Below are 141,891 nucleotides of genomic sequence, written 5' to 3'. Positions count from 1 at the left end.
TGACCAATAAAAATATCCTGCAGGAGGTGGGAGGAAGGTCTGGGAAGGTGATGGACAGTGGGATCCACTAATCTCTCTTGTTTTGGGAGTTAATGGAGGGTCTTCTCCACCTTGTTATTGCAGAGGGATGGCAGATCCCACTCCCCTCCCCTGGTGCTTCCCTGGATCTCCCTGTCCAGAGGGGAGCAGGAGCTCATTCCTGGGTTATGGAGAGTGCAGGGCTTGGGATGAAAACACTCCCAGAACATTCCCAGCCTCCAGGGCCACCTCCATCCATCACCCTGCATCCAGCCCCAAACATCTGTCACCCCCAGGAGTCCTCTCTGCATCCCTGTGATGCCTTGCAGACCCACAGCAAATCCCCTTCCTCCCCTGCAATCCCTCAGCCAGCCCTGCTCTCCCTCAGACCCAACAGAAATCCCATTTTCCATGTAAAAAAATCCCTTTCCTTACAAACTTTCCCCCCTCCCAGCTCTGTGCTCACCAGGGAATTTTGAGTGCTACAGAGCTGCTGCTTCCACTGGGCATCAGAGGGTCCATGTCTGTAGGATGTGCCAGGACATGGAAAGGCATCCCTAGATATATTTGGGGACAAATGGAAGTCCTTTCCTAGGATTTATAGGAAACAGAGACATGGGGGAGTCCAAAGCCCTGGAAATAAAAATTTTCCAGCAGTTTTCTCCTTTCACAGTTGCCCTTTCTGACCTGGATGAATTACGTTCCTTCATTTGGAATGTCCTGAGAGGAGCACAGAAATCCATCACCAGTATCTGAAAAGTCAGCAGTGGTCTCTTCAGTTGTGAATTTTTAGGGGAAACTGGGGTTTTTCTGAAAGATTTTAAAGGTTTCATTAAAAAAAAGAAATGCAAAAAGCATCTTTTTTATTTGCCCTCTTCTAAGAGCTGCAGCCTTGCTTCTTATTCCTGGGGCTCCTAAATCAGGATCATTGGCAAACTCTGGCTCTAAGGGATCCATCTTCCCAGGAAAGTGGTTGGGTTACTTAAATTTAATAGAAAACAATCCTAGAAGATAAAAAAAAAAGAAAAAAAAGAAAAAAAACCAGCACAAAATGGTGGAAATGGCCCATTTTTTGCTCTTTAAAATGGCCCAAAAGCAGCAAGAGCTGGGCTGTGCAGGTGTTTAAGAGGGAATGCTCTGATCAGGACATAAAATTGCAGGGAAAACTCAGCCAGGCCACAGTTTTAAGGACTTACCCAAGTGGGGATTTAATTTCTTACAGAATTTGTCTACAGGTTGGTGGAGGTGGACAAGAACAAAAGAGGTGCTTCCCAAAAATCAGTGTTCCACACCAGATTCCAGGTGCACCAGGATTTAACTTAGTGGGTCAGCTGGAAACATCTTCCCAGCATCCTGTGAGCCAGGAGAGCCAGAGTTTCCCTCTCCCTAAGGCTCTTTTGGGGTTTGGGTTTCCCACTTTCAGCATCCCAAAACTTCTCAAAGGAGGGAAGCCAGGCTGGAGGAACAGGAGGAGGGGCCCTGACCCCAATCCCAAAGGAAGAAGCAACTCTGTCCCTATTGCCACGGGTGTCAGGAGTGGGAGTGTGGGAGGAACAGGGTGGGAATCTGGGGGTATCCAGATGACCCCAAACCCCTGGGGATGGGGATGTGGGGCATCACTGCAGGTATTTCACTCCCTCCTGCAAATTTGGGGTGTGGAAGGGCTGGATTTGGAAAGCACCTCTTAGTTGGGATTCAAATCTAAGCAAATCCCCTCTGGCTTCATTCCAGTGAATTCTAGAAGTTGGGATGAGCTATAAAAGCTGAATTTTGGAATTTTCCCCTTATCTGTCACCCTGCTGGATGTTCCCAACCATGGCAGGTCTCCTGAGCTGTTCCTGTGTCTCCCACTCCTCACATTTCTCCCAAAAGCCCCAAATCCCCTTATTGAAGGTGAACATCAGCTTCTTTTCCTTTTAATTGAGGAGCTTTCCAGACCTCCTTCCATCCCAAAAACCTCACCTTGGGCACCTCAGGGGCTCAGAAAATCCCTGCCCGTCCCCAGAGGATGCATAAAGAGAGTCAGGAACTTTGAGATCCTCTCCAAACCGGAGCAGGGAAAAGCAGGGTGGGATGAGCTGTGCACATGGAAAGGCTTCGGTTTTAAACTGAAGCAGGAAAAGTGCAGAAAAAACATCTAGGGCATTGTGCTTTCCATGGTTCAGCACCTCCTGTGAAAGATTTAAGATGAGGGAATTATGTCAGGGAGATGATGGGATCCACACACGGGACTTTCCTGAGAAAACTGAGGCCTGGCAGGGTTTGGCTGGACTGGGAATCTGCAATGGGTGTAAATGGGATGAGAACCTTGGAGCCAGGTTTCCATCCTGACAGGTAAGGAAATACTGCCTGAGCTATCGGATGTCCCAGGACTTGCTGCAGTCATAAACAGCTGCATCTGTGGCATGGGGACGTGTTCCAGCCTTTTCCATCCCTCTCCTTTCCCTCTGGCATGCCCAGGATTTGTTTGTTCCACCTGGAGTCCTCAGGCCTGGAGCAGGGATGCAAACCCAGCAATGAGCTGGATTCTCCACGTGCAGCATTCCCACGGTTTGGTCATTTCTTCTCATTTTATCCTTCCTTTATCCCACAATCCATAGGGAGGGAAGAGCGACGTGTTTGGAGATTAAAACCCACCCAAACTCTGCCACCAAGCCAAGGGAAACCCTCTGGGAAGCTCCTTTCTGTCACAGATTGTTTGATGTGGCTCAGCACGGAGCAGTCTCCCCCTCCATGACCCTCCCATCCCTGGTGCCCAGGAGCTTCCTCTCTTTTAAAATCCAATAAAAAAGGAGCTTGGAAGGAAAAGTGTGGAAGAATCCCCCTCTTTTCCTGCTCAGGGCATCTCCCGTGGCCATCCCGGGAAGCAGCTGTGCCGTGTGGGAGCCCTGTCCTGTCTGTCCGGCTGTGTTATTGTGAGTGTCACGTTACAAATCCCCTTTCCATGCCCAGATCCCGGCGGGAAAATAAACGGGGCAAGGTCAGGACCCTGCCAATAAACAGGAGCCCAGCCCTGGTGAGGCCTCCAGCAGTGGCTGCTGTGGGGCTGGGGGGATTTGCTGGGCTGGTCCTGCAGACCCTGGCTCTGAGGTGGTCATTGTCCATCCCTATCCTGCCAGAACACTCAAATCCCTTGAAAAAGCAGTGCTGGGGGGGGGGGCTGAGGGGGGGATGGTGTCCCTCACAACCCTCTGCAGGTCGATCTATCATTACAGAGACAAAGGGGAATTGCTGGATTTCCCCCAGAAATAATAGTTTTGGATAACATCCTTCATTTTCCAGGGAATATTCCTTGGTGAATATTTGTAGGTACAGGCCACACTCAGGGGGTGAAAATTCCTTCAATCAGAATAAAGCATGGAAGGAAACTCAAGGCTGGAGCTGTAGATCCATTCCTGGCAACGTGGGTTTGAAAAGGGTTTTTGGCATCTGATGAAGCAAAGGGAATTTTGGGAGCACCCCAGTGGGAGCCAGGGATCTTGAGCAGTAGCAGGGAAAGGGTTAACATGGATATCCCCACGGGAGAAGATCCCATCCCATCCCATCCCATCCCATCCCATCCCATCCCATCCCATCCCATCCCATCCCATCCCATCCCATCCCATCCCATCCCATCGGAGTCATTGGAGGGAATTATCAGGAGCAGTGTTGCCTTCAAGCTCCTCTTCTGCCCACCTTCCCCTGGGTGCCCCTCCCGAGGGTTTTTCTACCTAATTAAGGATGTTCCCTATGAATTTCTAGGTTTGTTTTGCTGTGCAGGGTGGGAAGAGGCCAGAGAAGCAAAAATCCCCCCAGAAGACACCAAAACCCAAGCCCTCCTGTTTCCATGTCCCTTTCCCACAGTTCCCTCCAGCACCTTCTGCCCTTCCATGGTTTGGAATGAGAGCCCTGGGTAAATATTTGCAGAATAGGGGAGAATAAACAAAAAGGAATTTGTTCACCGTAAGGACAGAAATAAAATAACAAAACACAGATATTAGAAAGACAATATGGTTCAAAGCATTGGGGTTTCCATGGGATGAGGGGGGTGAGGCCCTGGAACAGGCTGGATGAATCCCTGGAAGTGTCCCAGGCCAGGCTGGGTGGGGCTTAGAGCAACCTGGGATTTTGGAATTTTGGAGGACATCCAAATTTTGGATGGATATTTGGTAGGATTTTGCCCTGCCATTAGCAGAGGTGGAACAGGGTAGGCTTTGAGGTCCCTTTTCAGCCCTAAGCACTCTGGCATGCCATAATTCCATGATTCCAGGTGATTTCAGAGCTTCACCCTCACTCAGGTGCAGCTCCCATCACAGATCCCACCACGGGAGAGGGGCAGGGACAGAGGGGAGGGTGCAGTGCCCAGGTCCAGGAGATTTTGGGTGGTGCCCCTGAAACCCCCACACACAAAGAACCACTGGGACTGAAATAAGGACCTGCCACACCTGGGCCCTGCCACCCCAAAAGCACAAGGAGGGAGTTGGTAACAGGGAAAAATGAGAGAAAGAGAGAAAAAGAGGGAAAAGAGGGAAAGGAAAGGCTCAGCAGCATGAAGCTGCACAGGTCAAGGAGCATCTGGAGCTGGTTTTAGGTGCAGATTGGAGCAAACTTCTAACAGACAAAATCTGCCTAAACCCAGACCTGCATCTCTGCAAACTGAAACTTTGCTGCATCTTCAGGAGTCAATAAAGGACCCACATTTCATGTTATATTCATATCATATTTCATATCTCCAGGAGCCAATAAAGGACACAAGTTTCAAATCATATTTATATCATATTTTGCATCTTCAGGAGTCAATAATGGACCCACATTTTATATCATATTTTATATCTTCAAGAGTCAATAAAGGACCCATACATTTATATTGTATTAATATCAGATTTTGTGTCTTCAAGAGCCAATGAAGGCCACACATTTCATATAATATTTGTATCATATTTTGAATCTTCAGGGGTTAGTAAGGCTCCCCATTTTGAATCATATTTCCTATCTTCAGGAGCCAATAAAAGACCAACATTTAGTGTCATATTTGTATCATATTTCACATCTTCAGGAGCCAACAAAGGCCCCATATTTTGAGCCATATTTGGCTTCATTTTCAGAGAAGGGAGATTTTGGGTGACACGTGAGCAGTTCCAAAGCTGTCTCTCTGTTGCACCTCTCCAAAGCAAACGCTGCAGATGCAGAGGAGAGATTTCTGTGGGTCGTGAGCTGAGCTCTGAGTGTTGCCAGGGGCACCCAAACCCCCAAGCAAACAGCCCAATTTGGGGTGGGTGTGACAAGAAATCCCCTCTCACCTCTGCCTCTGGGTCAGCTCGGTAACAGTTCCTGCTTTAAAAGGCAAAAAGGTGGGTTTTTTTTGAATTTTTTGGGGGTTTGGTTTGCAGCTGCTTTGCCCAGGAGCTGAGTGAAACTCTTGAGATCAAGATAAAGGTTGCGTGGCAACCGAGCAGCCCATGATAGGTGAAGTGTGACACAAATACCATCTGAAATGTGGGGCCTTCATTGGCTCCTGAAGGTACGAAATATGATCTGAAACATGGGTCATTATTGACTCCTGAAGGTACAAAATTGATATGATATGATATGATATATGATATATCATATATGACATGAATATAAAATGTGGGTCCATTATTGACTCCTGAAGATGCAAAATATGATAAAAATATGATTTGAAATGTGTGTCCTTCATTGGCTCCTGGAGATATGAAATATGATATGAATATAACATGAAATGTGGGTCCTTTATTGACTCCTGAAGATGCAGCCAAGTTTCAGTTTGCAGAGATGCAGGTCTGGGTTTAGGCAGATTTTGTCTGTTAGAAGTTTGCTCCAATCTGCACCTAAAACCAGCTCCAGATGCTCCTTGACCTGTGCAGCTTCATGCTGCTGAGCCTTTCCTTTCCCTCCTCTCTCTTTTTCTCTCATTCCAGGAGCTGGGACACAGGAGTTGGAACCACAGGAGTCAGGACAGGGGGAAGGGTTGGACTGGGGCTCCTGCTCCTGTTGAAAGTGGAGAAACCTGGGTAGGTGCTCCTGCTCCAGCTCCTGAGGGTGGAGAAACATCTGGGATGATGCAGCTCATTTATGATTTATTTAAAGTGATTTATGAGCTCCAAGTCCTTCCTCCAGATATGCTCTTTGATGAATCCTACTGCTTGGGCTTGAAGGTCTTCGAGGCCTTTTCCATCCTAAAGGATTCTGTGATTCCATGATCTTCCCATAAAAACTCTTGGATTGCTGCAAATCCACTGGAAGGGGCTGATGTTGGAGATGAAAACTCCAAAACTCCTGGCCCAGAGGCTCAAATAAACTTTATTTTATTTTTATTTATTTATTTTATTTATCTCTTTGTGGATCAAAGTCTTAATTGCATCATTTCTTCAGAGGAGGGTGGCAAAGAAAAACCCTGTTTGGAAAAATAAGGAAACTGTGGCTCAGCACAGGACTTGAAAAATCCTGGGCAGCTGAAATATTCCACGTTTATTGAAGGATTTTTGGAGCACATTTCTTGGTGGAATAAACCAGAGTCTGGTGATAAAGCAGTAAGAAAATAATCCTGTGTCCAGGAAAACTTGGACTGCTGGAGCAAGGGGAGAGAATTGTGCTGGAAAGGACAAGTTCAGCTCCAGAAATCAAGCCCTTGTTTGGACAGATTCCCCCTTTTTGGAGGCAAAGGAGATTTTCCCATGGAAAGCTCTGTTTTGCTCATTAAGAGGAGAAGCTGCTCTGCCTGTTCAAATATCCTGATAAATGCTGGATAAATAAATCCTAAAGGATCCGTTTAATAAATGATATTTTTAGGCATCCTCAGCAAATCCCTTCGGTCTCTCAGTGAAATTCAGAGGATGCCTGGGAGCAGCAGGGATTTCAGAGGAAAACACATTCTCCCCTTCCTCACCAATCACTTTCCCTCCCAATCCAGGTGCTTCTTTAGGAACATCCAGGATCAGAAATACTGAAATTTTCAAGCTTTCTTTTTATGGGAAAACTGGGAAGGAACATCCACCCCCAGTGACAATTTGAATTTTGTAGAATCCTGATTTTCCATGGATCCGTTCATTTTTATAGTGAACAGCCACAAGTCCTTTCCCTGCATGAGAAAGTGTTTTAATGGTCTGGGAAGGAGATTTTTGGGCCCAATTCCACTCAAATACCAACAAAAAGCAAAGAGCTCCCACCTTTCTCTCCTGTTTTCCAAGCAGGGAAGGGCTGGAGCATCCCTGGCCCGAGGGCTTTACCCGGATTCCCTCTTTGCCCATTTCCAAATGGAAAAGTGGTTTATTAATGAAGACTGGTGGAATTAAATCCCCTCCTCACACTCCCATAAAATCCTACGGGCTCCAAATGAATGGAGTTGCTGTGTTTGATCCCCATTTTCCCTCTCACTCCATCCCCCTGCTCCAAATTTCCTCCTCCCCACCTCATAAAAGGATTTTCTCCCCAAGAAATGCTGTTCCTGCTTAGTTGATGGGGTCAGGACCTTTCTTTTTTCGTTTTTTCCCCCGTTTTTAATCCATTTTATTGCCCCCGCGGAGGGAGGTTTTCCATCTGGGAGCTGTGTAATGCAATCCAAAAATAACAGCACAGCTGCTCCCTCCCTGTGCCCCCAGAGCCCTGGGAAGGGACCACCATCATCCCTCTGGAATGGTGGAGAGATGGGAAAACCCTGCTTAAATCCTAATTTATATAAATATATTCTGCATATTATGTATAATATTCATTATATGTATTGTATATATTAAATACTTGGAAATATTTAATGTATTTTATATGATTGATATTAGATTAATATAATATATTATTAATATATCTAATGGATACAATACATACCCATTATATATAGTATATATTAAATACTTGTAAATAATATATAATTCATAAATATTATAAAATTATCAAATAATTGTCAATTTTCTTTAATGGGGAGATCTTTAGATATGTAAATATCTACTGAATAAATATATATTTTAAAGAAATAACAGCAAATAAACAATAAATAATAAGTAATCTTATCTATAGAAATATTTATCCCAAGGACCCCATTCCTGAGGGTCACCTCCTTAAAGAAACTCTTGGATAATTTAAAAAATGAAGCAGGTGAGACTGGGACCATCTTTGCCTGCACAGAGATCCTGGCAACCTCTGGATTTGGGCTCTTTTCCCAAAAAAATCTGCTCCAGTGGAGATGCTGGGCCAGAGGCACAGCTGAGCTGGGCAGCATTTCCTTGGAAAAATGGGGGGGAAAAAAGAAAAAAATTCTTTATTTTCATGTCAGCCTCTGCCCCACTGCCCAGCTGTGTCCAGGTGTCTGGGCAGATGGGGAGAGTTCACCTGAAAATGGAAAAATCCATAATTTTTTTCAATTTTTACCAAACTTCTGAGTTTCTTGCTGTACCTCCTATCCCAGAAGGAATCCCAGGCTCCCTGCAGGCATTAGATCCCACCTGGGACCCTCTCAAATTCCCAGATTGGGGGAGGAGGTCCAGGACAGCAGCTCCACCCTCACACCCAGCCCTGGAATTCTGACTCAGCCCCTAGTTGCAGCCAGCAGGAAGCAGGAATGCTTTATCCCAAAAAGTGGGGGTCTTGGCAATCCCTGGTCCAGCTCCTGCTTCCCAAGATCCACCTTCCCCACCTTCTCCTCCAGAAAAGGGAAAAGCCAGAAAAGTCTGGATGCCCTGTGCTGCACCCCCAGCTCCTGCCATCCTGGGAATTGCCCTGGAAATGGAGAACTGTCACCCACCTGCCTGCACGGCCACAGAATCCTGGGAAAACAGGATTCCATGGACTGGGAGCAAACATGAAATCTGTAATGGTGACATCTGCACCACTTCATTAGTGGCTTGTCTTCATTTTCTTCTGCCTTTACTCAGAGTCAGGATTAAAACACAAAGGAGATGAATTTTCTCATGTTCTGGCTTAGTTGTTTATTAAATCTTACTTAAAAGTACAGAGAGTTCTGCAACACTTCTAGCCACCAGCTAAAAGTGAGCAAAATGGAGGTGAATTTAGCTAGTTACAAGGTCTTTTAAAGCTGAACAGTCCAATAGGGAATTAACACCTATATTATTTATACTTTTAACCCAATAACCAAACTCCTGTGGCCCCCAGTGCAGCACTGTCTAACCAGAAACTACTACCTGAAATCATGAAGAGGAAGGAAGAAGACAGAAAGGAGACAACACCCAAAATCCTCCATCTTGTCCCATACCTATTACTGTATTCTAAAACCTTCAAATTCCCAACCCTTCACCATGTGAAATCACACACTCCTATTTTAACTACACACCTGTGACTCTAACTCCATCACTCAAACCTTCTCCACGGCCTCAGGTCAAAAGCAGCATTCTCCAGGGGGTCAGTGCCAGAAAGCAAAGGAAGTTCAAAAATCCCAGATTTCTGGGATCCAACAGAAATCATGAGCTGGGACATCTTCAACTGCATCAGGTTGTTCAGAAACTGCTCCTGGATGATTCCAGAGAGTGATGCTCAGCACAGCCCAGGATATTCCAAAGGGCAGGCTGGGACTCAGCAGGGGGATGCTGAACTGAGGATTCCCTGTGCAGAGACCTTTGGATTACAGCACTGGTATTCACCCCTTGGAAAAATACATTTTGAACCCAAACCTTCCCAAATCCCTTAACTCTGTGGCTCAAATACCCCCCAGAAAAACCCAAGGACAGCTTTGGCTTCGGAAAACTGCTCCAGCCTGGGATCTCAACCCCACAGCCCTGTCCCAGGATTAGAGGATGCCTTGAGTCCTTCCCAATGCACACAGAGGGGAAACAGGGAAACTTGGAATCAAGAAAACAGAATCACAGAAATCCAGGATGGTTTGGGTTGGAAGGGACCTCAAAGCTCATCTCATCCCACCCCTGCCATGAGCAGGGACACCTTCCACTGTCCCGGGCTGCTCCCAGCCCCAGTGTCCAACCTGGCCTTGGGCACTGCCAGGGATCCAGGGGCAGCCACAGCTGCTCTGGGCACCCTGTGCCAGGGCCTGCCCACCCTCCCAGGGAACAATTCCTTCCCAATATCCCATCCAGCCCTGCCCTCTGGCAGTGGGAGACATCCCCTGTGTCCTGTCCCTCCAGACCCAGGGAAGCTGCTGAGGACTGACCCAGCTCATGCCATGTGCTCATCCCCAGTGCCTCCACACCACAGAGGGTGGGAAAAGGATGGGACAGGGGTTTGGGGCTGGTAATTCAGTACTGTTGGATCCCAGAAATCTGGGAGTTTTGAGCTTTCTGTGTATTCTGGCACTGACCCCCTGGAGAATGCTGCTTTTGACCTGAGGCCGTGGAGAAGGTTTGAGTGATGGAGTTAGAGTCACAGGTGTGTAGTTAAAATAGGAGTGTGTGATTTCACATGGTGAAGGGTTTGGAATTTGAGGTTTTTATAATGTAGCAATAGGTAAGTGACAAGATGGAAAATTTTGGGTAGTGTCTCTTTTTGGTGATCTTCTTCCTTCTTCTTCATGATTTCAGGTAGTAGTTTCTGGTTAGACAGTGCTGCACTGGGGGCCACAGGAGTTTGATTATTGGGTCAAAAGTATAAATAATATAGGTGTTAATTCTCTCTTGGACTGTTCAGCTTTAAAAGACCTCGTAACTAGCTAAATTCACCTCCATTTTACTCACTTTTAGCTGGTGGCTAGAAGTGTTTCTGAATTCCCTATACTTTAAGTAAGATTTAATCGACAACTAAGCCAGAACATGAGAAAATTTGTCTCCTTTGTGTTTTAATCCTGACTCTAAGTGAAGACAGAAGAAACTTTAACAAACCACTAATTAAGTGGTGCAAAACAGCACTCCCTTACAGCGTGTGGCACAAAGGACTTTTTGAGAAGCCTTTCTGAGGATGGACTGTAGATCTCCATGGGAGTTATTTCCTTGTACATCCAACAAAATGTCCCCGCCCAAGGCTGTGGAGATGCCAGAAGGGAACAGGCACAAAAGCCACCCTAAATCCTTACCCAGCCCACACTGAAAATGCTGCCTCTGCTCTGCAACCCCTAGAAACTGCTACTTTGGGGTGGGAAATGCCATCCTTCACAAAACTGGGTGTTTCCCATGAAAAACGGGGATAGACTATGATGGCCAGAGTGGCAGAGGGGGAATAATTTGTCATCTGTTTATATCTCAGTTTTACATAGATATTTAATCCCTATCATATATTATATATCTTATATTTTATCTCTATCATATATTAAACTCCCAAATCCCCAAGGAAGGTGGTTTCCAAGTCACCTTTCCCCCTTCTCCCCTTTCTTAAACCAGTTGCAACTTCCAGGCAGGAAATAACACTCAAATATTTTGCCCCTTGCAGCCAAATTCAGCTTTTATTTGTTTTAGAAACATGGCTTGGAAGGAAACTCATAAATCCCTCATCCCTCTGAGCTTCCAAAGCTCCTGAGAACATAATTTTCCTTTGAAGTGAGAAAAATAAAGGTTGGGAGAAGACTCTGGTCCTGCATAGTCCAGTTTCCCCTCCTGCTTCACCTCTGTCCCTTCTGAGTTTCCCAAGGGTTTCTTTTCAGTTTTAAAATTAATTTCACACTCTGGTTTTGGTTCAAAAAGTGCAGGAGAAAGATCCCAACCCCTCGGATTCACAGCTCCTCCCATAGATGTGCTTTAAGAAAAGAAGGGGAAAATACACATTTGGGCCTTTTCTCCTTATCTGAAGGAAGATAGCAGGCAAAGTGTTAAAACTGGGATTTTTGGTGTCATTTTAGCAAGCAGAACTGACCCTCATCACCGCTAGAGGGCCCAGGAAGTAATTTAATGGTGCTGGGGTTTTCCTTGTGCTCATCACAATATCCAGTGCTCTAAAATTTACTTGTGTATCACTCGACCCCTTCCAAAAAATTAAAATTAAAAAAAAAAAAAATACAGTCCCTGCATTATTTTGGAGATTTTTATATAGAGGCTCCTCCAAGGCTCCTGCAACAGCAAATCTCACACACTCCAGCCCCCGTTTCCAGCTGCCAATATCATTCTTTTATTTACAATCCATATTTTGGGCACATTTGTACCGATTTAAAGTTATTTGGGATCCAAACAACTTGCATGGAGGTCATTCCCCTTCCCAGGCTGGAATTCAGCTCACAGTGACCCTCCTGTCATGGATAATTCCTGGGGGCTGCAGGACCCCCCTGGCAGCTAGGGCTGAGCAGTGATAATCAGCTCTCCTGGGATTTTTGGAACTCTTTTTCCCTGAAATGAGGAAGGGAACAGCTTTTCCTGCCATTCTTCTCTTGGATATTTGGGTTTCAACTTAGCAGACAGGGAGAGGAAGGCCCCCCAGGAGCGGTCTGGGGGTGTTCCAGGCCCTGGGAACAGAGATATTTCCGAGCAGGGATGTCGGGAGATGTTATCCCAGCCATTCCCTGCCATTCCCGATTGATAGCTGTGCCTCCGGCAGCCTCTGGCCTCCCTGAGTCATCCCTGGGCATTCCCAGGGGACAGCACTGAGAACTCAGGCGGCTCCTCGGGGACACCATTAAGAATTCGAGATTGGAAATGGGATATTTATGGGAGCAGCGATGGGGGAGGGCAAATCCAGAGAGCAGAGGAACTCCCAACCCTGCTTCTGACCTAAATTTGGGGACTCTCAGGGCCAAATTCATGGAGATCTCGATGATGCTGCCAGCAATTCTCCCACCACTTCACAGCCAGAGGTTAAAGACCCCCCCCCCAGCAGCGAGTCCCAGGGGACGCAGGAATTCCCAGAGTGCCTCTCTGGAGTGGGAAATCCACGCACATGTAGGAATTCCCATTCCCAGAGTGCCTCTCTGGAGTGGGAAGTCCACGCACATGTAGGAATTCCCATTCCCAGAGTGCCTCTCCGGAGTGGGAAATCCACGCACATGTAGGAATTCCCATTCCCAGAGTGCCTCTCTGGAGTGGGAAATCCACGCACATGTAAGAATTCCCATTCCCAGAGTGCCTCTTTGGGATGGGAAATCCACGCACATGTAAGAATTCCCATTCCCAGAGTGCCTCTCTGGAGTGGGAAATCCACGCACATGTAGGAATTCCCATTCCCAGAGTGCCTCTCCGGAGTGGGAAATCCACGCACATGTAGGAATTCCCATTCCCAGAGTGCCTCTTTGGGATGGGAAATCCGTGCACCCTCAGAAATTCCCAGAGTGCCTCTCCAGAGTAGGAATTCCACACACTCACAGGAATTCCAGCCACGGGCGCTGTCTGGAGGCAGCTCCCAGCGGAGCAGCTTCCCGAGCATCCCCGTGCTCCGGGGCCGGGGCACAGGAAGGGACCGGGCTCCCCTCCAGAGCCATCCCGGGGCTCTCGCCGGGGCTCCTGAACAGCCAAGGTGTTTCCTGGAATTCTTGTTGGCCCTGACCCGCCTTTGGTTATCGAGGTGCTGCTTCTGGGCTATTGCTGGCCTTCCCCCCGAGCCCGGGCTGCAGCATCCCCCGCTCTGGGGTTTATCTCTCCGTGGATTTCGCTTCCTTTGACGTCTTTGGATGAGCACGGAGCAGAGGTGACTCAGTGAGCTGGAGGAGGCAGCAGGGGAGCATCGCAGCCTCCCGTGCCATCGGGAAGCATGGGCACAGATAATCCCATGGGATGCTGGCGCAGGGTGGGAATCCTGCTTCCACTCAGTTTGGGAAGAGCAAATTTCATTGTCCACATCGTCCATGAGCAGCCCCCAAACCCCTCTATCTAAGACTGCACTGATGTAAGGTCCTAGAGAATCCTGCGATGGTTTGGGCTGGAAGGGACCTCAAAGCTCATCCTGCTCCTACCCCTGCCATGGGCAGGGACACCTTCCCATCTCCTAGGTTGCTCCAAGCCTCCCCTGGCCTTGGGGATCCTGGATAAATTTTGGGTGTCCTTGTGATGTGCTGAGAGGCTCAGGATGGAGCAGAGGGGTGACCCTTCCTCCCCAGCCTGTCAGGATGTTCAGAGTTAAACCTTGCTGGGAATTTAAACCCAGCCAGGCACTGGGTCCCCTGAGCCCCTTCCATATCAAAACAGCATCCATGGATGGATTCACCCCTTCTGGGGAAGTGGGAACCCCAAATCTGGCAATGGGGAGCTGCAATTGCCAAACCCAAACCACAAACCCCTGCTCCCACTGAATTACCAACCCCTGCAGAAAACCCAGCCTGTAAAGTTCCCTTCCAACCCAAACTGTTGCAGGATTCCATGGCTTTCTGGGGCTTCACCATGTGGTTTGGGAACACCGTCACCCCACAAGCCCCATTCCCCTGCAGGGACCCAAACCCCAGAGCCAAGCTGTGTCACCACCCGTCAGGGTGGCCTTGGCCTTGCGCTCGTCCTCTCCAACCTTTTCCATCCTCCCGCTGCCTATTGTTCCCGCAGCCTGGCCCTGACCCCGGGTATTTATGGTATTTATAATCCCCCTTTCCGGGCAGGCATTGTGTGCCGAGCCCTGGATGAGCCGGGCTCCGCTCCCCGCTTCCGCGCTTTCCTGTTTACAGCGCTCGGGCGGAGCCAGGCACGGCCCCTCCTCGAGACCTCCACACAATTCTGTTTCTCCTTCCAGACAGTGCCTTGGGATGGATCCAGCAAAGCCATAAAGTTTGGGAATAGTTGGGTTAACCCAGGATGAGCTCTATGACACCCTACTGCTATTGCCACTGAGTCAGGCACTGCACCAGCTTCAAGCCGGGGACAGTTTGTCCTGGGACTGCTCAGGCAATAAAATCTGGGCTATCTCAAGTTCTTCTACCTCCCTGGAACACTTTGTGACCCAAAACCAATATCCAGGCTCAGATTTGGGCGCCAAATTGATGTTTTTTGACTCCTAGAACAGGCAGTGTTGTAGATCAGCAGGCCATGGCCATGCCTTGACGCAGGTGAGTCCTGGATGCGTTTTATATTTGGAAAAGTGGAAAAAACCTCCATTCTGTGCTGATCCCCTGTTCATTCCAGCAGCAGAGACCTTTTTCCCAGATAGTTTTTATTGTTGGGGGAGGTAGATCAGCGCTGGCAAGGGGCAGAGCTGGGGCTGCCAAGAGCTCGTGGTGACCTCTGTGACAGAGCTGGGCCACAGCAGGATGGGCTCTGGGCTCCTCTCTGCTGCAGGGCTTCATTTCAAGCTGACAAAAAAGAACTTGGTGTTTAATGGAAAAAGGTGTGACAAGAAAATCTGACCTGATCCCAGTTCCAGTTGCTCTTGTTCAGATGGGTGGATGAGTGTGAGGGATCCCCAGTCCTTGTTGTGGTGCTGTCCCAGCAGAGGGAGAGCCAAGGCAGAGGGGAAAGGTGTTTTTCTTGTGCCAGAAAAATTGCAAAAAAGAGGCAAACCAATGCCTGGGTTTGCTCTGAACAGGGTGTGACCAGCAGGGTGGGCAGAAGGGTGGCCACCTGCACTGGTCCACTCTGAACTGCACAGCAGATGATTTATCCAAATTTTCCCACTTTTTTGCTGACCAGAGCCATCATTAACCCCACAGTTTGCAGAGGTTACCCCAGGGCCAAACCCCAGCCCGTAGCTCCACCCTGGGCAGCCCCTGGAGCCCGGATGGTCCCTGCCCTGGGAATGGAACAAAGGCAAACACGAGCCCTGCCAGCGTTAATCTTCCCTCACAGGGGCCGGGTGGGACCAGTGCTGCAGGAAACCCCCACTCCAGGCCATTCATTAATCCAAACTGCAGAAATCATTATCTCTGTGCCTGTCCCCAGCCCTCAGCCCCGCTCCAGGTGGGGACGTCACTCGCAGCCTCAGTCCATCCCTGGAGGAACTCGAGGCGTGTTTTCCCCTCAGACCAAACAATGGCCCTGACTCACAGAGCTGCAAGGTTTGTGTGGGTTTTTCCTGGTTCCAGCCCATCCAGGGAGAATTCCCCCTAAAATCCCACCTGCAGGCCCTGCAGATGTGCAGAGCCCACGGCTGTCACTCCACATTTATCCTTTATCTGCCCCTGACAGGCCAGGCAAACAGAATTCCAGATGTTTCCTACCCCGGAGCCCAGCCCAAGGTTTTGGGGTTTTTCAGTGTTGTTTTGGGTTGTTCAGTGTTTGCTTGGCTCGCCTGGCACTGGGACATCTGGAGAGAGCAGCTGCCTGCAAACATTGATTTTTTTCCCCAAAAATAGGAAAAAAAAATAAATTTCCATGCAGCTCCTGTTAGCTGATATTTAAAACAAAAATAAAATCCCATATGCTGTCTAATTTGTTAGGTCATTGATAACATTATTTATGGGGAGAGGGATGGATAACAGGAATAATCCCACATACAGGAGGCAGTGGGATCACACCAGCCTTCATGGAAGGAACTGAATTCCCTTTGTTGGGAATGGCACCAGGATGGAAACCCAGCTGAAGGCTGGTGCATGCACTCCACAGGTTTCCCTGATCCCTGGGAGGGATGAGATCAAACAGCTCCTGGAATGGTTTTGGATGTGCTGGTTTTGGCAGAATGAGAACTCCTAAGAAAAACAAATATTAAAAAAATAGATTTTAGTTTTCACTTTTTAATTTTATTTTACCTCTGAAGCAAAATATTTTCCATGGAAAGCCCCTGTCTGGCTGTCCCTGTCTGTGAAATGGAGCTCATTAACCCGATCCAAACATCCCACCCACCGCCTGTGCCAGTGTGGGCTGGAGCTCCTCCGGGCTGGAATTCTTCCCTCCTCTGCCAGACCTGCTCCAGGCAACGCAAACTGAGCTTTGCCAGCACAAATCCCACCCTGTATCAGGTCCAGGTCCCTGAACACTTCTGCAAAGCAGCAGCTGAGGAAGGTACTCCTTGGAAGTGCTTTTGGGGGAACTGGTGCATCGAAGAATGTGGGATGGTGGGATGGGGGAGTTTCCAGCAGAAAAAAGTGGATTTTCTCAGGGCAAAAAGCAGGATGGTGTTGGCACCTGCTCCAGATGAGCTGGGAAATCAGTGGAGGTGAAGCTAGAGATCCACATCCCTTCCAGATGGCAGGCAGTGCTGGAAGTGCTGAGATTCCACCATGGGGTTATCCCAAGTACTTTTTCTGCATTAATTCACACTTTCGACTTCCCTGGGTGAGCCCCTGCAAAAGTCCCCAGCATTGCTGATGCCCCTGGTGCTACGGATGAGCTCTCTGGAGACAGAGATTCCTTCCCTCATTTGGAGAAAAACAAAATTTCTACCTTGACCTGAAGTCTGCTGTCATGAATCCATGGAATCGTGGCTGGTTTGGGTTGGAAGGGATCTCAAAAACCACTCATTTGCACCCCCTGCAGTAAGCAGGGACACCTTCCACTATTCCAGGCAGCTCCAAGCCCTGTCCCCAACCTTGGACACTTGCAGGGATGGGGCCTGACTCCATCCCTAATTAATATGAAGGGAAGCAGAGGCAAAACTGAGTCACACATTGATGGTGTAATTTAAGCACCCCACAGTTCCACCATGTCCAGAGGAAACTTCCCAAGGTATCCCTGCTCCATGGCCATCAAGCCCTGCTGAGTCCATATGGAACATCTGAGGAAACAAGAATTGAAGAGATTAGAAAGGGAAAGCTCTTTATTTCACTGCCTGGTCAGGGGCAGCTACAGGCAGTGGAATTTCCCTTTCATTATATACACATCCTTGGAAAGGAACATAGGAGCTGAGGGTTCCTTTCCCTCGTGGCCATCAAGATAAGGCCTGGACAGCTGTCAGTTTCTTTATCTTGTGGCCATCACTGAGAGTGGGATTGGGATCCACCTTACTTGGTGCAGATCACTGTGGTTCCATTGAGGTGACACAGGGACAGGGCTCCAAGATCCATGGAATTGCTGGAGGAGTTCCAAAGTGCTCTGCAACTTCTGTTGGATTGTTGGGAGGAGCTGGTCCCATGTCCACATCCTCCCCACACTGAGCAGACAGGGGCTGGGCTGCCTGGGGAGCAAACTGGGGGACACAGGTTCCCTTTTCCTGTGAGGGAGAAGGAATCCATCTCAGATCTTGACCATAGCACCCCTGGGATCACCCAAAACCTTGGAGCTGCTATGTCCCAGGTCCATCCCTGCTGCATCCCAGGTCCATCCCTGCTGTGTCCCAGGTCATTGCTGTGTCCCAGGTCATTGCTGTGTCCCAGGTCTGTGCTGTGTCCCAGGTCTGTGCTGTGTCCCAGGTCCACCCCTGCAGTGTCCCAGGTCTGTGCTGTGTCCCAGGTCTGTGCTGTGTCCCAGGTCCACCCCTGCAGTGTCCCAGGTCTGTGCTGTGTCCCAGGTCTGTGCTGTGTCCCAGGTCCATCCCTGCTGTGTCCCAGGTCCATCCCTGCTGTGTCCCAGGTCATTGCTGTGTCCCAGGTCATGGCTGTGTCCCAGGTCTGTGCTGTGTCCCAGGTCCATCCCTGCAGTGTCCCAGGTCTGTGCTGTGTCCCAGGTCTGTGCTGTGTCCCAGGTCCATCCCTGCTGTGTCCCAGGTCATTGCTGTGTCCCAGGTCATGGCTGTGTCCCAGGTCTGTGCTGTGTCCCAGGTCCATCCCTGCAGTGTCCCAGGTCTGTGCTGTGTCCCAGGTCTGTGCTGTGTCCCAGGTCCATCCCTGCTGTGTCCCAGGTCATTGCTGTGTCCCAGGTCATTGCTGTGTCCCAGGTCATTGCTGTGTCCCAGGTCATGGCTGTGTCCCAGGTCTGTGCTGTGTCCCAGGTCCACCCCTGCAGTGTCCCAGGTCTGTGCTGTGTCCCAGGTCTGTGCTGTGTCCCAGGTCCATCCCTGCTGTGTCCCAGGTCATGGCTGTGTCCCAGGTCATGGCTGTGTCCCAGGTCCATCCCTGCTGTGTCCCAGGTCTGTGCTGTGTCCCAGGTCATTGTTGTGTCACAGGTCCATCCCTGCAGAGCCCCTACGATACAGGGACTCCCTTGCATTGGCCTGGCCCTTCTAGGAGCCAGGAAACCTGAGCTGCCTTTGGAACATCAGTAGCTTCTCCCAGCCCTTGTTGGACAGGACATGGAGACAGGACAGACCTGAGCCCCAAATCATCCCCAAAGGCAGGTTGGGTTCACAGAGCCCACGCAAAGTCACCCATGCAGCACATGGGGACACCGAGCCTGAGGTCGCAGAGGGCACTGGCCTGATACCCTGAATCTCTTTTAGATCAACACATTTGTTGTGTGGGGAGCCCAGACTGGTGGGTGTCAGTGAACATAGGCTGGTTGGGGTATTTCTGGAATATCAGTAAGTTTTCCAAGAATTTTGGCTCCTTGGTGACACTACTGGCTCTGTGACCTTCTCCTGGGTGCAGCAGAGAGCCAAGGCTTTGTGAGGAACACCTGCCCAGCTCCAGCCTCTCCACATTTGGCCCTGCAATTCATGCCAGATGTTTCCAGATGGCTTCACGGAATGTTTCCAGGATCAGTGAATTCTTTTGAATTCTTCCCCCATGGTGGGGGAAGAGGTATCATCCATGGGACAATTTTCCTTCCTATAAAGAGATCCTGAACACAGCTCTGGTGCCCTCCAAGCCAGGATGAAACTCCAGGATAAACAGGATCACTGCAGGGATTTGATGGGAAAAGGGATTTAGAGGAGATTAGCTTCTCCAGGGGAATCCAGAGTTTTCTGAGGGAGGAGTTTTACCCTTGATAGGGAAAGGCATATCATTTACAGGATGGGCTTTCCTTCTTGAAAAGGGATTGAAAGGAGCAGGAGAGCTCTGAGGACATGGGATGAGGCCAAACAGGAGATCTGAACAGCAAAGATTGGAAGAAGGCAAGAACATGGATTTGTGGACATTTCAAAGCTGGGAAATTGGTGGATAAATCTCACAAGTAACCATCCATTTTTTCCCCTATGAGATCCTTTCTTCCCTTCTTCAGCTGGAAGCAGCTCTGGACCAAAGGCTGCTCAGCATTCCAGGATTCCCATAAAATATCCTTCATTCCACTCCAAAGGAGAGGTGATGATGGCTCCCTGTGCCTGGGCTGGGGGAAGGAAGAACAAGAAAGGTCAGAAGAAGGAAAGTAGTGCATGATATTGGCTGGAATGGGATGGGGAGGATTGCAGAACTTCAAAGATGATAAACAGGGCTGAAAAGACTGGGCACTCAGGAACTCCCTGCAACAGGGAAAGTTTGAAGTTTGGGCAGAAATTTACATTTAGGAGCTAAAACCCAAAAAAATTTCCTTTTTATTTTTCTTTGTCCTTATTAGACATTCATCTCTCCCCACACCAGGAAAATCCAAGCCCTTTCCTCACCAGCCATCTCAGAAAGTTCCCCAAGCCCTGAGCCTTTCCCCTTTTATTCTCTGTGGGATCATCCTAGCTGTGAGGAACCAGGACAAGCAGAATATTGTTGAGATGGAAGAATAAACATGGCTGTGAGGAGGGGATGTGCACAGGGGACTGGGGTCTCCCCATTATCCACATCCAAAGGGAACAGGGACATCAACAAGAACCATTGGTAGCTCTGGGCAGGTTGGAAAAAGTCCCGCTTGACACTGTGGAATTCCAATTGCTCCTGCAAAACCTGGCTCTGGAGATATTACTCTTAAATCCAGTATTCCTGGGAACTGTCTTGGTTTGAAAGACAGGTGTCTGCTAAGAAAGACAGGAGTCTCTCATGAAGTGGACAATGTAAACCCCCTCCCTCCAAATTATAATTTTGAAATTAAGGGGCTCTCAGGCAACAATGTGGGAATAGGAATAACAGTTCTTCACTAGAAAAAAAAATAAAATAGAAATATAGTATTACAAAAAACCCCAAACCCAGAACACTGACAAAGTCAGAATCCAAGCTGACACCCTGTCAGTCAGTCCGGGTGTTGGCAGCAGTCCCATTACATGGTGGCTGCAGTCCTCCTGCAGTGACAGATGTGGTTCTGTTGGAGCAGTGCTCCTGTAGAAGGTGCAGCTTTCCTCTGAAGGTCCAGTGATGATGTGGAAAGGTCTGGTTTTCCTCTGGAATCCAGTGGAAAAAGGCTGCTCTGATGTTCCAAATCTCAGATTTTATCTAGGTAGGGAATGCTTGGCTCCTCCCCCTGGGTGGAGCATCTCCCAATGGGATGATGGAATTTTATCAGTCCTGCAGTGGGACTCAATGGGCCATTAACAGGAGATATCTCCTAGAGGAAGGATGGGTTGTGGAAAAGATAAAGATCACTGCCCCAGCTGGTTTTTAACAGAGGGCCCATTAACAGTAGATATCCCCCTCCAGAGGTAAAGAACACTCCCCCACCTGGTTTTAATAGATGGTGATACAATAGACTTCTGGTTCCATACTGAGTGGCAACCAAAGACAGGAACACATCCATCATATCCAGCAATGTCTCAGTGCCACCAGGCATGAGGAGCATCCACAGAGAGCTTGTCCCATTCCTGCCTCCATCTCCCCGACAATTCCATCAGGATTAAGGATCTTTTCCACCCTGGAAAAGTGAACACCTGTGTGGCAAAAAGGATACATTTCATTAATACAATTCTTAATGGAATTCCAGCTTTTTAGAGCTTAATTCTCATAAGAAGGGGCCAGCAAAGGGTTTCTGCACTGGGGGCCATCAGAAATCCAGCACAAAGCTCCTTTTAGGGAACAGGCATGGTAACAAGGGAGTCTTGGGCTATTTTCCAGTATTTCCTTATGTTTTCCAGCTTTAGTGGTTATAAAGATCCCCAGGATTTTTCCCTGGTGTTGTTAATCCCTTTCCATCCATGCACTGAACAGAAAAGGGTGGAGAAGGACCAAAATCAAACTGGAGCCATTGGCAGGGAGGGGACGGGAGGTGCCAGTATTGATACACCATAAATAATAACCAGAGGGGCTTTGGAAAAGGAAAAAAATTCCAGAGAAATTCCAGTAGTTTAGCAGGAGAGAGCTGGGACACAGCCTGGTGGGTTCCCCATCCTCTGCAGTCCTTGGGGCAGGACCAGGAGCTCTCTGTGCTCAGCCCAGACATAAAGAACAGGATAATTTGGGAAGTGCAGGATAAATTTCCTCCCCAGGACCCTTTGGATTGTCTCACCAGTGCATTACATCCTCTAAAGCTTCTAATTCAATTAACTCAGGCCTGCTCAGCTAATTAGAGCTGCTTACACTTCCAACTAATAAAATACTTGTAATTTTTAAGGCACGTGGGAGTTTTTCTTCATCTTAACCCAATCACCCTGACAATTCCTGCAACTGAAGACATTCCCAGAAGCATTTTTTGTCAAAGGTAGGAAAAATCTGATTAGGTAAAATGACACAAACTTGCATTCCTGTAGTTTTCCCTGCTGGAGTGTGGATGGATGGAAATGATGATCCAGCATTACTCCCATTGGTAATCCAGCAGAGGGAATGGAATTTGGAGGAAATTTTGGGATTAAGGATGCAGAGATCTGTTGCACACTTGGGTTCAGTGGATTTCATAATTTTTACTTCATCCTGAAGCCAAGTCTTGCTGATCTTGGGAGGATTCAAGCTCACCTGGCTGGTTTTTGGTGTTTATTCATCTCCACATGTTTAATTGAACAAAGGAAAAAGAAACTCTTTGAATGTGCTGCTGCATCCAAATGCTTTGCCCCCCTTCTATCTTCCCTTATTTTTTAATGGACTTAATAAAGAAGGAAATGTATCAGCCAAGTCCAGCCCATGTGGCTTTAATAAGTCAATTTAATTAACATCTCCCAAACTGTCTTATTAAAACTAAATTAAATCCTGATTTGAGAGGTTTAATAGATCACCCAGACCTTGTGTGGAGACAACTGCAGCTGTGGGAGTGCCAGCAAAAGGAGCTGAGCTTTTCCCTGCTCACCTTTGTGGGGCCAGAGCCACTCCATCCCCCATTCCCAGGCTGCAATCCAGGTCTCCTGCCGGGATAAATCAGTGTTCATTCACTGGGGCTGGAGACAGCCAGGGGGTGAAAACAGGCAGGAGCTCCCTGAGTCCTGAGTTTATCCTGGAAGACTGAAAATATTGCCAACACAGAAAATTTTTGTAAGATTATTTTTTGACTTATTGAAAAAAATGCTCAGGTTAAATAAGAATTATCCTAAAAATGGCCCTATGTGCCATATGTGCTTTGTGGGGAAGGAGTTTGGCATTTGGGTTAGGTGGGAACTCATCATTTTTGGAAGGGAAATAGGGAAGAGCAAGAAAACACCAATTATGGAAATTTTGGCTCCCTTCAAGGAAAGTGCTGCTCCATTGGCCTCTTTTGTGCCTCTTTTGTGCCTCTTTTGTGGAGGAGCTGGTGCCTTGTCCTAGTGCCTCACCCTCATCCTTCTGTGCCCTTTTCTCTCTGTTTGCTTCTCCCCCTTTTCTTCCTTCCTGCTTCCCCCTCTCCTCCCCAGCTTCCATGGATGCTGTCCCACCAGAAAACCTCCATGAGCTGCTTCTGATCCTGCTTTTCCCAGCAGGTCTTCAGAACCAGAGAGCTGATGAGGGCAGCATCTGCTTTCCATCACCCCTGCCAGGCCAGGCTTAGTTGTGCTGCAGTCTCATCTCTGCTGGGGCACTAAACACATGCCCCAGGTTAAACCCTTACTCCCACATCTCCAGAGGGTTGGAGTTCAGGGGAGACCCTCCTGGTGAGGTTGAGCAGCCCAAAGCTGCTCCTGGGGACACCTGGGAGCTCCTGGCAGGGCTGGCAGGGCTGGAGCTGCTCCCTGGGGTCATCCCAAGGTGGAGTTGGACACACAGATGGGCTCTGGGGAGGGGGGTTTGGTGGGCAGGGTTCACCTGCTGCTTTCAGGGAATGTGCCCGTTACTGGGGCACCTGGAATGGTGGGAATGGCCATCCCCTGGGATAATGTCAGCCTGGAAAGGCTCTGCCAAACCCAGGAGACATGGTCCCACAGAGCACAGGCAGAGAGTCGTGCAAGGGCTTAAATCCCTTAAATCCAGCTGGCCACGGGGTCAGCACTCCAAGGAGTGGGAAGCCCATTTTGTGTAGGAACCTGTTTTCCCTGGAAAATCTGGGATTCCTTCACCTGTGAGCCCAAAAGGTGCCCGTGCCCATCCGAACCTGTTCTGTGTGCCAGCAGCAGGGAGAAGGCTGCCAGAATAGCTCAGATTCCGGGGTTCAGGCCAAAAAAAAAAGGATTTAAACCCGGATTTAAACCACACTAATTAGTTAAAAAGTCATTGTTTCATCATTCGGTAGTAAAACAGCGGCTTTAATCCAGCAGCTGCTCATTTTGCAATTCTATTGACAAGGATTTTCCATCCTCATGTCCATCCCTGCTGACGTTGGTGGAGTTATATCACCTGGAAATCTTCTCGCAGCCTGTGTAGAGCCGCGTTGTTTACCAAGAGTTTTAATCCTTCATTTACAGCCCCTCTGCTGCGAATCTGCGCTGAAATCAGGAAAGGCATCTGCAAAAAACCAAAACAAAACCAAAAAATCCCCCCAAAAAACAAAACAAAAAAAATCCCTTTGCTAGTGGGAGGGAAGGAGATTTGAATCATCGGGCGCTGGACAACTTCACTCATCTATTTATTCCTGGCCCTGACATCTCCGAGAAAAAAAATACCCAACCACTTTCCAAACTGCAAGAGGGGTCTGGAAAGGTTAATCCTGGCACAGTTTTGCCATCAGCCGTCCTGGAAGCTGTTTCTCCGTGGAAAATGTTATCTTGGGTTGTGCTAGGGTGTCCCTGGGTGCTGCAGGGCAGGAGGAGGATTACCCCGAGCTGTGTTTGCTCCTAACTCCCGTTAATGGTGGGAGATAAGGATCGTGTGATAATTGCTGGCAGCAGGGAAATAGAAATATTCCCGGTTACAGCTCCAGCCTTGGGGACAGCTCCCTTTGCCCTAAAAAACACTGGGGGAAAATTCCCCTTTCCCTAAAAGGCATTGGGGAAAATTCCCCTTTCCCTAAAAAGCACTGGGGGAAAACTCGCCCTAAAAAGCAGTGAGGAGAAATCCCCTTTTCCTAAAAAGCACTAGGGGGAAACGCCCCTTTCCCTAAAAAAGTACTGGGGAGAAATTCCCCTTTTCCTAGAAAGCATTAAAAAGTTGTCAGAAAACCACCAGTGATTTTTTTTTTTTCTGGCATGACACCTTTCAGAGGCTGCTGGGATGTTTCCCACAGAGGATTTTTGGGAATTTTGTCCCCCCCCGCAGGTTGTGGTTTGCGTGGTGGTGGCTTCACCCAAAGGTGGCATCTCAGCTGTGTTTGTCCTGGGCAGAATCAGGTGGTGTTTCAAACCCAAAGCTCGAGTTAGAAATGTCACTGAAAACCTGAGCTCTGTGTGATTTAAAGTAGTTTTTTTCTTTTTATAAAGGGTCCTTAGAGGCTTTTACTTCTTTTATGAATAATCTGCTTTTCCTTTTCCTGGGAATTCACATAAACAGCTCCTTGGAAAAGGCAAGTGTTGCCTTCCAGACTCCCAAGGAATCTGGATGCTGTAATTAAGGACACAGAAATTCAGGTAAAAGAGGAATGAACAAAAATATAGAAATTATTTCCCTCAGTTTTTCGAAACACTTTCCCCCTCTCTGCCATCTCTGCTTTCTCCACCTCTTCTCTTTCCTCTCCTGGAGCAGTTGATTCTGAGTGGGGTTCAACTTTCCATTGTCAAATTAAACTTTTTTTTAGAATGATAAAACTTTCAGTTTAAAAAATTACTGGGAAAACGTCTCAGTAAAAATTATACATTTAGTTTCAAGTGAAAATTAATGCTAAAACCCAAGGTAATGGACAGAGTTTTGACCCACTTCTGTGCAAGGATGATGTGGAATCAGCTACCTCTGTTTTTTTTTTTTTTTTTAATGTATTTTGCTTCATTTTTAATTCCCAGAGATGCTTTCCTTCAACCCAGAGACCCTTTTAGTAGTGTGAGCACCACGGGGGTGGTGGGCTTCCCTCCTGAGGGCTCCTGGAGCTTTTCCCTCTCCTTTGCAGCAGTTGAGATAACCTGAATTTCACAGGGCAAACATCAAATCCGGGGCACTCCTGGTGCTCCAAAGGGGCTCATTTTGGGATTTCGGGATTTCAGGCAGCGAAATCATCCCATTGAATCTCCAGTCTGAAGCAGAGAGGTTTCTGTGGCTCTTTGGAGACGGGAGCAGGGATCAGACACGTGGAGAGGGGAGAGGAGGAGGGACCCAATGCCGCTTTTGATCCCTCTCGGCATTCCCCCAAGACCCCCATGTGCCCAGCACCTGAGAAAGGCTATTTATAAACCTGCAGGAAGAACAGGGAGCTCATAAATCTTCTGGGCTTCCTTTTCTCTCCAAAGCAGGAGGAAAATTAAAAGCATGTGCTGGATTTCCCAGGGATGCTCCATCCTCCTGCCCAAGCCTGGAGGTGCCCGCAGGGACCTGTTTGTCCTGACCTGGGGATACTCAATAAGGCAGGAGGTGAAGTCCACACCACACTGGACAAGAGGAAAGAAATTTTCCTGACATTTTGGGGCAGTTTCATGTACAAACCCCAAAATTCCCAGGCCCCGAACTTTGTTGCTGCTGAATCTCCATCCCTGTGGCTGCTCTGACGACCAGATCCCCTCATTTCTCTTGTCAAAACCATTTTATTGGGAAGAGGAAAGCTGATCACTTTTAATAGGAAGTCAAATCCTCAATTTTACCAGAGAAGAGACACAGAGTTCCCTACAGGCTCCTGGAAGCTGCAATGGAGATTCTCTGTTGGCTTATAAGGGGCTGAGCTCGTGCTGCAGCCCAGCATCTCCACACTCAACAGAGATTTGGCTGCTGGACCCCAAATTCCTGGAGGAAAGGTGGATGCCATCAGGCTCAGCCAGGCACTGAAGTGATGATGCCTCAGTGAGGTGCAAAGCCACTGTTTTTGGGATCAATGGGTCACAGGTCACCAAATGTGCCTCTATGGGTGACCTCCCTTGGGGGCCAGGAGCTCATCCCGACACTAAAACTCTAAAACTCCTCATGGGGGCTTTGGGGCAGCAAGGGGGGAATGGGAGGGGAGGCTGCTCCCTGTCGCTGTCCCCGGGGTGAAAGGGGAGCAGTGTGCTGACCCAAAAGGCCACGGGAGGAGCAGGACAGATGGGAAACAGCAGCTCCCAGTGTGGCTGCGGCCGCAGGAAATGACCCCGGGCACGATGCATTGTCACGAGAGTGACTTCGGAGAGCTGCCCAGGGACAGCCGCTGCTAAAAATACCGGGAGGGACAAAAACTGGCTCCTCCTGGCCCTGCAAAAGTTGTGAATTTGCTGCGCTGTTTGCATGGCCATGAAAAAAACTGTCCCAAATTTTGCTGATATTTTTTCCTGTCCTTCTGTCCTTTCCACTGGTGCTGTTCAGCTCTGAGCCCTGGACTTAAAATGAAGAACATGGGGATCCCTTCTGCCAAAGGAAAAAATAAAGCAAAACAACAAAATAAAACAAAACAAAACAAAAAGAAAGAAACAAACACTGAGAAGTTATTCTTGATATAATTTTTAAGGTGAGGAAACTGAGGCACAGAGCATGGGTGGGTTTTGCCTTCCCCTTCATATCCTGGGAATGAGACAGGGAATTTCATGCAAGTTTTCACATGACTCTGACCAAAATCAAAGCTGCTGCCCATGGACATGTGGGATACTCTCAACACGGAGCAAAGCTGCCCCACTCACTTTGCATCCACTGAAGGAAAAAAAAATCAAACAAACCAAGTCAAAAACTCCTTCCTAAAACCCCCATTTCTCACAGCAGGCAGTGACCAGAGCATCCCTGTGGTGTCTTCCTTGGTCAAACCTGGGATTTTTTTTATCCATGTAGGATAATCAGGGCAAAAAAAGGGCTTACTTCAAAGCTGCAAGGAGAGACAGGTGCCAGAGAAAGGAATTCAAGGTAGTGGGAGGGAGGTGCTTGGCTGTATATCTGGGATCAAACCTGTGAAAATCAGGGAGAATCCAAGAAAACCATATTTTTGGGATGAAGCTGGGCATAAATTGGGAAAAGCAGCAGAAAATACAAAGGAAAAAACGATAAAATCTCCTCCGGCACCAGCCAAGTGTTTCCGAAACCCCTGGGCCAGGTAGACATGCAGGATAACAGCCATAATTCAGGACATTGGGATTGGAAGCGTTGGGAAAAGCGGCAGCTAAAGTTTCCCCAAAGGTGCCACAGCACCTGTGGAATATTTTCTCTGCTGCCTGTCCCTAATTGCATCCATCTGGGATGGAGGATCTCTTTCAAAGCCACCATGAGTGGGCAGAAACTGTTGGGTTTTGCCCCATTTTTCCTCTCAGGTTGCAGATAAAAGCGGCCCCATCCCTGGAGAAGCTCTGGGATGCTTCAATAAGGCAAACACACAAGGTTGTGCTTTCAGAGCAGCATCAGGAATGAAGCTCTGATTAAACAGATGATTTTCAACCTCTTTTTTGTCATATTCTTGGGAAAGAGGGGGTGATGACAAAAGTAGAAAGGAGGGGCAATCCCCCTTGCCTTTTTCCCCAGGAGCATCACTGGAATACAGGCACTGTGTGCCTCAGTTTCCCTGTTTATCTTTGGCACATGCTAAAACTTGCTGCCCAGATGAGCTTAACAAAATTTCCAGTGTTTAAAGTGACATTTCCATGTGCCACTCCCACGTGTGATGTCCCAGCAGCAGGAATGTAAGGAAAAGGGGAAATTCCCCCACTCCTCATGGAAAATTCTACTGGAAGGAAACTCCTCCAGGAGGAGGGACCAGGGCGTTTGGAGCTGGTTGGAGTTCAGCATCCCCTGGGGATCAGCCTGAGGCTGCAGCAGGGGCTGGGATTGTCATCACATTATTAAAGTGTTCTATAAAACATCCAAGTTTTCTGGTGGGAAAAGGCTGCAGGAGGGAGGATGGGAGAGCTGGGGTGGATTTTTTTTTTCTCTGATTGCAATTTTCTTTGTCTGGATATCAAGCCCTGATGCTCCAAAACATCCCAGTGACTCCAAATGATTCTGGACACTGATTTGAAAAAATTCCTTTCACGCTTTGGCATCATCCAATAAAATTCTGGAGAGGTTTCTCTCCCCATCATCTTCCGACCAATTCCTAGAGAGTGGGGAGAGGAGATAATTAAGTTAATTCTCATTAAGTGTTTAGAGAATCCTCTCCCAAGTTTCCCTGTGATCCCTGCACTTGCAGCAATTTTTACCTGTGCTCATCCCACCTGGCACAGCTGGAGAAATGGGAAAAATCCAAATGTGAAGTACCTAGGGATGAAGAAGGGTCAGAAGCAAGGATTTAGACCCAATCCTGTTTAGACCCCCTGTCCTGGGGGACATCTCTGCTTCTCCTGACCAAAGGGTTGGGATGAGATGTTTATTGTCAAGCAGCAGCACCTGAAATCACAGAATCATGGAATTACTTTGGTTGGAAAAGACATCTAAGGTCATCAAGTCCAACCATAAATCCCAGTGGGACTCACTGAGGCCTTGTAGGATGGTGTGGCTCTGACACCACCCCCCCTCCTTTGGTCCGCAGGCCATGAAATCCCTCCTCAGCTGGATCAGAAGAGGCATTTCATGGAACCATGGAATTCCAGAATGGTTTGGGTTAGAAGGGACCTTAAAGCTTTTCCAGTCTCACTCCCTGCCATGGGCAGGGACACCTTCCCCTATCCCAGGTTGCTCCAACCCCTATCCCACCTGTCTTTTTCTCTTCCCTATGGTCCTTCCTCCCTGCTCCCACCTTCCCAGCTGAACTTTGTGGAGGGAGTGGGAAGCAGAATCCAGGGATGTGGAAAAGGTGGAGAAGAGAGAGGAGGAAGAGGAGAGAATTTCAGGGCCAGCAGCTCTGTTGCTGTTTTTATTTTTACTCCCTTTTTATTTATCCAATTTTGAAATTCCACTTAATTAAAAAAAAAAAAAAAAAAAAAAAAAGAAGTCAGAGTCCTGCCAGGAATTTCTTTTGCTGCCCATTATCAGCCTGTGAATTTCCCAATGCCTCGGCAGGGGCTGTGTGGACTCAGCGGGCCCAGAGCCAGCTCTGATTTCTATTACAGTGATTAATGCCAGGGACCACGCTCAGATCCCAGGCTTCCACACTGCTCAGGGATTTGGGGAATTTCGGTACCAGCTCTGGTGAACCTGTTCATTCCTGCGGGGCAGCCAGGGTCACATTTCCAGGAGTTTGGAAATCGCTCTCCAGGAGGATAGGAGCAGGGCAGGGCAAGGCACCCCCAGAGCTGCTGGGGTCCCCCTGCTTTCCGTTCCTTCTGCTGAAGATTTCTCCATGCTTAGATCCTAGGATCGTCTGCTGGGATATGGGGAGGGCTGAGGGTGAGAGGTTTGTGATGGCAGAGGCAAAGCAAAGCAGATCAGAGCTTTTCCCTCCTTCCCCTGTGTGCCTGTAAATTCCTGGAAACATCCAGGAAGCCTTCACCAGGAGCAGCCTCTTCCTCACCACCAGCGATTCCCAGCTAACTTCAATCCCTTCCTGGGAAAAGCACCACTAAATACAACTTCACTTTATTCCTTGTACTTTTATTTGCTTTCCTTCATTACCAAAGGCCACAGCTGGCTGCTCCCAAATCCTGGGTGATAGAGGATTTCTGGAGGAATCAGGAAAGCTGGGATGAAAGCAGTGCCAAATCTCCCCTGGGAAGGCTAAACTCTCCATCACCCTTGCTAAAGGCACCTTAGAGCCACCCCTACAGTTGTCCTGCTTGTGTTCAGTTTTCCCAGTGCTGGATTCATTGGATCAGCCCCAGATGGAAATGCCCAGCTCCCCAGACTCCTTCTTCCACAGATGTTCCAATAACAACACATTAAAAGGAAGTTTCCTCTTCCAGGTAGCTCCAGCTGTCAGCAATACAGAGATGAATTTTATCCTTTGCTCTTGTCCCTGTAAATCCTTTCCCAGGCTCCAGACCAAGGCAGCTGCTGCTGAGGGGTCAAGGGATGCTCAGGGATTTCATTCCTGCTGCCCTCACCCCAGCCAGCTTGGACATGTAGGGAAAACCCACAAATGCCTTAAAATCCCATGGGACTGCCCTGAATGCAGCTCCTGGAAACAGGATGTCTCCTTTTGGAGAAGTGAGGTGGCCATGGAAATGAACGGATTATTTGGGATGTGTTGATGGCTATGCCCTGCTCCAGCAAGACCCAGTCAGGTTTCTTGGATCTCCTCTCTCTGTGACGACAGATGGATCCATGCATCTCATCTCTCTCAAGTGTCTCCAAAGCCTTGGATGGACACCACATTATTTGGAATATATCAGTGGCAATGCCATGCACCTCAAAACCTTCTCATGTTGGCTGGGTCACCTCTCTCTTCCCAAGGAGATCCATCCATCCATCTATCCATCTATCCATCTATCCATCCATCTATCCATCTATCCATCCATCCATCCATCCATCTATCCATCCATCCCTTCCTCGTTCCCTGCCTCTCTCCCTCTCTATCACCCTTTGGTTGTCTCCATACCACGCTGCTAAATTTCCTTGGATTAGAGACTCCAGCACCAGGAGCCCTTGGGAGAAAAAGATCCTGGAATTTTTTGGAGAGCTGATCAAAACGTGTATTGATTTCATTTGATTCCTCTCCACCCCCGGAAAATTGATTTTTTCAGCTCAAAGCCAAATTCTTCTCCTTTACTCACACAATTTTTATTTCTGTGTTGATTCCTTCCTCTCTTTTGTAATGTCAATCCTAGAATTTCTATGGAAAACTGATATCTTTGACAAACAGCTTATCAGGAATCCCTTTCTTCACCTGGAAAATTGTCTTGAGAGATTATTACGTTTTCCAGGAAGAATTTTTTCAGGCTTTCCTTTTGTGTGACAGCTCAATTCTCCAAGAAGCTGCCAGAGCCGTGGCACTCCAGGGCACACATTCCACAGCTCCCAGTACCTGGCTGGGAAGAGGAGAGCAATCTGAGGCTGCCTTGGCTTGTTCAGCCCTTCTGGAGGCCACAGTCACTCACGTTCTTCCTCATTCTTGGAAAGTGCATGGATATTGTCCTCCCTATCCTGGCTCCCAAGCCAGGCTTTGGCTTCCCAGCCCAGCCCACGCTTCTGTGTGTGGAGCCTGAGCAACCAACTGGATCCCAGTTTTGTCCCTCTGCTGATGGGGATGAAGAGCTGGCATTCCCTCCTTAGAACCACATTCCTGAATAACTCCACACCCCCCCATGTGCTTCCCACTGGCTCTGGCAAGACCTCTTGTCTGCTTCCCACCGTGTCCTTCCCAGGGACAGGGAAAGTGCTGGGAAAGTTCTTTCCCAGGGCACCCAGCTGGCTGCCTCGGCCTTGGAACAATGCTTGGAAGGGAGGGTGGGGAAAAAATAGCCAGGGATGATGGTGTACAGACTCATCCAAGCAGCAGCAGTGCATAGTTTGTGGTGGATGTGCCCTGGAGTTATTTTCTATGGAAATCTGGATGGGGTTAGGCAGCCCTGTCCACAGGCTGGGATCTTCCCAGCTCAGAGTCCCTGTGATGGATTCCCATTCATTGGTCACCAACTTTCCTACTCCAGGCTTTGCTTTTCCCAAGCAGATTTCTTGGTCTCCTCCCTGGCTGTTTTTCCGAGGGATGTTCCCCAAAAAGCATCAGCTGGAGCCTGAGATTCCATCCCCAGGAAGACACCAAGAGCTCTTCATCTGGAGTCCCCCAAGATCCATCCCATCCCATCCCATCCCATCCCATCCCATCCCATCCCATCCCATCCCATCCCATCCCATCCCATCCCATCCCATCCCATCCCATCCCATCCCATCCCATCCCATCCCATCCCAGTGCTGGGGCTTCAAGATCGAGTCAGAGACCATGTCAGTGGTTTTGGTGGCTACACATGGGTGAGGTGGAGCTCCTGGACAGGGTTTGTCCAGCAAGAATCAGGACTTGCCTGGGTTGGACCTGTCCGTGTCACCAGAGCATGACAAGCAAAGCAAACAGGAACTGAGTTGTCTCCAACAACTACCGGTGTTTTGTGAGGAAAACAGGGAAGACAAAACTGAGTGTTTGTCAGCACTTCTCATCTCTCAGGATGTGACTTATCCTGGTTTGGTGCTTTTAGAACAAATCCACATTTGCAGAAAAAACCATCATCCACAGGGAAAGCACATGGAATACCAGAATTCCTTCCCATTGCACCTTCACATTGCCAAGCCCACTCCCCTTCTCCAAAGCTCCATCAGCTCCTGCTCCTAACATCAGGCTTGGAATTTTGGGACCCCACTTGCTGAAAAGCCCTGCTTTTCCCAGGCCACATCACCACTGCTCTCCCAAAGCTGAACCTTCCAGAGCATCTGGAAGCTGAGTGCACAGAAATTGGGCAGGGAAAACCACATGGCATTTTTATCCCCCAGCAGAACCTCCTGTGTTTATTTCTGGAGTCACAGCAACCCCAAACGAGGAGCACTAGAGCTGAGAAGGAATGTCTGAGAAAATTTTCAGCGGGGCTGGGAGGCTGGATGGGATGTGGTCTCCGGAGGGAGGGATGTGTTCTCTGGAGGGAGGGAGGGAGGGAGGGAAAGAGGGAAAGAGGGAAAGAGGGAAAGAGGGAAAGAGGGAAAGAGGGAAAGAGGGAGGGATGTGGGTCCTACAAACATGCAGCTCTGTGCTGCTGTCCCTCCTGTGCCACCTCATTTTGGTCATGGACAAGGCAAGATTTGGGGTAAAATCCTTCAGATTCTTCTTGTACCCAGATCCCTGACCTAATCCAGCCTTTATCTCCGAGGGATCATCTCCACACAGGGGAGGGATGCCCCATGGATCTTCGATCCATGCAAACCCCAAGGGAGCACAAACCAGCCCCCAAGTGATTCCTCTCAGCTTTTCTTGTGTGTTTAAACAAGTGTGAATCACAACCCAAATTGTTTATTAAAGAAATTTCACTAAAATGTGCCCCTCCTGGAAGCAGCCTGTGCTCCAGTTTCCTTCTCTCCCACAGTCCCAAAGCTCACAGAGGGGGAATTCAGCACTGCAGCTGCTGAGATGTCTAAATCCTCACACCAAACCTGGATTTGTTCTGTTTCTGTTTATCATTTCCATAAGCCATCCCTGTAGGAATTGCACATTCCTTGTTGCTAATTTTATCGGAGAAGGATTGCACAGATCCCTGGGCTGATATCAGGAATGCTCCTATGGAAAGGAAACTCCTATCATGTTTTCCTGCCAGCGTAGTGCGTACACAGAGTGGCTCTTCCTGAGAGGAACTGCAAACGGATTTTTGTTGATTTGTTGGGTTTGTTTGGAGTTTTTCCCTCCTTGCTGGTGGCTGAGCAAGCAGCTGGCACAGCCCCATGGCCGATGATTCACCGTGACCAGGCAAAGGCGGATCCAGCTCTTCCTGGCCTGTCTGGTTGTGACGTGAATTTTGGGTTCAGGCTGGGAGGTTCTGGGGATGGGCATCAGCTTTGGGTTGGGTTGGTGCAGCACAAGGTGGTTGGTAAGGGGAAGATGCAACATCCCATTTTGTTACTGCTACTATGTGGTAATCCTGGGTTTAGGGAGGGATCATGGAATCAGAATGGTTTGGGTTGGAAGGGATCTTAAAGCTCAGCTCATTCCACTGGGGCACCTTCCACTGTCCCAGGCTGCTCCAAGCCCCATCCAACCTGGCCTTGGCCATTTTCAGGGATCCAGAGGCAGCCACAGCTGTGCCAGGGCCTGTCCACCCTCACAGGGAACAATTCCTTCCCAATATCCCATCCAGCCCTGCCCTCTGGCAGTGGGAACCATCCCCTGTGTCCTGTCCCTCCATCCCTTGTCCCCAGTCCCTCTCCAGCTCTCCTGGAGCCCCTTTAGGCTCTGGCAGGAGCTCTGAGCTCTCCCTGGAGCCTTCTCCTCTCCAGGTGAGCACCCCCAGCTCTCCCAGCCTGGCATCAGAGCAGAGGGGTTCCAGCTCTTGGGACAGCTCCATGGCCTCCTCAGGACTGACTCCAGCAGCTCCACTTCTGATGTTGGATTTCTGAGCTGGACACAGCACTCAGGATGGATTTGCCATTGGCACTGAGGTACATATCCAGCTCAAAATAAGGTTCAGTTTTGCAGAAACTCTCCCAAAACTTGTGTGAAAAATCCCAGGTTTGTTGTCAGCACCTCAGCCTTGGCATCCAGACTGGATCCCTACAAGGAGCTGCTGTGTCCTGCTGCAAGGAACGATTTCTTAGAGCTACAAAACACATTTGGGGGGTGAGGAGCAAAAATGAGCCCCAGGCTCCATATAAGCCACAGCATTCCTGAGCTTAACAAACCTCACCAATTAACACCTTCCTCATTGCCACTCTCTATTTGTTCAGTGATCAGTTCTTGCCTCACAACTCTTCATGGCCAAATTTCCCTTCTCCGTGGAGGAAGGGATCCTGTGAGTTGGAGAAATCCTTTCCGACACACAGGGATAGAAATGGAGCTCCCAGAGCCTCATTCCAATAATTTTTCTCACTCTCTCCTGAACTGCTGCCAGTTTTGCAGCTCCTCCACTTGGGCTGTAAATATTGGTGCTGTTGGAGCCCAAAAGTTGTCACAGCTCTGGGACGCTCCTGCTGCTCCTAGTTCACATTCCCTGCTTTTTCACCCCTGAATCAGACTTATATTGGCAGAGCCATGAAACCAGGCACCCTTTTTAGGTTATTATCCATTTAACTGATGAGATAAGGATGCATAGACATTAAACTCCTTGAAGTGTCCAAGGCCAGGCTGGAGGGGATTGGAACGACCTTGGGATAGTGGAAGGTATCCCTGCCCATAACACGGGGTGGAAAGGGATGAGCTTTAAGGTCCCTTCCAACCCAAACTCTCAAGGATTCCATGACAGATCTTCCCATAACCTGGCAAATCCCAGGGCAGCACCGAACAGAACCTCACATATCTCATCTTACCTTTTGGAAAGGCACCCATGGGTGCTGGGGGTCCCAGGGGGCCTCAGGAAGCTCCTGGCATCCCAGAGAAACCACATCAGACTGGAAACTGTGGCATCCAGACCCTTTAGTACATCCCAGACCAAAGTTTAGCATGGCCTTTAAATAGGTCAGCACAGCCAGAGATGTCCAAATCCAGCTAGGAAGGGGCTGGAGGGTTTGGATTCGCACTGAAAGGCATAAATTCATTGCTTCACACCAGCAAAGGGGTTTTCTCCTGTGTCACCCAAGGATGGTGACAAAATCACTCTATTTGATCCCTTTTCCTGTGTTGATCTCACCCAGCCAGAAGTTCCTTGGATCCTCAAATCCTCCTGCAGCTCCGTGAGTGCCACTCACTCAATTTTATTCATTTATCTGGCATTTCATTCCCCTTTCTCCTCTTTCTGTTGCTGGCAGGAAGCCCCTGCCTTCTATTTTTATCATCAGGAATTGGCTCTGCCATGAAAGTGGGACCTCACAGGAGCAACCCCAGGATCCCAAAAAGGGGAGAGGGAAAAATAAACATCCATCTCACCCTATGGCAGCAGCTGAGCTGGGGCTGGATTTCATGGAGGAGGGAAAAATCAAGCCAGGGCGGTGCCAGCTTTGTGCTGAGAGTAAGATTTCCCCCACTTGCTATTTTCTGGGGGGATTTCGTGATGAAAACCCAGCATGGTGATGCAGATCCCAGTGATTTATGGGGAGCTCTCCAACAAGGACTTTCCACTTGGCCAGACTGGGTGATGCTGAGAAGGTTTTGGAGGGGTGTGGGAAGAAGAGCTGGTAGGGAATTGGGAACAGATTCTGCAAAATACCTTCAGTCCAGGCCCAAAGGGTCACCTTATCCCAGGGTTTGGGGAACAGGATGAGAACACGATGCCTCCAGGTGCCTTCACTGTCCCCGAAGTACAGCCACTGTCACCAAACCCATTTCCAGTGTCCCTGAGCCCCAACCCTAAAAGAGCAGGGCAAACCCAGCTGGATGAGGCTCTCGGAGTTTTGCACATCATTAAGGTCCAAAATTATCCAGGTAAACTTTTAATCTTCATCAACACCCTGTTGATGTTCCCCATGTTCCTAGGAAAGCATTCAGGATGTGTTTGGAACGCAGAACTGCTTGCAAGGGCTGCTCACAGGAAGCAAATGCCCTGAGCTGTTTGAGCAGGGCACCCCACCAGGCTTCCCACAGGATCCTGATCCCCACAGGGATCGTCCAGTTCTCAGGTTTTGGGAGTGATGTCACCAGGGAAACCCCAAATAACATCCCCCAGTGTCCCACATCCCAGTTTTCTAGTAAATATCTGGGATAGAGGTGGGGAAAGGTGACAGCAATGTGGGAATGGGTTTATTCTGCCATGTTGGGTTGATCCTGGCTGAAGATTCAGGGGATTGGAAAAATGAAATAATCACAGTGGTAGGGGGGCTGGAAGGAGCAGCCATCCCATCCCATCCCATCCCATCCCATCCCATCCCATCCCATCCCATCCCATCCCATCCCATCCCATCCCAGTACCAGACAGGATGTCTGTGTGTTTAAGGAAGCAGGAAATGTTTGGGATCTGAGATTACACTTGGGGAAACTGAGGCAAAGATGGTGAAAGAGGCCAGACTTCCCAAGAGCTCCCCAAGTCACAGATCCCAAACCTCCACTGAGGGATCATTGCTAGCCCCCTCCTGCCCTTCAGATGGGAAGCAAAGCCTTTTCCTGCTACCAGATCCCCCTGCTTGGCTTTCTGGGTTCATTCAGCAAAAGATTCTCCCCCTGGAGCAGAGCCCCCAGCACAAAGACAGAAATGCCAGCACCAGCTGGGAATTTTGCAGGAGCAACTGGGACAGGGAAGAAATATAAAAACCCCAAAGGAAAAACCTCAATGTGGGGAATTTTAGTTTTATTTTTTCTTGGAGAGGATGATTCCCTGCTCCAAAAGAAACCCCTTGTCAGACAGGGTTGGAGCTCAGCAGACTTTGCTCTCCCCTCCAGCCTTCCCAGCCTGCTCCTGGCTCCCTCCAGACCCCAGGTTTGGGCTCGGAGCCGCAGGCTCGCCGGAGGTCTGTGCTGGGCACGTTGGTGGTCTGCCCTGAGCCAAGGCCTTGCGTGGCTCTGGCTTCACCTTGTGCTTTCCAGATGGGAAATGTCATTAATGGGAGCTGAAAATCCATGGCACCATTCCTGCCATGCCCTTTCCACTGTGATGGAGCTAGAGCAGGAGGATGTGGGGTGGAAGATGCCAAGGATGAGACCAGGAGGACAGTGGAGAGTTTGGGATGGTGGGAGGGGTGGAGAAGAAGGGGAATGTGGGAAGGCATTAAGGAATGAGCATGAAGGAGGAGGGAGAGGCTCTCCTGGCTCCATGAAGGGCAAACCAAGCTCAGGGACTGGGGAATTAGGAAATTTACCCCATGGAAAGACAGCCTTGTCTTAAGGAAAAGATAAGCTCAGTTCAGCATGGATTCACTCAAGCTGGGAATGTCCTCTTCCCTTCCCAAAATGATGCTGAAGGCAGGAGGGGGATGCATCATCTGAGGAGCATCCCCACCTCAGGGATGCAGAATTTTGTGGAGCATCCTCACACAGGTATGCAGCATCTCAGGAAGCAACCTTACCCCAGGGATACAGAATTTTGGGGAGCATGATCACACAGGGATGGGGAACATCCTTCTTTGATGGATGCAGAATTTTGGGGAGTATCCTGACGCCAGGGATGAAGACCTTTGGGATGTAGAATTTTAAGAAGCATCCTTCTTTGATGGATGAGGAATTCTGGGGAATATCCCTCTGCCAGGGATTCTTGGTGAGCATCCTCTTGCAAGGGATGCTGCACTTTGGGCACCATCCTTACTGCAGGGGTGCAACATTTCGGGAAGCATCCCTGCCCAGGGGTGAAGAATTTTGGGGAGCATCCCAGGGACTCTGGGGAACAATCCTCTTGCCAGGGATGCCACATTTTGGGGAGCATCCCTACCTAGAAATGCAGAATTTGGGGCAGCACCTCAAATTCTCACTCCCCACGAGGCCCTCAGCCCCTGCCACAGGCGGTTTGGCCCCGATTCCCGACAATCCCGAATTCCTGCCCTCCGGAGCAGCCTGGCACAAAGGCTCATTGTGGGAGCGCCTTTCAAGCGAGGCCAGGGAACGGCCGCACTCCCGGGAGCGGGGAAAGGCCGCTGGAAGAGATGGAAAGTTGCTGTTGGATGAGGTTCAGAGGCCGGGGCTCGGCAGGAGGGAACCGGGGGAGGAAAGCAAACAGCGGAAAGTGCTGACTCCGAAAGGCAACCCCGGCATCCCACGGCAGCACCTCTGGCGCGGCCAGCCCAGGAGGAGGAATGGGCACCAAAAGTGTCCCCGTGCCTGCCAGCAGCCCTAAATCTCCGTTTGCTTAGTCTAATGTGCTTGCTGTGCCCGGGAACCATCAGTGGGATGCGTGGAAGGGTGTGCACATCCCGCATGGAATCACAGAATGGTTTGGCTTGGAAGGGGTCTTCAAGATCATCCAGAAACATCACCCAGGAAGGAGCCAAGCTGTTCCCCTGCTGCTCAGTGCCCCATCCTCCTCCTTCCACATCTCCCTCTGCATCCCTCTACTGCCACCCCTTAAATTCATCCTTCTTTTTCACCGCCTCCCTCCACCTCCCTGGGATCTCAGGGATTTCCAGAGAGCCTTTCCCTCACTTCAGCCTTCAGTAATTCCTGTTCCTGTTTCAACCTCGATGTCCCCAAACACCAGTTTCAATGTTTCATTTCAAAGCACCGACCTCAAATATCCCTTTTCTCACTGGTCTCTACTTGGAGCAGGAGCTCATGGAGTTTCCAGCTGTTCTTGAGCTCAGAAACCCCCTTCAGGATCCTCCTGTTCTGCTGTGCTGTGCTGGATAATCACAAGCTGGAGTCTGGGAAAACCTTTCTGCCTGTTCTGGCTCTGTTGAATCCCACACCTGAGGAGCCACACAGCAGCACCCGGGGCCGACACACCGGGAAAATCCTCCTCCAGGTGCCACTCCACACACAGGCAGGATTTTCTTGCTGGGGAGGACATCACTCCCAGCAAACCCCTTTCTCTCAGCCCAATTCTATCATAAAGCTCATTTATTCCATGATTTTACAAAATGGTTTGACTTAATGGTCTTGCAGCAACCTGAATTCCAACCTGAGTAATTCTATTATTCCAAATTCCCATGTTTTGATTTTATTAACAGCTTGGTTGCAGGATGTTGCAAAGGGGATGGATTTTGGGATAGCAGAGCTGTGGCTATGATGGTTTTTTCCGTGGGAAAAGGTCTGGCTCCCTCCCCAAATTCCACTTCCCCATCCCAAGTCCGTGGCACGGAGACCGTCGGGAAAAGGAGGTGTGGGGACAGGGCAGGGACATCAAGGGGACATTTGCTCCGTGTGCCTCCCTCCCCCCCGTGCTTCCTCTGGGAGGGCAGGGCGGTTAATGGGGTTAGTAATTAACTCGGGGCCGTTAATGGGCATCACTTCCCGCGGAGCTCCATGTGCTCCGGGGACTGCCCCGGCCCGTGGGTGTTTTTAGTGGTGAGCGGCTGCAATCCCTGGGGAATGCGGGGTTCTGCAAGGAGCGAAAATCCCCGAGAGCTGGGGCACCTTCACCCCTTTGGGGTTCGGCTGCTCCCTCAGCCAGAGCCTCGGCAGCGGCTGCCTTTGGAAGCGGCGCTGGGAAAGGAGCAGAAAGGAGCCGCTGGATGTTTATTTTCCCGGGACAGCCGAGCACGAGCCCCGGCGGCTCCCGCTGGGATGAAAAAGCCGCGTCAGGATCAAGGGGAAAGGCGAGCCCGGCTCCCGCCCGGAGCTCTGCGGCCCCAGGGAAGGACGGAGCGGGCTGGGCGCCGTCCCAGGGCTCTCCCCTCCGAAGGCAGGGATGGCCTGAGCCTCGGGAATGCAGCGATGAGCCGGGACCACGCCCCGGCTGCCGTGAGGACCACCAGGATTCTCCACCCTCATCCTTCGGTGTCCCGGGATGTCGTTCCCCGCATGGCTACAAGTTGTTGTAAATGGAGAGAATTCCTTATCCTGGATCCGCCCGTTGCATCCCCCCGTGACTTGTCCACTCTTCCTGGTATCCAACAAACCCGAGCGTCACATTCCTGAGCAATGGGTCTGATCCATTGTTTCGTGCTGACTCAGTCAATCCAGCGTCACTGGTGTCCCTTGGGAACTTCCCATCACGCAGATTCTTATGGATAAGCATCAGCTCGTGGTCCATGAACGTCCCCCAGATGCTGGATTCATTAATCACCACTTCCAGAGGCTCAGGCTCCAATCGAGCCCCTTGCAATTGGGGACAGTGCAGTTTTCCTCCTTAGCTTGATGAGGACAAGGAAACACCAGAGCCAGTATAAAATTCCCTGGAAAAAAAGCATCCCAACTCCTGTGCAGGTTTGGGAGTTGGAATCATTGTGAGTCCTTCCAACCCAGGATATTCCATAATGGATTCAAAACGTGTTCGTTTTCCAGGATCTGAAGCAAAATGGTGAAGGATTTGGAGAGTGCCGAGGTGGATTTCTCCTCCCCATGGGCACAGCCCGAGGTCTCCAGGAGGAAAGGGAATTCCCAGCACATCTTCCCGCTGGTGGCACTGAATCTGGAGACTTTGCCACACCCATTCCCTGAGATACTGCTGAGGAAAAGGCCGCTCTCAAAGCTCATTTGGGCTGGTGAACCACACATATCCCACATTCCCAGTGAGGACTTGGGATGAAAGAGGGTTTGGAAAGCCTGGAATGTGGATCCATGATCCCGAAGTAAGAGGGAGCTGGGGTAGCATCACCCCACCGTGAGCTGCAATGTCAGCCAGGCCCTCCTTTCCCATATAACCCCAGTTCCAACAACGGGGAAAATGGAGACATTGCTGGGATTTCTATGGGTTTGCATTGTTTTCCCACTTTCTGTCCCAAATCTAAAAAGGAAAGGCAAGGAATAATCACACAGACACCAGGGCGTAGGAATTATTATTCTTTTAATTTCACATGGTTTAAAATACGATATGAAATAAGGCTACAGTATATAAAAAACTCTCCAGCAAAATGATGTGCCAGCATCAGCAATTAAAACAAAACCAATCCCCTCCTTGTCTAGGAATTCAGTGGAGGAGGGATTTCATTTTTTTTTTGAATCCTTTTAAAAAAAACCAAACGGAATCAGACACAACACACGGACACACACACACATCGCTACATCTCTAAGCTACCTCAGCTCAGTTTTTTTTTTTTTTAAAAAAAGCACCTGCTTTTTTCCTTGTTGTTTTTTTTTTTTTTTAATCTCACTTTTAAACTTTTTTCCCACTTTTAAAAAATATAAATTATATGAAAATACACGTTGGAAAATAGTCGAACAGCACAATATAACAATCTCTTTTTTTTACTTCTTCTAAGTTTGTCAGCTTAAAAAAATGTGTAAAACCAAAATAAAACAAAAAATACTTCCTTTTTTATTTTGTTTTGTTTTGGTTTGGGTTTTTGTTTTGTTTTGGTTTTTTTGTGTTTTTTTTTTTTTTTTTTACTGAGGCAGTTAATTCCTGGAGATATTCCATTATAACATATATGTATACATAGATTTATCCTTTCTTTAAACCTCTTTGGAATGTAGACAACAGCTCCTGGGTGTTGCATAGACCCTACCAGGGAGCAGAACAGGCATCCCAGTTTTCCAATGTTCACAAGGAACCACCAATTGAATCTTAAAACCTCAGAGAAAACCCCTCCAAAAACTCAAAACTCAGAAGGTGGAGACGTTTTCTGCAGAATCTGGATTTACTGGTGTTTTCTGGGACTGTTTTTTGGAGGTGGTGTTGGTTTGGGAAGACAGGAAACAGTGAAATTTTACATTATTCTGTAATTTTTCCCTGTTTGGTTATTTCTCCCCCTGTATGATCATAACTGGATTGGGATGGTGGGAGTGTGGGAATAACATGGATCTCCACTTGGACACATCCCAGTGTCCAAGGATTATGGTGATCCCATAATCCCCCACATGGAGATGGAGAGGGACCATCAGCAGGAAAGTGCTTGTGGTTTTTGTCATCATTGGTGTGGGCTTTATCATTATTGGGGTGGCTTTTTATCATTATTGTTTTTTTCCCTTTGAGTTCCCAAATATCAACTGTCAAGGCCCCCAAAGCTGTTTGCCTGCAGGGCTCAGGCTCTGCCAGAGAGGCCAAGGGCACACCAACCCACATGGAAACAGCAGAAAATGAGCAGGGCACAGAAAATATCCCAAAAACTCACCCAAAACACCTGAGACATTCCAAACCAAGACAAAATGGCCCCATTTCCAACAGGATCTGTGAGGGGAAATTTGCCCCTGTGTGGAGGAAGCAGCACAGGAGCGAGTCCCAGCCCTGGCAGATCTCCATTGTCCCTTTCAAATCCATCCTTCTGGGCCAGCAGGTGGGTATTAAACAAATTTTTGTGGACTTGAAGGAGCTCAGAGGGTTCGGGTTGAGCTCATCTGGCTCAGCACAGTCCTCACCAAAGGCCAGCAATGAAAAGCAGAAGGAAAAAAGGAACCAAAGCAAAAGAAACAAAGAGAAATCTGCACACTTCCAGTGTATAAAGAGCACCCACCTCTGGGATGGCCTCTAGAATGGGAATAAAAGCAAAGGAAAATAGGAAATGATGGAGCTGACGTGTCTATGACTGTTCACAGCCTGTGAGCTGGAAGGGCAAAGGGCTGGGAGAAATTATGGAGAAACTCCAGCCAGGGACTTCTTCCAAAAGTCCAGAGCTGCTTCCCACAGCTCACCTTTCCTAACCTTTAACCATCTCCCCAAAATCACTGGGAACACACAGGCTGGGCTGGGAAACCTGGAATAAGTACAGTGGATGAGGGATGTAGGCTGGCAGGGAGATGGGGTTGCAGCCAAACCTGCAATTCCTCCTATTGTAAGGAAATTTTATCCCATTCTTTTTCAGCTGGAGCATCCAAGCAAAGCGGGGGGGGGGGAATGTCCTGGGACACGGCCCATTGCCAGGGATGTCTGGGAGTCCCTTTCTAAGGGTGGAAGGGGGATTTAAGGGACCCATGATGGGCAAGCTCAAGGCACTTTGCAGCAACCCTGAACATCCAAAAATAAAAAGCCCCTCTGCTGGGAATCCACCCCTTCCTGTTGGGATGCTCTTTAGCAGCTCCTCCCTGTGCACTCAGTGCCCTCACACTGCTCCTGGCTCCCTGTCCAGCTGCTCAGCCTTGGCTCAGGCTGGATCTGCCCCAGAGCCTCACCTGTCGAGGTCTCATCCATGATATCCCAATTTTCCTTTCCTCCCTCCAGCTTGGCCAGGCTTCCTCCATCCTCCTGCTCCCTACCTGCACGAGGAGATGAGCCCAAGTTCCACTCCTCAGTGGGCAGCGTCCCTTTCCTCCTTTGGGGTTCCCTTCACCTTCCTTCCATGCCCTTCTCTCTCTTTTCCATCCATCCCATCCTTTCCTTCGGACAACCCACAGCACCTGAGTGTAACAACCTCCATTCCTGGACTCCCCTCTGCTTCCACCCCCTTGACAGGAGCTCCCTCCTGGCCTTCCCATTTCCCCTTCAGCACCACGTCTTATAAGGACGTAGCAATTCTAGAGTTGGCTTTCCCTAAAATGACCAGTTTTAGGATACAGAGGTGCTGGGTCCCCCCAGCTCCACGGGGAAGGAGGAGAGCCCAGCACCTCTGGGCATCACCTTGGGATTGGGCTCCTCTCCAGCTCTGCCCCTGTGGGGGTTTTGTGTCTGAATATTCTGGCTATTTGACATAGATTCCTGTACTGACACCTGATCCATTGGGATCAGCAGGAATCACTCCACAGCACCTCTGGAAAGGCTCTGACCCCCTGACTCCCAGAGCTTTCCCGTAGTGCCTCTGGAATGAACTCTGTGCCCCAAAGACACACAGACACAGCTCACACAGAGGAGGGATTTTGGTAAAGTACAAAATGCTGCCTTTAAATGCAAACACCCAGGGGGGTGAAAGATTCCCTTGGGTGGCTGAATCTGCAGGGATCTGGCTTTGGGATTGCATTGGGATCTGGGAACAACCTCAGACCCTCCAGCTCCCACCAAGTGCACCCAAGGGTGGTGGGATCTTGTCTGAGCCTGCCCAGAGCACCCTGGGGAGCAGCAGGAGTGACCCCTCCAGAAAAAAAAAAACAGCTGCACGAAGGGTTTGGAGGCCAGAGGGAGCAGCTCCCCTGGGACTGATCCCACAGCCACCCCTGGTGACACCGGAATGCCACTCACAACCTGACAGGATTGGTGGGAGCAGCAGCCCAAGAGCCATAATGAGCCCATTTGCAGGGATAATTTCCTTTCTGCTGTGCCCACACATGGCAGAGCTGCTTGAAACAGGAAGGAAAAAACATTTCCCTTTGGGTTTTGAACTTTTTTCTGATTTTTCCCCTCAATTAACTTGCATATTTTCCATTTACCATATTGAAAACATGTAAATTTCTCTCTTCTCCCCTTCCCAATATTTTTTTTCTGTAAGCACCAAAGTGTTCCTTGAGCAAAAGAAGTGATTTAGGAAATGCAAAAAGTCATTTTCCATGGAAGTTTTGAGAGGATTTGTGCAGCCAGACTTAAAAAAAAAAAAAAAAAGAAGAAGGGATTTCAACCAGCATTATCAGCATAGTGTGTGGGGCTGGAAACATGAGTGGCACCCCCAGCCAGCATCAACAGGAGCCATTTTGGGGTTCATTTTCCTTCCCAACCCAGTCCCAGCATTCCAAGTCTCCAGTGGGGTCTACATAAACTAATTCCTCTTTTTTCTCTTTTTCCTCCCTGGGATAAAAGTCTCTGCTGGCAGAACAGAAACATACACACAACAATATTGCAATACTGAGACCATCTTAGAGCTTAAGACTATTTAGAAAAAAAAAACAAAACACAAATACTGGCACAAAATTTCATAAAATAAAACTTAAAAAAAATGTCTTGATCCCTCCTAGGAAAAATTCTATCTCTTGTAAAAAAGAAGACAATGGACAGAAAGGTGATGGAATAAGAACAACAGTTCTTGATTTTTTTTTCCTATATTTCCCCTCCCCAAAGCAAGAATATTCAGCCATTTTGGTTTTCCAAAAAAAGAAAGTTTAAATTCCTCAAATCCTCTAGAATATTGTCATTCCTGATCTGTCAGTTTGTGTGTGAGCAACCAAAGGGATCCATTCAACCGCATCTTTTCCTAAACAGCCAAGCATGGGGAGGGGGTTGTTGGTTTTTTTAAGTGAGCTACATTTTTCTGCCTTTATTAAAACTCAGAATTTTCCCTCAGAAAAGCCTGTCTTGGAGCTTTCAGGAAATCAACAATAAGCCCATCCATCCCAAAAGCTTTCCTCCTCTCCCCTCTCCCCTGACATCCTCAAAGCCTCAAATCTGAGTGGCCCTTGAAAAAAAAAAAAAAACGAGCAGAAGAACAGCGAAAATCGATAAAAAAAGAAACCACCAAACAAGTCCATGGGCTCTCGGCGAGGACAGCAGCATCCCCGTGTCCCTGTCACTCGTCGGCGTCGGGTTTGACGTCGAGCATGGCGTGCAGCTCCTCGGGGGTGTAGCCCAGCAGGCTCTGCAGGTCGCACACGAAGCGGTACACGTAGCGCTTCCCGGCCGTCTTGTGGATGATGTTCTTGTCATAGTAATAGCGCAGCCCACGGCTCAGCTTCTCGTAGTTCATCTTGGGCTTGTTTTTCCTCTTGCCCCATCGCCGGGCCACCTGCAGGGAGCGGGGACAGGGAGGAAAAGTCAGCCCGGCTCGGCTGGGACAACCGTGTCGATGAGGATTTTCCTCGCTGTTAAGAATAGATGCTTGGGAAAACCTCTGTGCAATGGCAGAACACGGCAGAGCATTCCATGAGGATTTATCTGGATAATTTGGTGTGCTACCTCAGATACGTCCTCACATCCCAAGGTTTCTCCTCCACCTTCTTCCAGCTCTAAACCAGATGACACCAACATGCAATGGCTCAGTGCCAGTCACTTTTGCACTTTGAGAGGCTCCAGCCACTCATGGAATTATTTGGGTTGGAAAAGCCCTCTAAGATCATGGAGTCCAACTGCTCCCCAGCACTGATCCATATCCTCAAGTGCCACACCCACACAGCTTTTAAATCCCTCCAGGGTGGGGACTCCATGGGCAGCTGTGCCAGGGCAGGACAGCTCTTTCCATGAAGAAAGGTCCTTAATATCCAACCTAAACCTCCCCTAGTGCAACTTGAGGCCACTTCCTCCTGTTCTGTAACTGGTCCTTGGTAGAAGAGACCAACTGGAAGGGGACAAAGATCCAATTTGTTCCCCAAGGCAGTTGACAGATGCCCCTCACATGTACCCAGCCTATCTGAAGATCTTTGCCTCTGCTCCTCTCCCTAAGGTGTTCCAGCTAATTCCCACCAACTTTGGGCACAAACCCCTGCTTCCAAACTGTGACTGCATCCCAATTTTCAACACACTTTCTGTTGGACTATGATTCCTTGGCTCCCCACAACATATCTAAGACCAGAAAAAAAAGGGGCTGCCCAAAGGGAGGAGGAGAGGCTTATCCACACCAGTATTTCTGAGGAATTTGGTTGTGCATTTAACTGCAGGGCACTTTACCTCATCTGGGTCTGAAAGTTTGAATTCCCAGCCATCACCCGTCCAGCTGATGAAGGATTGACAGGACTTGTCAGTGAGCAGTTCCAGCAGGAATTGCCATAGTTGGATGGGTCCACTGCCTAGGAAAACAAAGGATACACAGGATATTAATGCCAGGAAAAGCACAGCTCATTCTATCACAGAGGGGGGAGAATTCCCATCCAAAGAGTGCTCACTGAATAAAATAGAGCCTTCTCCTGTCAAAAAGAGCCACCAGCAGCCACAGGGCAGGAGCTGAGCTGGGAGTTAAACCCTACAGGTAACAGAGCTTCCTATTTGCAGGAAGAGTTGAATATTCATGTCCTGGAATGCTTCACATGGAGTTACATAAATAGGATTATTTTTCTGGCACACAAACAGGAGGAGTCACTGCCTTGGCACCGGAGCAGCACCAATCCCTCTGTGCCAAAGAGCCGCTGGCCACGGCTGAACTCCGGCAGACTCTGCTTCCCGACCTTGACTCTTTGCTCTGTGCTGCTGATCGAGATAAGGGGGACCCAAGTACGAGAATTCCTTGGCCTCCTTCCAGGGCGTGTTGCTGCAGGAATGGGCTCCGCCAGCTTGTGGGGAGGGTGGGGGCACACAGAGCTCCCCTGCCCAGGATCTCCTCATTGCCACCTTGGCACAGCCTCAGCAAATCCATAAGGAACCTCCCTGTGGTTGCTGCTCCCCTGACCCAGCTGGAGAGGCACGAGGTGATGTGGAGCATCCCACGCCATGGGCATTCCACCTCTCCTTCCATACCTGGTCTCCATCTCCCTCCCATCGCTCATTTTGGCCATCACAAATTTGTCCCAGTGCACCGAGTGAGAGCCTGAGGCTGGGTTTGGCTGGAGTCATGGAGAAGTTTTGAAATACTCTCTTCCTTGGGCTTGTGTCTAAATCCAAGGTAGAGGAGAAGCCCTGGAGCTAAAATCTCTTTGATGAACAAATTCCAAGTACTGCACTTAGCTGTGGGCAAGGTGTTTTGGGAGAGACCCTGCCACGGTTTAAACCCAGCTTGAAATAGATCATCAATAATGACAATAATTATAACGAGACAGCCAGAAGAGAGAGGAAATGACATCCCACAGGGAATTGCACAGAATGGATTAGCTGGGGTAATCCCAGTGCTGACAGCACTGAGCAAAGCTTCAAGCAGGGAAAAAAATGAGTTATGGGCTCAGAAAAAGGGATGGAGCCCAGCCTGTTTCCAGGAATGACAATGGATGCTGTCCGAGCTGTGGCTGTGGAATAATCCATGGAGGGAAGGGAGGGCTGCTCTCCTTCTCCACAAAGTTTAAAATTACTCAAAAGCTGCTGGGGAGGAGGAAATGAGAGAGCTGGCTCCAGAAATCACCGTGTCCCATCCAGCCCTTCCCAAATTGTTTCCCTCCTGTTATCCCTGTGGAAGTTCTCCAGGGTTTTGTCGGCGCCAAGCTTGGGGGTTATCACAGCCACAGGCAGGGCAAGGCAGGGAGCTCCCGGCTCGTTCTGCTGGAAATGGGAAAGGACTCGGCGGGGAAAGGCTCCAGCCCGTCGCTCCTCTGGAGCTTGCCAAGATATTGACTCCACAACTGCGCTCTCCAGTAGGGATGGAGCTGGGTTATCCACGCCAAACTGAGGGAGGAAATTTAGATGACACCTCCTCTTGTTGAAAAGGAAGAGTGAAAAGCCTGGCCTGAAGTGCCTCCACATCTCCAGGCTCAGGCCCATTTATGGCAATGAGCTCTAAATGCAGAGAGAACACTGGGGAAAAGGTTTAGTGGCTGCCTGAGGTCTTCCACAGGTGAATTCCCAAGGGGATGCATTCTCTTGAACCATCTGACCTTACACCAACTCCCCACCCACAGCCAGGGACCATCCAACACCCAAACCAAGTCAACAGAGACACAGCCCAAGGAGTCCAAAGCCAGGTCCATCCCCTCCCATTGACTTCTCTCCTGCCCAGCTGAAGAATAAGGATTTTTAGTTGATTCCTTCCCCAAAATAAGAGGGATGGAAATTCATCACCTGGGTGGAATTCCATCACCTGGGTGCTGGGTTCTTGAGTGAGGAACCCTCAAAATGCTCCTGGGCCATCCTGGCTCTGCAGGATTTTTGGAGGTTCCAGCCTCACTAACCCTGAGCCAATGGCTAGTGCCATTCCTGTTTGGTTGCCAGCTGGCAGGGAGAGGTGTTGGGAAACCCAGGAATTCTTGTCCTCTCTCCAGCAAGCAAGGTAGGGCTCCTGCCAGTGCCCCCAGTGCTGCTCTGCTGGGTATTTCGGGATTTCCAAGGAACTGGTGTCATCCTTGGAACAGGGATTCCCAAGGTCTATTCCGAGCTGCCTGCCCGAATTCCTCTCCATGGACAGGCAATTATGTGAGGAATGTGTTTGTGCAGGGCTCCAGGCATGTCCCAGCTCCTGTAAACACCCCCTCCCTGCCCTAGGGGAAGGCAGCCAAGCCTGGCAGATGTGGCACCACTCTGAGATGGCAGCAAGGTGGCAGGAGCCAAACCTCAGCACATGCCCAGGCCTGTGCCCCAAATCAGCGCTGGCAGGGAGGAGAACACAGCAGGGACCAGTGCTGGAGGCCAGGGCATCTGCATCATCTGCTGCAGCTGGAATTAGTGCTGGGAGGGGGATCTTCACAAAGGAGCCACTCTGCAGTCAGCAAAGAGCAGGGAGTACCTTCCCATGGGATTTCAAGGTGGTTCATGCAGTAATGCCACTCCCCTCGATGTCACAGAGCAAGCAGGAAGCTCCCAGACTTTTCCCTGCACCCCAAACCTCATCCACAGGAGCTGGGACCAGTGCCCATTTTCCATCCCTTCTGCTCCAACCCTTTCCCTCATCCCAGCCAGGGCTGGAAATCCCCATCAGGATGCCAGGTTGGGATCACTCCATGGTACAAGCACACACAGCCAGGCTGTCCCAAGGCCAGTGGGTACATCCCACTACAGGATCTGCTGCCTTGGTTATCCCAAAACAACCACCTGTTCCCACAGCCTGGTTTGGGATGCAGCTCCAAGCGTGAGATAGAGGGGCACAAGGCAGCTTTTATGGCATTGCTCCCTCCACACACATCCAGGGGCTTCCCAGAGCAGACCCAGGCCTGGCTGGGGAATGGGGGCAGCCCCTGCTCCACAAAAGACAAGGGGAGAACTCAGAGGGGTGGGGGTGTCCTCCCACCCTGCCGTGACCTCCTGCACCCATGGAGCTGCTAAAAATAGTGCCCACAATAGGGGCCCTGTCTGGCCTTGGTGGCACTGAACAGGGTCCTTCAGCAGGGACTGTCACACCACAGGAATGCTGCAGCGTCAGGAGGAAAATATTCCTCTTGAGCTGGAATTGTGGGAACTGGGAACTGCTGCCCAAGCAGGGCTTCCTCAGCACCAAGCCCTCATGGTGTCCCCAGAGCAAAGGATTTGGTGCCATGCCATCCCTGTGCCATCCTTCCTTGGTCAGCACAGGTTCCCCACCTCCTTCCCAACCACTGGGACATCAAACCCTTCTGGATGGGGCTGTTCCAGTGGCACGGTGATGGTGGCACCATCCAGGGAGGGTACAACCGCAGCCCCGTCATCTCTCTTGGGATGGTTTTACACACCTGCCCCTCCCAACGGACTCTGTTTTGTTTCCCTTGGTTCAAACAAGACGAGAAGACAAAAAACCCCACCTGCCAACCCCCCAGTGGGGCACCTTTGCCTGGCACTCTGCAGTTTGTGGTTCCAACCCCACAGGACAATCAGCCCTGGCAACGTCTCCAAAACAGCCCCTGCCTCACTCACCTGCCCACCCTGCCCACCTTGTTTGATGGCTCCACGGTCCCCAGATCCCCCAAAGAGTTGGGAGTGCTGGTCCCCATCACTCCCTTGTCAGACCAGCTCCTGCCCAGGGTGGTGCAGGCATCAGACACTGCAAAGTGGTAGAGCTTGGATGGAGGCATCTCCAAAGAACAGGCGTGAAAAATCAGGAAAGGAGCCAGGAAGCCCCTTCCTTAGTAAGCAACATGGCCATGATTACAGAGAGCAGCCAGGGGCCACTCCAGGCCAGAGCTGCTTCTGTGCTGCAACTCCTCTGCTCTCAGGAAGGTGGTGTTGGGAGGATTGATAGAACCAGTTGCACAGAATCTCATGAGTGGGAAGAGATCCACACAGATCATTGACTCCAACTCCTGGCCCTGCACAGGATAACCCCAAGAACTCACCCTGTATCTGAGCTCAGGGGCTGACTCCAAAGGCTCTTGGCAAAGCTCCAGGGCTTTTGTGAGCTGCACATCCCCCCAGAGGTGGTTCTGCAGGCCACAAGCTGCTGAGAACACAGGCAGAGACAGGTGTCGCTGGAAGAGACATAGGCAGAGCTGCTGCCCCCCCACCACCTGCCCTGGGCTGGAGGAGCCCTGGGGAGAGCTGAGTTCTGCCACGGTTGGGCAGTGACACGTGAGACTGGGTTTGCTCTCGTTTGCACGTCTGGCAGGTGGGGCAGGAGCCACTGAACCAACCTCGATCCCACCCTGGGGAGACCAGAAGGGCACTGAGCCCTTTGGTCCCTGACTGAGGCAAAAGTGGGCAGGAGCTGCTGGGGCATCACCCTGAAGCCACCTGCAAGGGCAGGTGAAGGGCATGAGGCAGGAGGATCAGGACACCAGCATCCCCTGCATCCCAGCAGGGCCAGAGAAGCTGCTGTGCTGCTGTGCACAGAAGGGGGTGCCTGCAGTCCCAGACTCCTGTGCCCCAGCTGCAGATGCCCACAGGGATGCTCTGCTCCAGCAGTGCAGGGGGGATGTTGCTGCTTCAAGGGATGCTGCTGCACAAGCTGGGGAAAGCAAGCACAGCCAGACCACTGGAGTGCAGCAGAAAAGGGGACAGGAAGGCAGCTGCTGGCAGATTTTTGGATGCTGATGACCACAGCACAGGGGGTTTTCACCTATGGAGGCTTCAGAGCAGCAGCACGGCACCAGGGGGAGGGGCAGCAGCACCTGAGCTGTCCTGAAAGAGACCCACTTTCCTTGGCACCGCCTTGACTTCCTTGCAAAACAGCAGCTGTGCTTTCACTGCTGGGTCACAGATAAGCATCGCTCACAAACAGAGGCTGGGGAGGCTTCAGGCTCTGCAGCACAGCCAGCTGACACACTGCACGGGGGCTGACAGGCACATCTGGGCCCCATGGCACAGTCCTGTGGGTTCTGATAGCAAGGTCTGGCCTGGGCAGGTCCAGCTTGGTGGAGAGAGTGCTCTGGGTGGGATAACATCTGTGAAGGAGGCTGTTCCTGCACTGCCTCCCGAATTCTTCATGCCCAGCAGGATAAAGAGGATTCCATGCTCTGAGAGGGACACTCAGGTCATGGGTGACATCAGCTGGAAGGGATATTAACTCTTTAACTGCTGGCACTAGCTTTAAAGGGTTCAGTAGCACCCATACAAACCCAGCCTTGCATCTGTGGGATCAGGACTTGGTGTGCACTCACCTCAGCTCACCTCTCCCATCCTTCTTTCCTTCCCTCCCCTCTGGAACACGAAGGGATGGCCCTGCTGCATGCTCAGTGATGTGGAGCAGTAGCTCTGGGCCACGGCAACACTGACACCATGGATGGAAAGTCCCAGGGTGTCAGTCCTGCCCACCACAGAGCAAACAAACCCCAGAACTTGGCTGCCAAACCACACTGCTGCTCAAGGGAACCCAAAACCAGCTCACTGCTGAACGGCCATGGCGAGCCAGCAAGGCCTGAGCCTCCTGTGCACAGGCTGCAAACACCAACACAGGGCACAGAGATCCAGCTGCGTTTATCCACGTGGTGCCAGGGCTCCTGCAGGAGCCGGCCTGGGAATCATCAGAGGCTGCAGGATCCAGCTACGGCACAGCCCCAGGGGATGTGAAGGCAGAGCTGAGCTCAGGCATTGGAGGGATCTCTGCCCACTCACACCAAACACGGCTCTGCTGCTGAACCAGGGAGCTTAGACTGAGCTCAGTTGAGCCAGCATGAGGTTTAGCAGTGAACACACATCCTGAGCCATCCCTTGTCTGGATTTCATGGATGGCCTCTATGTCACCGCAAAGAAAACAAAATCTGGCTTAATGTGGAATCAGAGAATCTCCTGAGCTGGAGATCCACCAGGATCATCCGGTCCAGCCCCTGTCCCTGCACAGACACCCCAACAATCCCCCCCTGTCCATCCCTGGCAGTGCTGTCCAAAGGCTCCTGCAGCTCTGGCAGCCTCAGGGCCGGGACCATTCCCTGGGGAGCCTGGGCAGTGCCAGCACCCTCTGGGGGAAGAACCTTTGCATGATGTCTAACTTAAACCTCCCCTGACACAGCTCCAGCTGTTCCATCAGACCAAATTCAAGCTGGGCAAGCTTTGAGTGAGCTCCAAACCCAGGGGTCTAGGGCTGGCCCTCCCTGCAGCAATGGAAACTGAAGTTCACCAACTCCTGAGCAATTACATTTCTCCTTAAAAAAAAAAAAAAAAAAAGAAAAAAAAAGATAAGAAAATTGCATCAACCTCTCTGTGAGCAACCATGGTAACTTGTTAAAATAGGTCAAGATGTGGGGGCAGATAAGGCAGCTCTGAGAGGCTGCTCAGAGCTGGGTGAAGAACACATCAAACGCAAATGGAGCTTCCGTCAAAATGCACCTTCTCACCCCAAAACAGGCCTCTGGGGCAGATACCATCAGAGATGTGCTGGGGCCGCCTCCCTGGGCACCACAGAAACAGGGCCTGCTAACAGAACCTGAACAAGATTGTCAGGTTTTTAAAGTCAGCACAGAAAGCTCTGGGGATGAGGGATGCCATGTCCCTCTTCACGCTGCCAGGTCCAGCTGGGTGCTGGGTGCCAGGCGTGTCCTTGAGTGGGAAATCGAACCCCAGGCTCTTGGCGTTCTGGGCTCCTGGGCCGGCAGAGTCCTGCTCTGCTCCTTGGGAGGCTCCACCTCCACAGCACAGCCACAAGCAGGGCCCAGGCTCTGAGTTCTCCGCTCTGGCTGCCAGACAGCACTTCCTCCTCTGAGTAAAGTAAGAGTAAAACACAAAAAAGGCCTGAGCTCTGCCTGAGTCCCCACTCTGAGCTCAGCTGGCCCGGGCCAGACCTCCAGCACTTCTCAGTGGGCAGCCTGATTGGGTTTTTTTGCACTGACACAAGCCCAGAGAGTGGAGAATGCCCAGTTCTCCTCCAGTTTGAAACCCAACACATTCTACTCACTCTGCCCAGGACCTGCTCTCACAGCAACCCAGCTCCGGCCCCCTTTGCTTGGAAAACCCAGTGCTGAAGGTCCAGGGGCTTTCAAAGGGCTCAGAGGACATCTCTGGAGTCACTACCTGCCAGGATCACCTGTCCAGGGACCTTTCCCAATGGCAAAAGCTGGCTCTGCTGCCTTGAGCACTGCATATTGCTCAAGCAGCCTATGGAACAGTCAAACAGAGCTCCAGCTCGAACATTGCCTAGTGATTCCAGATTTTCCTCTCCACATTTAAAGCTTCTCAAGTGAAGCAATGAAAAAATAAATAAAAAGTCAGGCATTCCCACTTATTGATCCCACCAAAGTGCCTGGGCCAAGGGATTCTCTTCCCAGCTCCAAGAGGGGTTGGAAATGAGGTGAGGGAAAATGTTGCACAGAGCAAAGCAATTGGAATTGTGCTCTGGCATTGCATGAACCCAAGACTCCCCTTCCCAAAGGCACTGCTCCAAGGACAGCCTTTGGGGTGCTAATATTCCTTGGAAAAACAGGAATATTAAATATAAAAACAGGGGCCAGCTGCTGACTTCAGCTCCTTGCCTCTCTCCAGGGGTGGTTCTTTTGCACTCTTCCCTGAGCTACAGCAACATGGAGAGAAATATCCATCTTGGAAAAGAAGGTTCCTGATTTTGCCAGCACCTCAGTGCCTCAGTTTCCCCAGCTGTTCAAATACATCTCAGGCTCCTGCACACCCAAAGCACTTCCAGGTGCTGTAGGGAAAGGCATTGTCAGGAGAAAATAGGAATAAAAATAGGAATAAAAACAGCAACTTGTGCTCAGCGCTCTCTTTTCTCAGGAACATCGACTTGCATGGCACAGCAGAGAATGAGCCCTAGAATTCCTCCTCTCCCTCCCCACCACACCCCCAAGTCCCAGTCCACTCAGGAATGCAGAGCACACTCATATTTTGTATGAACTTGGTACAGTCTCAGCAGGCAGGGCTGAGTTCTCTTTCTAACTAAAGCTGTAGCAACAAGCCACTTCCTTTTTTACACTCCTAAAATTATCTCCCCACCTCTCCTCCCTGCTGCACCTCTCCCCACCCTCACAAGGGCTCCATGTCAACCCCGAGATGAGCTGTGTGTGGGAGGACACTCAGGGACAGTCGCACCTCAGGATCTGCTCTGAACCTGGTGATGATCTTTATCAGCACAAACTCTTTCCACCAGCTACTCCCAGCTGGGGCAGCACAGATCTGATTGTGCAGAGCCAGGGGAGCTGGCAGGAAGCTGCCCCAGAGTTTTCCTCAGAGCACAGGGAAAAGCCATGGCACAGAAGGGCTGGAAAGGATTAGCTCAGCTTTAGCTGGAAGTCCCATCCCACCAAGTTTCTCTCCTTGGAGATGCCAGATTGCTGAAGGGCTGTCATAAAGAGCCAGACTTTCTGTGGGCTATCACCTTCTCATCTCTCCCAGCACAGGGAATGGAAAATGTTTGGGATGGCTCTGGCAGCACTACATCCCTGCCTCACACCGAGGTGTGGAGCACAGTGGGGCTTCCTCTGTGCCAGAGGGAAGAGGATCTGTCCCCACCACACACAGCAATGCTGGAGATGAGGCTGCTCCTGCCCCGGGGGAAAACCACAACCAAGAAGCCACCAGTCACCAACACAGGGGGCTTGGGGCTCTGCAGCACCTGGAACAAAACCAGACCCAGCTCCTGCCATAGCCAGCCAGGGGCAAATGGAGAACAAGGCACTGGGTGCCCTGTGCTCAGCCAGGTGCCACATCCCCCATGAGGTGTGGCATGTGTGGGATGCCCATGCTCAAAGGAGATGCAGCCCTGGGCTGACCCCAGAGACACCCCAAACCCCTCCCTCATACCCCTGCACCAGCCACACCCAGCTGGGGCAGCCCAGAGTGCCCCGAGACTCTGCCCTGCGGATGGCAGCGAGTGCTCCCCGAGGTGCTGGGGGGCACAGAGGGGTTTCCCAGGATCATGCCCTACCTGTGTAGCCAGCCAGGGCAGCAGCAGGAATGACAGGCTTGTCCTTGTTCATGTCAGCCCGGTCCCGCACATAGTCCTTGAAGGTGCCCTTGGGCTTGTGGCTGGGCAGGCTGGCAGGGTAGTCCTCAGAGTCGAAGCTGTCGTAGGAGGGGACGCGCTGCAGGCTCTGGAAGGAGGACTGGCTGCTCCAGGACTGTGTCAGGCGGTCACAGCTGTCATAGCTCTCTATGCTCTCAAAGGAGTCCTGGCCTCCCAGCTTACCTGGGGGAGGCACAGCAGGTGAGACGGGCCTGGCCAAAACAGGATGTTTCACCTGGCCAGCACAGGGTGTTTCACCTGGCCAACTCAGGGTGTTTCACCTGTTCGCTGTGCATTCATAAGGCAACTGATGCTGTTCCTTTATGTCCCAGCTCCAAAGTAAGCACAGCCCAGATCTCCAATACTTTTACCTTTGCCATTCAGAGCAGGGCTGAGCCCTGGAAAACTTCAGGCAGAAGAGCAAGGCAGAGAGAGACAGAGCAAAAACCCAATATGGCCTCTCTACATAAGACTGGTGCCTGGAAATGGTTCCTTATTTCCTAAAGACAATGTCAGAGACATAACTCACTTTAGATACTCAAGGCTGACCTCAGGAGCCTAAACATGGGCACCCCAGGACTCTTTATTCAGAGGATGGTGAGGCCCTGAGAGTGTCCAAGGGAAGGCTGGATGGGTCTTTGAGCAACCTGGGACAGTGGGAGGTGTCCATGCCCATGGCAGGGGGTGGAACCAACATTAAGGTCCCTCCTAAGTCAAACCTTTCTATGATTCTTTGATTTCTGTGATTCTCTTGCTGCTGAAGGATATTGGAGGTCTCCAATACATCTCCCATTACATCTGCCAGCCCTATTCAAACACTGCTCAGGCACACCCAGCTTCTTTAATTTTGATATTTCTTCCTAAAATACACAGCAGCCTTTTGCTGCCATCTGTTCCAGCCAGCCCCAAATCCCTAAGCAGCAGCAGGTTTGCTGGAGGGGCAGAGCCAATAGCTGAGAGCTCCAACAGCTTTTTCCAGCTCCGGTAAGGTGAGCACAGCTGGTTTGTGTCAAAGTCACTCTCTGGAGTATTTTTAGTCAAAGCCAGAACATGAGAGGCCAGATCCTCAGCAGTGCTGATTTACACCCCCTAGAGCCAGCCCGTGCAGCATCTGTACTGAAACAGAGCTAAAAAAGGACCCAAAGAACAAACTGAAATTGCTGCCTCTGATCTCCCTACTTTGCCGATTGCTCAACATCTTTCCTTACAATCTACGAGGGTAACAGGATCATTCAAGTTCACTAATTTCCCAAACCCAGCTAAAAACAGCTGCTGGGATTGTGCAAGAGCTCCTGGAGAAATTTCCATTGGCAGAGCTACCCACAGCCTGGGCCCAGAGAGCAAATCCCAGGGGACGGGGAACGTGGAAGGGTGCTGGCACACGTCTCCAAATATTTGTTGTGTTGTAGTTTGAAAAGCACTTGCTGTGGAAAGGCTCAACTACTGCAGGCCCTGCCCTGACTGCTGGCCTGGAATCGTTGGGAGCTGGGATCCATTGGCTTCATTCCGCTGGGACAGCCCTGTTTCAAACTCTTTTCTATTTTCTTTAAGCTTTTTGAGGATTTCACACTCCAGTCCTTCCCTGAATCCTGCTAAGGGGAGCACAACACTGCTCTGTGTGCGTACATTAATTGGCATAGCCAATTCCCTGAGCAGTCCTGCAGCACAGGCTCATTTAGAAAAGGAATTAAAATCTGACAGAGATGTGATTTGTGTCAATCCATTGAAAATTCACCTAAATTCCACCTAGCTGGAACAATCATGCCCTTACTCAGGAGAAGCTTAAATGAGTTTGGCAGCTCCACTTCTCAACCGGACACCCTCGCTGACAGGGCAGAGAGAAACAACTCCTGTGGGATCCCAAAATTTCCTCCTAAAGGCCCCACATAAGGTGACTGTCTGGAAAACCTTCACCCTGAGGCGGTGCTGATGAGCTTGACTTTCTGTCAGACTAACCTTGTAAGACAGTGCAAGGTAAAGAGGGACATAAATATAAATTAACTGGGCTCTGCTTTATATTAAGGCTTTCGCCCACCCCTGGGAGGATTTGTGTCCCCCAGAGGCCCTTCCATGGCTGAAATGCAGCACTGGTGTGAGCACAGCCTCTTGCAATCAGTGTTCAAGTCTTTGCTGACAGCAGCATTCAAGGCTCTCTCTTCCCTCCCCTGAAAGCATTTTTAGGTTTGCCACTGAGAACAGTCTTGAGGTACAGTTGCAAAAGCCTTCCTGAACCATTGCACTGTGAGAATGATGAAATCACCTGTGTTAAAGAAAAGGTCAAGAAAAGGGAAAGGCACTGCTGAAATTTAGGCAGAAAAACAACCCCAAAAAGAGAAGTTTACCCAAAATTAAAACCCTGCTGGCTCACGTCACCTCTCTCAGAAAGAGAGGCAATAACATGAATAACAACTTTGTTGTAATTAGCTCTCCCAGCTTGGGAAAAGAACGAGAAAGTTCAAATGAGCTGCACGTACAGTGCAGCCCTGGAAAGCAGCTTTGGCTCTCCTGGGAAGGAGCTCATCTTCAGCTCTCTGGATGAAAGGGTATAACACACAAACATCAAACCTAGCTCACAGCAACATGTCACTGTAATGAGTTCTGGCCTGGGGACACCTGGATTCCATTCAGGCAGATGGAAGGCAGGTCAATCTCTTCCCTGTGCCTCAGGTTCCCTACCTGGAATCCAGAGATAATGATCCCACTTGTGAGGGACTTTGAGCTCTGTGGATTAAACTTTTTGCTTTGAATGGAGACAGAGCCACATCACCAGCCTGGCATCACTGATGTGATCACAAAGCAATCAGACACGTGGGCCCCACGTGTTGCCAATCTCATAACATTAATTGGGAAGGTATTTGAGCTCAGATCCTCCAGAGTGTTCAGGTGTTTAAATCCCACCATCTCAAATGGGAATAATGTACCTATACCTCTTTGGAGAGGAGCATTCAGGGGTCCTTAACTCTGCTGCTGCCTCAGCCCCTGACATCTGTACCTAGTAACAAAGCTCAGGAATTGGCTACAGCAGAATATTTCAAACAAGCAGCCATCAAATCCCTGGATATAATGGATAAATATTTTGGCTCACAGACTGCAAAACTTCAGAGCCAGCTCCTGATGAGAACTTATGAAGAATTTGTGGGGCTTTGCCTGGGCTCCTACAAAATGGGATTTCTACAAGCATCCAGCAGTTTGTCCTCCCTGATCAGTTCAATGTCTCTCAGGTTTGACATGAAAGCACAGCACCAGAAACCTGCCATTTCTGCAGGTGATGTACAAACAGGCAGCAGAGAAGAGGAAAGAAAGACCTGCCTCGAGTTTTCTCTGGAGAGAAGGGCAGGGAGGGCTGAAAAGCCACCAGGAAATCCAATATGTGTTGGGAGAGGGGTGTGTTAGATTTGTCCTAGGTTACAATGTTAAGATGTGCCCAAATGTATTCTATCACCAGCTGTTAAAACCAGGTGAGGCAGTGTTCTTTACCTTTCCCACAACCCATCCTTCCTCCAGGAGGTATCTCCTGTTAATGGGGCATTGAGTCCCACTGCAGGACTGATAAAATTCCATCATCCCATTGGGAGATGCTCCACCCAGGGGGAGGAGCCAAACATTTCCTACCTAGATAAAAACTGAGATTTGGAACACCAAGGCAGCCCTCAGCCACTGGTTTCCAGAGGACAAGCACTACCAGACCTTTTTACAGGATCACTACTTCAACAAGACCACTATATCTGGACTGCTATTGCCACCCTAACTAGCACAGTGCCAGGTTGTATTCTGACTCTGTCAGTGATTTTCTTTTGTACTATTGCATGTGTTCTATTTCTCCCCCCTATTAAATTGTATTTCTGACTTGGAGTCTCTTACTGGTTTTGTTTTCAAACCAGTACAAGTTCAGCACTGCACAGCTCCCTGGTGGCCTCACTGTCCCCAGAGTCACTCCCATGGGAGGGAAGGTGAGAACAGCAGGAATCCAAGCCAGGCCCAGCTTTAAGCCCAGCTTTACCTCGGCTGGCACGGCCCATGCACATGTTGTCCGGCGTCACCACCTCCTGCTTGATGGAGAAGTAGTCTGTCTGCAGCGAGTCCTGCGGCGGCTCCCGCAGCAGCACCGAGGGATAATCGCTCTCATACTTGAGGGACAGCAGCTCCTCTGAGCTGATGGGGTGCAGGGTCTGGTAGGACTCAGTGATGAAGCTGGGCTCAGAGAACTCGGAGGGGGGCACGCACTGGGCGTGCTCGATGCCATAACCTGGGGGCACAACACAAGTCAAACCCTGTCCAAAACCAGCCCCAGGGAACCAAAGCATTCCCCACCCCCACCCTTGGACACTGCTTTGGGTATGGGTTACAGAAGCTGCAGTGATGGAGGTCTAAAAAATGCAGCAATTTAGCAAAATAAGACACCCCCCAATCATCCTCAGTGTGCATTGCACCAAACTCCTCCCAGGGGAGCTGCCAGAGGGAAAAAGCTGGAAAATCCTGGGGAGTGGAATCTCAGCAAAGGAGCAACAGGGCAAAAATGTTTCCCTGGTGATTGGGAAAGGTGAGTCCCTTCCACAACCACCTCTCCCCAGTGCCAGAGCCTGGAATCACAATCCACAGAACCATGGAATCCCAGAAGGTTTTGGATTTGAAGGGAACTTAAAGCTCATCCAACCCCACCCCTGCCATGGGCAGGGACACCTTACACTATCCCAGGTTGCTCCAAGCCCTCTCCAACCCAGCCTGGGACAATTCCAGGGATGGAGAGTACACAACCTCTCTGGGCACCCTGTTCAAGGTCTCCACCCTGTGCAGGTGGAGACTCGTCCCTTTCCTAGCCGATACTCCAGAATTAAGCCGTCTCTCCCCATTCCCTCCCTTTTTTATCAGTTTTTTTTTTTACAATTCCTAATACTCAGGTGTGCTGAGGCTGCTTCCAAAGTCTGAGCTACAGCTTCAAACAACAAGTGCTTGAAAAAATCAGCCACCAAAAAGTACATAAGGCTTCCAAATCAACCCTAAACCCTTGGAAAAACAGCATCACCCTTTGCATGGTGCAGTGCTGTTGAGGTGTGGACAAATCTCTGTTCAAAGGTTCTTCCAGGCATGATAATGGTGATAATTGACACTGCTAATTGAGACTTACTAATGAAGTAGTCTGAGGTGTAGCGGGACTCGGGGTATGTGGTGTTCACTCCATTTGCTGGGTATGGTTTCACCTCTTCTGCAAAGAGCAAAGGAAGGAAATGTCACCAGTCTGAAGGCACACAGAGCTGTGCAAGACTTGCTGTGACACAATGGAGAGCCCTGAACTTCCCAAAATCTCCTCCCTGGGTTAAACTGGAACATTCTGAGCAACAGAAATTAATTCGGAGCTGAAATCCCAAAGAAACCTGTGGCACCTTGAGCACATGAGTTCCTTGGGAAATTCCTGCTGCAGGTATGGCCAAACTGAAAACCAACCCAACCCAAACAGCAACAACTTTCTCAGTCAGGGCTCCTGAAGGCTCTGAGCTCCCAGCTGCATTGTTTCCTTGCTTGCCTTGGCCTTTGTCACCTCTTGTTCTCCTGGGGGTTGCTGAGCACACTTCCCTGTGTGAGGTCCTGGAAAAGCTCCCCACACAAGGACAGTTGTTTCTCTGGAAAAGCCCTATTTTCAGACCAGCAGTAAGTGTGTACAAGGTAGCGAGTAACCCCTCCCAAACCCAGCTCCTCTAACCCCAAATAGGTGTGAATTCCCAGCCTGTGCAGCACCTGATGCAGGCAGAACATTCCATGTTCAAAACCCACTTTTTTTGTCCCACTGTCCCTGACCCCACTTCTGACACAGACTCCTCCACGTATATATGGTCAAAATGCCAAATTTCAGCTCTCCATAGGCATAGCTCACTGGGAAAAAGCATGGAGCACATCAAAGCATGGATTCCCTGCTTCCCATGGCTTTTTCCAAGCACTTTTCTCCTCCTGGGCTGCACTGAATTAGCTTTCCCAAGTAAAAGCCACCCTGCCCCTACCCTCAGCAGTTTTTCCATGAACACCTGACTCATTCCAGCATGGCATTCTGGGCAAGGATAATGGGATGGGAGATTTTTTTCTTTAACCACAGCAACACCTCCGGACAGCTCTGGGCTGGGTTTGTTTCTGTAAGGCCCTGGAGAAGCTGAGCACAGATAACACACATTCGCCTGTGAGGAACCTAAATTTGGCCCTCTCCCCTGGGGATTGCAGGCTGGAAAATAATCCCTAACAAAACGATGGGTTGTGCAAACACAGAGGACTAATGAGAAATGCTCTGTTCCTCTCTCCACAGTGTCTGCCAAGGGGCAGGGAGTGACCACAGAGCAGTGGAGAACCTTTGGCTGTGCTCAGAGTCAAGTGCAGGGCACTGCTGACTGCTGGTAACTGAGGAGGTTATTTTAGAAAGAATTATGGAAAAAAAAGCCTGAAAATACCCAAATCCATGCAGGGAAAAGGTGCCCATAAGCTGTTTTTAAACCCTGAGCAGCCTGTGGTACATGAGTCATGCAGTGCTCACAGGGGACAGTGTCAGCTCAGGGGGCAGCGGGGTCACAGCCTGGCCCAGCATGACCCTGGGCCAGCAGAACAGGTAAAGCCAGGTGTGCTGGGGTTCAGAACCACTCCCAGCACCAGCACTCCCAGCACCAGCACCCCCAGGGATGCTGGTGGGGATATGGAGAGATAAGTCAGAGCCCTGGCTGCGCCTGGAGACACCTGGCTCTCTTCCCACGTCACATCCAGGTGCACAGGGAAACCCCCAGCTCCTCCTGTGAGGGCAGGGATGTGTCAGGGACAGCTCTGTTCTGTCTGCACAACACCAGCACAGCCCAGCTCTGGTCAGGGTTGGAGATGAGCCCCAGAATTTACAGGGAACATAAAGCACTCCTGGGGTAGAGGCTGGTTATTTCTTGGAAGTTTTTTGTTACTCACCAAACACCTCACTGGAACTGTGTTCAGAGCCCAAAGAAGAGCAAGGACCCTGCCTGTGCAAGAGTGACAAAGTCACCAGTGGAACCAAACAGGGAATGGAGATTTCTTGGCTCCCAGGGCAACAACAACAGTGCGAAGACACAGAAATTCAGCTTTATTCATTTTCAGCCTTTCAGAAGAAGAGTTGCAGCAGGCACAAAGATTTTCAGCTTCCTTCTAAAACTCCTCCCAGGCCTTTGTATCATCAATACTGCAGTGTCCAAATGTGTCAGTGCTGCCTGAAATTATTATTATTATTATGATTCCCACTGTGCCATAAATTTACAGCAACTCCATCTCCATGTATGAGAATCTGCAGGAAGGAGGTGCAAACCCAGCCCTGGTGCCTCAGGCAGTACCTGCAGCACATCCCACTCTCTCCAGTGGGCACAGCCCAAAAAAATTACAGAATTACAGAATCCTAGGATGGGTTGGGTTGGAAAAGACCTTGAAGACCACTTATTCCCAACCTTGGGTAGGGACAGCAAGGAAGAAGGGCTGTCGAAAGGTGCAAGCAATGGCCCATTGCAAGGAGAAATTGGGCTGACCACAAGATTTGACTTTGTTTGGTTAAACTGCTCAGTGTTGATCCAAGCAATCCTTGAAAAATATGCAAAACAAAAGGGACAGACCAGATTTAGAGCAGGAAAACAGCCTGGCCTGTCCAGAGCCCGGGAAGGGCCGTGTTTACCTTCTGCAAACCACAGGTAGCAGTAAAATTAGTAATGGGCAATTAACATCCATTTGTCAATGGTTTCCTGGAAGGAATAATTGGGCTCCCCCTCCCCTTCCTGCCACCAGGGTCAGTAGGACAGCACAGGGGACATTCCAGGAAAGCAAATAGTTCTGCAGAGAAAGGAGCTGGGAAAAGAGTCCAGGTGTGCTGCAGCTCCTGCTTGTGGATCACGTAGAGGTGCTCAGCTCCTCACCTGCTTCTTAAAAACCATCCCAGTGCTCTTGTGCATCCAGACACAGAAAGTCAACACCCTAAATCAAAGTGTGTGTCCCCGGCCACTGAAAATTAAAGCCCTTGGATGTTGTCATGGAGGGAATGGCACGGATGGCTTCTCCTCCCAGAAATGCTGGTTTTGGGGACATGAAACACCCTTTTTTGGGACACAGAACAAAGCAAAGCAGCTTCCAATCACCACTGGGAAATTTGGGTAGGATTTTTGGCTGTGTTCCTGTACCCAGTTCCAATGGAGGAAATAGTAAAATTCACAACAGGAGCTGAATAGGCTGAAGAAAAATGCTTTGGAAAATCCCACCATGGATTCCAGGCAGGCAGAGCGTCCCTGCCCACTGGGGATCCCTGCCAAGCAGCTGGCACGAACACTCTGTCTCTTTGAGGCACTGCCAGGATTTGCCTTCCCGCTGCCATTGGGATGCCCATTTGGAATCCTGCTGAAAAGCTGGGCTTTGGAAGATGTTTTTCCTGGGATTAAAGCTCAAGATGAACACCTCCTGGTCAATGGAAAGCCTCAAAACCAGGCTGGCCAGGATATGAATTGTTCACCCAGGAGACTCCAGGACTCACCTTTCTGCAGGATCTCCAGATGTTCCCAAAGGATATCTCCCACAAAGTCAGGTGCCAGCTCCAGGAAGCACTCCTTGCCCAGGGCACAGAGGGCAGCTCCGTTCATGCAGAATTTCTGGAAATCCACTTCCTTCAGGCTGAACTCATTCACTGCCCACATCACCCAGTCCCGCACGTGCGTCTCCGTCCACTGCTGGGGGTCTGAGAGGGATCCATCAGTGAGCATCCACAGGCAGTTTCCCCAGGAAAACAGCACACAGATCATGTTCCAGCTACCCTGCACTTGCACAGCCTCATCTGTGGAGATTGGCAGCCCACTGGCATCAGGGCATGAGGAACACCATGCCCAGTCCGTGTCAGCCTTAATGCAGGCACATTTCAGCCAAGGAACAAGCTTTGGATCTGTTTGTGGTTTCTAAAAATCCCTTCACTTCTCTGACCCCCATTCTCCCACCCATGTCTCCAATTTTCTTGGTTTCTCCTTGTCACCAGTCTCTAATAAAAGATCCCTGCTCTTTTTCTGTTTAGTGGAATGACTTGTCCATGTTTTTCCAGCTGAAGCACCCAAGAAGCTTTGGGTGGTATTCAAAAGGCAAAGCCACCTGAGGAGAACCAGCAGGGGAGAGTGCAGCCAGGGAGAATTCTGGGCAGCCTGGAAGGAGGACAAACCCCTGTGGGTACTGTGGTTGTTCACAGGAAGCCGTGTCTTACCTTTGGGAATTCCCAGCCGCTGTTGCTCCTTGGCAAAGCCGCTGAACGTGGCTTTCAGTGCCTGGGACATCATTTCTTTGCTGCTGGGCGTTAATAAAGGCACATCTGCACATTCCATGTCTGAAAGAAGCATGGAGAAACATGGCCATGAGGGACTGGGGAAAATGTCAGGGAATGCTAGCCAGGTGCACATGGTGTCCCTGTGCTTCTGGAATGTGCTGCTGGATGATGATATCAGGACCTTTCCAGACATCAGCCTGCTGGGCTTCAGCACTCCAGGTGTGTGGAAATGGCTCAGCAGATCCAGGCACCGAAAAACACAAGGAGTCCCACACCAGGGTGAGCAAGAAGGAGGGAGAAAAGCATCCCTGAATTACCACTCTGTCATCCCAGTCCAAAGAAAAGCAAGGAGAAAATTAAAGAATCCTAGAAAATTCTTTATCCTAGGAAATTCTTCCCTATGGAGGTAGGGAGGCCCTGGCACAAATTGCCCAGAGAAGCTGTGGCTGCCCCTTCCCTGGAAGGGTCCAAAGCCAGGCTGGAACAGCCTGGGACAGTGGAAGGTGTCTCTGCCCAAGGCAGGAGGTGGAATGGGATGCGCTTTATGGTCCCTTCCATCCCAAACCATTCCATGATTCTATGACTCCATAAAAAAGTGAGCTGACAGCAGGCTGATGAGACAGGATGGAGAAGCAGCAGAATCCCCACTTGAGGGGGGAAGGGAAACAAAGAGCTGGAAAATCCCACATTAGCCCGGAGTTATGTCATGCACATCCACAGCACGCACGGAGCGCCGGGTGAGTCATGGACAACGCCAACCATCCCATGGGACAGCAGGGCCAAGCCAAGAGCCAGGCCTGGAGTAAGGCCTGACAAGCACCAAACCTCTTCCTTTCCTTTTTTTAAATCCTTTTTCTTCTAATTTGTTTAGAAGGAGATGAATCTTTGTAGCCAAAGAGTCTCACAAATAACAGCAACCATTTGAGGTGAAATATCTGAATAGGGGTTTGGTGGCTCTTTTCCCTGTACTTCCAGTATTCCTGAAAAACATCTTTGATGGAGAAGGAAAGTCTTGACCAACCACCATCCCAAAAACTGCACTTGGTCAGAAGAGATGGAAATCTTCCACCTGAGGTTGGTTTAGCTCTGCAGCCTAGTGGAAATTTTCCATGAAAACTCAGTGGAAAAATGACACCATGGGCAAAGACACTGGTGTTCTCATGAATATCTGGACACAGACATTGAAAATCAAAGAATTCTGTGTCTTGTGGAAACAGCCACCGCAATTTTCCATTGCTCCAAATTTGTTAAGCTCCTGATTTAATAAACTTTTACACCTGCAAAATGCTGCTGAGGGCTTGTTCCAGGCAGTGTTGGTGTATTCCTGATAAAACACAGAGTCAGAAATGGAAGCAGCACTGCAGCCACCGGGAACAACCAGCACAGCTGCTTCCCAGTCTGCCCCAGTCTGGAATTCCTGCTCCACTCAACTCCTCCCCAGCTAGCTCATGGGCATCATTTAAAAGCCAAACAACCCTATGCTGGGTTTTTTCCCAAGTGGGAATCTGGGAGTTGGGACAACACAATTCCAGGGCTGTGGCAGAGTGTCTATCACCCCTGGACATGTTAAAAAAATGTGTGGATGTGACTTTTGGGGACATGGGGTGGTGGTGGCCTGGCAGTGCTAGGGAATGGTTGGACCCCATGATCTTGGAAGGTTTTCCCAACCTAAACAATCCTGTGATTCCATGGATAAACCTCCACATGTAGCTCTGTAGCACAGAGTGAGGGTGGCAATGCTGCAAAGCATCCCCAAATCATCCTGTGGATGCTGCCAATGCAATCCTACTGCCAAGCCAATTCAAAAATTCTCCCTTGCCTTTGCAAGTCCTCCAGCCAAGTCCCCAATGCTCTCAAGAAATGATTTGCAGACTCTTGGCTCAGGTAGGAAGAGTGGAATTCCCGACACGGAGTCTCTCAGGACACAACTGCTGCCCTCAGCCTGCCACACAAATCCAGGATTGCCTCCACAGTGGCAGGATCGGGACCTTAGAAAGCAAATCCCACATCCAAAGGCCATTTGGCAAATTACACTTCATTATTTACTGGATTTGGCTGGAGAGGACACAGAAAATGAGCAGCCACCATCGCTATCTCTGTTCCCCATCTGCTGCTTGAGATAACACTGGGAGAGAAAGTGGCTCAGTGCCCCTTTCCCTTCATCCTCAAGTTACATTTGAATGCTCTGCTCTCCCTGCTCTGTGGTCACAGGGACCACCCAGGAATCTGCTCCCTCCCCTGCCTCAGCAGCAGCTCCTGCCTTGCTGGGGAGATGAGTCAGAGTGAGACTGAGAAAACGGCTCTAACCCCAATTTTAACACTGAATCACTCATGCAAACCTGTGTGGAGGTGAGCTCCTCAGGCCAGACACCAAGAGCAGGGTGTAAAATGGTATTTTCATCTCTGCAAGAGCAAGGACCCATCCCTGATCCCACTGTTTGGTCATGCAGGATCCTTGGGGTTGGCTTTGCACAAACCCAGCCAATCAATTTTTCAGTAGCGGGAGGATAAGATTTTGGTTTAGGAAGGTGAATGCTGAGCTCTGCACAAACAACCTGTCAAAACAGGGGAGACTTAAAAGTGATTCCCAGAGAGAGGTCACAAGGAAGAAAACAGTGTGTTCCCAAATAATAAAAAAAAAACCAAAATAAAAAAATTTTTAAAATAATAAAAAAATTTTAAAAAGCCAGAGGATGGTTTCTATTTAAACACCCAAATCAACCCAAATGTGCATTTCAAGGCTTCTGCAAAATATGTTGTGCTCGGCAGATAGGACTGAAACATCATCTGTTTTTTTTCCTGCGAGGTCGCAGCCACTTGTTCAAATTTCTGCTGACGACAAAGCAGTCCCAGTGCCCTGAGCACACAGAAGCCTTGGCTGGGTCAGAGTTGTCCCAGAGCTGGGGAAAACTCACCTGGGGAAAACTGATGCAGGGAAAACCAAATGTGTGTGTGAAGCTCTGCAGATGCATTTGGGGACAAGGCTTGGCTGGTGGCTTGAGAAAGACAGGGTGGAGGGACAGTTTTTACCCTAAATTCTACTTCTACTGATTTGGAGGTACTGAATTTATTTAAATAATTCAATATTTATTTAAAAACTGAGTGGTTTATGTGCAGGGAGTATAATGGGCTTCACCCAGCTCTGTGCAGGGCTAGGAGTTGGACTTAGCGGTCCCTGTGAATCCCTTCCAACCTGGAATATCCTATAGCTCTATGAACTTTGCTGGTTGCAGGGAAATTCCTTCCCATGGAGGCAAACCCAGCCTTGGCAATGTCCTCCAGCCCTTTGCCTCCAGTCTGGGATGCCTAAAGGTCAGAGTTGAGCAGAATTTCAGGAATAAAAGCAACAAGCCCAGCTTAGCTGCCCCAGTATCAGCTTTCAGTGCCATCTGAAACCTGTTTGCAAGATTTTAATCAAACCTTGCACCAATAAAACCTCTCCTTTAGTGCTGCTCACAGAGCACAGGGCTGCATGCAGGGGCTGGGGCAGGAGCCAGCACCAGGCCCAGCTGTTCCACCTAAGCCCATTTTAGGAATGCCAGGGCTTTAATCCCAAAAGCAAGCTCAGCAGCAGCAGCCAAACTGGGATTTCTGGCTGGTTTTACGAGCCCATCAAAGCCCCCTGACACAGCTGCCACGTGCACTGGGCTGCACGGATGCCATGTCCTTGTCCTGCGCCGACAGAGACGCCTTTGATTTCCCTCCTGGGAGAGCAGGCAGGGAGTTATGGTTTGATTTTTAAACACTGCCAGGAGTTGCAGTCGCCCTGGAGAATTATGTCAGCAACATCTGCAGCATCTGTAGAGCAGAGATGCAGAATTTGCGTCGCATGGGGACAGCTTTTATCTGGCTGCAGCTTTCCTAAGCAAAGAGGGACCTGGAGGCTCCATGGCTTCTCTAAACCAGGCCCTTTCAGCTCCCTGGCACCCCTGGGGATGGGACTTCAGAGAGACAAGAGGATAAAACACCTTGACATTGCCCTGGGTGGGTTCTGTGCTAAGAACGACCTGTCCAGACCCCAGACGCCCCAGCCAGGGGCACATGGGGCCTGAGAGAAAACCAGGAGCAAAGAGGACAAGATCACCAAGTTCATCTCCCAGCTGAATTCCCACTCTGCTCCCACCAGGCCGTGCATGTGTAAACTATTTCCACACATCTGATCTTTTTAAAGGACTCAGATTTACAAACTTTAGGGATTTTGACCTTCAAATGCACAGAACTCCTCTGCATGCCAAAGCCATTTGCAGCTGATTGCAGAAGAAAACATAAATGGCAGACAGGGAAAAAGAAGGATGCTCCAAATAGAAGGATGGGAGCAAAGTAATTTTTCAGCTGAGTTTCCACTCGGGGTCAGTGACTCCTCCAAGCTCCCCTCGGCCACTCACTTTTTTTTTCCATCAGAATCCTAGTGTGTCCCTGTGTGGGGTTTCACCCAGTAGCTGCTGGAAATGGATGTGGACAGGGTCAGAGCGGAGCCACCTGACCCCACAGCACCTCCTGTCCCTGCCCTGATGGATGGATGGACACCAAGGGCAGGAAGCCGAGGTCTCCTCAGCCCCCTCTTCCCAGGCCTGGAGCACACAGATGTCGTGGAGATTCCAGGCCTTGGCGTGGCTTGGCAGAGGCACGGGGAAAGAGGGAAAGGCTTTAAAATGAAACAGAGTAGATTTAGATTTTGATTAGATTTTAGGAGGAAATTGTTCCCTGTGAGGGTGGGCTGGCACTAGCACAGGGTGCCCAGAGCAGCTGTGGCTGCCCCATCCCTGGCAGTGTCCAAGGCCAGGTTGGATGTGGCTTGAAGCAGCCTGGGACAGTGGAAGGGGTCCCTGCCCGTGGCAGGGGGTGGGACTGCATGAGTTTTAAAGTCTCTTCCAACCCAAACTATTCCAGAATTCCATGATTCAATTAGGGGGAAAGATACATGTTGGTTTCAAACAAGAACATTTGCAGGGACTGTGCATCCAAGGGCTCCATGAATTTGCACCTGTGTCCCTCAGAAACCTCAATCCTTGAGCCCTGAGGTAGATGAGATCCCCCTGGAGCCTCCATCCCATCCTTCTGGAGCCGCCCACACTCCAGGATGTTCCCCCACTGCTGGATGACAATGGGGATGGAGCAGGAGTTTCCCAGAGGGTCTGCATGGGGTGACAGTGGTTCACTCTCACACCCTCTCCCCATGTGCCCACAGTGAGTCCGTGGTCCCCAAGCCCACCCTGAGCTCATCTCCCTGAGCCCCCTCTGTCACAGCTTTCCCCAGGACCCAAAACAGGGCAGAGCTGGAGCTGGGGGAAACTGGAGCACACATTTCCCAACGTCCCCCAGCTGGGAAGGTTCAGCAGCTGAGAACCTTTCTCAGGATCAGAGGAGGCTGAGGAGAGGGGGGCCAGGAGCTGAGACCCTTCCCACGCTCCTGGGCACTGCAGAGACCCCAGGTCCCCGTGTCCCCAGCTTGGGTTTCCAGCACCCCCAGGTACCTCCAGACCCTCAGGCAGCTCTGCCTTTCCCAGGTGCCCCCTGCCCTGGACCAGGGACACCCGGGCAAACAACCCTGGCTGAGCCCCCTGTTATTTAGGTGGGATTAGGCAAAAATTTGTGTGCACTTTTGAACTGTTTTCACAAGCGTTGCCTCTCACTCCCACGCAGGAAGCAGGAGAGGAGCCGGCCTGTTCCAATTAGGGCTCATCAGACCCAAAGGGCAGCGAGATTTGAGGGGGGGAAAGGGAAAGTGGGACAGAAAGTGGGAAACAAGGGATCAGAAGGAAATCTGGATGGGGAGCAGGGATAAGCACAGCAAGAGGTATTTGGGGATGGGAGCAGATAGGGGGAGATTTGGATCCCCTTCTTGCAGCAACTTGCCAGAGACCGGCTCTGCTTCCCTCTTGCAAGGATGGCATAAAAGGTGCAGACATTTGCTATTTTAATTTAAAATAAATATATTTCTTAAAAAAAGAATAAAAGAAAGAAAGAAAGAAAAAAAGATAAGAAAAATAAGTCTCTTTTTTTCTTCCTTCAAGCAGTGAAAAATAAATACTGTGAGATGAAAGCGAGGCTTCAAGAGAAAAACAAGAGAGGAAACCGAAAGCCCGCAGTGCTTAGCGCTGCAGAAAGCCCAACAAAGCCGGCTTTTTTCCGGCCCTCAGCAGTTTTCTTAGGGAGATGTGGTGTGCCATGGGGGCCAGCTCTTCCCCCAAAAAACAGGCCTGAGCACTGTCCTCCCTAAAGGCAGATAAAAACATTTGTCCCTGTTTGGGCTCTCAGCACTTGGAACACCAGAGGGGAAGATTCAGATGTGGGTGAGGTGTTGGGATGCTCTGCTCAGCCTCAGGTTTTGGGGTTCAGCCCTGCGTCCCATGGACACCCTCTCTTGGTGGGTGCCTGGGAGAGAAGTGTCCATGAGGAAAACTGAGCACAGAGCAGTCCCCAGGTGAGGGAGGGCTGGGTTTGGCTCTGGGAATCTGGCAGCTGTGAGGAACCAGGTCCAGGGAAAAGATTCTGCAGCCACCATCACAGCCTGCCCTGCTCAGGCTCCAGCGCCTTCTCCTCCCTTCCTCCCTCCCTCTCCCTGCTCTGTAATGTGGGTGTTGGGTGGCAATCCTGGGAAAGCAGCATCCTTGAGAGTCCCAGGAGTTTGCAGGGGAGCAGCCTGGTGGGCAGTTCACTCTGTCCTTGGCTTTTGTGGGAGGGAAGAGGGAATGAAGTGTTAGAGAAAGGCCAGGGCTGAAGCTGAGCTAAACCACAGCCCCTGAGTCAACGCTCGCTGCAATTATGGGAAAGCTCCCCCAGCTCAGCAGGGCCAGGGCCCATGGCTCCTCTTCCTTCAGCAGCTCAGGAGCTTCCATTGGCTGGGGATTCACCTCATCCTGCCCATTTCAGCTGCTGGGAACACAGATGGATAAAGCAATCCCTGGGGAGATGCAGCCACCCCTGAGGTTGGGGAATGTGGCCATGGTTTAACAGCATTCATTGGAACCACCAAAGAAGTCAGAAACAAAACCAGTCATCAATAAAATTCCATCACTGCTGTCCAGAGAAGCTGTGGCTGCCTCTGCCCTGGAAGTGTCCAGGGCCAGGTTGGACAATGCTTGGAGCACCCTGGGATAGGGAAGGTGCTTGTGGAATGAGATGAGCTTTAAGGTTTTTCCCAGCCCAATCCATCCCAGGGTTCTAGGATGAGATACTACAAGGCTGGAGTGGCTCAGCTCCAGCAGCAGCAGCTCAGCACGAGACCCTCCCACTCTTGAATCAGCTCTAAATGGCCTCTGCAGTCCCTTTAATTTTAACAGCATCACAACCTAAAATTTCTACCAGCCTTTTCCAATGGCCTGAGGGCAGAGTCCAGAGTTCCCCTGTGGAAACTCCAGGCTGGAGACAGCCAAGCCAGGAGGCTCTAGCCAGCGAGGAGCAACCTCCCCCTGCCCAAATCTCTCCTGCTCAGGAGGCAAAGCTTCTTCTCGCAATCATCGGGCCCTTAGAGCCCTTCCCTCCTCTCTCCCAATGGAACATCGCAGGAGCGGCGTCCCCTCTGGAGTCAGGATTAGCACCTCACTTCCAGGCTGGGATCGTTCCTCGGCAGAGCTGGGAGGACCCTCCCCGGCTGGCGCAGCCCTGTGAGCCGCACGGGATAATCGCCCTAATCCCCGCTAACCGCGCCGCTAAAGAGCTCTAATCCCCGGGCACGGGCACACACTCCGGCACTCCCGGGGCCTGGAAAAGCCTGTCGTGGACACCCAGCCCGGCTGGAGGCAGGTCAGCTCTAACCAGCCAGCCCAGGTCATCCCGCGGCACTGCCCCACCTCCGGGAGATGCTCCTTTCAACTAAACCCCGCAGAGCTCGGATGGCTCAACTGCAATGGGGAAAGAAGGGAAAAACCCCTGCCAAGCCCCAGCACCGAGCAAACACGCGCAGATATTCCCATGCTGCTGGCACAGAGCCCGCGGTGCTCACGGGGCTCACCCTGCCACCAGAAGCCGCCTGGAATTCCTCACTCTGCCCGGCCTGGGCCGGCAGCCCTCAAGCCCCAGCCGTGCCCCCGGAGGCTTCCTGGGCTGCAGGAGTCCGGCCCGAGCCCTTCCAGAGCAATCCCACGCTGGGCTCCGGCACCCAGGGAGGACATGGTGCTCTGGGTCATCCACACCCAGCGTCCCTGAGAGCGCACATTCCCTTCCAGGCAGGTTAAATGCAGGAATTCTGCTGGTCCCTGGCTGATGTTGCCATTTCTAGCATCTTTGATGAAGAAAGGACGGGACTGGAGGATTTGATAAGGATGAACCCATGCCAGAACCCTGACATGGAGTTTTCCTGGATTGCAGAAGCCCCTATGGGATGCTCCCAAGGCACTCCCTGGGCAGTTCAGATGGAACATTTCTCCATCCATCCAAACAAACCCTCAGACTCTTCTGCAGAGATTCATCTCCCTCTCCTTCATTAGCATCCAGGAATAGGGACAGACATAAAGGGGATTCAGCTCCAATACCTCCAGCTGCTGCTGCAGGCTGGGGCTGCCAAACCACACACCAGAGTCTTCCAGCAAGGGAGACCAGGGATGTAGCACGGCCAGGTTGAGGATAATTGGCAGAACATTGTGGTGGGGAAGGTGCTGTCAGGATGGGAAGTGTGAAAAGGGAAGGCTGAGATCTCTTGGCAGGGCTGTCCTGTCGCAGCAGGAGAAGGGCCAAAGAACCTTCACTCAAGCTGAGCTCTTTCATCACTCACAAAGGATCCCAACCCTCCCAGCCGGCTCAAACACACCTGAAGAACAAACTGTGCCAGCACACTTTGTGAGCAGCCACACATGACCTCACAGCTTGGGATGTTTTCATGCCACAATCCTGACGATCCATGTGCAATGACTCTATGCCCTGGATAAAACCCCATCATTTGTGCTGCCCATCACCGGGACACGAGCCATTTCTGGGGCAGAGGGACTCCAGAGCTGTCCCTACTGTTAGGAAATCACTGGTCCCAACAGGTGCCTCAGTTATCCTTGCCTTGGGATTAGGCACGGAGATGCTCAGCCAGACACCTCCAATCTGTCTGCCCCGAGGAATTCTCCAACCTTCTCTTGATTTCCCTGCACAGACTGATCCCTCTGTGTCCTGGCCCCAGCCCCCACCCCCAGGCCGAGCCAAGGCCGAGTCACGCCAGACACGAGGGCAGCACATGGCAGGACAGTGGCAGCGCCCATGGGCTGGGATGATGTTCAACCCCCCAGATATGTCCGGCCACATCAAAGGCTCCGCTCAGCAGCTCCCGTTCATCCTCCAGGAACGTTTGTCAGAGCTGGACCTGCTGCGGAGGCGTGGCCGTGTGTCCACGCACTCACGAGTGGAACGTCCCCAGGGGTGTTCCTACGGCTTCCTGAAGCCCAGAACATCCCCGTGGGATGCTGCCAACACGAAGGCGGCGATGCGGAAGGATCAGAGGATGACGAGGGAGGGAGGGAGGCTTTGAAGCTCCGGGTCACCTCCGCTCGCTGCCCCCGGGCGACGGGCGCTGGGCGAGCCCTGCACCGCTCGGCAGCTGCAGATTCCTGCCTGTCCCACCCCCTCCTCCGCAGCCTTCCCTGCCACCCCTTCCCCGCAGGGCAATGCCAGCCAGACAGCGGAGATTGCTCAATGGCAGCTGCAAGTCGCGGCGCATCCACCGCGTCCCCGCGGCTGGCACAGGGGTGGATGGCGGCTGCCGTGCCCACAGCCAGCCCTCGCCCCCAGCCAGGCTTTGACAGCTGCCCTTCCTTCCACACATCTGGAGGGCTTCGGCTGTGCCCGGGAAGCGCGGGCAGCACTCCGTGCGTGTGTGTAGAGCAGGAGGAAGAGGAGCCCGAGAGCTTCTCCCTGTCCTCACCTGTGTCCCCGTGTCGCCCCTCACCCCTCTGTGCCCAGGGAGGTGTCACTGCACACGAGGACTCCAGGGCTGCCCTCCCATACCAGCCCGAGCTGTGCCGGTGCCAGTTGCAGTTTCCAAAGGCAGAAAGGGAAGATTAGAATATTTAGCTTTGAAATCAAACAAATAATTGCACAGGCTTTCTGCAAACAGATCAGGGTTGGGAGGTCAGAGAGCAGCTGGTAAATCTCAGCACTGTTTGCTCTGCCTAAATAATATTAGACTTAGGATAATCAATCATTTTACTCAACAAAATTATTTATAACTCTTTAGAGCAAACAGTCAACTCTGCTAGCAGCTGCCAAGAGATGGCAGGTAACGATCCACATGCCTCCACTTTTCCTGTGTGGTTATGGACTGACTCCTCTGTGTCCCTGGATTTACTGCCCTGAAGATTTGTCCTTGCAAGTGCCTTGACCCTCTCTGAGTGTGTTCCTGACCAGGGCTCACCAGCACACACTCAAACACACACGAATACACTCAGCAGCCCCTCTGCAGCTGAAACCCACTGCAGGGCAGCTCACAGCAGTCACTGCTCCAAGCACCTTCCCAAGCTGCATCTCCCAAGGAGGGAGGGGAGGGGGAACCAGCTGGACAGGAGAGGGAAAAGGTGCTCCTGCTCTGCCACCTGAGCCAGCCGCACCTCCTCGGCTCTCCTCTGAGAGAGGGGGCTGTGGCTCTGCTGGTGACACCGCCTGACACCTCCACAGGCACCACTCGTGTCCCACACACTGCACATCCCCCCCAGCCCAGGACAGGTTCTGCACAGCAGCAGATGATCCCAGCAGCCACAACAGGACAGGAGCCTTTTCCTGGCTGGGCTGGAGGCTGTGGAAGCCAAGGGATTGCTGAGAGGAGAATGAGGGTCAGCTTCCCATCTGGGACCAGGAGAAAACCAGGGACAATGCCATCCTTGTCCTGCCAGCCCTACACCATTTCACCTCTCTGTCCCCTGTCCAAGCTCAGCTCCCCCAGTGATGAAGGCCAGGAAGTAGCCTGGGAAAAACCTGGCAACCAAAGCTCTTCAGCCCATGCCAGCCTCAGGAACAGCAGTGCCAAAATATTTTCATTTCACAACTTCCCAGGAACAATTGTCCTGGTTTTATTAACTTTTAAGCAAGCAAGAAAACCAACAAAGAGGATTTTCCAGGAGAGCCCCAAGATTAATCCTCTCCATCCCAGGTTGAGCACAGGGCTCTTGGGTTATGCCCAGATGTTTTACACCATGCAACATCCAGGTTTCCAGTATCCTCAGGCACAGGATTGGGGGTTTCTCTGTCGACCCTAGGAAGTTCTTCTTTTCCAGTTCCTACTTCTAGGAAACTTCCCACCAGGGAAGAGACCAGTGCAGGCATTGGGCCAGACCAAGTCCTGGGAAGATGAAGGTGGGAGTGAGCTGGGGAAGGCGGCCAAAGACGATCTGGGCTGCCCCATCAGCCTCAGTCATCCCCATCCCAGAGCCAAGCGTTGTCCAGGATGGGATTATGTCACCTCCTGGCCTCAGCTGGGAAGAGCGAAGGGCAGGCAGGGATAAATCCGAGTGGCTGGAGGTGCTCAGATCTGCCCAGAGGAAGCCTGATCTTGGAAAACTCGGTGAGGGCTGGGGGAGAGAGGCTGAGACACTCCCAGACCTCGCATCCACCCCGCGAAGCATCCGGAAGCTATTAAGGAATTACAGCCTCCCTGGCCCGGAGCCCTCCCCAGCAGAAGTGCCTGGGAGCAGATGGTGAAAGGGCTGATTGAATTCGGCTGCTCACGCCAAGAGGCTCTTTAGGAGAGACTCAATGGAGGAGGGGGTGGAGGGGCAGCATTTGGGGCTCGGGAGCTGGGAGCCCTTGCCAGGAACTCCAGGAATCCTCCATCAACCCTAATGAGGCTGGAGGAGTTTTGGCAGTGACTTGGATGTGTAGTTCGAGGGGTGTGAGATTCCCTTGGGAGCTTGGCCCTGAGCTCCTGGTGCTCCAGCAGTGACTCCTCAGTGATCCAAGGCTGGTTCCTCTCCCTTCATCTCCAAGGGCACCGTGCATTGGACCAGCTCCCTTCCAGGGAAGTGGGATGGTCCCAGGAGCTGTGTGATCCCGAGCCTTGGTCCCAGCTGAGGAGGAGGGACAGGATCTGTCAGCCCAACAGCCCTGCCCACCCCCGGGGCTTTCCTCCCAGAAAAATGCAGGTTTGTAAAGATCCTTAATTGCCAACTCGGTGTAATCTCACCCCTTTCCAGAGCTCGTGGGAAGACACTGGGTATGGGACCAGACCTCACAAAGAGCCCTCAGAGAGGGAAGGAACTCCAGTTGCTCTGGATGGGAAGGAGGTGAGGAAAAAAGACCAGGATGAGAGAAATGTAGGATGAAAAAGAGCCAACAGGAGGGGGGAAAAAAACCCCGAAGGATAAATGTGCTTCGAAAGTCATCCTTGGTGCCAGCCCTCTCAGATCTGATGCCAGTGCCTGGGCCAAAACACAGATGGAGGAACCAAAATTGCCTGGGGACGAAGGAAGGGCTTAAACCCTCCCTGGAAAGTGGAGGGGAAGAAAAGGAGGAATGCCCCAAAAAACAACACAGCCCCAAGATCTGGGCGCCCTGCCCTGGCCAGCCAGCTCCAGCTCCCCATTCTCTGTGTCCCGGGGGGACATGCATCGGCTCCGAGGCCCCCATGCCTTCCCCTATCTCCGAATCCATCCCAGTTTTTCCAAGGGAGAAAGCTCCAGCGAGTCCCCCCGGGATCCTTGGCCGGCTGCCCGAGGTTGGGAAATCGGGAGCCTGGTCAGGCTTTGCCAGAGGGGCCGGCACGGAGCGCTCCGTGACCGTCAGGGGATCTTTGCGGAGCAATCTTTTCCGAGACAAGTCATGAGATTATTTCTTGCCTGGAATTTGCTCCCGCAGCTCCCATCGGGCCCGGACTGCTGAGTCAAGAGACCGCCGGGGCTGTGCCCTCCAGATGAGTAAATAAATTGCCACGGGGAGTGCGGGGGGCCGGGGGGGCCGGCGCCCGGCGGGGCGCGGGATGGGGCAGGGAGGGGACCCGATGACTCCCGAGCCTTGGGCTGGGGATGGATCCCGGCTTGGCAGCCTCGCACCGAGTTAGTCACCAGATTAGCGAGCAGTGAGTTACACACGCGGCTTAAAGGCACATCATCCTCCCCTGCCCTTCCCTCTCCTCTTTCTCCTCCGGGGTTTTATCCCCCTTTTTTTCCTTCTTATTTTTTAAATTTCTTTCAGCCGAACTTCGGCTTTCAGCTGGTGCCTGGGACAGGCTGCCAGACAGCCACGGAAGGCAGACGCCAAAGCGGAGGAGAGGGTCCAGCCCGGGGGTGCCACAGCTCGGGACAGCCCCTCTGATCCCTTCCGTCCCCATCCCTCTGTGCCGCTCCGCCGGGCACTCGGGTCACTCTATAGGATCCATATGGCCCCGGCTGCTCCGGGCTCGGCTGCTCGGAAGCAGGAATGGTGCGAGTCATCCCGCTCGAAGGCAAACAGGCGCACGGCCGGGGCCTTTCATGTTCCGCCCTTTGGAGCCAAATTTAAATCTGGAGCCGCTTAAAGGAATGGAAAGAGCCCCAGTGAGGAGCGGCCCCGCCGGGCCGCGGCTACCGGGACAGCTCCGAATCCCAAACCCCGCTGGAAAGGGAAACTTTCCCAGCCTTCCCAAAACCCGGCACAGCCTCGGACACCGAGCCCAAACTTCCTGGCAACCCTTCACAAGGATGGGGTCGGGAAATGCCACGGGCTCGGGGCACGGCGATGCCGCTCCCAACCTGCTGGGCTCCTCTGCTGCCTGGGGCTGATGCCAGGGATTGAGCAAAGGAGTTTTTCCTCATTTCCAGCTGCAGACCAGCAGGAATTGCGTTTACTGACCTCATGGAGCAGTCTGAGGGATGGAGCAGTTGGGTAACGTGCCTCGAGCACTTGAAAAGAGAAAGCTCTTGGCATTACATTTTCAAACCGCTTCTAACAATAATGGGTAAAAAAAGAAGAAAAAAAAAAAAGACCCAAATTTCACGTGTCCCACTCCATCTTTTTTTAATTTTCCAGTGGAAAAAGCCAGGACTACTCAGCTTTTGCAAGTTGTTTCTTCAGAGGGTTCAGGTTTCGATAAACAATTGCTCAAAACTGAAAGGTAAGAAAACAAAAATCCCCTTTGCTGCTTCCAGAACAGTGACCAAAATTCAGTGGCTTTGCACAAACACACTCAGGCACCTCTGAAAAAAAACTTTCATGTGGGTCAAAAAGCCACAGTTTGATTATTGTGATAAAAAGTGCTGACAAGGGGGGGAAAACAAGAGAAAACAGCCCCCAAAAGCACTGCCCCTTGTCCAGCTCCAGCTTTTGGGTTCTGCTGGTGGCAGTGGCAGCTTCCCTGAGTCAGCAGTGTTATCCTGCAAGACCATTCCCAGTGGGAATCTCAGCAAGCCCCATCCTGGTGTGCCAGACACTTTATTCCCAAGGGATGCTGAGACTGCCCCAGTCACCCAGCACCCCCAAACTGGGAATTCCAGGAGGTGGATGGCTTCAGGCCTGCCTGCTGCTGTGAGGAGCCAGGAAGGAGCTGAGCAGCGAAACACAGATGATGGAGAATGGGAACCCTGCAAGCAGAGGGAGACCTGGAGTACCCAGCGAAGGATGGTCCTACCTCCCTGAGGTGGCAGAATGGGAGCGCTGTGCCTCAGTTTCCCTAAAAACAAGGTCTGTCTCTTCAAGCCCATTCTCAACATCTTTTGGGGTCAAAGGCCCCAGAGCTTTAGAAAAAAAACTTTTTAAGAAAAGCTCAGTCCCTGGTCTGGCTTCTCCTGCGCTCCCCACCAGCCATGTGAAGAATGCCTTGGAATCACGTCAAGTATTTGAGATGAGATGGGGGGAGAGGGGGCACAGCGAGGGGAGAGGGGGAGCTTTTGACTCAGTGTCTGGCTTCTTTCATCAATCCCACATTCCTGCTCATGCCATCACCCTCCGGGAAAGTGCGACAACCTACAGAATCCATGTGGAGCCAATTTAGAATCCCCTCCGTGTAAGAAAATGCATTTTGTTCATTAACAAGCTCTGGATGCTCAGCTGGGGTGAGGAGGCAGCGTGTAGCCCCACAGCCATCCCAGAAACATGGGATTCAGTGGGAAGAGATCCTACACACAGCTACAGCCTAGAGGAGAGCAGTGCTCCCTGAGCACCCTCCCAGGACATTTGTTCCAGCCCAAATAACCTCAGGGTTCCTGCAGTGGCCACCTGAGCTGGAGGTCTCTGCCTCTTCTGGCTTTATAGGAGAAGTTTAAACATGAGGAAAAAAGCTGGAAAGCAGGGAATTGCTGGAGCAGGTATTGTTGTTGTGACTAGCAGCAAATGGGAGATGAATGAATGGGAATTACAGCCCCAGAGCCCAGTTCAGACCCAGACAGAGCCTTGGGACTTTGCCCATCCCAATCCACAACCAGGACTGTCACAATGACTCCAATCCTCATTCCCAAAGCAGAGGGAGCCACAGAAACAAGGAGATTTTCCTCTCTGGGAAAGCAAGCTGCTGTTTCTCGGTGTGTTTGTGATATTTTTCTGGCAGGTTATATTTATCCACAGGCTCCAGGAACCAGATGTGAGACTGAGGGGCTGTGCTGCACCAGCTTCCTGCTTTCCTGCAAACTCCGGGTCCACCTGCCCTGCACAGAGCTGGACACAGCCTGGAGAGCCAGGAAACTGTGCAAGGTCAGCACAGCCAGGGGAGGCAACGGGGAAAAACGTGTCACCTGCCTGCTCCTGCTCAGGGGGCATTGCTGCCATGAGTTGGTGCTGTTCACAGGACAGAAGAGCAAATCAGGTCTTGAAATTTTGGCAGTTGAGTGAAAAAACCCCAAAACCTCAACATAAACATGCAGAGTTTCAGTTCAGAAAGAGACAGTAATGAGAGAGCAGGGTTTGACCCATCCAGGAGTACTCTGAGCCAGCCACCCCTCTGGAGAAGGATGGAACACCTTGGAGCAGCTCAGAGTGCAGGGCTCAGGCTCTGCAAGGCAACATTTGCAGCCTGTGAATGGCTCCAGAGCCGGGGGTGGCTGCACTGAGACACCATGGCTGAGCCTTTGCACCAAATTACAAACTGAAACCACCCTGGCAGTGCCCAAGACCAGGCTGGATGGGGCCCTGAGCCACCCGGTCCAGTGTGAGGTGCCCCTGCTCAGGGCAGGCAGTGGAACTGGATAAGCCTTAAGGTCCCTTCCAACCCAAACCATTCTGGGATTCAAGGATTTATTTATTTTTTGCCATCTCTGCTCACTTGGCCTCCAACCCTGTGTCCATCCCTCCCCTGTTCCAGGAGATATTCAGGCACATAAATTGATTGTAGATGTCCACATTTCCACATTTTTCACATCCATGATTTTCCCATCATTGCCATGGAAGCCTGCAGGCACAAATGCCCAAACCTGGGAAAGCTGGGCTGGAGAGATGAGAGCAGCTCTGTAGGGTTGTGCAGGAGCCAGCCCAGCTTTCTAAGGGTCACCTTTGCAGGAGGAGATCAAGCACTCCAGACCTGTTATCTCCGGAGCCATCTCCCAGCTCTGCCATGGGCAGCACTCAAGTGCTTCCCCCTCAAATCCCACTGCACCTGGGAAAAATGTAGGAGCTCGTAGGAGAAAAAATAAATATTTATTGTTTAACCAGCAGTATTTTAACTGGAGATGTAAGCATGGCCCTGTGCCAGGGAAACAAGAGCCTTCTTGGCCAGCACTGCAAACAAATTTTTGTCTGTATCTCGTTGGAAGATTATAAACTACACAATGAAAGGAAAAAAAAGAAACACAGGCAGCAAGCAGCTTAGTCACGGAAGAGGAACAAAAGAGTTGAGATGGATAACTCTGGCGTGGGGTTACAAAAAAGGGGCTGCAGGCCTGGTTTTTGGCTGTGAGACAGCGGTGCGGCTCAGATCAGCTGCAGATTGTGCCACTGGCTCCTGCTGGGATGGGGCTGGGAGCTGCACCAGGAGGCACTGGAGAGGCACTGGAATCCAACAGGAACTTCCAGCCAAAAAGCAAACTGGGTTTGGCCTACAGAGGCACAGCCTTGCACCTATGGAATATCCCAATTCCCATGGGGATCCCCAGCCACAGTGGGATGGTCAGGCCCTGGCTCCAGGGGATTTTAGTGCTCAAATAAAGCAGATCATCCCCTCCTTGTGCACCCCCTCAGTGTCCTGGCACACTCCTACCCAGCACAGGGGCTCCACCAAGAAAGATTTGTCAGCCTGGAGGGTGCCAGAGCTCCATCCTTTGGATCAGGGACAGCAGTGACACTTGCTGTCCTAAATCATGTGATTTACTCACTTCGTGCCATGCAAGGACCAGCTGACAGTGCAAAAAGGAAAATACTCGCCTGCCTACCTGGGACAGATTTACTTGGATTTTTTTCCCTTCTTCCCCAAAATCCCAGTGGATCCTGGTGCCACAAGTGACAAGAGACATTAGGGTGACAGACCTGACAGTTCACATCCCTGACATATATTCAGTCTGGTCTTACTCAAACCCACCTGAGGGTTTAACTTATGGGACAACTTCTGCACCCTAAGCCTGACCCAACTGCCCCCAGCTCCTCACACAGCAGGACCCATTCCAGAGGGTGCAGCCACTGCACTTTCACAGCAGAAAATCCAGAGCTGGTTCCCAGAGCAGCTGTGGCTGCCCTGCCCCTGGACGTGTCCCAGGCCAGGTTGGATGGGGCTTGGAGCAACCTGGGCTGGTGGGAGGTCTCCCAGGTGGAATGATGAGATCTTTAAGGATTCCAACCCAAACCATTCTGGGATTCTGTGATAATCCCGTGACAAAACTAAGCGTGCCACAGTCCTGCTGGAGTCCCAGCCACTCGCTGCCTGCCTGCCAGCAATCTGCTCTGGATTTGGGGGTGCAGGTAATCTTAGGATGTCCCAGCAGCTCGCTTTGGAGAGCTGGAGTGCAGCATTCCAGCGTGAGCCTGTGTTATCCCTGCATTCTCTAAGGCCCATCAAAGCATGGCACGCTGTAATTACATGGCAAATTAGGGGCCACTTCATGTAATGACAGTGTAATTACACATTTGGTTCGTGCTTTGGGGACTTCGAGATGGAAACGTGAAAGGAACAGGGGTTTGCTCCTGTTCCCTGGAAATCTCCCTCCCTGTAGCCCGGTTAAAAACCAGGGAGGGATGCGCTGTGGTGAAAGACGGTTCCATGAACTGCCCCCTTTCCACCCCTTTCCAGAGCTTTGGTGTGAAGCTGACACGAAAAAAGCTGAAGCTGGTGGCAGCCAAGTGCAGCCAGTCCCTCCTCCTGGGAACCTCTCAATCCCGCATCCCGGCTGGATACCAGAGTAATGGGCATTTTGTCAGCGCATAAAGAGGTAATTGCTCTTCTTCAGCTGAGTTCTCACCTCCTCCGCAGGCAATCAGCACCAAAAATGCGAAAGCAGCCCCAAGCCCTCCATTTCCGAGCCTCGACCTCGCTGTTGATCATTCCAGCCCACACGGAGCATCCCCAGCCGAGCCCAGATCTCACCTTGGCTGCACTTCAGAGCCAAGCATTCCAAAAGATCCGGGTGCAATTCCCTGCATCCCTGAAAACACCAATCAGCGCTTTCCTTTCCCCAGGCTCTGGCATCCAGTGTGTCCCGGGAGGACAGGTGAGCGCTCTCCCAGCGCCACCGAGGCAGAAGGAGGGACAGCGAACATGCCAGAGCAGGGAGGGAAATGCTGGAGTTCTCTGTTGTGTTTTATCCCGCACTGAAAGAAAACGTGGCCATGCAGCAGCCAGTGCCTGCCAGCAGCAGGGAAACTGAGTCACACGGCAGCTGGCACAGCTGGAGGGCTCAGCCCTGCTAGGATAACGCAGATCATTTTGGATGAGAATAATGTCCCCCGTCCCTGAGCACTTTTACCCCGAGCAGCTCAGCATTGGTCAGGCTGATCCAGCTGTGAACCCGTTCCATGCACAGGGAGCCAGGGATAGCTGCAGACTTGTCCTCCCTAGACAAGGCAGGAGACAGAATGAAGGATCCCCTCCTAAAACCTAAAGAGGAGGGATTGTCTCTGCCACTTGCCCGAGGCAAGGCTCTGTGGAGGAGCTCTGCATTTGCCAGGCTCGCTTTAAATGCGCACTCCCTTATTTGTCTGAGCTGAAAGTGAAAGCAAAGCCTGACCTGGCTGTGGGAAGGGGAAGAAGCAGGATTCAGGCAGGTCCTACATCCAAAAGCAGCATGGAAGCTGTGTAAGAGCTTCCCTGTACCCAGCACCATCACAGCAGGAGAACCAGAATCTTACAGAGGTTTGGGTTGGAAGGGAAAATCTTGCTTCAGCCCTAACTGATATTGTCCCGGATCCTAAACAGAGGGAAAGGCTCTTGCCAGATGAAAACACACCCCTGGGATGCCACCCACACACAGGTCAATGGAAACAACGCATCCATGTCTCAGCTGCCCTCAGGGCAGGCATGGGAAAAGCCGAAAAATCCGGATTTCTGTGCTGCGTGTGCACGGAGCAAATCCTTTTTCCAGGAACAAATCCACCCCTGGTCCAGAAACACACCTCAAGGGAAAGGAGGCAAAAGGAGTGCTGGATGCAGGATGGGGAGCCTGGCATCCCTGCTCCACCAGGGATGTCCAGGAATGAAATCTGGGTTTACAGCCCTGCTCTGGTACCTGCTCAGGGGCAGCAAAACCGCAGCTTTCTTAGCAAGAAATGAGCACTTGGGAGCCCTAGCTACACCCCACAGCTGCTTCCCACTCCCAGCAAGAACTGGGGAGCTGTTTCCCACTCTACTCACAGCCAGCAAACACAGCTTGGTGGAGCTGCGGGAAACAAAGGGATTTGTGGAGGGCAGCGCTCACCAGGCCCCAGGTGAAGTTCCCCTTGGGGCTGAATTTCTCATGGTTTGGGGTTTTACTGTCTCAGGAAACATCCCACCAAGCCATTGCTGGATCAGCCGTGTATGTACAACCACAACTGGTGTTACCACCCTCTCTATAACATCCTCATAAAAGTATTCTTGCACATAGAATTGTATCTTGAAGGAGAACCCACCCCTATGGGGTTCTGGCTCTGATCTTCTCATCTTACTCACACATCCCTGCTGGTAATAGCGGGGATGGAGGAGGGGGGGATTTGGCTTCAGAAGCTTTCTACAACTCCACGTCCCTTCCAGGTTATTTTTTTAACTCCTCAGACACGCCACAAATCTCCCCGGAGTTTTGTAGGCAGAGGCGTGGGGTGGAGCAGGGTTTGGCTTGGGGGCTTAGAGGCGACAGAGGTGCAGCTCCATGGGGCATCAGGCACCTGACACCTGGAATGTCCTGCACAACTGAAATCCTCTGGCTGCAGGGACCCTCCCTGCCCAAGGTTAACCCCATGGATCACATCAGGCAGGCTGCTTTGTAAAGGGACAAGTGGCTGGAATCCTTCTCAGCCCATTTTGGAATTAAGGACGATGGGAATATTTGATGGCAGGTTCAGGGCTGAAGGAGCCATCAGGGAGCAGATGAGTCCTCCAGGAGCAGAGAGAAATGATGTTCCCTTTCCGCAGCGTGGCTAGATCCCAGGAACACAACCCAGCAGCATCCACACTCCTTCCCTCACCATCAATCCCACCAAACCAGAAAGCTGCAGCGTTCTCTCCGAGTTGGAGGGGAAATGAGGTTAAGCCAGCTAATTGACAGCACTGACCTTTGTGGCTCCCAGTGAGTGCAGCCACCAGCACAGGAGCGGCTGCAGCTGAGGCCGATGGGGGGGCAGCTCTTTTCTACCTCTTGCGTTTGTGTTTTTCAGCGTCCTTCCTGCCCAAGTTTAAACTTTGGGTCAGCTCTAAGAACTGTTTGCTGACATCAGCTGCGGAAGAGCTTTCAGGGATAGAAGAAAATGAACTTAAGGCAGGGTGAAACTCTGAGTCCTTCCTTCAGGCACCAGAGAATTCCACTGCTCCAGGGCTCAGACACCCAGAGCACAGACAGCCTCTGCAAGAGCTCTCATCCACACCAAGAGAGTGCAAATTCAAACAGATACTTTACTCTGGAGTGAAAAGCAAACCCCATCCCAGCCTGATGGCCCAGGTGTTTATTCCTATCCCATTTTCCTGCCCTCCAAGCAAACAGGCTGCCCTCAGGGGCTGAAGGGCAGCAATGAGTCTACCAAAGTTTTAGGAAATAGGCACAAACTCAGCTCCACTCCAGCCTCTCATTTCAGCTGTGTAGGTACACCCTCAGCATCCCTCGAGCATTTCGAAGCCTGGTGCTCCCCAGCCCATACCTGGGAGCCAGGCTCAGTCCTGCTGCCAAGGCAGAGAGTACTGGCACCCTCCGACCAGCACAGGGAAGGTGGGAGGAGGGATCCCAAGGGAGACACTCCTGCGCTGGACACTCCATAGCCCATGGATGGCTGATGCTCGGGCGGGTACTGCCATTGGAGCTCTCTGCAGCCCAGCTGATGCTGCACCTAAGCACCAACCCCTGCGTGGCTCCAGCATTCAGCTGTCATTTTATTTCTACATGCAGCCCCAAATCCCAATGCCTGCAGGAGCTGTGCCTCCCTTCTGCCTTTCCTAAAAACTTCCTAACCGGCAGAGAAACGTACAACTCAATCTTCAACTTGATTTTCCTCGCCACACTGGTGCTGCACAAAATCCAGCAAACTTCCAGTTTGGCGCAGTGGGAATTGCAGCAAGGAGAGATGAAGCAACAGGATTTGTTTTATGCAGATAAAAAAAGGTTAGTTTTGTTTTGTTTCTTTCCTGCGGGTCCTCCGAGCTCCATCCTCCACCTCGCCTGGGCAGGACAGAGAGGAGTTGAGCGAGCAGCCAGACGCCACCAGTGTGTGAAGAGCAGCCCTTATTCTGGTCGGGGTAAGGCTCGGAGCAGTAACCACAGCCAGCAGCAGCTGAACTCGCCGCTACATAAAAAACACAAAAAACCCTTCTCGCCTCTCTTCAGTACCGTGCTGCTCTCTGCACCCTCCCTCCAACCAGTGCTCCAGCTCCAGAAGGGCGAAAAAAAAAATCAAACCGGCGGGTTTTCCTGGATTAAACGTGTTAAATCCAGAGCAGTTACCGCTGGAGTTGTGTTTCCCAACTACCACGAGTGCTTGGACCACACAAGACATTTCCAGCGAGGGATGGGGAGAAAGCACATCCCAACTAACGATGGGAACAGGCGGAAAGTCCTGGGGAGCGCATCTCTCCTGCCTCCCCGCCGGACGGGCTTCCCTACATCCCGGCAAGGATGCCAGGAGCATGAGGGAAGGAGGCTGGAAGGGCGGCGGGATGGATTTTAAGAGAAGGAGGGGGATGGAAAGTCATAAAAGCGCTCGGAAAGTCAATTCGCCTTCGGCAGCGGGCAGAGCCCGGGCGGCGCCGCTGCGCTGCGACTTCGGGTGCGCTCCGCGCTGCCTTCCAAAAGACACCCCCAAAAACCCCACAGAGACCTCCCTGAGCCCCCCCCCTCCGCAGCGGTCAAGCCTCTCCCCCCCGGCCAAACCTCTCCCGCCGCTGACTTCGCAGGGAGAAGGGGACGGGGCTGCGCGGAGCGGGGCGCGGAGGGGACACGGCGCTCACCGGGGGACGGGAAGAGCTCGATGTCCACCTTCTCCGTCTTGATGATGGTCAGATCCACCGCCGCCTTCATGGCTGGGGCAGCGCCGCGGGGGCGTCGCGCCGGGAGCGGGGGGCGGCGGCTGAGCCCCGCCGAGCGCGGAGCGGGGCGCCCGGGGCAGCGCGGCCGGCGCTGCCTCCCTCCTCCTGCTGCTCTTCCTCCTCCTTCTCCTCCTCCTCCTCCTGCTTCTCCTCCTCCTCTTCCTTCCTTCCTTCCTTCCTTCCTTCCGCGCTCCCTCGCTCCACTCCCGGCTGCGCTGCGCTCCCCGCTCCTCTCCGCTTCGCCCGTCCCCGCCGCCGCCGCCCCGGCCGGGCTGAGCCGAGGGGAGGGCGCTGGGCCGGCCCCGAGCGGTGACAGCGGCTGGAGGGACCCGCCCCGGCCCGCCCCGGAGGCGGCTCCGGCCCCCGGCGCTGCGGGGAGCGGAGCCGGCGCTGCCGGGGGAACGGGGGTCCGGGGACGGAGTGGGGACAGCGCATCCAGGGCGCCTCCGCCCCGACCGCTGCTCGCATCCCCGTGCCCAAACACGACGGGATGAGAGTTTGAGCACGCTGGCTGGAGACAGCCCTGTCTGGAGCCACTGGTAAAATCGATGGTTCTCGAAACCAGGCCAGTTGTCTTCACCCTGCCTGTCTCAACGTGAACCCCCGCCTTTCACACTCACCCCTTCAGCTCCCATCACCTCTTCATGCTCACATCTCCTCACATTTTCATCACCCCTTCGTATCCCCATCATCGTGCCTGGAGCAGCCTGATCTTCTCCCACCCACAAGCACATCCAAACTCAGGGGCACAACCAGGGCAGAGCACGGCACGTTGTGCTGTAGGGGGTGACAGCCAGAGGTGGTTGTTCCCAGGCCTGCTTGGTAGAGGTGGGAGGCCAAGGAGAGTTGGGAACTGACTGGATAAAAAGCATCTTGAAGATGCTAGATGAGTGTCATGCCATCACAGCATGGAGTTAACAGAAGAATATCGGTTTTCACATGAAATCTGTTTGATTGTGTTTAGGTAGCACAAACTTCAGACCGCAAACGGCACAGCAGAAGGAGAGTATGACTCACAGACGTCAGCTTACCGGTAAAAAAGTCATTAGGAGCCAGCTATTGTGGTTCTGTCACTCCGAAAGTCTTTAACAGCTTCCGACTCTGGCACAGATCAGGCTGCTCTCACCAAAGATGGGCTCAAGTGAACACAGGCCCACAGGAGCAGCTGCCTGGGGCCACGGTCACTGCCCAGCCCTTAGGATGGACCAGGGTCCCACTTGCAAACACCCTTGAAACCTCCCAAGGCCCCAAAAGATGAGCTGCAGATGCAAACGCTGCAGCTCAGATTATTTCGCTTCTGCAGCGGGGCCCTTCTCAGCCACCACGGGCGTATTTATAGCAGGAGAGTTTGTGCAACTGAAAGAAGCTGCAAGGTGCCGGGGCCAGACGAGGAGAGCCAGCTCTGGCTGCATACACAGCTTAGCCAAGGCAGGCAGATCGAGCAGCAGGAGGGCTGAGAGCTGGCAAAGCCAGGCAGGGAGCTCCAGCCCAAAGTTCATCTTCCTCACCCAGTGACAACCTCTCACATTCTCAATTTTACATGCAATCTCATTTTCAATTTACTTGCAAGCTCAGTTCTGGGCAACCCATTCCAGCAGCAGTGGAGTGGGACCAGCTATTTGCTGTGATGGAAAACCTCCCTGCACTGATTCCTGAGGTCTCGGGGGAACCTGAGCCGTGCTCAGGCAGAGCACAGGGTTGGAAGCCTCGGCTGGTGGTTTGAAATCTACCACAGGAATGAACCTGGAAATCCGAAAGAGGATGGCTGCGAGGATAAAATGTGGTCCCTCCCCGGGACAGGATCATGTGCTTGCACCTGCCCTCGGTTTGGGTTTCTTTCTTCCCAGTACATCGACGATTGAAAGAAGAAAGTACAGAGAGGAGATTTAGCAGAACATTTCCAGTTGAAAATCAAAAGGGGATTCAGGAGAAACAGCTGCTTTTCTGTCTGATCTCTGATCCCTCCAGAGAAGGCTTGGGAAGAGAAACCTGATGCAGTTATCAGAGCCCCCAATCCTTCCCTTCCTGCGCTCCTGGGCTGGGATCCCGCGGCAGGGAGAGGAGGGGGCTGGCTGGGGGGCCCGGTTTGTGCAGCTGCCTGGCGGAGCCGGCAGAAAGCACCTGCGGTCCCAACCGTATGGAAATGACGAAATGACCCCCCCGCGGGGATCGCTCGCCCGCTCGGAGCGCGGCTGCAGCAAACCACAACCCCCGGACCGAAACAGAGCGGGAGGCGCGGCCAGGCCACTGAGACTCGCCCAAACACAGCCCGGGACAGGCTGCTGGTGGCACACAGCACAAGCTCTCCTGGGCTGAGGCCACAGACTGAGACGCAGCAACACAGAGGCAGAAGGTGCCCTGAGGTGTCTGTGCTTTAGCCTTGCTCCCCTAGGTCGATGCTTTTGGCTCAGCCTCCCTTGCTGTGTAACCATCTCGAGGACTGGCTGAACTCCAGGGCACCTGTACTGGAGATGCTTCTCTTCTGGACCAGGACAGAGGCTCTAATAAAGACTTTTCTCATAGTTTGTGGGGATTTTATTAGGAGAGATCCACACACTCCTGGCATCCCGGCTGAGCCCTGATCCCACAGAGTCGATGACAGTGAGCCCAGCTTGGTCCAGGATGGCTGCAGAGGAGCTCCGAGCTTTGCCTCACCACCTTGTGCCTCCCCAAACCCGTGTTCCATTTTGCTGGTGCTATGCATGGCAATACCTACATGCAGGGAAACTGGAAATGCTTCCAAAAGTAACACCAGGGCAAAAATCCCCAAAGGGGAGGAAGAGAACAGAGTGGTTGCGGACAGAGGTTTCCTCCCAGGGCAGCTGAATCTCTCCTTCGAGCTCCATCCCAGCAGCCGCCTTAATTTGTGTTCACTTCAGAGCTGCAACATGAAAGCCCTGACTCTGAGCTCCAGCTGAGCCGCTCAATGGCTCAGTGTTCCCAGAAGGCATGGAAGGAATCCATTGATTAGTTTCTTCAGCTGGGATGTGACCATTCCGAGTCCAAGACCTGCCTAACATGACTTCGCCTCAGCAACTGGTTCCTATTTGCTGTTCACAGGCTTTAGGAAAATCTTTCCTCTTCCCCATCCAAGTCTCACCCTCGTTTTCCACTGTGGGGTTACCGAACGTTAATATCCATTCAGGCTCTGTCCGGGGAGGGAGGATGAGGGGCTGGAGAACCCTGCAGCCCAGAGATGGGCGATAACCATCTGCCCTCCCTCCGCAGTGCAGCCCCACTGTTTGCAACTGTTGGGAACAAAGAAAGGATGGGGAGTAATGCCCCATTGTTCCCAGGGCGCTGACTAACCTCGGGTTAACAGAACAATAATTGCTATTCGTTTAGCACTGAGGAAAGGTGTTAGGAGAGACAGGCCTTTGTTGTGATTTCGGAACTCAAGGACGGCTCTTCCATGACCTCTTTCCTGGCTGGGATGGCTCTTTCACTTCTCCACGGCCAAATTCACTCCTGTCCCAGCCCAGGGCAGCCGCTGGCTCTCCTTCAGATGTCATGATGCTGGGCCAGTTTCTCCTTTCCCTCGCATTTCCCCATTCTCATTCCAGCAGGAATTAGGTGTAACTTCTGGTCTGGAGAGGGAGCTTTTCCGAGCACTGCTGCTACCAAAACATGGGGTGAAATACGAGGGCCACGTAATAACGTGGAGCATCCACCCAGCTGTAATGGCCAGGAAATGAAGAACACCATATCCAATTAAAACTGCAGGGGGATATTTATGGCAGAACGTAATTAGCCAAACTGGAGCCTTCCCCAAAACTGCCATGGGATTTTTAATGGCCGCGAGCGGTCAGGGATTTGGTTTGATGTTTTGTCAAGCAAACAATACCCAGAGGGCATGAGACAAAAATCAGGAGCAAAGGGGGGGGGGAAATAAAAGCTGTCCTGCGATTACAGGGAGAAACGGAGACATGAAAGGATTTATCGTAACGGGAACATTGTTGGAAGGAGCAGCAGCCACCACTCCAAGAAAGGAAAGAGCAGGGAGGTGGCCCTGGGTGTGGAGGTGGCCCTGTGCAATGAGAGGAAAGAGCAGGCAGCTGCCACGGCCGCTCCCCTGGGAGATACCTTTCCTGGAATTTAAAATGATACGAGAATTTTTTTCAAGCGCCGTAATAGCTGGGAAGTATTGGAGTATTTTGGTAAGAGGAGGCTGGATTAGCCCTGCTGATTCCAGCCTCCCGGTTTTGGCTCGGGCTTGGAAGCAGAGCTCGTTAGTGGCACGTCCTGGTGTGCCCCGGGCTGGCTGCGGGAGCCGAGCAGCTCCCAGACCCAGCGCAGGGGTCCCGGAGGTGATGACCGTGCCCAGAGCGGGCTGCTCCGTGCCCCAGCTGTGGCCCCTGAGGTGCCCTCGTTGCGGGGCTGGAGGCACGGAAAGTCGCCCAACCCGGGCGCCGGCGGCAGGAAAAGCAGAGCGGTGCTCCCGCTGGGATCTGCAGCCCCGGGCCAGTCCAGCCCCGAGCCATCGCTGCCACAATGCCCTCCTGTGAGAGTCTGTCCCGGGCTCCGAGCCTCCGCGGCTCCTGCTCTCATTAAGTCCCGGCGGGGAGGGCTCACAAAAGCCGCTTTGTGGCCAGCGGGGGTCAGGGCTCGGCACACAGAGCCCGCAGCCCCGTCACACGCCGCGGGACCCCGAGCGAGCCTGGCTGCTTGAGCATCTCCGAGCGCCTCCTGCTCCTGGCTCCCCAGAGGTGCTGATCGCACACCTGAGGAGCTGCTCTGGGCTCCGGCAACGCCACCCTGACGGGAATTCCTTTGGCAGGGGTACTGTCATTCACTCGTGTCCCTGCTGGAAGGAGTGGCTGCATGGAAAATCCTCGGAAGCTGCTCTGCAGCGCTGTTTGCTCTCAGAACATTCTCTCTCTCCCCTCAAGCCACAGCACCGAGCTCTTGGTAAACACATCCTGAAGGGTTTTGCTGTTGAACTCCCTATATTCTCAATTTCACCGAGCGCGTGCAGCCAATACCCAGCAAATGTCACCGACAAGACACCCACCTCGCCTTTGCTCAGGTCTACTGGCTCGGACCTCTCTGGCCTCAGCTCTCTCCTTCAGAGCACGAACCAGCTCGCTCAGGTTTAAGCAGCACAGCTCTGCTTGCGGCTACACTCTTGGCATTCTCCAGTCTCTCCTTACTCAGCTGATCCCTGGTAGCTCTTGCAATTCCCTTCCCTGAGATACACGGCGGTATTATGAAGGAGAGGCAAAGGAATCATTGCTCATAAATGGTCTCCTGACAGCCAGACTCTGATCACTGATGCTTATCTGCCCTTTCCATCTTTCATTTTTCCATCACCACCAAAGCATCATCCAGTGCTTGACCAAACACCGAGGGACAGGCACTTTTCACTTTATCAAGGTCCAGGAGACACGGAAGCACATCCCAAGGGAGGTCAGTCCAACTCCAAGCTCCGGTATGGAATCCACAGCCTGAGAAGTGGCAGCCACCAGGAAAATCCCATGCTCACAGCCAGTGGGAAGTGATCAGCCCAGGAAAATAAACCACAGGACTGCAGTGATCCCCAGGTTAAGGCCAGGGCCAGGACAGAGGGGTTCAAGTGATGGAAGTTTAATTCCTTGTCAATATTTCCACGATTGTGTCTCCATCCCTTTTTTTTAAAATTACACTTTCTTCTGTCCCAAGGAGCTGAAAGTTCAGCAGTCCCAAAGGAAAAGCTCAAAAGCTGGGGGCTGTGGTAAGGTCTCTCCAGAGAGAGATTTGAGGATAGAGCTCAGGAGAGAGAATTGGGATTTCCATCCCGTGTTCCACAGGACCCTGGGAGGCACAACCAACCAAGACCCAACAGCCAAAATCCTTTCACCCCAAACCACTGTCCTGCCACGGCCATGAGGTGACAGGTGCACACAGTCAGTCTGGAGAGATAATTCAGGGCTGGGCACGACTATGCCATGCACACCGTGCCCAAAGCAGGGAAACTCCAGGATGAGCCGCACAGCCCAGGATCTGCCCCCCCCCCCCCAGAGAGGCTGTGCCACCAGGGACACCCCAGCATCGCTCCTGGGATGAGGGATCCGCCTGCAAATGCGTCTCAAAGACGAAAAACCTTCGCCCAGCGCTGGAAACCTCTCCCGCAATCACCCGCGCTTGGCAACCTGGCCTGGCAGTGAATAAACACCAGGAAAATATTCCTCCCTACACGTGTTTGGGTTTTTCGGGGTGGTTTTCTTGGCCGCCGCTCCTGGCTCTGCAACAATGTCCGGCTTGTTCGGCCCCGCGCTGTAGGGCAGGCTTGAATAGATCTGTCTAAAATTATAAGCGGGCAGCCCCTGGGCTCTGCGAGATCACAGAGCCCACGCTGGGGCTGAACAAAGCCCTCGCTATTTCCCAACAATTAGCCCGGCTAAAAGGACATCTATCTCCTGCCATCAGAGCCACCACGTGCCTCCCAGCCAGCCCATTGTGCAGCTAATTAAATAACACGCCTCTCTCCCCGGGAGCGACTCCTGATTAGCTCGCCGAGGTCCTAAATCCTTGCGGGTGTGAATGGGAACAGACAGCTGCTGGGCAGGGGATTGCGGCTCCCGAGGGGACGTGGTCACCCCGGGACAGCAGCACCGGTGATTTCAGGGCTTTAAGGGGCCTTAAAGCTCATCCAGTGCCACCCCTGCCATGGGCAGGGACACCTTCCACTGTCCCAGGGGGCTTCAAGCCTCGTCCAACCTGGCCTTGGATGCTTCCAGGGATTCAGGGGTAGCCACGGCTTCTTTGGGGTGGGAAGGGATTAACTCCTTCCCAATATCCCATTAAACCCACCCTCTTCCAGTCCGAAGCCAATCCCTCATCCCATCTTCAGGGAGCTGTTGGACAGAGATCCTGGGATCCAAGAGGGTTCAGCACACTCTGCTTCCCCATCCACCTCCCAGCTGCCTGCAGCAAAAGCCGTGAAAACAGAAGATTTATTTATTATGTTCCATGCTTTGCTGGTGGCTGGAGGAAAAAATCAGATGCAAATATTTTTTCTAAATATGTTCCTGGCTGATACAGACCAATTTGTTGTAGAACTTTTTTCTCCTTTTCCCACACTCCTCATTGGGTTAAAGCAGTGGAAAGAAAATAAACAAGGAAAATGTTGTGTCATTCAGCCAGAGCTAAAACTTTCTATTTTTGCACTTTTAATATGGGAAGGAATTGCAAAATGGAAAAAAAAGAAAGCCTATTAAAAGTAATTTGTTAACAAGCTTTTTCACCCAGTTACTTCATGTCTTCGAGGAGGATTCTGTGGGAGGGGAAGGTCTTGGGTGAGGATAAGGCCAAAGGGAAGCTGGGAAGCGGATTTATGTTCTGTGAGATGAAACAAAATAAAGTCTGGGGCTTGGAGTTTCCTTCCAATCTGAAAAAGAGTTCTGTGAAGTGAAGAAAATGCCCTCAGATGATGCATCAAACACCCCAGGGCTGCCTGAAATGTCCTGGGCCACCACAACCATCCCTGGGGGGGGTGGCCATGGACCTTCTGAACATCCAACCTGCACCATGGCTCCCAAAAGCCATGGGACGATTTTCTTCCCATCCCAGTCCAGTTTCTCGGGCTGAGCTCCAGCACAACAGCCCAGAACTCCTAAATCACTCCAGATGTTCAGCACCTTTCCTCACACGCTCCCAAGACCCGGAAGAAATTCAGTTTTCCAGTTTCTGTCAAGGCCCCAGTCAGCAATAGTTGCAAATATTCTTTTTAACCCCTTTAAATAATCATTTCCCACCCCTGGCTATCTCAATCATCATTTTCACACTGAGGTAGGCTGGCTGGAGGGCTGGGAAGGTGGGGCAGCAGATTAATGAGCTGATTTCCTGTGGACCTGCAGCTCCAGGCTGGAAGCAGCTGGACCTGCTGCTGCAGACAGAGCTCCATCCACCCAAGGAAAACAGAAAATCCCCATTCCTCATCCCCTGTGGGGAGGAGGCAGCAGGAGGAAGGACACAGAGGAGGAGAAGGAGGAGGAAGAGGCAGAGCTTGGTTTCATTCCAGTGGGAACCAAAACTGGCTCCTGTTTTCCAAACCCACCCTGGGGAGCAGCTGCTGGTGGAGCTTGGGTGGAAAAAAGCTGGGAAGCTTTAGGAATGCATCAGGGAATTATTAATCAGTGTATGTGCACACCTATAGGGTTTCACTGGAAAAGCACAGGGATCAACATGATGCACGCTGATATCAAAATCGTATTTGCCCTACACTCAGGAAATGCAAAGCTTTTACACCAAATTAGCAAATTTTACAGGGATGCATCCACAGGGCCAGGAAAAGCATCGTTAGAAGATATGCCATAGCTCACATGAAGGCCCAGAAGGGGCTACACAAGAGTCCAGCCCCAAACACAGTTTAACATAAGCCAGGAGCAGCCCCCTCCAGCAGCCTTCAAACCCCACAGCCAGCTCTGAGAGCTCCATTCATCCCAAACTCCCAAATGAAGGGCAGGAGCCAAGAAAAAGCTGCCTCCCCTCACCCAGCCAGTGCCCTTGATCCCAAAGCTCTGGGAATGGCTCCACAGCCACTTGATTAATAAGGGCCCAGGGGGGAAAAACCGTTTATATAACCTCGTCTTCTCTAAACTTCCTAAGTGCTTCAGAAAGTGGCTGCCCTGGAAACCCAAACTGGAAACGAAAAATATTATCCTGCCATTTATAAACATCCCTGGTGCTAATGAAGTGAGGAGCAGCAGCGACGGCCAGCGAGGGCAAGGTGCTCTTGGCAGGCGTGGGAGAGCCCCAAAAACCCTGACTTCAGGTGGTTGTGGAGGGGAAAGTCCTCCCACCGTGATCCAGTGCCGCTGGAGCTGTGAGGCCCCGGGGCAGGGATTTGGGAAGAGGGACTTCAGGGAAGTATGGCTGTGCTAAACGCAGCGGCTGGCAGCACATGCGGAGGGAGAAAGGCAGAGTGACCACAGGTGGGTGAAACTTCTAAAGTCATCCCCTGAGCTCAGAGTGGGGCTGGGGTGAAAGAGCACCTTTCCCTCCTGGAAAGGAATTCGGTGCTTGCCGTGCTCCAGACTCTGTGGGATGAGCTGCCCAGGCCAGGCTGCTCGTGCAGGTCAGCAGAGCATGGCTGTTTACACCACTGTGCTCTGAATAAACACAGAGCAGCCCAAATTTAGCTCCTGGGTTCAACCACCCCGCGCCTCACAGGCCCTTGGCCGCAGATCCCAACCAGAGAGCCAGGACAGCAGAACACTGCAGCCCATTGCTCTATCTGCTTTCTCTGCTGGCATTTCCCACGGAGATTTGTTTTTGCATCAGCACCAGAAAACGCTGAGGTTTGGCTGGAAATATTTGGATTTGGTTTTGACAAAATATTGATGATTTCCGCCCAACAGCAATCTGTCACTTTTGGCAGCAACAAGGAGAAAAGTGGAAAAAAAGAGAGGTTTTTCCTCAAGATATGAGGACTGAGCTGACACCCAGCCTGGGAGTCAGCACAAGCGGAAGGCAAAGTAAAGCTACTGGGCTGCCTCATTATCCTGTCAGTCTGATTACTGCAGAGCAAGGAAAACTGCTCCTACTTCATGGAGTGGCTGTTTGCCTGGATGGAAACACAGCCAGAGCTGCCAGACACAGGAGGCCTCTGCTCTCCTGGGGTCAGGCAGCAGCTGGATGCAAAACAGGGGAAGAGCAGGTCTGGACACCTGTGGAGATGTCTCAGCTACCCCAAGGTTGCTTGTGGTGAGGAGCTGGTCCAGGGCAGGAGGAGATGCCAGCTTTATTTCCATCACTGCCTTCCAGAATTAGTCCTGTCTCTGGAGTCTGGAAAACTGGGTTGAAATCTCCCAAGCGCAGACTATTCTGCAAGATGCCTGGAACTGACCAAATTAGAACTTTTCCATGAACAGGCTCCCTTGGGGCATCTCTTCCTTTTTTCTTTTTCTACCTCAATGCTGACATCAGTTTGACCAAGCAAGAGCCCCCTGGCCCCACTTGAACCTCAGATGTGGAGAGTGAATCACACAGACCTCAGAGAAAGGCATTCTTGACTCTTGAAAAAGAACTGCTACTGAGTTAAGGAGAGGGAATTGGAGCTGCATCTCCTTAGAAATCAAATCTCCCCTTTGGTGGAGCAGTTTATTGTCTCCATTTTTCCTAAATACCAAACCCTGGTACAACCTGAGGTCGTTTTCCCTTGCCCAGGCCCTTGTTATCCCTGAAAAAAGTCCAACTCCCACTGGGCTCCACCCTCGTGAGGGAATTTGTGGAGATCCCGGCTTTGCATCCCAACCTGCCCTTGCAGCATCACAGGGGAAGGAAAAACATCAAAAGAGAACCCCTGTCTCCAAGAGGGGATCAGAGGTCTCCAAAGGCAGCTCCCAGAGCATGGAGAAGCTCCTTTCATGAGCCTAAAGCTGGAAATAAGTCCATGTGCAAAGTCCATCCTCCATCCCAAGCTGTTCCCGCACCTCACTGAAGCTGTTTTGGAGACAGTCAAGCAAGTGTCCCATGACTGTCCCCCAGAGAAACCATCACCCCAGCATATGTAGGACCTTGTTATCCCTGCCTGCTTCCACAGAGGCCCGTTCCTCCCCAGGACCAGCTGCAGAGAGAGGAACCACGTTCCAGCTCTCGTCAAACAGCCAACAACTGACCCAATGCAGCTTTCCCAAAGCTTATTGATCCCAAAGCCCATGGGGGAAGGTCCATCCGAAGGGCTGGGAAACTCCAGCACGTGCTGGGGACACTGCAGGCAGCTCCAGGGCCAAGGATCACTTCAGACGTCTCTTTTTTTGTGTGTAATCTGAAGCACTTGCAGAGCCCTGCTCTCCAGGGACCCTCAGCCACTCTCCTGACCTCCCTGAATTAAGTACGGCAATAAAATGTGCACTGAATTAATCATCTGCATCTCCAACGTGAGAAACTGCTGTGCAGGGGCTCACAGGAGCGGCTGCAGGGATTTAGGGATCTCACTCCAAGGGAAGGCAGTGGGGTTTAGATGCCTAAAGACTTTCTGGTGATATAGCCAAGGTTTTCTAAACCCCAGCTGTAAGACTCAGTCTGGACTGCTAGATCTTATCCCTGAGAACCCTTCTCCCATAAAAAGCCAGTCTGGACAGGACTTGGAGCAGCCTTGTCCAGTGGAAGGTGTCCCTGACCAGGGAACAAGATGAGCTTTAAGGTCCCCCAGCCCAAACCATTCTGGGATTCTCTGATTCCATGACCATGGGTGCTGGGAAGAGTCACCAGGGCTGGGAACTTGAGTGAATGAAGCTCCTACCCTCCGGGAAGAGGAGGTTGCACTGCGGGGTCCTTGCAGTCCAACAGCTGATTGCTGCACAGCTGGGATGAAGAGGGATCTGTGAGAGCAGCAAGAAATCAGGGATCCCATATTTCCCCCAGAGGCTCCAGGTAAGGTGAGAAACATCACAGGCCCAAAGCAGGCTCTGGAAAACAAGGTGCAGAGAACTCCTTTGGAAAGTTCAGCCCTGGCTCTTCTCGGAAAAGGAGGAGTCATTTCCATTCCCAATCGACAGCAGGGGCAGCTTGGGTTGATTTCTATCTTATTTTAGAAGGAGAGCAGAGAGATACAATCCCTTACAGGGCTTTCAAGGAATATCTCCCCTAATGCTGTCCTTACTTCTCCGAGCCTGGCACTTCTTCCTGCTCTTCCCCTCTCCAGCCTGGACAAGCTCCCAAAGCTGTGCTGGGGCACAGGACGGTCCCGTCCTCCTGGAAGTGTCTCTCCGCTGGAAACAACAATTAAAAGAACCGAAAGACGATCCTAATTGCCCCTCCCCCCCAAAGTCTGACAGCAGCTTCTCAGGCTGAAGTGATTGCAAATAGCTCAGATAAGGCTCAGATAAAGTATCTGTGCTCTCAAGGGCTTATCTGAGCTGAGCACCAACTCCAAAAATCCTGAAATTTGCCCCGTGGGACTGTCTCTGGAGCTTGATTTCCATCTGAAGCCCCGACCTCCAGAGGCTGCAGAAACAGCTCCTGTTCAAATGCATTCTTGAGATAGCAGGGTGGGACCCGGCAGGTCTGCAGCTCCCCTGTTGCGGCTATCTGGGATTTGCCTCCTGGTGGGAATGTTGCAAGAGCGGGGCTGATGGCTCAAGGAACCGGTGACGGCACCTTTCACCACCCCCGCTCACAGGAAAACCTTCTCTGCTCTGATGGAAAGATCACTTTCCCTTGGCTAGAGATTGCTCCGTGTTAGCTTTTGCTTTCAGGCCCTGCTCAGGGATTCCAGGCAGAGGGAAGGCTTGTGGGGCAGCTCAGAGTGCCGGGAATTCCCTCAGGGACCATGGCAGTGTGGGCATCGGGATAAGATTTGGGGTTCCTGGGGACCACAGGGGTCTGGGTGCAAAGTCTCCCCGGATTCTCTAACAATCCCGGCCTGGCAGGATGCAAAGGGAGTCATCAAACCCTGGGGCAAGGTGGGATGGAACAGACCCGGCTCCCACCAATGGCCAGTCTCTGATACTCAATTATAAACCTTCCAAAAATTTTCCAAAAACACACAGAGCTGCAGAAGGTGTGAGACCTGGGAGTGACACCCATTCCTAGTGCACAGCTCGGGATGGGAAAGGGGCTGGGAATTCCAAGGCCAGGCTCCGAGAAGGATAACTGGGATCTCTTTGTAAGCTGGTACAAAGGCCCCTGGGCTCACACCTGGGAGCACCAAGGGTCTCCCATCTCCTGGCCAGATCCCATATTCCATGTGCTCTACAGACACTGGAGTAAAAGAGAGCAGGAAAGATCTCTCCCTGGAGGGTTTGTGGCCAAAGAATCCACAATCTAATCATTTCTACACCTCACGCAAATCTGGCAAGGATGGGAAAACAGAGCTTTCTGAAAGCCTTTCAAAGCTCTGCAGAAATTGCCCAAATGCCGCTGATCCAAGCAGAGATTTCCTCTCTGCAGAGGTTTGCAGCCGGCAGGCAGAGTTCTCAGGCAAGAATAATGATGAAATTCTATAAGATGGCTCATAAACCAGAGAAAAAAATAATTTCCTACTAAAAATTCCCAATGGCTCATTCCCAAAGGGCCACAGAATTGATGCAGTGCTGGCTTTCCTCCTACCCCATGCCTCACCCTGGCCAGAAAACTGGGATTGAGGGAAAATGTGTGGGCAGGTCTGGGCTCTGCAGCGCCAGGGTGAGCCATGACGTACCAAAACCCAGGGGCTGAGGGAAAACCTGCACACAACACCCAGCTCGCAGAGCTCCGTGGCACTGACAGTCCCAGGGTTAACCATGAGCCCCAAAATCCCAGGGATTGGGGGAAAATGAGTGGGCAGAGTCCAGCTTGAACGCTGCTAGTGCCAGAGTGAACCACAAGGCACCAAATCCCAGGGATTGAGGGAAAATGCTCCATGGCACTGGTAGCCCCAGGGTTAACCATGAGGCACCAGACTGGAAAACGAGTGGGCAGAGTTGGGCTCCCGGCACTGGGAGAACCAGAGTGAACCACAAAGGCACCAAATCCCAAGGATTGAGGGAAAATGCTCCATGGCACTGGCAGCCCCAGGGTTAACCACAGCGGCGCCCTGTGAGGCAGCGATTTCTGCTTTATTTCAGCAGGGGAAGTGTGTCCCGGCCTGATTAGCCCAATGGTTTCCTCTTTTCCCATAACCTCCAGACCCCCATGGCCTAAGTGTTTACTTTCTGAAATAAAAAATCTGCCAGTGTTTTTCTTTTTGCGGGGCATGTGTATTTTGGGAGGATTCGGGGGGAGGGAAGCGGAGGGGGAGTTGAATGGGACGGGAGGCTGGCGCACACCTCCCTCCCCTCTCCCACCCCTCACCCCAGCTCCTTCCCAGCTGCAGCCTCAGAGCTGAGACTTCTGGCTTCGATGTGAGGGAGAGAGAGAGAAACACATAAATGAGAGAGCTCAGGCTCTTGCTCCAGCAGCCATAAACACAAGGAACATCTGGAGGGAGAGAGAGGTGCTCTGAGCTGCCAGGGGCTGAAAGGATCAGGCTGTTTGTAGGGTCCTGGATTCCCTGCTCCCCACAACCCCTCTGCCTGCCCTGCTCTGCTCTCCTGGCATCCCATTGTCCACCCAGGGAGAAAACACAATCAGAGAATCCTGAAGGTTGGAGAAACCCTCTAAGATCATCCAGTCCAGCCATTCCCCCAGCACCACTGGGTTCGCCACTAAACTGTGTCCCCCAGTGGCACATTTACATATTTTTGAACACTTCAAGGGACAGAGATTCCACCACTTCTCTGGGAAGTCCGTTCTAAATATCTCTCCTCACTTCTGCTGCTCTCCCTACTCCTCACCCACCCAGCAAAGCCCTCCTAAGTGCTGCTACAAGGGCTGGCCACGGGTAACCAAACCCTCTGGAGAGGGTGCTGTGCTGCCCAGCGCCCCCACAGAGCACAGTTCCAAGAAATTTTCTTGGGGAAGCTCAAACACCACTCCCCCCCCCCCCGGTTTTGCTTTGCGTGTCTGAAGTGTTTGGTGGCTCAGAATGGTTTCCTCCTCTGGAAAACCAAACAGGTACATCCCTATAGAGGGGTCAGTCCGGCTCCAAGGGCACCCCAAAATGAGACTTCTCCTGCAGGCAGCCTCAAGGCATCACGCAAGCCCTGGACAGGCAGTGGCTCGGTTCCCTTCCTCCTACATCCTGTTATCCCTTCCCCAAGGCGCACTGGAGCTCTTGGTGCTGCTGCTCATTTTTGCAGCTCCCAAACTTGAGTTTTACCTCTTGCTGATTTCCCACCCCCCTGTTATACCTGAGTACCCAAACACATCTCCAGGTTTCTCCCAAAACCCACGCACCAATAATCCAGCTTTCCCCCAACTTCATCCCTGGGACCAAAGCCCTGTTCCAAGCACAACCCCTCATCCCCTGCTGACTCCAGTCTGCAGCTCAAGTGGGAAAAGAGTTCCAAGCTCATTCTCTGCTGATGACCAAGGCACAGAGAGCTCCCTGGGGTTTTGTCTTGGAGAGGTGACACAGGGAATTTTCCAGAGTCAGACAGGAAACAAACGGAAAAGTGAAAGCCTGGATTTTTCTCATTCTATTGCCCCAATGCAAATAATCCTCTCCAAGTGCTGAGCTGCAGCAGGTCCCAGCATCACTGAGTGTCATCGGAACACTTGTGTGTGTTTTCCTCACCTGGGGAACAACGGATCCACAGGAACCAGGCACTGCAGCTCCCACTGACCTGAGAGCAAAGCAGGGACTGTTCATCCTTCCCAGCACATTCTAGCATACCACCAAGCATCCCACAACCCTGCAATTCATTCCCAAGGCATAGAGGGATCTCCTCTCTCCACCAACAGATTGGAAAGTGCCTTTAACTGAGAAAATGATGCATGTCCTTCAACAGCCCAGAGTGTCCCAGCACAGCAGCTGGGACTGGTCTTTAACTGGAGCCAATGGAATACCCAAAGATCCACAAAGGAAAAAGAAAAGAAACCCCCATTCCAGCCAGGCCCTAAACAGCTCCAGACCCAGAGAGGCTGTGTCACCTCAGTGGCCAGAGGGTGACACGAAGCCCAGAATCCTCAGTCAGCCCCTGGGCCAGGGGGAGCTGTGGATCAGGGAATGCTGCAGCAGGTTGAGAAGGGGCAGGATTTGGTGCAAGGCTTTTTCTGAGCCATTGAATGAATTCACATCCAGTGCATCCCTCCTCGTAGGGGCTCAATTTTCCCCCACCCTGCTTCCCTTCATCTTCCTGCACATCTCTTTTGCCTGTTCCTGGTTTCTTAAAGAGGGTGAGGAGAGCCTATCTGCTCCAGGGATGAGTCTGGTGGCCCAGGGATGATCATGGCTGGCCCAGAGATGATCTTGGCTGGCCCAGGTATGATCCTGGCCAGGCCAGGGAAGGCCTGACTGGTCCAGGGATGATCCTGGCTGGCCCAGGGATGGTCCTGCTGGCCCAGGGAAGGGCTGGTTGTCCTGCAGGCAGCAGCAGCAGCTGTGTGTGCCCTATGAGAAGGCGCCCATTCATCTCCGCGAGAGCGTGCGGGGGAGGCAGCACAGCACAGGGGAGGGGGAAGTGTTGGAGGAGGCTGAGAAAAGGAAGGAGGCCACAGTTAAAAATAGGATAAAAGGCCATGAAAAAAAAAAAACGGCAGATTAAAAAAAAAAAAAGCTTCACTCGGAAAATGCTCTGCAGCTGGAGAAACCATTGGGCTGAGCCTGGTCAGCTTTACCTTCCCCCTCCTCCTCCCCAAGCCCCCTTCCTCCGAGCGTGGGCCTGGAAGGAGGCCCAGAAAGCACTCACAGAACGTTTTCCTGCGGGATTCTCCACCGAGAAAAGAGCAGGCAAAGTGGGACACGTGGGGAAAAGCAGGGAGGCTTGGCCAGGGATGCAGGCAGCCCTGTGGGAGCCCAGCCTGTGGCCCAGGCTGGGCTGGGAGCTGGGCTGGAAGCAGGATCACAGGGTCACAGCGTGGGGGCACAGGGGAAGCATCCACCCCTTCTTGGTGTGGGGACAGAGCACATCAAGGTGTTTCTCCAGCTGCAAGAACTTGGCTTTTCTGGCCAAACTGGCTCAACACCAGGTCAGCCCAGGCTGCAAGGCCTTGATGCCCTTGAAGCACCAGCTCTGCTTTTTGGTCTCCAAAAATCCCTGGAATTGTTCAAGGCCAGCCTGGGCACGGCTCAAAGCAATCTGCTCTGGTCGAAGGTGTCCCTGCCGATGGCAGGGTGTTAGAATGAGATGATCTTTAAGGTTCCTTCCAACCCAAACCATTTTGGGATTCTGAGATTCATTTCCCAGTGAAGCCACGAGCACTCCCCCAAATGCTCCAGAAGTATCCAAAAGGCTGGGAATACCTTCAGTCCAAGGATGCTAATTCAGCACAACAGTTGTAGAAACTTCTTCCCCTGGAGTCGTTCCATCCCTCACTTGCCATTAACAACAGTTTTATCTCCACTATCAGTAAGGAAAACAAACCCACTCTGAGTAGAAGGGGTTGTTAAAGTGGCCTTGGCTCCTAAAGGCAGCGCAGCCAGCACTGTGTCCTTGTTGAAATTGTAATGGAATCACAGAATCCCAGAGTGGTTTGGGTGGGAAGGGACCTAAAAGATCATCTCATTCCAACCCTTGCACCATGGCCAGGATTCCACCCCTAGATCAGGTTGCTCAGAGCCTCACAATAATTTAATAATTCCACTAGCAAATCTTTTCTTCCACTCCAGTTTTACACCTCACCTTGTATAATCCAAAAAATATTCCCAGGGAGGACTATTAGGACCCTATTTCCTTATGAATTCACTGTAAGGTGCTAAGTGTGGCTTTCAGCATCCTTTCAGCAATGCTTTGGGCAGGCATGGGGCACCTGCAGTTGGGTGGCAGATGGAGCAGCCAAGGTGCCTTTACAATCCTGATGCCACCTGTGCAAGGAGCAGAGCTCCTGTCCATGAGCAGCCAGCAGCTCCCTCTGGATGGCCTTGCTCTGTCACCTCTGGGCTGGGCCTTTACCTCACTCTGGTGATTCATGGGCAGTGACATTCCCAACATGTGTACCACACATTATGGTACAAGCTGACAAATAAAACCGAATCCAGTCCATTTTCAAATGTTGGCCTTTCAAGCCAAAAAACTCTCCACCCCTTCTTGCTTTATCTATGAGCTAAATCTACATCAGGCTTTCCTTTATCCATATCACAGAATAATCTTATCAGCTTCAAGCACAGTGTAAATAAACTTGCCCAAGCTTCAAAGGCAAAGCATCTTCCCTAAACACGAGCAGCCCTCAAGATCTTAGAAATGCTGCGGGTTTCTATTGTAGGAGGATATATTCACACTTGCATTTTCCCTGTTGACTTGTTTCTTTCACCAACATCAAGACCAAGAAAACCAAAATAGCCTCTGGTGCAGCAGAAGAATAGATGACAAATGGTTTTCATGTGCAGCCGAGACACAAAGGAGAAATGAAAGGCTGTTCCTGGCCCCATATACAAATAAGAGTTTCCTCTCATTTAAAATTAGAAACTGCTCTAGACTGAAGAACCAGCAACATTAAAAAACAGATCAGAGAACAAACACCTTGCATTGCAACAGGAAGAGCTGAAAAGTAATTTTTAAGTATTGCAAGAGACCCAGGAGCCTTTCCCACTCATCCCAACTCACTAAAACTGAATCAAAACCTGTGGAAGACAGCAACAGCTTGAATTTCTTTCCCTGGCTTTACTAATATTTGAGGCAGACTCCAGCCTCTGTAGCAAGAAAGTTCACAGAGCTGTTGTGGAGTAAGGAAGATCTGGGCTGCAGATATGTTGGTCCCTGGAGAGAGCACTTTCACAGAAAATGGTAGAGGGTTGGGAAAAAAAGCCCTAAAACAACTTTCCAGGCACAGACTTGCAAAATGTTCGAGCAAATCTAATGCTGCCAGGGCAGATTTCATCAGAACAGAGCTGACATCATGCTGAGAGAGGTCACTCACAGGAGTTGAGCAAATAGCTGGGATAAGGATGCCTGGGAATAGCAGAGGGGCTTAGCTTCAGCCACAGGCACAGCTCTCTGTGTCCATCTCCTGCTCACCAAAGGAGAAAGGAAAAAAACCCAAATGCCTGAACCTTTGCCAAGGAGAGATTTCAAACTGTACACTTGACCACAGCAGTCACTGGTTCTGCAGAGGTCCTCAGCTGCAGAAAGTCTCTGAACATCAGGGCTTTCCCTCCCCAGGGGCCAATGAGCACCACTAAGGAGCAGGAACTGCTCACAGGAGAGCAGCAAATGCCACGGGAAAGCTTACTTGGGATTTAAGTGCTTCAGGACAGGCTTATGTGGGACTAAAGTGAAGCATAAACTTCATCTTGGCCCTTGGCAAAGGTCACCGTTATGCAACTTGAGCTCTTTCTCTTGGTTCTGTGGCCGGGCCATGCCAGGGGGTACCTGAGCCCTGGGCTGCTCCCTCCTCACCTGCCCCAGGCCAGAGAACATCTGCCCTGCCAGCTGCTCGTACACGACGCCTGGAACCCCAGGATGGTCTGGCTTGGATGGGACCTTAAAGCTCATCTCATTCCACCCCACCTTCAACACCACAAGAAATGGCCCAAAGTGCAAGCTCAGCATGAAAATTCATGTGTTGTGGCAAGAATCAGACATTGGTGCTTTTCTAACAACTTCCAAATTATAAAGGTGTAGGAGGAGACATTGGCTAGGCTCAGACAGGGAAGACAGACATTCCCTAGGCCCAGACGGAGAAGATATTCCCTAAGTCCAGACAGGGAGTTGCTTTAGCTAACGGTCCAGTGTGGCCTCTCCTCTCCAGCTCTGGTGACCACCAACCTTCCAAGGAATCATAAAATCTCAGAACTGGGGTGGAAGAGACCTTAAAGCCCATCCAGTACCACTCCCTGCCACAGGCAGTGACATCTTCCACTACCCCAGGTTGCTCCAAGTGTCCCAACCTTGGACACTTCCAGGGATGGGGCAGCCACAGCTGCTCTGGGCACCCTGTGCCAGTGCAAAGCATTGAGTTACATGAGACCCAAAACTGTCACCAGAGTGGAATGGAAATTTGGGAATGCCTGTTTCCTTGCAAGCCTCCATGGATGCCTCTTTCCGTGGAGCCAGGACATGAGTCCTGCAAATGCCAGGAGAAATGCAGAGGATGCAGCCAGCAGTTTGGCAGGTCCACCCTGCCCATGGGATCCTCCCACAGACCCCAGGGAGCAGCAAGCAGGGCTGCTGCCCCAACATGCAAAGGAGGCACAACACAGAATTCCAAATTCCAAAAACCAGCAAAATCTCCAGCTGAAAGGGGAGAGCTCTCCCACGCCATGGCAGGGAAGAAGAAAGCTCCCACCCTTCAACGCCACTTCAATAGGAGGACAATGGATACAAAAAGCCCCCCATGTGTAAGGTAGGCTTTTTTTTTTTTTTTTTTCTGCTTTCTGGGCCAATCTTCTCTAAGGGAGATTCCTGATACCACCAAGGCAGGTAGCAACCTGGTGATGCTGTGCCTGAGGGGGGCACTAGGGCAAAAAAACCCAATAAATTTGGAAGGCAGGACTGGGGCAGAAGGAGACCATAGGAGGTACACAGCAAACAGAGGCTGCTGTGGATTCAGGCTCGTTTTTCCAGCTGAGGCTTCCCTGAGCCCCCAGCACAGGGAAGGTGCCACCCCTGCATCCCACCCGTGCCACCCCCCGTCCCACCCGTGGCACCCCCAGGTCCTACCTGTGCCGTAGTGCTCCAGCCCGGTGGGCACCTCCTGCGTGGCAGGCTCGTCCCACAGCGGGCAGCACGGCCGGGGCTGGCAGCAGGAGGCCTGGAAGCCACAGGTCACCCAGGGGTCCTCGCAGGGAACTGGGACTCCTTGCTTCTGGAAGGAGCAGGGGGGGACTGTCAGGGGAGCGGGACCCCAAAATATGTAGGGGACAGTGGGGCTTTCCCAAGAAACAGGCAAGTCCTGATCTGGCAGATGCCAGCTCTCATGTGGCTGAGGGGTGTTGGGACAGGGCCAAAAATAGCCTTTTTTAAACCAAAATGAGGAGAAAAGTGAAGGTCACAGTGAGGCAGAGCTCGGCAGGATTTCAGCTTGAGGGGTTTCCCATGGGGACACCCTCTATGGCAGGGGTTTGTTCCACTCCCCATAACTGGAAATGTCATTTTTAGGCAGCAGAAGGCCCCAAAACCCCCAAAATGTGGGGGTTTACCAAGAGGTGCAGAACCACAGCCCTGCCCAGGCACTGTGGGGGAGCCTGGTCCCAGCTATCACATTTATGTTCCTCTTCCTATTTATAGGAATAGTACTTGTGATTATTTTCTATATATTTGGGCTATTTATATTTATATTGGTCTTACTGTTGTGTCCACAGAAACATATTTATACATGTGGTATGCATACATGGGTATATGAGTTATACACCTCATACAAAATGTACAGGTGCATATATAATTTATATAATATAATGTATTATTGCCCAAAAATTACATAATATACTGCATTATTATGTGTTAACATACATTATATATGTACTGATCAAATGTGAGATATCAGCATTTATACACCCACACCGATGTTATCCTAGCTTAACACTCAATATAAATTACACATTTATTTTTTATTGTCTATGAAGTTAAATTTATACTTTATAAAGAAAATATATTTATCAGCCATAGACAGAGAGGTATTTAGAAGCAGATTTGTTTAGACTGGGAACAAAGCTTTAATGAGTGATCCCAGGATATAATTTTGATTTTATTTTGTACACACCTATTTAATACATATATATTTATGTATATATAGTGTGTGTATATAAATGTGCACACTGTATTTATTATGTGCATCTGTGTGTGTATGTTATATTTACCACGGACACACACACACACACAAATATGCCATATAATAAATATGCTGCATTTAAGTGTTTGTCTCCCTAGAAGAGGACAATACCATGCACATACCTATAAATAAATGCAGGATGTTTGAATTTTTTATCATTGTTATCATTTCCCTGAGGGAGAATAGATTTCCTTGATGGCAAATCAATATTTAAAAACCAAATGCTTGCTCGGAACCATTTAAAGGAAAACTGTGGCGCTGCCTTGGGAATATTTCCTGGTTCAGAGTGGGCTTTTCTTCCCAATTTGGGGAAATGCTGGTTTTAGCACAAATTCTTTGCAGCCTGAGGTGTCAGTCCAGGGCTTATACGCTCAGCAGTTCTTTGGGCAAATGGTTAGAAATGTCATTTTTCTAATTAGAGGTCTGATTTCTCTGAATATAGGTCTGATTTATTTAAATAGTGATCAGATTTCCCTAAATATGGATCTGATTTTCCTAAAAAAGGCTCCTATCACTGCCCAACCTATCCCAGGATCACCCTCCAACCTTTATTATACACAACCACCCATCAGCTGCAAACAGAACGGAGCTGGCTCTGGAGAGGGAGCATCGGAGTGGTCCCCAGACTCCCGAAAACCACGGGAACCCTTCCCAAATGCTGCCCTGCTCCGTGCTGATGCCATCGATCCCAGGTGAAGGTCAGCAGGGGGAGCAGGCAGCGGACAGCGCAGAAATCCGACACAGGATCCCGTATCCAGGGGAGGTTTGCAGGCTCGAGAGGGTCAGAGAAGCTCTGGGTAATCACTTGAAATTCAGGACTGCTCTGAACTGCCTAAAACCTTGGATACTCAAGAGACAGCACAGAACTGGGTGGGGCTGGAGAAATCACAGCAACCTGAGAGAAAACTGCTGGGGTAGGAAACCCTAAATTCCCGTCTTTTACAGAGTCATGGAGGGATTTGGATTGGAAGGGTCCTTAAAGACTGTCTCACTCCAGCCCCTGCCATGGGCAGGGACACCTTCCACTATCCCAGGTGGCTCCAAGCCCCATCCAACCTGGACTTGGATGCTTCCAGGGACCCAGAGGCAGCCACAGCTTCTTTGGACCAGGGCCCCCCACCCTCACAGGGGCAAATTTCTTACTAAAATCTCATCTATGCCCACCCTCATTCAGTGCAAGGCCATTTCCCCTTGTCCTCTCCATTCCTTACCATCATTCCAGGCCGAGCCAAAGGGTAAGGAGCTGCATTGCCGATGGTTGTGTCCATATAATAACTCATCATCTTGGAGGTGCCTGCAGGAATGGAGATGGGCATTAGAGTCCATGCCATAAAAACTGTCAATGCCACCTAAATCCATGCTTTCCACAGCTGTATAAAGCTTGGAGCACACTGTCACCTTAATGAGTTTAGGCTGGAAATGTTAAGAGGAAAAATGCCTGGGTTAATAGGAAATATTGTGATTAGAGGAGTCGTATCAACAATGTAGCACCCAGACTGCCAGAGTGTAACCAGGGGAGAGCCTGACAATGGGGAATAACCACCTGCAAGCTGAGGGAAGATGAGATCATATTTCCTTTGCTGAAGAATCAGTAGGAAATTGTTGCCAATTCTTTTCTTGCGAGGAAAAAAAACAAAACAAAAAAAAAAAAAAACAAAGGCAGTTTGTTGAGATCAACACCTTTCCTGTGAAAGCTTTGTCAAGCCCCGTCTGTCTCACAAAGAACTTGGCTGTTGGCTGTTTTCAGGACACATCCTCTGGTTTTGCACATGAGCTTGGGTTTCCCTTGCTGCATCACTCCCTTACAGTCTCACACGGCATTCCTCACACGGGATTCACTCTCCTGAGCAAGTCCTCCCAGAGCTGCTCATTAGCTGGGATTTTTAATCAACAATGAGCCCACTTGTGTTATTCCCTGTCTGTTACCAGAGGCGTGGATGTTTCTCCCTCTCTCCTTGCAATGCCGATAGAAACACAGGGCCCAAGGCACTGCCTGTTTTGGGAGATGTGACTCCAAGGTGCTGGGAGGAAAGAGGGAAGGGGAACAGCTTGGGCTCAGCAGGGCTGGCGGCAGGATGGGACCTGGAGCAAAGGGGATGGCTGTTCGCAGCCTGCTGATGCAGAGGAGCTGCTTTAACCTCCCAGAGGACGCAGCTCAGGCTCCTGGGGAACACCTCTGCATTCCTGCAGAGCCGTGGGCTGTGGACACTGCAGCTGCAAGCACCTGGCTGAGTTACCTCCAACAAAATCCCAGAACCATCTGGTCCAACCCTTACTCTGGCGCTGCACTGCCAGGCCCACCGCTGTCCCAAGTGCCACTTTGCACATGTTCTGAGCACTTCCAGGGAAGGTCACTGCACCATGCCCCAGGCAACTGTGCCTATGCTTGGCAAACCTTTGAGTGAAGAAATTTTCCTGATATCCAGGAATTTTTCCTGATATCCAGGTTGCTCCCTGGGTGCAACCTGAGGCTGTTTCCTTTACTCCTATCACTTATTCCCTGGGAGAACAGACTGAGCTCCCCCTGGCTGTCCCCTCCTGTTAGGGTGTTGTGCAGAGCCAGAGGGGTCCCCCCAAGCCTCCTTTTCTCCAGGCTAAGCCCCTTTACCAGACTCACGCTCCACATGTTTTGTGCCGAGCTGTTCTCAACAGAATCAGCACAACCACATCACCTTCAGCCTCCACTTCTACATCTTGAACATCTCCTGGAGGGCCTGGGATCCTCTCCCAGCCTTCCCTCTGCTCCTTCCCCGGGGGCTTTGCTGCTGCCGGAGCTCTCTGTAGTTCTCCACCCCCGGGGAAGGGCAGAGCTGCTTTGGCTGTATCTCACTCAGCACCTCAGCAAACAGGGACCCCCAGAGCATCTCCCCCACGCCCTGTGAGTAATGGCCCAACACAGAACACCTGCATGTGCACGGTATTAAATTATCATCATCATTTCCTGCTGGTTATTACTAGCTCTGCCTCGAACATCAGCAGAATTGTTTTTTTCAAACTTCTCTTTTTTAATTCACAAGACTGAAAACTACCCCTACGTGGTGAAAGAACAACCAGCCTGTTTCTCTTTGTGCTTTACCCAAAACCACACCAAGTGCGAGTTAGAGTGGCTGAGAAGCCTTAACTAATCTCAGCATCTGTGCACGCCCTGCCAGCCCGCCCTAACGAGGCGTTAAAACGCCTTGGCTTAAATCTCCCTGCAGCTGGGGCAGCTGCAGCTGGGGGAGACAAAGATGGTGTGCAGCCCATTGCTGCAAACTGAGTGAGTACAGAACATTTGGGTTCGAAGGGACCTTAAAGCTCATCCCGTTCCATGGGCAGGGACACCTCCCACGAGATCAGGGTGCTTCAAGCCCTGTCCAGCCTGGCTTCAGACTCTTCCAAGGTGGAGCATCCCTGGCATGAAGGGCATCCCCTAACGCAGGGCAAAGTGCTCGATCCCAGCCCACCACACACCTGACCCCAACCTTCAGCACATGGAAACCATCTCAGGTGAACACGGGCTGACCTTGCCCTAAAGCAAAGGTTGATGCTGCCAAACAAAGCAAGACAGGCTGAGACAGAGCTGGAGAGAGCTGAGGGCTGTTCAGCTCCGCAGTGACACCCACGTGTCTGAGAGCGAGGGGTCACAGCCCCAAAGAGCAGCCGAAGAGCAGTCCCTGGGAGCAGCTCTGCTCTCTACCTTGCAGCTCATGCAGTGGCAGCTGGGGTTCGGTTTGGGGTTTTTTCCCCTTTGATCGAGGTACCTCGCTCGCAGCAGCTCTCGAGAGCCGCGTTCATGCCTCGCTGGGTGTCGTTTGCATCTTTCTCAGGCTGAACCTTCCAGCAAGGCACCATACGCTGATGCTCGAGGCCGCGGCTGTGCACTGACATCAGCAGCACCAAACCCGTCCTGACACCCAGGACAGGCTTCACGCAACAAGGAATAGCAATAGGATTTAACCAGAGCTGCAAAGCAGTCCCAGCAGCTCCCTCACCAGCCTGCAAGAGGTGAATTAGTATCTCTAGACAGCAGCTCCAAGACATTTAGAGCCAGTTTACTATCTGGTTTCTATTCCCCTCCAAGCTGAGCTGTTTAAAAGCAGAAGAGAGGGGCAGGAACGCAACAAAAAACTCAACGACAATTTGCATCCCCATCTCTGTGGGTTCAAGAGAAGTCCTGGTTAAACACAAATTAAACCAGTTCCCCAACTTGATGCAGGTTTTGTGGGTGACAGTGGTTAAAGGACAGAAAAACATAGGCTGGAGGCTGTAAAAAGGACCTGGAATCATGGAATCTCCAAAGGGACAATTCCATGCCACCACTACGGGCTGGGATGGCACCCAGTAGGTGACACGCCCTGCTGGAAAAGACGGGTGAGCAGATCCTGTGCATGGAATAATTGTGCTCTGGAAAAGCAAGTGTGGAAGAGGAGGCAGAGGCAGCACAAAGGCAGCTCCGCTGTGCTTTGTCCAGGCTAATTTTAACAGAACTTCCACCACTTCCCAGAGGAAACTACTTCACAGCCCAAAACGTCTCTCACTGTCAGCAAGTTTCCCTGATGGCTGAGCAATATTTTGCTTCTCTTCAGCTTCCTCTAATAAGAGCCTAAAGAGTTCCTTTCCTCTCCTGGATGCTGTCAGGGAGGTCAGCTGAGCTCCATTCCAGGCTGGAGCTCTTCGAGCAGGTAACTTGGCTGATACTGAGGAAATCACTGCAGATTTACACCAAGATAATCCACAGCCACGGCTTGCTGAGAGCTCCTAGTAAATAGAGGGGAATCAGAACCATTTGGTAAAATCCTTAATGACTTAACAGCTTGACTTCAGCCTTATTGTTTGCTCTTATTATTCCTGTCCTATTGTGAAAACATGTGTGGGAGAACCAGCATTTATTTTGGGATTTGATCAAGTACCAGCCAAAGTTATTACACTCTTGGGTCATTTCTAAACTAAATTAAAATTTTAATTTCATTTCAGCATCCATCCCTCCTCTTTTACAAGGTTGAGGTTTTTTAAATTCTAAGTCAATTACCAAGCTTGGTTTAAAAAGGGAAAAGCTGTTTGTGCTCATGATTAACACACTCACACCCCTGCATAAGTTGGGAAGGAGTTAAAAATGAATATTAGAATAAAGTGAACTTTGTCTGTTGAGTATATGAAGACACTTTACAGTATTTTCATGCAATGTTTTTGTTTTATGGTTTGTTTGGATTTTTTTGACAATAGGAAGAAGGAAGTGGAGTGATGTCAGTGCGACTTCCCAGTGGCAGAGTCAAGTCCCATCTCTGTTTCCCAGTTTAATGCTCCATCCACGGCTCTGCTGCAAAGTCCTGAGGGTCAGACTGTTCCCCAGTTTATGAGCTGCAGCACCACACTCAGCTCCACCCCACGGCCCTCAGCCCCAGCTGGCACCCAGAGAGGGGGGTCACTGCAGGGTGCTGGGACAGTCACCAAACACTACTTTCCTCCATCCCAATAAACTGGGAAAATTACTTTTCCATGGGGTCTGATGAGAAGCCAGGAGGATGGGGCAGCATCAGCAACCCCACCAAAATATTTCTGGCTTCAAGAAGCTGAATCGAGGCTTTAAAATCCTGCAGCAGCCCCTGCCATACCCCCACCCTCCCCGGGCTGCCTGGTGACCCAGAGCTGCTCAGTGATAACTGACTTCATTTTTGCATCGAGCAATAATTTATCGTCTTTGAGGGGGTGGGGCAAAGAGCCGGTGGAAATGACATCCTTCCGCCAGGCTTTAACCCTTGGGATTCGGGCACTTTCCAGCTCCGTTCCCAGGGGAAGTAGGGGTTGTTGATCTGTTGGCATCTTAGAAACCTCCTCCCATTCATCAGCTCCTGGAACCCGCCTCGGACAAAAGGAGCATCCCTAAGGCAGGAGTGGAGCAGTGGACGGGAGTGTGCTTTGCACGCTTACAGCCATGGTTTTTAACAGATTTACCACACTAAATCACGCATTTCTTATGATTTTGTAACTTTAGAGTGTTCGCACGCGGTTTCCTGCCGGGCAAGCAGGCGGGGCAGTCGCTGCTGCGGTAAACAACAGAGTAAATACAGCAGCAGCGGACCTTCTGCAGCCGCTGTCAATGCTCCGGGAGGTTAAAGGGCCGGGATAAGGTCACCCAGGGAAAGTGAGGGGGCGAGGCCGAGGATCTGAGCCCCCGAGCCGCTGTCCGGGCGCTGACTGCCGGGGGAATTAGCGCCGGTGAGGAGCTAAGGATGGGGCAGGAGCCGCCTGTCAGCGCATCCCTGGCTGCTCCAGCGCGGGGCTCTTCCCTCCCCCGGTGCTTATCAGATCTGAGGGAGGTGTGATGAGATCTCAAGAGCCTTCCCGTTTGGCTGGGACGGGTGACAGGGCCGTGGGAGAGTGCCACAGTGGTTAAAGTTGGGCCCTGTCTCACAGAGACCCCAGTCTCTGTGCTTGGAGTAAACTGCTTTTTCTCTACGTTCCTCCTACTCTCTGCTCATTCATCGATTGCTCAGCTGCTAATGAAGATAAGATAATGCCCCCATCAGCAGCACAGCGAGCTGACAGCACGGCTCAGGCAGGAGAGGCTCTAGGTGGGATGCCAGAGCTGTTGCCATTAAATCACCCTGGTCTGCCCCGGCTCACAGCAGCCACTGGCTGGGAAGGAGGATGTGAAGGGAGGGTTAATTAGGTCAGCTGTTATTTCACTCACAAATTTGCCTCCACAAAGCAGTAGACTCACAGCACGATGCCATGGGCCAGGCCCTCAGCTGGGGTAGAGCAAAAGGGGAAAGAATGGGATCTGTGTCCCAATGTTCAGAGAGGAATCTCTGCTCCAGGGCAGGACTTGACCCATCTCACAGAGCCCAGCCTCTCCCGTAGCTCAGGGGCTTGGGCAGGGCTAGACAGCCCAGCTGGGAGTGCCCTAGGATCCCTGTGGGACCTTCAACAGGACACCTGGACCAGCCTGCCCAAACCTATTCAGAAAATCCCACCAAACTCCACTCTTCCATAGGGCCCCAAATCAATTGGGAAGGTGGGGCTACCTTGTGTGTCTTTGTCCCTCAGCTTGCCAGACGGGAAAGAGTTTTGTGATCTGGAGGTCTCCCCCAAAAAAGCTCCGTGGTGAACCTGAGGTCAAGGGACCAACATATCCCAGTGCTGGGGTACAAAAAGCACCTCAAGCTTCCACACACCACCAGCCCCTGGGTAAGATGAAAATACCCCAAAAAAATCAGGCTTGCCAGAACGTTATTTACATGGCAGGCAGGGGAAAGCTGCAAACCCAGGGTGAATGGGCTGCAGCAGGAAACCGGCCCGGCCCAGCCCGCAGCCCCAAAGGTGTCAGCTGGCAGCGCAGGATGGGAAGCTGATGATGACTGTGACACAGAGTGGCCACATGCAAAGCAATGATTTACAGACCAATGGGAAGGGGGAAGGCCTTGGCTGGGCTCCTCAGGGACTCAATTCCCCCTGCCTGGGCTGGGGCAGGATTCTGCTCTTCCCAGGGAATAGCAGCGGCTCGGCAGCACATCTCTGCAGCTGTCAAACTCCAGCTTCTCCCAAGGGCAAATGCTGGCACCTGTAGCACTTTCAGCCCTTTAAGGGATGGCATCGCCATGGAAAACAACTGGAAGGGTCCCTGCAAATCCTTCCAATCATCCCTGCAAAGCAGGAATTGGCCCCGGGTCTGTCTGCCCGACCCCAGGCACTTTGGATCTCCTCTCCCTCACAGCAAAACCCAGCCAAATTACACCAAAACCAAATTACCATTCAAAAAAGCAAAGGAACTGCAAATTTAATTCTGTACTAATGCCTGTGCACAGCCTTCCACCTCTATGAGGAAAATAATAACATTCTCCTAAATCTCGGTATAAAATTTATGTACCACATATACGAATATATGTAAAGATTTTTAAAGGGAAACATCATCTGAGACATATACAGAACATTCTGCAGTAGGGATACACAAATCAGTTACTGGGTGAAACTGGAAATGGAGAGAGGAAAAGTAAATCACCACAAACCAAATCTGATGTGTCCTGAAAACGTCCACAGGTGCCTCCAAGCCCCGAAAGAATTCGAAGAGCCTCTCTCCCCACCACTTACGGCTCAGCTGAAGGACCCAGGGAAAAGCTTTATATTCTCCACGGCTTCGCACACTTGTGTCCGCTCTCCTCCCAACTACCTGGTGCTCTCCGCGCTGGAGCCGGGGAGGATGGAAATACCATAGTGTTTGAGGCAGGGCTATTCAAAGGCAGGGGGAGTGGTCAGCCCCGCGCCCAGGGCGCTGCGAACGCCGCCAGCCAGGAAAGAGCCACCTCTGGCCGATGTCACGGCGCTGGGGAAACAAAACAGCCGCTGCTTGGAGGTGGGGATGGGGTGCAGCGTGGCTGGGGTACAGCTCCGCTCTGGGGTGGCCTTTGGGACCCGTGCCCTGTAAATCCATCCGAGGCTCCAGCCTGCCTGTCAGGTGCTGCCGCAGCCCCCAAAGTCCTATGAGAGGAGTTTATTCCTGCCCGGGGGCCAAATTAAGGCTCGCAGAGCGCGGCCAGGTGAGGCTGTTCCAGCCCTGACCCCCAAATCCCAGCCCGGCTGCTATCCCTGCCCGGAGGCGCCTCACGGAAGGAATCCTTTGCTCCTAAAGGGTCCCTGGCACCGCTGCTGTCACTGGTCCCCTGCGTGTCCCAGGGCACTGCCGGCTCCAGGGCTCTCTCCTCTGCTTCCTGCCTTACCCCCAGCCTGCTGCAAATCCTGCAATCCCTTGGTAAGTACCTCTGGAACCAAAAGTGCGCCCTGGTAACCGCTGCTTGCTTTCAAAACCCTACAGGCTGAAGGAGTCCTTCCGTAAGCAGCTGGAGAAGGAATTTGCTCTGGCAGCGCTGGGAGACGCTGGATCAGCTCAGACAGGGCTGGATGGTCCCAACCTGCCAATCTCTCCAAAGCCCAGTCCCAAGGCAGGTGCTCAAAGTGTCCGGGGCCTCTCCAGACAGGAGAAGGGCAGGAGAGCACATTCCCGGCTGGCCTGGACCAGGCGGTGGGGCAGAAACTCAGCTTGCAGCGATCTCTCTCCTTGAACGCCCCTCTGAATTATCCAGAGGCTCTGGAAGAGCAGGATCTGGGGTTGCCTTTGCCGAACACCCCTGTCTTCCTCTTCACAGTTTGGGAGCTCCACACGCCAGTGGCACCCCCAAATCCTGTGTGCAGGAGGACGTGTCCATCCCTCCTCTCCCTCTCTCGCTGTCCAGGCAGCAGAGCTGCCTTTTCCTCCAGGAGAGGGCTCCAGCCTGGAAATCCTGCCCGGCTCCGGCACGGATCCCATCCCGCTGTCTCCATGAGCAGCCCTGGGCAGAGCCCAGGCACTAAGGGTTCCGTGCGTGCTGCTCCTGGACAAAATGGGAGGCCAGGAGCAGCTGCTGGGATTTTCCCTGGAGATCCTGAGAGCAAACTGTAACAGAACAGCAGCACAGAGCCCCCAGCCGTGGGGCTCAGCCCTTGCTGCTTCACTGCACTGACACCATGAAGTTCTTCTTGCAGAGTATCTGCAGCAGGGGGTGATTTAGCAACACCCTCATGAAAAAAAACAAAGCCGTCTGTACATCTGAGTGCTGTCACTGCTGAAGGATCAGTGTGGGGAGAGGAATAATTCCTGGAGACTCCTTCCCCAGCACAACCCTGGGTATTTTGTGTGCTCTCAGAGCAGTGGACATTTGCAAAGCACAAATCAAAATTGTGTTTTCTCCCACGTTGATAATTTCTGCCTGTACGGGGCTCCTGTGGCATCTCCTGCTGCCAAACGTTCCCCAGAGAAACCAGATGCGCCAAATAAGCGTTCACAGCATAAAAGTCCCTCCTGTCCCCCTCTCCCACACCAGGAGGTTGCTAAAATGCACAAAGTGACAAATAGCAAAAAAATCTCATTATTTATGCACATAAAACTATTCCTGGGTCCTTCAGGAGGTCCCAAATGATCAATGAATCTCTCCTTTAGCCCTGAATTTAGAAACACACAGCTCCAGGTGGCCCAAATCCATTACCTGCTGGACTCACCAGGCACGGCTCCCTCTTGTAGCTGTTTTAACACAGGAAATGATTTACAGGGTTCCATCTCCCCAGGAAGGTTTCCAGCCTCCTGGGCTTTGCTACAAAGGCTTTGTCACATCTGAGCTCCAAAGGAGCAGAATGTGTTCGACAATCAATTTTTGTCTGGGCAACTCTTCCTGGGATAGCCCCGCTGGCAGCTGTGAGCAAGATGTCCTTGCCTGGATGCTCTGCTCAGGAGGGTGCTGGGATGCAGCAATCCAGACATTCACAGCTCTGTGGAGTGGCTGTACAGCCAGCTAGGAGGCTGGGACACGGAATCACAGTCATGGAATGCTTTGAGTGGGAAGGGACCCTGAAGATCACATGGTTGCCTGGTTTCAGGGTCACTGCTGTCACATCAGTCACCCAAACCAGTCCCTTCAGCTCACAACAAAAAGTTGGGTTAAATTTTGGGCTGCTCACGGAATTGATCATAAAGTCGTTGCACTTTCCATGGCAGCTGCTTTGTGTTTGCTCTGTGTTCATAAAAAAATAAAGCAATCCCTTAAAGTTTCCCTGCAGAAGTTATTGATGGTTTCACCAAATTGGAGATGTCTTGGGGATGTTTCACAGGTTCTGCACTTGTAGGCTGCTTAAATCTGGGGGCACTCAAGCTCCTGTTGAAAAGTGCAGCACATCAGCATCAACAGAAACAGCCCTTTCTCCAATAACCTGAGAAATGCTCATCACCATTTGGGATGGAAGCTCAGAGCAGCATCTCTGTGAAGGTGGCTGCAACTGGAGATGGTCCCAGTTTGTCAGCTGCAGCTGGGCAGTTAACATGGATCAGCTGGGCAAAATTCAGCCCAGTCCTGAATGCCACCCATTGTCACCAACCTAAATTCCCCTCCCTTGCAGGCCCCAGCTTCCTCTCCAGGGAGAGATCCCTGTGGATCATAAATCATTAAAGGAGAGAACCTTCATGTAATGATCTTCCAGAGCCCTTCATGGATCACCATTTCCATCTTACTCTGGGAAAACAGACCAGGGACCAATAAAATGGGTCCCCTGACAACCTGAATCTCTGCTTTTGGTGTTACCTCAGGGCAAGAGAGTAGAATGGGGATTCCTGAGTTAGGGGAACCTTCCCGGTGTTTGCCCTGGGAGAAGGTGATGCAGCTGGATCAGGAGCTGCCTGGAAATCCATGGCAGGTTTGCCCAGGGAAACGTTCCCTCTGCCTCTCCTCAGAACCCAGGCATGACTCACAGCCTGTGCCCAGATGTTCAGTGGTCACAGAGCTGGGCACATCTGGGATCCAGGTGTTGAAACCCTCTGGAACTGCCAAAAAGTCAACAGGGGCAGCACCAGAGCTCATCCCTCAGCCCCGATGAATTCCCTCCTGTGTGGAGCTTAAGGATGCTGAATGTCCGAGCTAAGGGGAAATTTCTGCCCTCCAAAGCAGAAGGACCTTTTTCTACCCTTGGATCAGACAGGAGCTCAGATCTTGGATGTCCATTACCTTGGATGTGAAGGTGCAGGATTTCACTAAAACAGAAAAATTGGGGTGCACAGGAAAATCCTGAATGCTTAAACTGCCCCAAAAAGTGACTTGTATGATGATCTTTTAGGTTGGGAGCTGCTACATGTGGACTCCTACACATCAGCCAAGATAATTGTGATGAACTGGCTCATCCACGGTTTATCCCACTTTCCTAACGGAGACCAGATCCGTGTAAAAACAGGCTTTAAACATGGAACATCTGAAGGTGACAGAAGGACTGGGTGAGAAACAATGTGGGGAAAAATTCCATTTTCATCTCTATCCACATGGATAAAAATACATGGATGTGTACAGAGGTGAGAAAACCCAAAATCACACCAATAACAACACCCTTTGAGGGTGGGCAGACCCTGGCACAGGGTGCCCAGAGCAGCTGTGGCTGCCCCTGGATCCCTGGGAGTGTCCAAGGCCAGACTGGATGGGGCTTGGAGCAGCCTGGGGTAGTGGGAGGTGTCCCTGTCCGTGGCAGGAGGTGGAACTGGATGGGCCTTAAGGTCCATTCCCACCCAATCCATTCTGGCATTCTGAGATTCAGTCACATTTTCACTCTGGGAGAGGAAGTGAGAAATTTCCATTCAGCTCTGCTGTTAAGCAACATCTCTGAGGAAGTTCCAACCAGAACATCTCCAGCCTCAGCCCTTGAGATGCAAACTTGTGGATTTTGTGTAGTTGGCACAAAACCTGATCCCTTTTCTTGAGGCCAATGTGAACATTTTCATTGCAAACGCCTCTGTGCAGGTGCCTGCCCTACTCACACCATTTACAGAGTCCTGAAAGCTTCAAGGACAAGGTAAATTTATTATAATTTCTGTCAATATTAACTGAGGAATCAGTCCTTACTCACAAGTTCTCCCATTGCAGGAAGAATTTGTCCTCTTGGTTGGAAGAAGGATCTTTGATTAGTCTGATGCACTAAGACAAAAAACCAGTGAGGATTTCATTGCACACACTCTCTTCAAACTGAAAATTAAAATCCTTATCCAGAATCATTTAATCGAGGACTATAAAGCCAGATTTCAGAAGTGCTCTTTTCCCAAGCAGGCACATAAATGGAGATCAGATTTATAAAAATGCTATCAGCCAACAATTCCTGCTTGAACACATCTGGTCAGATTTCGAAACCAATTCAGCAGCCAGTTAATCACTTGCTCTTTATGACTTAATTTACTATTAGCATTGAGGGAAAAAAAAAAAGCAAGAAATATTTTTATTTTCTTTTATCTGTTAAAATATTCCCTGTATCTTGCTGGGGTGGAATTCAAAGCCTTGATAAAAATCATGGCATTTTAAAAAAATCAACTGCTTCTCAAGCCCATGCAAAAATGCAGGGGGTGAATTGAGATCAATTCACTGCTTCCCTTTGCAGCTTCTCATTCAAAAAATGAGATTAGCACTGCACTAAGAATGTCACATAAAACCCATTCAGAAAATAATCAGCAGCTTATGAGGGTTGAGCTGTGATGGGAATGAATGGGAAGCTGGAATTCTTGTTATTGCTGGTGGTTCTCTGAGGACAGCAGTGCACATCTCAAAGCCTTGTGTCCCCAGGGATGTCTGCATTGGAGGTGGCCCTCCCTGGACAGCAGAGTGTAGTGGCTTTGATGTCCTGGGTTTGGAATTCCTCCTTCCTGGCAAACAATGACTCCAAAAATATTGGGGAAGGGTTGAGTGGTGAAAAAGCTTCTAAGGATGGAGCCCCATCGCTGGAGGGACTTAACAGAGTGGATGTGGCACTCGGGAACAGTGTCAGTGGTGGATCCCTGACAGTGCTGGGGGAATGCTTGGATGGTCACAGAGAATTTTCCAACCCAAATGGTCCCGTGTTCCCTGAGCCAGGGGGTTGGAGCAGCATCTGGAGGAGGGGCTGCAAAGGCAGAGCCCAGGGTTTGCACGTGGCTCACTCAGGGTGGTCCTGGAGGCCTCGTGGGGTCTGTTCCCCCAGGACAGGGCACCATGGGAACAGCGGCCAGCACAGGTCTCAGCTGGACCTATGAACCAGCTCCTGCCCCCCAGGGGTGATCCCAGGCTCCATCTCCATTTTTCAGGACTCATGGCTCAAGCCTAGGCCATCTCAGCTCATCCTTTGAATCCCTGGGCTGTCCTTCCACGGGTCACATCTCATCAGAAATGCACTGTGTGGGGAGGAAAAGGAGAAAGGACATGGATGATGTAGGAATGAAGAAATTCCTCTGCACTGGGTTCTGTGGGGAGCTGATAAACTTGCAAAACTCTCCTTTTCCAGAGGCTTTTCCCAGTCTCAAAGTGTCCTTTGTGTTCCTGATCAGCTGACAGACACAAGGACAGCGAGGGTTCTGTAGCTGGTGGTGTGACCTCAGCAGGGCTGAGGTGGGAGCTGAGCCCTCCTGGGTCCCACCATCCACCCAGGAATTCCAGGGACACACTCAGCTAAGGGAATGTTATCCTGGTTCTCCCACAGAGCAGGGAAGGTGTGAGATGTTCCCAGTGGGACAGAAACTGGACATTTTTCAATGCTTTATTTGCATATCTAAACCAATAGAAAATGATCTGTACCTTAATAAAAACTTTTTGTTATGGGAGTGAGCAGCAGAAGGAAAAATTCCAGTAGCAGAAAAGCGAGGCTGGGTTTTGTGGAAATGAGTTATTAACATGTCCTTTACCTCTCTGTTTATTTTCCACACGGTTCCAGGTCAAGGAAAGTTTGTCTGTGACGAGGATTAGGCTTTGGGAACAGCTGTGTCTTTTCATATCTAATTCTTGACCTGCAGCGAGGGTGTTTGGACAGATTCTCCTTTGTCTCCTCTGTCGATTGTCGGGGGAGCTCAGGGAGGATGACAGGACACAGGTGACATCCCCAGGGTGTGACGTTCCCTCCATGAAGGACACCCAGAGCTCCAGAGGAAGAAAGGGGATAAATAAGGCATGTCTAGCTGAATCCATGCCATCCCTGGAGCTGCAGGGGTTATTTATGGCCGGGCTGGGAATTGCAGGGCTGGGTCCCACATGTGAAGTGAAAGTGGAAGTGTGTGGGTGGGAGGGGAAGCAGCAGCATCCCATTTATCAGCGCTCCCGAGGCCGAGCAGCTTTCCCGGATCCAGGCTGTCTCATGGAGCACTTCACATCTCCCAGGCAGCGCTGCAGAAGCCCAAAGGCATGATCCTATCCCAGGATCCGTCCTCACGGGTGGCAGGGCGGGCACACCCACCGTGGAGAGGGAAAACCCTTCCCGCTGTCTTCCAGCCTGTTCTGGGTGCTTCATTAACCTGCCCACCCACCCTCAGTGCAGCTCCCAAAAAAGCCAGCTGGGAATGCCTCAGCCTGCCTTCCCCCTTCCCAGAGCCAGCGTGGGTCCGTGGGTTTCAGCAGGGGAGGGGGATGGGGATGGGGATGGGGATGGGGATGGAGGGAGGGGTCACAGCAGGGTGAGCAGATAAACAGCAAACAATCCTAATTTATGCAAAAAGCAGTCTGGAAAAAATGACATTCCTGCTCGTCTGCATGTGTAACATACAGAGATCCCAAAGAAAGGAGCCAAAGATGTGTCCATGAATCAGAGCTTTATTCTGCCATCCCCCCAGAGCCCAGCCCATGGGTTTGGGGCAGTTCGCCTTGGGAATTGCCCGGGTCTCCAGCACAGGCTGCACCAATAGTGCCCTATTGGAATCAAACAGCTCCTTTGGACCTCGGGTTTTCTCTGGTTTTCCACCCTCTTAGACAACAAACAAGCCATTAATGTCTGGAAACACAGCCTGCACTGCCAGTGCACAGCTCAGATCCCTGCTGGGGATCCCCAGTGCCCAGTTCAATCCCGTGTCCCTCTCTGCCCACCTCCATCTCCCATGCCAGGGGAGATACTCCATGTTTACAGCTCTGGAAATAAGATCCCAGTGTGCCTTTTCCTGATGGAAAACTTCCAATAGGGAGCAAGCACAGACTTTACTTTTGACCCCTTTTGGCTCTCCACTGGGATAAGGAAGTTTTCAGAGGATCTCTGGGCTAATTCCTAGATCTGTATCTTCATTAACAGGAATCTTCTCTGCCTTGAATAACCCTTGGTTTCTTCTGCTGGTGAGTCATAGACTCATGGAATGATTTGGGATGGAAAGGACCTTAAATCCCATCCAGTGCCGCCCCCTGCCATGGGCAGGGACACCTTCCACTATCCCAGATGGCTCCAAGCCCTGTCCAACCTGACCTGGAACTCTTCCAGGGATGGAACATTCACAGAGACATTCACAGATCAGGGCAGCCTGATCCATAACTCCAAAGCTTTACCCATCTTTCCCTATCTGCAGGGTCTCTGCCCAAATCCAAACCCCTGGGCAAATATCCAGAGTGCCAGCCTGTGGAAAGCTGCAGGTTTTCTCTGGATATTCCTAGGCAGGCACAATTGGCAGCTCCAGCTGGACACCCTGCAGGAGGATATGGAAATTTAGGCTCAGGCTGAGAGTGGGCAAGAAGGGGAGCCCAGCTCACAGGAAAGGTGGTGGAAGGAACCATGGAGCAGCATCACCAGGCTGTCATTCCTGCTCCAAGGCTTCTCCCAGATGGGAACTGCCCCAGCACTAACCAGGCAGAGATAACACAGCATTCGCTTCCTCTCAGTCCCTTGGGAGAGATCCAAGTGTGATTTACCTCCCTTTTTCCACCTGGATCTGTCCTGTCAAGTGATCCTGTAAGCACTGGAGATGGTGGTGCCCATGGATGGCAGGCAGTGGATTTCCCAGGGGGAAATGCCATCCTTGGCCAGCCTTTCCCAGCCCTTCCTCTGGGTGCAGGGCCCCAGCTCTGGGTGTTGCCCCTGATGGCAGGAGGAGCACACCCCGCTGGGGACACTGTCCCTGTCCTTGCTTAGAAGAGCTTAGCTGGTACCATCCTGGGCCTTTTGAAGGCATCAGGAGCCCGGCCTGGGGAAGGTTTATGGGATGAGTTCTGGCAATGCTGATCGAAGCTGTTTCCAGAAATCAGTGAGTGCCATTTCCAGTACACCCAGGGGAGCTGGGGCTCCAGTGCTGGCTCCTTCAGTGCCTGTAAATCTGCCCCTGAGAATTCACCAACCTCAGCTGGGAGTTTTATCTCATTTGCACCCCCCCCCCCCCCCCCCCCCGGGTGCTGCCATGGGCATGGATAAACCTTGCAAATGGGATGAGGAATTATTCTGTTTCAATCCCATCCTGTGGGATGAGAAGGACCTCGCTGAGACCCAGCTCAGGCTAGATTCACCTCCTCCCTCAATGAGCTTCATTAGCTCCAGCTTTTCATGGATGCAGCTAATGAGAGAAATAAAATAAATACTACAATCAAAGTGCTCAAACCTACGCCTCGCCTATGCCAACACAAACCCCGAATGGGAGGAAGTGTTAGGCTAAATTTAGCTCCTCAAGCAAAATCCAAGAGCTTTTATTTTTTCTTTAACTTTTTTTCTCTAGGTTCATACTGTAAAACATCTGCTGAACAGTTTCCTATAACTGTTTTTGGCTTTTAAATCAAAGAAAGAAGAAACAATGTCCCATTTTTTGTAGAGAGAAAAGGAGGAGGGGAATAATAGACCTTCCTCTCAAAGGAGGATGACAATGAGGATAGAAATAGAAAGGGGGGAGCTTTGAAACATCTTGAGTCCAGACAAGGAGTGGGTGGATGTCAGGTTCAGGTATCTCTGCTTGCTTTGGCTGCTTCCCATTCCAAGAGGGAGCTGGCAGAGCTGCTGACAGCCAGAGGGAAAAGCCATGGGCAGGGCTGGGTCTGCCTGGGTGAGAAGGGGCTGGGAAGGGGGTGCAGCAGGGCTGGGGGCTGCAAGGGGAGGTCATAGAGGAGGAAAACTGAAGTTATTTAGCAGGAAAAAGAAAGAGAACTTGTGCTCAGTTGTGGTGGCATTTTCCCCAGCCCAGGAGAAAATTCCCTGCTCCTTCCAGCATCCCATGGTCCAGCTGAGCTCCTTGGGGTGTCCCACAGCTGCAGCCACCTCCACCCACCTGCAGCATCCCCGATACAAGTGTGGGTGGCCCTGAGCTGCCACATCTGCTTGGTCTCCTGCCAGACTCAGGCTATCCCCTGTCTGGAGAAACCCACTCTTCCCTGCTTTTCCCTGCTCCAACGAGACCACAGAGCCACTCCTTTATGGGGACATGCAACCCACAAAGCTGAAATGCAGCCCACGGGAGGGGACATGTAGCCTCTGGAGGGATGTGCAGCCCCTGGAGGGATGTGCAACCCCTGGAGGGATGCGCAGCTCTTGGAAGGATGTGCAGCCCCTGGAGGGATGTGCAGCTCTTGGAGGGATGTGCAGCTCTTGGAAGGATGTGCAGCTCTTGGAGGGATGTGCAGCCCCTGGAGGGATGTGCAGCTCTTGGAGGGATGTGCAGCCCCTGGAGGGATGTGCAGCCCCTGGAGGGATGTGCAGCTCTTGGAGGGATGTGCAGCCCCTGGAGGGATGTGCAGCTCTTGGAGGGATGTGCAGCCCCTGGAGGGATGTGCAGCCCCTGGAGGGATGTGCAGCCCCTGGAGGGATGTGCAGCCCATGCTGTCACACCTCGCGGGCTCCTCGGCAGCGGGGTCTGTGCTCAGAGGCCTTTCCTGCCAAGTCACAGGATGCGATGACGGCGCGGCTGGGAAAAACTTCAAACCAGCCCAAACAATCGGAGATTGTCTGCGGAGAGCGGGCTCTAAAATTGGCTCCTTGGATCAGCACCAGGCTCAACCCCGGGGCCTTTGTGAGGAGCGCCGGGCCCGGCAGCGATGACGGAGAAGGAGCTAATCTCGCTTCCCATCAGGGATCGGGCTTGGACTAACCCGGCCGTGCTTGTCCCTCCGTGACCGCGGGCATCCAGAGCCCAGGCACGGCCGGGAGCCATTGTCCGCTGGCAGGAGCCCTGCACTGCCTGGAGGAACCGCACGGCTCAGGAGCCCGCAATCCCATTTCATTTACTGCCCTAAAAAAGTTGCTTAGGAGTGTGCATCCCCATTCCTGTGAGGGATGGGGGACGGGGAGTGGGAAGAATCGTGATTTTTTAAAATGGATTTAGCACAGTTTGGGCTGGATTTGCTGCTTTTAAGTAAATCCCAATTAGGCGGTGGCAGAGCCCCCCGTGTCCCTCGGGGTCTCCCATCACATTTGTCATGAGGGGCTCTGCCACAAAGCCGCTGTGGCAGCGCCAGGGACTGGGGTCAGGATGGCAACACATTCCCTTCACCAATTCCCTTCACCAATAACCTTTTCCCCCATCTTTTAGCCTTGCCCCAGCATCCTCCTGATCCCAGCACACCTGCAGCACCTCAGAGCTGCTCCCAAGGATGTGTCCATCATGGGCAGTGTGTGTTAGATGGCTCTGGCAGAGCCCTGGGCTGCCCCGAGCTGGGCAAACTCACTGCTCCCAGCCCCATTCAGCAGCATCCCTCCAGCATCCCTCTGCCAGCCCAGCCCAGCCCAGCCCAGCCCAGCCCAGCCCAGCCCAACCCAGTCAGGGAAACCTTGGATGAAAGAAGCTCAGAACAAAATCCGGGAGGGGGGAAGTGGCAGACGAGGGCCTGTGTCAGATCAGCCAGATCCCAAGGAGGAAATAATTGGAACAAGGCTCTGACACGTGCTGGGAGATGGGATGGGATGGGATGGGATGGGATGGGATGGGATGGGATGGGATGGGATGGGATGGGATGGGATGTGCCAGGGGGTCGTTCCCTGCCAACCCTACCTGGGCACTGTCGGCAGGAGTAGCCACTCCCCTGCCCCAAGCTACGAGAGCGTGAGGGAAACACCAGAAAATGGCATTTTGGTGGAAAAGCCTCTCTGTGACTGAACTCCTCAGTCTCGATGGAAGGGGCTTTGCTTTCCCCAGGAGATTCCTCCCAATCCAACCAAAGCTGGAGAGAAAATAGCACTTCAGGCACTTGCCAAGCACCCAGAACCACTTCTTACCTTCCTGCTCTGGAATACACCTTCTCTTCCAGGCAAAGGGGGGTCTCCAAACCCTAAAGACCTATTCCAAGGCCCCTTATCAATCCTGGCTCTGCAGCAAGGGAGCTGTAGGGGATGGGGGCAAGTGCCCAGTGCCAGGGGAGGCTGTGGTGGAATCCCAACGTTGGGATAAATCTGTAAAACACATTACAGCTCCAAAGGGATGTTTGTGACATGAGAGGGCAGCAGTGGGGGGCAAAATCCTTTGTCTTTCTCCTGGAAATGAGAATTCTCATTTCCAGGAGAACGAGCTGGGGGCTGTGTGCAGGGGCTGGGGACTGCACCCGGAGCACAGGGGGAGGGCAGGGACTCACAACAATATTGGGAAAACCCCAGGAACTGATGGAGAAACAGGGCTGGGGGAGCAGTGAGGCTCCCCAGGGCCACTCCACCCTGGTGAGCAGCCACACCGAGGGCAGAGGGGCATCTTTCCTTCTCAGGGAATTTACCCAGGATCCACGGGAGAGCTGGGATGAGTTTGGATCTGTGCATGGACACGCCAGCACATGGGGGGTCCCGTGGGTGTCCCCAGCGGTCGGAGCGGGGTGTCCCGTGGCCCAGGTGACACAGAGGTGATGCCAGGAGTGTTGCCTGCAAAGCCGAATCCCCGGGCTGGGTTTACATTCCTGCGGACTGCCTTTGCCAGAGCGCTGATTGCAGGCAGAGCTTTGCAGCTTGGAAACTTGGACGGCTCCGGCTGTTTTTACTCCCTCCCTCTCTCTCTCCCAGGCTCTTTCATTCATGCTTCCTCTCTCTTTTCCCCAGTGCATTTCTCACTCACGCTCTCATTCATGCTCGCTCGCTCATTCTCATTTTCCTGGCTGTATTTTTAGCTCCCTCGCCGTTCGGAGGATGTGAACATTATCCCTGAGTCATGACTTTGTGAGGAAGCGGCCAGCCAGGGCTCCCATTACAGCCCGTCAGAGCTCTTATCAGCTGCAGCACAGCCTTGCTGGGGAGGGGACTTTATCTCTCCGCTCCTCTCCCCTTCCTTTCCCTCCAGCTGCTGCAGCTCCGGAGCCTCTCCGTGCCCCACGAGCCTCATTCCCCCGGCCGTGTCGTGATGTAGAGCCCGAGGAGTTAAATCAAGATTGGCAGCAGGAGATGGGAGTGAAGCGTGGGGGCCAAAGAGTGTCATCCATCCTCCATCCTCCCTCTTCCATCCTCCCTCATCCATCCTCCATCCTCCCTCCTCCCTCCTGCATCCTCCATCCTCCATCCTCCATCATCCCTCCTCCCTCCTCCATCCTCCATCCTCCATCCTCCATCCTCCATCCTCCATCCTCCATCCTCCATCCTCCATCCTCCACTCTCCACTCTCCACTCTCCCTCCTCCATCCCAGCGCTGGGGTGCTGCCGCCGGGATCACAGCCAGGGGAAAGGTGTCTAGCAGGGCTGCGACTCCAAAAGCTGCTGGGTTATTCTCAGCCCGAACAAACAGCCATGAGGTAATGGCACCTGGAGGCTGAGCCCTGAGCCTGCTCCGCGTTTGCAAACACAAAACCTCCCTGAGGATTTCACTGGCTCGTGATAAGGTGGAAGCAGCAGCTCTGTTCCGACCCCGGGACGAGCCGTGGAAATAAAAAACATCCCCCGTAGAAAGGACTGGAGCCAATCATTAATTTGGGATTCGTTCCCGAATGCCAGTGACACACTGCGTGCTCTTCGGAGGGAACGAACAGCCATTCCCCGGGGACAGGAGCAGCCAAGCCGGCACAGGCGGTGCCCCTGTCTGCGTCCTGCCCTCGGCAGCCCAGGGGACGGCACGGATGATTTCCAGGTGCCCCCGGGTTGCTGCCGGCGGCAGGGGGAGGGCAGAGGGCAGATTTCGGTGTGTCTGACGCAGCCCCGAGCATCACGACAGGGCTGGGCTGCTCACGGTGCTGGGCGGGAGGCGCTGCTTCACCTTTCCATGACATCCAGGCTGTTTTCAGCTCACTTCCTCTGCCTTTCTTCTCTAACCTTTCTGTTATCTCCCTGATACTCTCTCCTCCCTTTTCCACCCCTCCGCTTATTTTAGCTGCCTCTTCCTGCTCGTGTGGCCGCTGCCCTGCCCTGGTCCCCTCCAGTGCCCTCTCCGTGGTAGAGGAGGCGTCACTGTCCTGCCCTCAGCTCCAGGGCAGAGTTTGGCCCCATTTTCATCCCCATTCAGCGTCTCATCCTCCCCAAATGTTGCTTCATCCCCAGTCCCTGGGAGCAGAACTTTTTGTCCCCGTTTTCTATGCACACTGCCAGGCACAGGGAGTCCCTGCAGCCTTTTTCTCTGGCATGGATTGGCTTGTGGTTATCCCTCACCGTTTCCCAAAAAAACCCATTTCCACATCCCAGATGCCTCTTCCTGCTCATGCCAGCCACACTGATGCTCAGCCTCGAGCTGCTCTTTCCAAGTCTAAACAGATCCTTGTGGTCCTCTGCCCCCATGGAGATGCTCCCAGTCCTTCATCCCTGACCTGCAGTGATGCTGGGCCAGCAGCCAGGAGCCAGATCTTACTGTTTGCTGCCCTCAAGGCCATTTGTCCACCCCAGGAGGACAATAAAATAGATGCCACTGGAAACTGCCAGGAGAGATGAAAGTCTGGCATGGGATCAGGAACCAGTTCAAGAAATTCAAGGAAGAAAAATCCACCCAGGACTACAAAAGAAATGAGTTTTGGGTCAGGAAATCCCAGTGCTGTGGCTCTGGATCAGCCCTTTTTCTCCTGCTTTATCTCTGGTTCCCAGTAGGAACCAAGAGTGAAACTGCTGGTTTGGCTTAGCAGAACCATTTCTCCACACCCCTCTGAGCTGGGGGCTCTATTCCGTGGGACAGAACTCCAGGAAAAAGGGAACTGGGCAGGGAATTTTTCCATCTCAGACCATGTCAAGACACAAGGCAGTGGAAGGGGTGCTGATGGTGCAGGATATGTCCCTGTGACACCCTGGGGGTACACAGGGAGCAGGAGGGGACCTGCAGGAGCTTGGGGACTTTGCTGGTAATGTTTGTGCAAAAAATGAGCCCTTTGCAGTCCCAAGTCAAAACACTCCACCAGTGGAAGCCAGGGCTTCCTGGGCTGAGCCCTGTTGCTAAATAAAAGACAAAAGAAAGAGTAATTAGGTGCCATTAATTGTTGTTAAGAGGAGTTTTGCTGGCAGCCAGCACTCCTCTCCAGGGACACAGCCCCGGCCTCACCCAGCACGGCTGCAATAACACTCGCTGTGCACTGGGGTTATTTCCAGTGCCCTGATTGACCCTTTTCTCCCAGACCCAGTGGCCACCAACCCGCCCATCCTCCCCATCTGCTCTGGCCATGCTCACACAGAGGCCAGGGGTGCCTGGAATGGGGTTTGCAGGAAAGGAGAGGACAGCTAGGCAGCACAGCATGATCTGGCCCATTGCAGGGTAACCTGGAAAAGCAAATCCATGGTTGCACCCATTCCCCAGCCCTGGGAATCTCATCTGCCCTGTTTGTGTGGGGTGACAGTGCAAGGGAATGTGGAAATTATTTTCCTGCAAGGAGAGGCTGAGAGAATTAGGATTGTTCAGCCTGGAGAAGACTCCAGGGAGACCTCTCAGTCCCTTCTAAGGCCTAAAGGGGCTCCATGAGAGCTGGAGAGGGAATTTGGACAAGAGATGGAGGAACAGGACACAGGGAATGGCTTCCCACAGCCACAGGGCAGGGTTAAGTGGGATACTGGGAAGAAATTATTCCCTGTGAGGGGGGTGAGACCCTGGCACAGAGGAGCTGTGGCTGCCCCTGGATCCCAAGGCCAGGTTGGAGGGGGCTTGGAGCAGCCTGGGATAGTGGAAATTGTCCCTGCCCATGGCAGGGGTGGAATGAGATGGGATTTAAAGCCCTACCCGCCCAAACCTTTCTTGTATTTCATGAAAACACTTGTGGTGCATTTGGCTTTGAGGTCCATGAAGGGTCAGTCCTGAGGATGTTAAAAGGCTCCTGTGCCCCTGTCATTCACCTGTGCTCTGGCTTCTGTGCGTTCCCATTAGAGTTTATTAATTATGACGGCTGTTATCTTACTGTGTGATGGACACAGCCCTTGGCAGGCCTTGGGACACTGCCGAGAATCAGAAGCAATTTAATAATGAGGAGCCAATGCCCAGGCCCGGCTTTCACTCTGCCTCACTGGTGAGAATCCCACTGGTTCTCATCAAGGAAGGAGTTTAACCAGGGCTGTGTCCCCCCAGCTCCATTTGGTCCTGAAACTGAGAGAGAGGAAGTTTGGGTTGGAAATCAGGAGGAAATTCTTCCCTGTGAGGGTGGGGAGGCCCTGGTACAGGTTGCCCAGAGAAGCTGTGGCTGCCCCATCCCTGGAAGTGTCCAAGGCCAGGTTGGGAGGGGCTCGGAGCAGCCTGGAATAGTGGAAAGCCCATAGCAGGGGTGGGACTGGATGAGCTTTAAGTCCCTTCAGACCTAAACCATTCTGGAATTCCGTGATCCTGCTCAGAAACCTCACCAATTTGTAAGGCTCAAGCAAGGATCCAAGCCTGCCAGAGCTGCTACCCAAGCTGGGAAATGGGATGACAAGAGAGAATGGAGCCCTGGGGAAAGAAATAAGGAGATTTGGGGCTGAGATTTAACTTTTTCCAAATTATGTTTATTTTTCCCTCAGTCTTTTCCAAGCACTCCCACTTGCCCCTCCCTCTGCTGCCCAGGCTGCGGTGCAGGTGAGGAGAGGGCAGCCACTGCTGGGACACCCAGAGTGACCCAGAGCCCTGCAAACCACCCCGTGGGAAGCGGATATGACCCAGCCTCCATCCCAGTGAGGAAACATCACCTCTGTAGGGACCCTGTCTCACGTCAGACCCCGCTGGGGTTGGGGTAACCCCACATCCCACAGGCAGCGAGCTCAGACCCCCCAGAGCAGTTATTTGCAGCACTGCGGGACGGAGTTTGCTCTCATTCTGGCATTCTAAAAGTTAGGTTTGCGTCTTCCAAGCCCCAAACCTTTGCAGTTCCTCATGGAAAGCGCTTCTTTAGTTGAGCTCAGGGCGGCAGGGCGGCAGCGCCTCCCCTGAAAGTCGCAGCTCCGCGTTCGGGAGAGGCTTTGCTCCATCAGCAGCGGCTGCTGCGTCCCTGCCGCGCCTCCCGAGCAGCTCGGGAAGCACAAGGACGCCTCTCGAAGGCGATCCTCGCCCAGGCTTTCCCCCCGCTCCCGTAAGCTCCCTGGGGCTGATCAAAGAGGCTCCGCACTCCTCCGACAAAAGAAATTTATTGTGCCCAAGCCGATCCAGGCTTTGGCAAAAAAATCCCTGCGCTGCCCTGAGGTTAGTGCTGCCGGGGATCAGGTCGGGAGCGCCCAGGTGGGGTTTTTGTCCTGTTCTGCTGGGTTGTTTTTTTCCCCCTCGCAGCATCTGGAGAAGCTCAGGGCTGTTTATCTCCGCAGCACATCTGTAGGGCAGGAAAGCGCTCTCACCGCTCCGTCGGAAAGGAGGGGATTGACTTTCCGAACGTCGGGAACTGAGCTGCCGGGAGAGGTCAAGAGTCTGGCTCTGAGAACAGCAGTGCCAGGGAGCAATGCTGGAGCACCCCAGCACATCGAGGGATCACAGAGTCCCAAAGGGTTTGGGTTGGAGAGACCTTAAAACCCATCTCATTGCGCCCCTGCCACGGGCAGGGACACCTTCCACCGTCCCAGGTGGCTCCAAGCCTTGTCCAACCTGGCCTTGGACACTGCCAGGGATTCACTGACTTGGCCAGGTCCATTCAGGGCATCCATACACAGCAGAATCCGTGGGGACAGCGCAGGACAAAACCCCAGTTCTGCTGTGATTCTCATCCCCAACACAAGCCGGTGGTTCCTGTACGAGTTTTGTTGTCCTCATTACTCAGCTGGAAACCGGAGCACAAGGAAAGGGAGGATTTACCCGCTGTCACCCATTGCTTGGCAGAGTAGCTGCTGAGTCCCCTGAGGTCATCAAAGCCCCCCGGGCTCGGTTCGGGATGCTGCCAGTGCTCCCCCTCCAGCAAACACACACACACATCGCTGACATGGATTTGAATTGTCTTAAAAGCCCATTTTCCGACTCAAAGCAAGAGCAAATAAAGTCATCACAGGTGTTACAGCAAAACCCCTCCATTCCTACACACAAAAAAACCAGAATCTATTCATTCTCTCTCTCTCTCTCTCTTTCTTTCTTTCTTTCTCTGTTTCTTTCTTTCTCTCTTTCTCTTTTTGCCTTCCTTTCTCTCTCTCTGTCTCTCTTTGCCCAGATAATGAAACAACACATTTTGCCCCCTTCCCCTCGCTCTCAGCATTCTGGCAGTGCCACTTCCAATCTCTCATCCATCAGCACAAGTGCTTGGCTTACAACGTTATGGTTTTGTTTAAATTAAATGAAAAAAGAGGAGGAAATGTAGAGGCATTTCTCCACTGATGGAGCTGCTTGTTTGGAAGGTTCAGGTGGATCTGAGTTCTTTAAGGCAGTTTTGAACTGTCGACTTCACTTTAAAGACTTGATCCTACATGAAAAGCCTCGAGCTGCAGCAAAGCCGGGAGGGCTTCAAGTACATCTTATGACTTGCAGCATTTCGCAGCATCTCCCGCTATTTTTTGCTGTATTTTCCTTTTTTCCCAGGGCTAAATGTATGCAAAGACTTCACATTTTGCTTTTCTCTGAAGTGACACTCTCCGCTCCCGTGCGTTTCTGGGGTTTTTTAAAGCCTGCAGCCACCAGCATCCCTGGGAGCCGCCTGCCGCCGTCCGGCCGCATTGCAAGGCAGGGTTGGAGCCCCCCGGCTTCCCGGGAAGGGAGGGATGAGGCTGGAGCCCCTCGACTTTTCGGGAAGGGCAGGGATGAGGATGGAGCCCCCCGCTTCCTGGGAAGGGAGGGATGTGGCTGGAGCCCCTGGACTTCTGAGGAAGGGAGGGATGGGGATGGAGCTTTCCGACTCCCCGAGGAGGGAGGGGATGGGGCAGGAGCCTCCTGCACCCTGGGAAGGGCGGGGATGGGGATGGAGCCTCCTGTACCCCGGGGAAGGAGGGATGAGCTAGCTCAGCCAAGGGCAGCACAAACCACCCTCCATCACGAGATCTGGCAGGTGCAGACGTCTCAGAGCTGAATAAATGCTCCTTATCTCTTCCCTTTTCTCTTCCAGGGAGGCAGAAGTCACAGGCGAGATGCTCTTTTTCTATTAAATCATGGCAAACATGTCCAAGGATTAAATCTCCCAAAGTTCCAAACTTTGGTCTCTGTGCTTTTCTCTTCACCTGGGCAAGACCTGGACCACAAAGTCGCTGTTAGCAGACCTGGGTCGAGTTTTTAATCTCTGTTTTGAGCTCAGTGGATTTCCTCCCTCCCGGCTTTCCTAGCTTGTTTTCCACATCCATCTCCTGAGTGCTGGGAAGAGCCAAAAATAAGTTCTCCAAGCTTGTCTCCTTTTGGCCACGCTATTACAGGTCTGGGGAGGTTGCATCAGCTTCCCCTGATGCTGTAATTAGCTCGCGTTTAATTATTATGAGTTTGCTTGGGATGAGAGGGTGGAGGAGAGCCACCTCCTAGTGCTGAAAAGCTGGGAAGGGCACGGGATGGTGGAGAACCTTCAGCAATCATTGAGTGCCCAACCTGGGAGAAGGAAGCTGGAACATTTGAAGGGTTTTGGGGATAGGGTGAACCATGTTAAGTCCAGAGCAGAGATCCTTTCCTGGGCAATGACACAGCCTCAGGTACCAGTGAAGGTAAATCTGCAGGCACTGGGAGCTCTCCAGGCAGTTCAGAGGCTTTCCTGCACCCCAGGGCGCTGCTCTGCCAGAGGCACGTGAGGAGCCTCCCACTTTGGCTACAGATCTGAACTTGCACAGCCCTCCGAGCCAGAGAGGACCATAGATTATCCAGGCTGACTTCCCTCCTAACGCAGGCCAGATGAGTCCATCCCCTCATTCCTGCACCGAGCGTTCCTGCCTGGCTCCACTTCTTTTCCAAAATGGCATCCGGTCTTGATTTAAAGACTTCCAGAGATTGAGAATCCATCACTTCCCGTGGCAGCTTGTGCCAACGGTTATTTCTAATAAAGGAGGAAGTGATTTAGAGCTGGGCTTATGTCAGAAGCCTCTCTGGGTAAAGGATGGCTCCCAGGCTGCCTCCCCCCTCCAATGAAGCACAGAGCACTCACAGAAGAAGGATTTGCCCCCAAGTGTGTCTGTTCTCTCCAGTGCTGTAGTTAATGCACCTTAAGTTGGTCTTTTCTCTATAAGCATCATCTTCCAAAGCCCATTGTGTCTGTGAAAACATTCCCTCAGCACATTCCTTAGAAGCTGGTTATTTTTCCAGAAAAAAATCCCAGCACATTTTGCCAATGCACACAAGAAATTGTTCCTGGGAGCCTTCAGCCACCCTGGTCTTTCCAGCCCCCACAGGCTGCCAGACCAGCAGAAGTTCTGCAGAAAACATCCCCAGAACAATCCCTATTAATCCTCCAGTCTCTTTCCCATCCTCCTGGAGGAGCAAGGAAGAGCCCACTGCTCCCAGCCCTGCTGGATCATCGGGACATATGGACACCTGGGGCTGCCTTATCCCTTCCAGGTTTTCTGAGTTCATGTCCCTCAGCAATGGAGTGGGACAACCACAGCTCAGCTCACCTGGACAGGTCACTCAGCACGGGAGAGCAGGAAAAGTGTTTGGGAGAGCTGCTGCAAGTGGGACTCACCTTTGAGGTGGGACATGTGTCCCCTCCCTGTGCTCCTGCCTTGGATTCATCTTAATCCTGGGTTCGTGTTGGAGCTGACAGGGAACTGGAGCTTGCAGAGGCTCGGAGGACCCTGCTGACACCCCGAAGTGTCCTGCCATGAATAAGAGCTGGGATCTCTCCCAGTTCCTGTCCTGGTGCCATCAGACCATACTGGAGACTGAAGAACCAGATGTCCTCATAGCCTGCTTCTCCTGGGTGATTTATATCCCTGGGATATTTGATGTTTCCTGTTTTATTAAAGGACTCCAGGTCCCCAAGTCATTTTTTGGAGCAGCGAGGGCCACAGGAGCTCCTGGAGCATGCCAGAGTTTGTCCTTGCCAGGAGCAGGTGGGAGAGAGGGGTGGGAGCTGCTCCTGGTGATTTAATGCTCTGAGATAAGAATTTGTGCGTCCAAGAGGGATCTGAGGAGGGGATTTGGCACCCACTAAGCCAAAATTCACCCCGGGTGAATCCACCTGAAATTGCAGCTGTGGGAACTCCCTTGTTCCAATGGATTAAACCACCCTTGCCCTGCTGGATGAGGATTCCTGGCATTGCAGCTGAGCTTGGCTGAGTCCGTCTGAAAAAAGTAGTTGGAGAAGATCTGAGCCAAACCCACAAAAGTTTTTCACCCCTATCTGGCACTGACTGGAGGGGACAGAGCTGCTATCAAATCTCAGCTCCCTCAGATCTTCCAAAATCAGATGAGAGAAATCTTCAGGATGAGAGAAACCTTCAGGATGAGGGAAAATGTCTCATGCGGTCTCAGCTCCTCGGGTGATTGACAGAACCTCCCAGCCCAGAGACCACAGGCAGGGCAAAATGTGGCATGGAGGAAGAATGGGGGTCCAAATCCATCCGGGAAGTTCGTTTTTGATAACCACATCCTCTGAAAGGGACAGGGCTGCTGCAGGAATAAGGGGTGGGAGGAGCAGGACTTCCTCATCCCCTCTTCTCCCCGAGCAAACGCACCCAATTCCTCTCTTTGCTTCCCAGAATTCCATCCCTATCCATCGGGATCTGAAACAACCAGGGATTTCTCAAAGCAGCGGCTTTGGCCTCAGTGGAAATGTTGTTTTTCCAAGCAGCCACCAGATGCCAGCATTTCAGAGAGTTCCTGAGCTGGAGCCTGGCGGAGGGAGAGCAGCTCCGGGAGGACCCAGGGTGGGCTGAGCTGCCTCTGGTCCTCCAGCTCCCCCCGCGATGTCAAGGAACCCCTTCTGTCTCCTCGTGGACAGGGGACGAGGATGGAGAAGGTGGAGGAGAGCGAATACTTGGGAGGTGGAGGGAAGAACCTTCATTGGAGGTGGAGGAAAAGCACTTTTTTGGGAGGTGAGGAAAGCATCTCCGTGGAAGATGGAAGAAAGCATTTCCATGAGAGGTGAGGGAAGCATCTATGGGAGATTCGGGAAAACATGTCCATGAGAGGGAAGGGAAAACATCTTCCCGGGGAGATGGAGGAAAGCCCCTCCTGGGAGTGGAAGTCGTGGCTGTCTGGGCTGCAGGCAGAGCAGGCTCAGCAGCTCTGCAGCTCCCTGGTGGTGCCCAGCCCTGGCTTCTCTGTTATGGGGCACATCCCAGGTTTATGGATGCAGGGAAGGACACCCTGAGCCTGGGCTGAGGCTGCCTCTTTTCGTGCTCAAAGGAAACCTCCTCCTCCTCCTGAATTGCGCACATGCTTCTCTGGATCCTTCCTCAGCATCCACAGGCACTCACAGTGGGAGTTGTCCCTCTCACTTCCCCAAACGCAGAGAACCAAACGAAGCAGTTCCCCATTTTCTCCTATCAGTTATCCCTGGCAGCCCTGGGGGGCTCCCAACTCTCTTTCGGTTCTGTTCCTGCCCCACCTGCTCCACCCCCAGCCCTCCAGCAGGTCCCAGCAGGACGACAAGGACTTCGTGGTGCGCCCAGCTCTCCTTCAGGAGCAACTGCCCTGGGGCACAAAACTCCTGGATGTCCCTAAACCTGAGAGTGCCACTGCGAAGGAGCAGCTGGAGGGGCTTTTCCAACTCGGATGAGCTTTTTTCCTCCTGTGGAAGGACATGGAAGAAATACAGCTCCTCCCTCACTCTGATAACCTGCTGACCCCCACCTTGTGTACCAGCAGCCCCCTGCAAGCCTTGGGTAATTCCCCTAATCCTCCAAATATCCCAAACCTCACGTGGGACCTCCCAGCCCATCCCTTCTGCCGGGGATGAGCCCCTGGGAGAGGGGGTTCAGGAACCTGCCCAGGGCAGCTGAAACCCTCGGGGCCCCACGGTTCCTCTGAGATTCCTTGGCAGCACATCCACAGTGGCGGTGAGCTGGAGGACACCCCTTGGCATCCCCCAAAACCTCTCTAATAAGATCCAGCAGTCCCGATCCCCTTTTCTGTCCATTCCCCTGGAGATGGAGAGATGGAAGAATCGACACCTTTGTTTCTATAAATATTTGTTTCTATAAATAAATTTATTCATTTCCTTTTTTTTCTCGCTTCATGGATCTCCCTTCTCACCCAGAGGGATAAGGCAGATAATTGGAAAAGATGATAATATACTAAAAACCCAAATCCCCATTTGCTTTGAGGGTAGCCAGCTGGTTTGGAGCTTTATTACCCAGACCTCAGCACAGGAGGACAATTTTGCTTGGGAATGTGCCTTTGTAATCATGAAATTCCTCACCTCACTAAAGCAAATCAGGATTGATGTCAGCAAAGAACTCAATTTTCACAGCCCGGAGCCCAGGCCAATGACTTTTTGTACCTTGCCATGATTTTTATGCTTCCCAGTCTTCCAGCACTCTGCTTTCCACGCCTCCACAGAGGTGTTGGATAAATTTCCTGTTTCACTTCTGCAGCAGCAAGCCACAGCTTTATCAGGGAATATTTAGGGAGGCAAACACTGCTTCCAGACAATGCTGTCTCCATAAAAGAGAGATGTGAAATGGGACTGTACAATAATTCCTTTCCTGCTCACCACAGGCTGGCAGTTCAAACCCTCAGCTGGAGCTGACAGCGTGGGCTGGCCTGTGAAACATAAGGATGCTCAGAAGCTGATCACTTTTTTCCACACACACTCACACAAACGGACTTCTGTGCTCCAGAGTGGAAAATCAAATGTTTTACCGTATGCTCCTAATTTATTTTTGTTAGAGAGCAACTTCTCTTTTTCTTTAAGCAACCAAAAAAATTATTGATTTGTAGTTTACTGATAATATTTTCATTCTACAGTTGAGGCTGTGAAGTCTTTTCACTCAAAAAATAAAGGAGTATTTCATCATCACCTTTCATCAGGGAAAACCTCCCACCAGAGCTTTGGTACGTGGCAAGTTTGAAAGGCACTTTCCACAGGTCACAGTGCAGAACAAACCTCAGCCCTAACCCCGCTGGTTATTCTGTACCACAGCCCAAACCCAGGCTGCCTGGCACTGGGAGCACTGGGGGCTGCCCAGTTTAACTGGGACCTGCTATAGGGTGCCCCTGAGCAGCAGCAAAGGCACCAAAACCTCTGGATTGTTCAGCAGAAGATGTGGCTGGGACATCTCCATTCCTTTCCCTGCTGCTGTGTCACCAGTGCAGCACAGACGAGACTGCAGAGCAAACATGCTGTGGCCAGATGTGTAGAACATCTGCTCAGACCAACGAAGCAAAAACAACAACAAAAAGTAACTGAAACAAAAGGGAAAGGAGGAACATCCATGGTTCCTGCAGGGTGCAGGATCTGTCTGACGTGGTGGGGCTTCCCAGGAAAGGCTCATGGCACAGGGCCAGCTCCCAGGGAAAGCACTCACAGCCCTGTGAGCAGGCCATGGAGTCCAGGGGGATGGGGACATTCCAAAGGGTGACTCCATGATGATCTGCATCCCTCCTGAGCGGACACTCAGGGCCCCTCCCATCTGCACATGACATAATGGGGTCTGGACTTGCAGAGTCCCTGTGTGCTGATGAAGTGTCCTCATCCCCTCCTGCAGGTTCATCCCCTCTTGCAGGCTGATCCCAAAGTGCAGACAGGCCCCTGCTGCTCCAGGGAAATGGCATTTGGGAGCCAAGAGGGAGCAGGGCACAGCAGGACGCTGGTGGCTCCTGGCCCAAACCCTGCCCAGGACCACCCACCATGACTTGAAAGCCAGAAGTGTCCAGCCAAGCCTTGGGTCCTGCTGGGATGATCCAGGATGTTCTGAACACAGGACAGCACCATGAGATATCCCTGATCCTGCCTGGAAATGCTGCCTTGGCAGCCCCAAAAACAACAAACCCCATTCCAGAGGCAGGACACGGAAAAGGAAACGCATTGG

General features: G+C 51.7%; 1 protein-coding gene across 5 annotated transcripts; it reads right to left on the bottom strand.

Annotated features, from left to right (window-relative positions):
* Positions 1-45,641: 45,641 nt before the first annotated feature.
* On the bottom strand, positions 45,642-117,674 carry ETS1 (ETS proto-oncogene 1, transcription factor). Of its 5 annotated transcripts, XM_062508532.1 has the most exons (10): positions 117,632-117,674; positions 110,694-110,776; positions 108,375-108,519; positions 65,712-65,831; positions 65,001-65,201; positions 61,623-61,700; positions 60,498-60,743; positions 56,420-56,680; positions 47,239-47,357; positions 45,642-46,360 (listed from the first exon to the last, which is right to left on the bottom strand). In XM_062508532.1, exons 1-10 carry the CDS (start codon positions 117,672-117,674, stop codon positions 46,145-46,147), a joined length of 1,512 nt encoding a protein of 503 aa, XP_062364516.1. In that variant the 3' UTR covers positions 45,642-46,144. The 5 variants fall into 5 exon arrangements, with proteins under 5 accessions (XP_062364516.1, XP_062364515.1, XP_062364517.1 ...); XM_062508531.1 differs by lacking the exon at positions 117,632-117,674 and having other exon boundaries at positions 108,375-108,516; positions 110,694-111,454; XM_062508533.1 differs by lacking the exons at positions 108,375-108,519; positions 110,694-110,776; positions 117,632-117,674 and adding an exon at positions 88,195-88,264.
* Between the last annotated feature and the right edge of the window lie 24,217 nt (positions 117,675-141,891).

Source organism: Cinclus cinclus, chromosome 25, assembly GCF_963662255.1.
Source record: "Cinclus cinclus chromosome 25, bCinCin1.1, whole genome shotgun sequence".
In the NCBI taxonomy this organism is placed as follows: Eukaryota; Metazoa; Chordata; class Aves; order Passeriformes; family Cinclidae; genus Cinclus; species Cinclus cinclus.
Note: the sequence above shows the minus strand (reverse complement) of the source record. Positions and strands in the feature narration are given on the sequence as shown.

Bases quoted from the DNA above. Each gene is read 5' to 3' on its own strand.
- ETS1 (XM_062508532.1), bottom strand. From the start codon at position 117,674: ATGGTATTTCCATCCTCCCCGGCTCCAGCGCGGAGAGCACCAG. The intron at 110,777-117,631 runs GTAGTTGGGAGG...CCATTCCTGCAG, and splicing joins TCCAGCGCGGAGAGCACCAG to GCACCTCCAAGATGATGAGT. The intron at 61,701-65,000 runs GTGAGTCCTGGA...TGCTCTTTGCAG, and splicing joins TCTGGAGATCCTGCAGAAAG to AAGAGGTGAAACCATACCCA.